This window comes from Pimephales promelas, chromosome 9, assembly GCF_988280905.1.
Source record: "Pimephales promelas chromosome 9, fPimPro1.hap1.1, whole genome shotgun sequence".
NCBI classification, from domain to species: Eukaryota; Metazoa; Chordata; class Actinopteri; order Cypriniformes; family Leuciscidae; genus Pimephales; species Pimephales promelas.
In genome coordinates this window covers 17,480,463-17,624,641 of record NC_142777.1, presented here as the reverse complement: position 1 = coordinate 17,624,641, position 144,179 = coordinate 17,480,463, and the positions used below count along the sequence as shown (strand labels likewise).

Sequence of the window (144,179 nt, the reverse complement as noted above, 5' to 3'; positions counted from 1 at the left end):
TCTCAGCTCTGGAAGGGGCTAGAGCCTCCATTTTTGCACTCAGGTCTAAGTCTCATGGCCCTCTATCAGAATTTGGGAAGATTGGAGAAACTTAATTTTTCGCCCAAAAAAAACCGTAAGGGGTACCACTGTCGTTTTTTTTTCGGGCCGAATTTTTGAGTTTCGATATCTCAGCTCTGGAAGGGGCTAGAGCCTCCATTTTTGCACTCAGGTCTAAGTCTCATGGCCCTCTATCAGAATTTGGGAAGATTGGAGTAACTTAATTTTTCGCCCCAAAAAAAAAAACGTAAGGGGTACCACTGTCGTTTTTTTTTTCGGGCAGAATTTTTGAGTTTCGATATCTCAGCTCTGGAAGGGGCTAGAGCCTCCATTTTTGCACTCAGGTCTAAGTCTCATGGCCCTCTATCAGAATTTGGGAAGATTGGAGAAACTTAATTTTTCGCCCAAAAAAAAAAAACGTAAGGGGTACCACTGTCGTTTTTTTTTCGGGCCGAATTTTTGAGTTTCGATATCTCAGCTCTGGAAGGGGCTAGAGCCTCCATTTTTGCACTCAGGTCTAAGTCTCATGGCCCTCTATCAGAATTTGGGAAGATTGGAGAAACTTAATTTTTCGCCCAAAAAAAAAAAACGTAAGGGGTACCACTGTCGTTTTTTTTTCGGGCCGAATTTTTGAGTTTCGATATCTCAGCTCTGGAAGGGGCTAGAGCCTCCATTTTTGCACTCAGGTCTAAGTCTCATGGCCCTCTATCAGAATTTGGGAAGATTGGAGAAACTCAATTTTTCGCCCCAAAAAAAAAACGTAAGGGGTACCACTGTCGTTTTTTTTTTCGGGCCGAATTTTTGAGTTTCGATATCTCAGCTCTGGAAGGGGCTAGAGCCTCCATTTTTGCACTCAGGTCTAAGTCTCATGGCCCTCTATCAGAATTTGGGAAGATTTGAGTAACTTAATTTTTCGCCCAAAAAAAAAAACGACAGTGGTACCCCTTACGTTTTTTTTTTCGGGCCGAATTTTTGAGTTTCGATATATCAGCTCTGGAAGGGGCTAGAGCCTCCATTTTTGCACTCAGGTCTAAGTCTCATGGCCCTCTATCAGAATTTGGGAAGATTGGAGTAACTTAATTTTTCGCCCCAAAAAAAAAAAACGTAAGGGGTACCACTGTCGTTTTTTTTTTCGGGCCGAATTTTTGAGTTTCGATATCTCAGCTCTGGAAGGGGCTAGAGCCTTCATTTTTGCACTCAGGTCTAAGTCTCATGGCCCTCTATCAGAATTTGGGAAGATTGGAGAAACTTAATTTTTCGCCCCAAAAAAAAAAACGTAAGGGGTACCACTGTCGTTTTTTTTTCGGGCCGAATTTTTGAGTTTCGATATCTCAGCTCTGGAAGGGGCTAGAGCCTCCATTTTTGCACTCAGGTCTAAGTCTCATGGCCCTCTATCAGAATTTGGGAAGATTGGAGAAACTTAATTTTTCGCCCCAAAAAAAACGTAAGGGGTAACACTGTCGTTTTTTTTTTCGGGCCGAATTTTTGAGTTTCGATATCTCAGCTCTGGAAGGGGCTAGAGCCTCCATTTTTTCACTCAGGTCTAAGTCTCATGGCCCTCTATCAGAATTTGGGGAGATTGGAGAAACTTAATTTTTCGCCCAAAAAAAAAAACGTAAGGGGTACCACTGTCGTTTTTTTTTCGGGCCGAATTTTTGAGTTTCGATATCTCAGCTCTGGAAGGGGCTAGAGCCTCCATTTTTGCACTCAGGTCTAAGTCTCATGGCCCTCTATCAGAATTTGGGAAGATTGGAGAAACTTAATTTTTCGCCCAAAAAAAAAACGTAAGGGGTACCACTGTCGTTTTTTTTTTTCGGGCCGAATCTTTGAGTTTCGATATCTCAGCTCTGGAAGGGGCTAGAGCCTCCATTTTTGCACTCAGGTCTAAGTCTCATGGCCCTCTATCAGAATTTGGGAAGATTGGAGAAACTTAATTTTTCGCCCAAAAAAAAAACGTAAGGGGTACCACTTTCGTTTTTTTTTCGGGCCGAATTTTTGAGTTTCGATATCTCAGCTCTGGAAGGGGCTAGAGCCTCCATTTTTGCACTCAGGTCTAAGTCTCATGGCCCTCTATCAGAATTTGGGAAGATTGGAGTAACTTAATTTTTCGCCCCCCCAAAAAAACGTAAGGGGTACCACTGTCGTTTTTTTTTTCGGGCAGAATTTTTGAGTTTCGATATCTCAGCTCTGGAAGGGGCTAGAGCCTCCATTTTTGCACTCAGGTCTAAGTCTCATGGCCCTCTATCAGAATTTGGGGAGATTGGAGAAACTTAATTTTTCGCCCAAAAAAAAAAAACGTAAGGGGTACCACTGTCGTTTTTTTTTCGGGCCGAATTTTTGAGTTTCGATATCTCAGCTCTGGAAGGGGCTAGAGCCTCCATTTTTGCACTCAGGTCTAAGTCTCATGGCCCTCTATCAGAATTTGGGAAGATTTGAGTAACTTAATTTTTCTCCCAAAAAAAAAACGACAGTGGTACCTATTACGTTTTTTTTTTTTCGGGCCGAATTTTTGAGTTTCGATATATCAGCTCTGGAAGGGGCTAGAGCCTCCATTTTTGCACTCAGGTCTAAGTCTCATGGCCCTCTATCAGAATTTGGGAAGATTGGAGTAACTTAATTTTTCGCCCCAAAAAAAAAAAACGTAAGGGGTACCACTGTCGTTTTTTTTTTCGGGCCGAATTTTTGAGTTTCGATATCTCAGCTCTGGAAGGGGCTAGAGCCTTCATTTTTGCACTCAGGTCTAAGTCTCATGGCCCTCTATCAGAATTTGGGAAGATTGGAGAAACTTAATTTTTCGCCCCCAAAAAAAAACGTAAGGGGTACCACTGTCGTTTTTTTTTCGGGCCGAATTTTTGAGTTTCGATATCTCAGCTCTGGAAGGGGCTAGAGCCTCCATTTTTGCACTCAGGTCTAAGTCTCATGGCCCTCTATCAGAATTTGGGAAGATTGGAGAAACTTAATTTTTCGCCCCAAAAAAAAACGTAAGGGGTAACACTGTCGTTTTTTTTTTCGGGCCGAATTTTTGAGTTTCGATATCTCAGCTCTGGAAGGGGCTAGAGCCTCCATTTTTTCACTCATGTCTAAGTCTCATGGCCCTCTATCAGAATTTGGGGAGATTGGAGAAACTTAATTTTTCGCCCAAAAAAAAAACGTAAGGGGTACCACTGTCGTTTTTTTTTCGGGCCGAATTTTTGAGTTTCGATATCTCAGCTCTGGAAGGGGCTAGAGCCTCCATTTTTGCACTCAGGTCTAAGTCTCATGGCCCTCTATCAGAATTTGGGAAGATTGGAGAAACTTAATTTTTCGCCCCAAAAAAAAAACGTAAGGGGTACCACTGTCGTTTTTTTTTCGGGCCGAATTTTTGAGTTTCGATATCTCAGCTCTGGAAGGGGCTAGAGCCTCCATTTTTGCACTCAGGTCTAAGTCTCATGGCCCTCTATCAGAATTTGGGAAGATTGGAGAAACTTAATTTTTCGCCCAAAAAAAAACGTAAGGGGTACCACTGTCGTTTTTTTTTTTTCGGGCCGAATTTTTGAGTTTCGATATCTCAGCTCTGGAAGGGGCTAGAGCCTCCATTTTTGCACTCAGGTCTAAGTCTCATGGCCCTCTATCAGAATTTGGGAAGATTGGAGTAACTTAATTTTTCGCCCCAAAAAAAAACACGTAAGGGGTACCACTGTCGTTTTTTTTTTCGGGCAGAATTTTTGAGTTTCGATATCTCAGCTCTGGAAGGGGCTAGAGCCTCCATTTTTGCACTCAGGTCTAAGTCTCATGGCCCTCTATCAGAATTTGGGAAGATTGGAGAAACTTAATTTTTCGCCCAAAAAAAAAAAAACGTAAGGGGTACCACTGTCGTTTTTTTTTCGGGCCGAATTTTTGAGTTTCGATATCTCAGCTCTGGAAGGGGCTAGAGCCTCCATTTTTGCACTCAGGTCTAAGTCTCATGGCCCTCTATCAGAATTTGGGAAGATTGGAGAAACTCAATTTTTCGCCCCAAAAAAAAAACGTAAGGGGTACCACTGTCGTTTTTTTTTTTCGGGCCGAATTTTTGAGTTTCGATATCTCAGCTCTGGAAGGGGCTAGAGCCTCCATTTTTGCACTCAGGTCTAAGTCTCATGGCCCTCTATCAGAATTTGGGGAGATTGGAGAAACTTCATTTTTCGCCCAAAAAAAAAAACGTAAGGGGTACCACTGTCGTTTTTTTTCGGGCCGAATTTTTGAGTTTCGATATCTCAGCTCTGGAAGGGGCTAGAGCCTCCATTTTTGCACTCAGGTCTAAGTCTCATGGCCCTCTATCAGAATTTGGGAAAATTTGAGTAACTTAATTTTTCGCCCAAAAAAAAAAACGACAGTGGTACCCCTTACGTTTTTTTTTTTCGGGCCGAATTTTTGAGTTTCGATATATCAGCTCTGGAAGGGGCTAGAGCCTCCATTTTTGCACTCAGGTCTAAGTCTCATGGCCCTCTATCAGAATTTGGGAAGATTGGAGTAACTTAATTTTTCGCCCCAAAAAAAAAAAACGTAAGGGGTACCACTGTCGGTTTTTTTTTCGGGCCGAATTTTTGAGTTTCGATATCTCAGCTCTGGAAGGGGCTAGAGCCTTCATTTTTGCACTCAGGTCTAAGTCTCATGGCCCTCTATCAGAATTTGGGAAGATTGGAGAAACTTAATTTTTCGCCCCAAAAAAAAAAAACGTAAGGGGTACCACTGTCGTTTTTTTTTCGGGCCGAATTTTTGAGTTTCGATATCTCAGCTCTGGAAGGGGCTAGAGCCTCCATTTTTGCACTCAGGTCTAAGTCTCATGGCCCTCTATCAGAATTTGGGAAGATTGGAGAAACTTAATTTTTCGCCCCAAAAAAAAACGTAAGGGGTAACACTGTCGTTTTTTTTTTCGGGCCGAATTTTTGAGTTTCGATATCTCAGCTCTGGAAGGGGCTAGAGCCTCCATTTTTTCACTCAGGTCTAAGTCTCATGGCCCTCTATCAGAATTTGGGGAGATTGGAGAAACTTAATTTTTCGCCCAAAAAAAAAAACGTAAGGGGTACCACTGTCGTTTTTTTTTCGGGCCGAATTTTTGAGTTTCGATATCTCAGCTCTGGAAGGGGCTAGAGCCTCCATTTTTGCACTCAGGTCTAAGTCTCATGGCCCTCTATCAGAATTTGGGAAGATTGGAGAAACTTAATTTTTCGCCCAAAAAAGAAACGTAAGGGGTACCACTGTCGTTTTTTTTTTTCGGGCCGAATCTTTGAGTTTCGATATCTCAGCTCTGGAAGGGGCTAGAGCCTCCATTTTTGCACTCAGGTCTAAGTCTCATGGCCCTCTATCAGAATTTGGGAAGATTGGAGAAACTTAATTTTTCGCCCAAAAAAAAAACGTAAGGGGTACCACTTTCGTTTTTTTTTCGGGCCGAATTTTTGAGTTTCGATATCTCAGCTCTGGAAGGGGCTAGAGCCTCCATTTTTGCACTCAGGTCTAAGTCTCATGGCCCTCTATCAAAATTTGGGAAGATTGGAGAAACTTAATTTTTCGCCCCCAAAAAAAACGTAAGGGGTACCACTGTCGTTTTTTTTTCGGGCCGAATTTTTGAGTTTCGATATCTCAGCTCTGGAAGGGGCTAGAGCCTCCATTTTTGCACTCAGGTCTAAGTCTCATGGCCCTCTATCAGAATTTGGGATGATTGGAGAAACTTAATTTTTCGCCCCAAAAAAAAACGTAAGGGGTACCACTGTCGTTTTTTTTTTTCGGGCCGAATTTTTGAGTTTCGATATCTCAGCTCTGGAAGGGGCTAGAGCCTCCATTTTTGCACTCAGGTCTAAGTCTCATGGCCCTCTATCAGAATTTGGGAAGATTGGAGAAACTTAATTTTTCGCCCAAAAAAAAAACGTAAGGGGTACCACTGTCGTTTTTTTTTTTCGGGCCGAATTTTTGAGTTTCGATATCTCAGCTCTGGAAGGGGCCAGAGCCTCCATTTTTGCACTCAGGTCTAAGTCTCATGGCCCTCTATCAGAATTTGGGAAGATTGGAGAAACTTAATTTTTCGCCCAAAAAAAAAACGTAAGGGGTACCACTGTCGTTTTTTTTTTCGGGCCGAATTTTTGAGTTTCGATATCTCAGCTCTGGAAGGGGCTAGAGCCTCCATTTTTGCACTCAGGTCTAAGTCTCATGGCCCTCTATCAGAATTTGGGAAGATTGCAGTAACTTAATTTTTCGCCCCAAAAAAAAAAACGTAAGGGGTACCACTGTCGTTTTTTTTTTCGGGCAGAATTTTTGAGTTTCGATATCTCAGCTCTGGAAGGGGCTAGAGCCTCCATTTTTGCACTCAGGTCTAAGTCTCATGGCCCTCTATCAGAATTTGGGAAGATTGGAGAAACTTAATTTTTCGCCCAAAAAAAAAAAAACGTAAGGGGTACCACTGTCGTTTTTTTTTCGGGCCGAATTTTTGAGTTTCGATATCTCAGCTCTGGAAGGGGCTAGAGTCTCCATTTTTGCACTCAGGTCTAAGTCTCATGGCCCTCTATCAGAATTTGGGAAGATTGGAGAAACTTAATTTTTCGCCCCAAAAAAAAAACGTAAGGGGTACCACTGTCGTTTTTTTTTTCGGGCCGAATTTTTGAGTTTCGATATCTCAGCTCTGGAAGGGGCTAGAGCCTCCATTTTTGCACTCAGGTCTAAGTCTCATGGCCCTCTATCAGAATTTGGGGAGATTGGAGAAACTTAATTTTTCGCCCAAAAAAAAAAAACGTAAGGGGTACCACTGTCGTTTTTTTTTCGGGCCGAATTTTTGAGTTTCGATATCTCAGCTCTGGAAGGGGCTAGAGCTTCCATTTTTGCACTCAGGTCTAAGTCTCATGGCCCTCTATCAGAATTTGGGAAGATTGGAGTAACTTAATTTTTCGCCCAAAAAAAAAAACGACAGTGGTACCCCTTACGTTTTTTTTTTTCGGGCCGAATTTTTGAGTTTCGATATATCAGCTCTGGAAGGGGCTAGAGCCTCCATTTTTGCACTCAGGTCTAAGTCTCATGGCCCTCTATCAGAATTTGGGAAGATTGGAGAAACTTAATTTTTCGCCCAAAAAAAAAAACGTAAGGGGTACCACTGTCGTTTTTTTTTCGGGCCGAATTTTTGAGTTTCGATATCTCAGCTCTGGAAGGGGCTAGAGCCTCCATTTTTGCAGTCAGGTCAAAGTCTCACAGCCCTCTGTCAGATTCCGGAGTTTTGAGAAGATTGGAGAAACTTAATTTTTCGCCCGAAAAAAAAAACGAAAGGGGTAACACTGTCGTTTTTTTTTTTCGGGTCGAAATTTTGAGTTTCGATATCTCAGCTCTGGAAGGGTCTAGAGCCTCAATTTTTGCACTCAGGTGAAAGTCTTATGGCCCTCTATCAGAATCCAGAGTTTTGAGAAGATTGGAGAAACTAAATTTTTCGCCTGAAAATGAAAAAAAACGAAAGGGGTAACACTGTCGTTTTTTTTTTCGGGTCGAAATTTTGAATTGAGATATCTCAGCTCTGGAAGGGTCTAGAGCCTCCATTTTTGCACTCAGGTCAAAGTCTCACAGCCCTCTATCATAATCCAGAGTTTTGAGAAGATTGGAGAAACTTAATTTTTCGCCCGAAAATTAAAAAAAAACGAAAGGGGTAACACTGTCGTTTTTTTTTCGGGTCGAAATTTTGAATTTTGATATCTCAGCTCTGGAAGGGTCTAGAGCCTCCATTTTTGCACTCAGGTGAAAGTCTCATGGCCCTCTATCAGAATCCAGAGTTTTGAGAAGATTGGAGAAACTTAATTTTTCGCCCGAAAAAGAAAAAAACGAATGGGGTAACACTGTCGTTTTTTTTTTTTGGGTCGAAATTTTGAATTTCGATATCTCAGCTCTGGAAGGGTCTAGAGCCTCCATTTTTGCACTCAAGTCAAAGTCTCACAGCCCTCGATCAAAATCCAGAGTTTTGAGAAGATTGGAGAAACTTAATTTTTCGCCCGAAAATAAAAAAAACGAAAGGGGTAACACTGTCGGTTTTTTTTCGGGTCGAAATTTTGAGTTTCGATATCTCAGCTCTGGAAGGGTCTAGAGCCTCCATTTTTGCAGTCAGGTCAAAGTCTCACAGCCCTCTGTCAGAATCCAGAGTTTTGAGAAGATTGGAGAAACTTAATTTTTCGCCCGAAAATGAAAAAAAAACGAAAGGGGTAACACTGTCGTTTTTTTTTCGGGTCGAAATTTTGAATTTCGATATCTCAGCTCTGGAAGGGTCTAGAGCCTCCATTTTTGCACTCAGGTCAAAGTGTCGTGGCCCTCTATCATAATCCAGAGTTTTGAGAAGATTGGAGAAACTTAATTTTTCGCCCGAAAAAAAAAAACGAAAGGGGTAACACTGTCGTTTTTTTTTTCGGGTCGAAATTTTGAGTTTCGATATCTCAGCTCTGGAAGGGTCTAGAGCCTCCATTTTTGCACTCAGGTCAAAGTCTCGTGGCCCTCTATCAGAATCCAGAGTTTAGAGAAGATTGGAGAAACTTAATTTTTCGTCCGAAAATGAAAAAAACCAAAGGGGTAACACTGTCGTTTTTTTTTTTCGGGTCGAAATTTTGAATTTCGATATCTCAGCTCTGGAAGGGTCTAGAGCCTCAATTTTTGCACTCAGGTCAAAGTCTCACAGCCCTCTATCATAATCCAGAGTTTTGAGAAGATTGGAGAAACTTAATTTTTCGCCCGAAAATGAAAAAAACGAAAGGGGTAACACTGTCGTTTTTTTTTCGGGTCGAAATTTTGCGTTTCGATATCTCAGCTCTGGAAGGGTCTAGAGCCTCCATTTTTGCACTCAGGTCAAAGTCTCACAGCCCTCTATCATAATCCAGAGTTTTGAGAAGATTGGAGAAACTTAATTTTTCGCCCGAAAATTAAAAAAAACGAAAGGGGTAACACTGTCGTTTTTTTTTTCGGGTCGAAATTTTGAATTTTGATATCTCAGCTCTGGAAGTGTCTAGAGCCTCCATTTTTGCACTCAGGTGAAAGTCTCATGGCCCTCTATCAGAATCCAGAGTTTTGAGAAGATTGGAGAAACTTAATTTTTCGCCCGAAAAAGAAAAAAACGAAAGGGGTAACACTGTCGTTTTTTTTTTTGGGTCGAAATTTTGAATTTCGATATCTCAGCTCTGGAAGGGTCTAGAGCCTCCATTTTTGCACTCAAGTCAAAGTCTCACAGCCCTCGATCAAAATCCAGAGTTTTGAGAAGATTGGAGAAACTTAATTTTTCGCCCCAAAAAAAAAACGTCAGGGGTACCACTGTCGTTTTTTTTTTCGGGCAGAATTTTTGAGTTTCGATATCTCAGCTCTGGAAGGGGCTAGAGCCTCCATTTTTGCACTCAGGTCTAAGTCTCATGGCCCTCTATCAGAATTTGGGAAGATTGGAGAAACTTAATTTTTTGCCCAAAAAAAAAAAACGTAAGGGGTACCACTGTCGTTTTTTTTTCGGGCCGAATTTTTGAGTTTCGATATCTCAGCTCTGGAAGGGGCTAGAGCCTCCATTTTTGCACTCAGGTCTAAGTCTCATGGTCCTCTATCAGAATTTGGGGAGATTGGAGAAACTTAATTTTTCGCCCAAAAAAAAAAACGTAAGGGGTACCACTGTCGTTTTTTTTTCGGGCCGAATTTTTGAGTTTCGATATCTCAGCTCTGGAAGGGGCTAGAGCCTCCATTTTTGCACTCAGGTCTAAGTCTCATGGCCCTCTATCAGAATTTGGGAAGATTTGAGTAACTTAATTTTTCGCCCAAAAAAAAAAACGACAGTGGTACCCCTTACGTTTTTTTTTTTTCGGGCCGAATTTTTGAGTTTCGATATATCAGCTCTGGAAGGGGCTAGAGCCTCCATTTTTGCACTCAGGTCTAAGTCTCATGGCCCTCTATCAGAATTTGGGAAGATTGGAGAAACTTAATTTTTTGCCCAAAAAAAAAAAACGTAAGGGGTACCACTGTCGTTTTTTTTTTCGGGCCGAATTTTTGAGTTTCGATATCTCAGCTCTGGAAGGGGCTAGAGCCTCCATTTTTGCACTCAGGTCTAAGTCTCATGGTCCTCTATCAGAATTTGGGGAGATTGGAGAAACTTAATTTTTCGCCCAAAAAAAAAAACGTAAGGGGTACCACTGTCGTTTTTTTTTCGGGCCGAATTTTTGAGTTTCGATATCTCAGCTCTGGAAGGGGCTAGAGCCTCCATTTTTGCACTCAGGTCTAAGTCTCATGGCCCTCTATCAGAATTTGGGAAGATTTGAGTAACTTAATTTTTCGCCCAAAAAAAAAAACGACAGTGGTACCCCTTACGTTTTTTTTTTTCGGGCCGAATTTTTGAGTTTCGATATATCAGCTCTGGAAGGGGCTAGAGCCTCCATTTTTGCACTCAGGTCTAAGTCTCATGGCCCTCTATCAGAATTTGGGAAGATTGGAGTAACTTAATTTTTCGCCCCAAAAAAAAAAAACGTAAGGGGTACCACTGTCGTTTTTTTTTCGGGCCGAATTTTTGAGTTTCGATATCTCAGCTCTGGAAGGGGCTAGAGCCTCCATTTTTGCACTCAGGTCTAAGTCTCATGGTCCTCTATCAGAATTTGGGGAGATTGGAGAAACTTAATTTTTCGCCCAAAAAAAAAAACGTAAGGGGTACCACTGTCGTTTTTTTTTCGGGCCGAATTTTTGAGTTTCGATATCTCAGCTCTGGAAGGGGCTAGAGCCTCCATTTTTGCACTCAGGTCTAAGTCTCATGGCCCTCTATCAGAATTTGGGAAGATTTGAGTAACTTAATTTTTCGCCCAAAAAAAAAAACGACAGTGGTACCCCTTACGTTTTTTTTTTTTCGGGCCGAATTTTTGAGTTTCGATATATCAGCTCTGGAAGGGGCTAGAGCCTCCATTTTTGCACTCAGGTCTAAGTCTCATGGCCCTCTATCAGAATTTGGGAAGATTGGAGAAACTTAATTTTTTGCCCAAAAAAAAAAAACGTAAGGGGTACCACTGTCGTTTTTTTTTTCGGGCCGAATTTTTGAGTTTCGATATCTCAGCTCTGGAAGGGGCTAGAGCCTCCATTTTTGCACTCAGGTCTAAGTCTCATGGTCCTCTATCAGAATTTGGGGAGATTGGAGAAACTTAATTTTTCGCCCAAAAAAAAAAACGTAAGGGGTACCACTGTCGTTTTTTTTTCGGGCCGAATTTTTGAGTTTCGATATCTCAGCTCTGGAAGGGGCTAGAGCCTCCATTTTTGCACTCAGGTCTAAGTCTCATGGCCCTCTATCAGAATTTGGGAAGATTTGAGTAACTTAATTTTTCGCCCAAAAAAAAAAACGACAGTGGTACCCCTTACGTTTTTTTTTTTCGGGCCGAATTTTTGAGTTTCGATATATCAGCTCTGGAAGGGGCTAGAGCCTCCATTTTTGCACTCAGGTCTAAGTCTCATGGCCCTCTATCAGAATTTGGGAAGATTGGAGTAACTTAATTTTTCGCCCCAAAAAAAAAAAACGTAAGGGGTACCACTGTCGTTTTTTTTTCGGGCCGAATTTTTGAGTTTCGATATCTCAGCTCTGGAAGGGGCTAGAGCCTTCATTTTTGCACTCAGGTCTAAGTCTCATGGCCCTCTATCAGAATTTGGGAAGATTGGAGAAACTTAATTTTTCGCCCAAAAAAAAAACGTAAGGGGTACCACTGTCGTTTTTTTTTTCGGGCCGAATTTTTGAGTTTCGATATCTCAGCTCTGGAAGGGGCTAGAGTCTCCATTTTTGCACTCAGGTCTAAGTCTCATGGCCCTCTATCAGAATTTGGGAAGATTGGAGAAACTTAATTTTTCGCCCAAAAAAAAAAAACGTAAGGGGTACCACTGTCGTTTTTTTTTTCGGTCCGAATTTTTGAGTTTCCATATCTCAGCTCTGGAAGGGTCTAGAGCCTCCATTTTTGCACTCAGGTCTAAGTCTCATGGCCCTCTATCAGAATTTGGGAAGATTGGAGAAACTTAATTTTTCGCCCAAAAAAAAAACGTAAGGGGTACCACTGTCGTTTTTTTTTTCGGGCCGAATTTTTGAGTTTCGATATCTCAGCTCTGGAAGGGGCTAGAGCCTCCATTTTTGCACTCAGGTCTAAGTCTCATGGCCCTCTATCAGAATTTGGGAAGATTGGAGAAACTTAATTTTTCGCCCCAAAAAAAAAAACGTAAGGGGTACCACTGTCGTTTTTTTTTTTTCGGGCCGAATTTTTGAGTTTCGATATCTCAGCTCTGGAAGGGGCTAGAGCCTCCATTTTTGCACTCAGGTCTAAGTCTCATGGCCCTCTATCAGAATTTGGGAAGATTGGAGAAACATAATTTTTCGCCCCAAAAAAAAACGTAAGGGGTACCACTTTCGTTTTTTTTTCGGGCCGAATTTTTGAGTTTCGATATCTCAGCTCTGGAAGGGGCTAGAGCCTCCATTTTTGCACTCAGGTCTAGGTCTCATGGCCCTCTATCAAAATTTGGGAAGATTGGAGAAACTTAATTTTTCGCCCCAAAAAAAAAACGTAAGGGGTACCACTGTCGTTTTTTTTTTCGGGCCGAATTTTTGAGTTTCGATATCTCAGCTCTGGAAGGGGCTAGAGCCTCCATTTTTGCACTCAGGTCTAAGTCTCATGGCCCTCTATCAGAATTTGGGAAGATTGGAGAAACTTAATTTTTCGCCCCAAAAAAAAAAACGTAAGGGGTACCACTGTCGTTTTTTTTTTTTCGGGCCGAATTTTTGAGTTTCGATATCTCAGCTCTGGAAGGGGCTAGAGCCTCCATTTTTGCACTCAGGTCTAAGTCTCATGGCCCTCTATCAGAATTTGGGAAGATTGGAGAAACATAATTTTTCGCCCCAAAAAAAAACGTAAGGGGTACCACTTTCGTTTTTTTTTCGGGCCGAATTTTTGAGTTTCGATATCTCAGCTCTGGAAGGGGCTAGAGCCTCCATTTTTGCACTCAGGTCTAGGTCTCATGGCCCTCTATCAAAATTTGGGAAGATTGGAGAAACTTAATTTTTCGCCCCAAAAAAAAAACGTAAGGGGTACCACTGTCGTTTTTTTTTTCGGGCCGAATTTTTGAGTTTCGATATCTCAGCTCTGGAAGGGGCTAGAGCCTCCATTTTTGCACTCAGGTCTAAGTCTCATGGCCCTCTATCAGAATTTGGGAAGATTGGAGAAACTTAATTTTTCGCCCCAAAAAAAAAAACGTAAGGGGTACCACTGTCGTTTTTTTTTTTTCGGGCCGAATTTTTGAGTTTCGATATCTCAGCTCTGGAAGGGGCTAGAGCCTCCATTTTTGCACTCAGGTCTAAGTCTCATGGCCCTCTATCAGAATTTGGGAAGATTGGAGAAACATAATTTTTCGCCCCAAAAAAAAACGTAAGGGGTACCACTTTCGTTTTTTTTTCGGGCCGAATTTTTGAGTTTCGATATCTCAGCTCTGGAAGGGGCTAGAGCCTCCATTTTTGCACTCAGGTCTAGGTCTCATGGCCCTCTATCAAAATTTGGGAAGATTGGAGAAACTTAATTTTTCGCCCCAAAAAAAAAACGTAAGGGGTACCACTGTCGTTTTTTTTTTCGGGCCGAATTTTTGAGTTTCGATATCTCAGCTCTGGAAGGGGCTAGAGCCTCCATTTTTGCACTCAGGTCTAAGTCTCATGGCCCTCTATCAGAATTTGGGAAGATTGGAGAAACTTAATTTTTCGCCCAAAAAAAAAACGTAAGGGGTACCACTGTCGTTTTTTTTTTCGGGCCGAATTTTTGAGTTTCGATATCTCAGCTCTGGAAGGGGCTAGAGCCTCCATTTTTGCACTCAGGTCTAAGTCTCATGGCCCTCTATCAGAATTTGGGAAGATTGGAGAAACTTAATTTTTCGCCCAAAAAAAAAACGTAAGGGGTACCACTGTCGTTTTTTTTTTTCGGGCCGAATTTTTGAGTTTCGATATCTCAGCTCTGGAAGGGGCTAGAGCCTCCATTTTTGCACTCAGGTCTAAGTATCATGGCCCTCTATCAGAATTTAGGAAGATTGGAGTAACTTTATTTTTCGCCCCAAAAAAAAAACGTAAGGGGTACCACTGTCGTTTTTTTTTTCGGGCAGAATTTTTGAGTTTCGATATCTCAGCTCTGGAAGGGGCTAGAGCCTCCATTTTTGCACTCAGGTCTAAGTCTCATGGCCCTCTATCAGAATTTAGGAAGATTGGAGTAACTTTATTTTTCGCCCCAAAAAAAAAAACGTAAGGGGTACCACTGTCGTTTTTTTTTTTCGGGCCGAATTTTTGAGTTTCGATATCTCAGCTCTGGAAGGGGCTAGAGCCTCCATTTTTGCACTCAGGTCTAAGTCTCATGGCCCTCTATCAGAATTTGGGAAGATTGGAGAAACTTAATTTTTCGCCCAAAAAAAAAAAACGTAAGGGGTACCACTGTCGTTTTTTTTTCGGGCCGAATTTTTGAGTTTCGATATCTCAGCTCTGGAAGGGGCTAGAGCCTCCATTTTTGCACTCAGGTCTAAGTCTCATGGCCCTCTATCAGAATTTGGGGAGATTGGAGAAACTTAATTTTTCGCCCAAAAAAAAAAAACGTAAGGGGTACCACTGTCGTTTTTTTTTTCGGGCCGAATTTTTGAGTTTCGATATCTCAGCTCTGGAAGGGGCTAGAGCTTCCATTTTTGCACTCAGGTCTAAGTCTCATGGCCCTCTATCAGAATTTGGGAAGATTGGAGTAACTTAATTTTTCGCCCAAAAAAAAAAACGACAGTGGTACCCCTTACGTTTTTTTTTTTCGGGCCGAATTTTTGAGTTTCGATATATCAGCTCTGGAAGGGGCTAGAGCCTCCATTTTTGCACTCAGGTCTAAGTCTCATGGCCCTCTATCAGAATTTGGGAAGATTGGAGTAACTTAATTTTTCGCCCAAAAAAAAAAACGTAAGGGGTACCACTGTCGTTTTTTTTTTCGGGCCGAATTTTTGAGTTTTGATATATCAGCTCTGGAAGGGGCTAGAGCCTCCATTTTTGCACTCAGGTCTAAGTCTCATGGCCCTCTATCAGAATTTGGGAAGATTGGAGAAACTTAATTTTTCGCCCAAAAAAAAAAACGTAAGGGGTACCACTGTCGTTTTTTTTTCGGGCCGAATTTTTGAGTTTCGATATCTCAGCTCTGGAAGGGGCTAGAGTCTCCATTTTTGCACTCAGGTCTAAGTCTCATGGCCCTCTATCAGAATTTGGGAAGATTGGAGAAACTTAATTTTTCGCCCAAAAAAAAAAACGTAAGGGGTACCACTGTCGTTTTTTTTTCGGGTCGAAATTTTGAGTTTCGATATCTCAGCTCTGGAAGGGTCTAGAGCCTCCATTTTTGCAGTCAGGTCAAAGTCTCACAGCCCTCTGTCAGATTCCGGAGTTTTGAGAAGATTGGAGAAACTTAATTTTTCGCCCGAAAAAAAAAAACGAAAGGGGTAACACTGTCGTTTTTTTTTTCGGGTCGAAATTTTGAGTTTCGATATCTCAGCTCTGGAAGGGTCTAGAGCCTCAATTTTTGCACTCAGGTGAAAGTCTTATGGCCCTCTATCATAATCCAGAGTTTTGAGAAGATTGGAGAAACTTAATTTTTCGCCCGAAAATTAAAAAAAAACGAAAGCTGTAACACTGTCGTTTTTTTTTCGGGTCGAAATTTTGAATTTTGATATCTCAGCTCTGGAAGGGTCTAGAGCCTCCATTTTTGCACTCAGGTGAAAGTCTCATGGCCCTCTATCAGAATCCAGAGTTTTGAGAAGATTGGAGAAACTTAATTTTTCGCCCGAAAAAGAAAAAAACGAATGGGGTAACACTGTCGTTTTTTTTTTTTGGGTCGAAATTTTGAATTTCGATATCTCAGCTCTGGAAGGGTCTAGAGCCTCCATTTTTGCACTCAAGTCAAAGTCTCACAGCCCTCGATCAAAATCCAGAGTTTTGAGAAGATTGGAGAAACTTAATTTTTCGCCCGAAAATAAAAAAAACGAAAGGGGTAACACTGTCGGTTTTTTTTCGGGTCGAAATTTTGAGTTTCGATATCTCAGCTCTGGAAGGGTCTAGAGCCTCCATTTTTGCAGTCAGGTCAAAGTCTCACAGCCCTCTGTCAGAATCCAGAGTTTTGAGAAGATTGGAGAAACTTAATTTTTCGCCCGAAAATGAAAAAAAAACGAAAGGGGTAACACTGTCGTTTTTTTTTTTCGGGTCGAAATTTTGAATTTCGATATCTCAGCTCTGGAAGGGTCTAGAGCCTCCATTTTTGCACTCAGGTCAAAGTGTCGTGGCCCTCTATCATAATCCAGAGTTTTGAGAAGATTGGAGAAACTTAATTTTTCGCCCGAAAAAAAAAACGAAAGGGGTAACACTGTCGTTTTTTTTTCGGGTCGAAATTTTGAGTTTCGATATCTCAGCTCTGGAAGGGTCTAGAGCCTCCATTTTTGCACTCAGGTCAAAGTCTCGTGGCCCTCTATCAGAATCCAGAGTTTAGAGAAGATTGGAGAAACTTAATTTTTCGTCCGAAAATGAAAAAAACCAAAGGGCTAACACTGTCGTTTTTTTTTTTCGGGTCGAAATTTTGAATTTCGATATCTCAGCTCTGGAAGGGTCTAGAGCCTCAATTTTTGCACTCAGGTCAAAGTCTCACAGCCCTCTATCATAATCCAGAGTTTTGAGAAGATTGGAGAAACTTAATTTTTCGCCCGAAAATGAAAAAAACGAAAGGGGTAACACTGTCGTTTTTTTTTCGGGTCGAAATTTTGAGTTTCGATATCTCAGCTCTGGAAGGGTCTAGAGCCTCCATTTTTGCACTCAGGTCAAAGTCTCACAGCCCTCTATCATAATCCAGAGTTTTGAGAAGATTGGAGAAACTTAATTTTTCGCCCGAAAATTAAAAAAAACGAAAGGGGTAACACTGTCGTTTTTTTTTTCGGGTCGAAATTTTGAATTTTGATATCTCAGCTCTGGAAGTGTCTAGAGCCTCCATTTTTGCACTCAGGTGAAAGTCTCATGGCCCTCTATCAGAATCCAGAGTTTTGAGAAGATTGGAGAAACTTAATTTTTCGCCCGAAAAAGAAAAAAACGAAAGGGGTAACACTGTCGTTTTTTTTTTTGGGTCGAAATTTTGAATTTCGATATCTCAGCTCTGGAAGGGTCTAGAGCCTCCATTTTTGCACTCAAGTCAAAGTCTCACAGCCCTCGATCAAAATCCAGAGTTTTGAGAAGATTGGAGAAACTTAATTTTTCGCCCCAAAAAAAAAAACGTAAGGGGTACCACTGTCGTTTTTTTTTTCGGGCAGACATTTTGAGTTTCGATATCTCAGCTCTGGAAGGGGCTAGAGCCTCCATTTTTGCACTCAGGTCTAAGTCTCATGGCCCTCTATCAGAATTTGGGAAGATTGGAGAAACTTAATTTTTCGCCCAAAAAAAAAAAACGTAAGGGGTACCACTGTCGTTTTTTTTTCGGGCCGAATTTTTGAGTTTCGATATCTCAGCTCTGGAAGGGGCTAGAGCCTCCATTTTTGCACTCAGGTCTAAGTCTCATGGCCCTCTATCAGAATTTGGGAAGATTGGAGAAACTCAATTTTTCGCCCCCAAAAAAAAACGTAAGGGGTACCACTGTCGTTTTTTTTTTTCGGGCCGAATTTTTGAGTTTCGATATCTCAGCTCTGGAAGGGGCTAGAGCCTCCATTTTTGCACTCAGGTCTAAGTCTCATGGCCCTCTATCAGAATTTGGGGAGATTGGAGAAACTTAATTTTTCGCCCAAAAAAAAAAACGTAAGGGGTACCACTGTCGTTTTTTTTTCGGGCCGAATTTTTGAGTTTCGATATCTCAGCTCTGGAAGGGGCTAGAGCCTCCATTTTTGCACTCAGGTCTAAGTCTCATGGCCCTCTATCAGAATTTGGGAAGATTTGAGTAACTTAATTTTTCGCCCCAAAAAAAAAACGACAGTGGTACCCCTTACGTTTTTTTTTTTTCGGGCCGAATTTTTGAGTTTCGATATATCAGCTCTGGAAGGGGCTAGAGCCTCCATTTTTGCACTCAGGTCTAAGTCTCATGGCCCTCTATCAGAATTTGGGAAGATTGGAGAAACTTAATTTTTCGCCCCAAAAAAAAAAACGTAAGGGGTACCACTGTCGTTTTTTTTTTCGGGCCGAATTTTTGAGTTTCGATATCTCAGCTCTGGAAGGGGCTAGAGCCTCCATTTTTGCACTCAGGTCTAAGTCTCATGGCCCTCTATCAGAATTTGGGAAGATTGGAGAAACTTAATTTTTCGCCCCAAAAAAAAAACGTAAGGGGTAACACTGTCGTTTTTTTTTTCGGGCCGAATTTTTGAGTTTCGATATCTCAGCTCTGGAAGGGGCTAGAGCCTCCATTTTTGCACTCAGGTCTAAGTCTCATGGCCCTCTATCAGAATTTGGGAAGATTGGAGTAACTTAATTTTTCGCCCAAAAAAAAAAACGACAGTGGTACCCCTTACGTTTTTTTTTTTCGGGCCGAATTTTTGAGTTTCGATATCTCAGCTCTGGAAGGGGCTAGAGCCTCCATTTTTGCACTCAGGTCTAAGTCTCATGGCCCTCTATCAGAATTTGGGAAGATTGGAGAAACTTAATTTTTCGCCCAAAAAAAAAACGTAAGGGGTACCACTGTCGTTTTTTTTTTCGGGCCGAATTTTTGAGTTTCGATATCTCAGCTCTGGAAGGGGCTAGAGCCTCCATTTTTGCACTCAGGTCTAAGTCTCATGGCCCTCTATCAGAATTTGGGAAGATTGGAGAAACTTAATTTTTCGCCCAAAAAAAAAACGTAAGGGGTACCACTGTCGTTTTTTTTTTTCGGGCCGAATTTTTGAGTTTCGATATCTCAGCTCTGGAAGGGGCTAGAGCCTCCATTTTTGCACTCAGGTCTAAGTCTCATGGCCCTCTATCAGAATTTGGGAAGATTGCAGTAACTTAATTTTTCGCCCCAAAAAAAAAAACGTAAGGGGTACCACTGTCGTTTTTTTTTTCGGGCAGAATGTTTGAGTTTCGATATCTCAGCTCTGGAAGGGGCTAGAGCCTCCATTTTTGCACTCAGGTCTAAGTCTCATGGCCCTCTATCAGAATTTGGGAAGATTGGAGAAACTTAATTTTTCGCCCAAAAAAAAAAAAACGTAAGGGGTACCACTGTCGTTTTTTTTTTCGGGCCGAATTTTTGAGTTTCGATATCTCAGCTCTGGAAGGGGCTAGAGTCTCCATTTTTGCACTCAGGTCTAAGTCTCATGGCCCTCTATCAGAATTTGGGAAGATTGGAGAAACTTAATTTTTCGCCCCAAAAAAAAAACGTAAGGGGTACCACTGTCGTTTTTTTTTTCGGGCCGAATTTTTGAGTTTCGATATCTCAGCTCTGGAAGGGGCTAGAGCCTCCATTTTTGCACTCAGGTCTAAGTCTCATGGTCCTCTATCAGAATTTGGGGAGATTGGAGAAACTTAATTTTTCGCCCAAAAAAAAAAACGTAAGGGGTACCACTGTCGTTTTTTTTTCGGGCCGAATTTTTGAGTTTCGATATCTCAGCTATGGAAGGGGCTAGAGCTTCCATTTTTGCACTCAGGTCTAAGTCTCATGGCCCTCTATCAGAATTTGGGAAGATTGGAGTAACTTAATTTTTCGCCCAAAAAAAAAAACGACAGTGGTACCCCTTACGTTTTTTTTTTTCGGGCCGAATTTTTGAGTTTCGATATATCAGCTCTGGAAGGGGCTAGAGCCTCCATTTTTGCACTCAGGTCTAAGTCTCATGGCCCTCTATCAGAATTTGGGAAGATTGGAGAAACTTAATTTTTCGCCCAAAAAAAAAAACGTAAGGGGTACCACTGTCGTTTTTTTTTCGGGCCGAATTTTTGAGTTTCGATATCTCAGCTCTGGAAGGGGCTAGAGTCTCCATTTTTGCACTCAGGTCTAAGTCTCATGGCCCTCTATCAGAATTTGGGAAGATTGGAGAAACTTAATTTTTCGCCCAAAAAAAAAAAACGTAAGGGGTACCACTGTCGTTTTTTTTTCGGGTCGAAATTTTGAGTTTCGATATCTCAGCTCTGGAAGGGTCTAGAGCCTCCATTTTTGCAGTCAGGTCAAAGTCTCACAGCCCTCTGTCAGATTCCGGAGTTTTGAGAAGATTGGAGAAACTTAATTTTTCGCCCGAAAAAAAAACCGAAAGGGGTAACACTGTCGTTTTTTTTTTTCGGGTCGAAATTTTGAGTTTCGATATCTCAGCTCTGGAAGGGTCTAGAGCCTCAATTTTTGCACTCAGGTGAAAGTCTTATGGCCCTCTATCAGAATCCAGAGTTTTGAGAAGATTGGAGAAACTAAATTTTTCGCCTGAAAATGAAAAAAAACGAAAGGGGTAACACTGTCGTTTTTTTTTTTCGGGTCGAAATTTTGAATTGAGATATCTCAGCTCTGGAAGGGTCTAGAGCCTCCATTTTTGCACTCAGGTCAAAGTCTCACAGCCCTCTATCATAATCCAGAGTTTTGAGAAGATTGGAGAAACTTAATTTTTCACCCGAAAATTAAAAAAAAACGAAAGGGGTAACACTGTCGTTTTTTTTTCGGGTCGAAATTTTGAATTTTGATATCTCAGCTCTGGAAGGGTCTAGAGCCTCCATTTTTGCACTCAGGTGAAAGTCTCATGGCCCTCTATCAGAATCCAGAGTTTTGAGAAGATTGGAGAAACTTAATTTTTCGCCCGAAAAAGAAAAAAACGAATGGGGTAACACTGTCGTTTTTTTTTTTGGGTCGAAATTTTGAATTTCGATATCTCAGCTCTGGAAGGGTCTAGAGCCTCCATTTTTGCAGTCAGGTCAAAGTCTCACAGCCCTCGATCAAAATCCAGAGTTTTGAGAAGATTGGAGAAACTTAATTTTTCGCCCGAAAATGAAAAAAAAACGAAAGGGGTAACACTGTCGTTTTTTTTTTTCGGGTCGAAATTTTGAATTTCGATATCTCAGCTCTGGAAGGGTCTAGAGCCTCCATTTTTGCACTCAGGTCAAAGTGTCGTGGCCCTCTATCATAATCCAGAGTTTTGAGAAGATTGGAGAAACTTAATTTTTCGCCCGAAAAAAAAAAACGAAAGGGGTAACACTGTCGTTTTTTTTTTCGGGTCGAAATTTTGAGTTTCGATATCTCAGCTCTGGAAGGGTCTAGAGCCTCCATTTTTGCACTCAGGTCAAAGTCTCGTGGCCCTCTATCAGAATCCAGAGTTTAGAGAAGATTGGAGAAACTTAATTTTTCGTCCGAAAATGAAAAAAACCAAAGGGGTAACACTGTCGTTTTTTTTTTTCGGGTCGAAATTTTGAATTTCGATATCTCAGCTCTGGAAGGGTCTAGAGCCTCAATTTTTGCACTCAGGTCAAAGTCTCACAGCCCTCTATCATAATCCAGAGTTTTGAGAAGATTGGAGAAATTTAATTTTTCGCCCGAAAATGAAAAAAACGAAAGGGGTAACACTGTCGTTTTTTTTTCGGGTCGAAATTTTGAGTTTCGATATCTCAGCTCTGGAAGGGTCTAGAGCCTCCATTTTTGCACTCAGGTCAAAGTCTCACAGCCCTCTATCATAATCCAGAGTTTTGAGAAGATTGGAGAAACTTAATTTTTCGCCCGAAAATTAAAAAAAACGAAAGGGGTAACACTGTCGTTTTTTTTTTCGGGTCGAAATTTTGAATTTTGATATCTCAGCTCTGGAAGTGTCTAGAGCCTCCATTTTTGCACTCAGGTGAAAGTCTCATGGCCCTCTATCAGAATCCAGAGTTTTGAGAAGATTGGAGAAACTTAATTTTTCGCCCGAAAAAGAAAAAAACGAAAGGGGTAACACTGTCGTTTTTTTTTTTGGGTCGAAATTTTGAATTTCGATATCTCAGCTCTGGAAGGGTCTAGAGCCTCCATTTTTGCACTCAAGTCAAAGTCTCACAGCCCTCGATCAAAATCCAGAGTTTTGAGAAGATTGGAGAAACTTAATTTTTCGCCCCAAAAAAAAAAACGTAAGGGGTACCACTGTCGTTTTTTTTTTCGGGCAGAATTTTTGAGTTTCGATATCTCAGCTCTGGAAGGGGCTAGAGCCTCCATTTTTGCACTCAGGTCTAAGTCTCATGGCCCTCTATCAGAATTTGGGAAGATTGGAGAAACTTAATTTTTCGCCCCAAAAAAAAAACGTAAGGGGTACCACTGTCGTTTTTTTTTTTTTCGGGCCGAATTTTTGAGTTTCGATATCTCAGCTCTGGAAGGGGCTAGAGCCTCCATTTTTGCACTCAGGTCTAAGTCTCATGGTCCTCTATCAGAATTTGGGGAGATTGGAGAAACTTAATTTTTCGCCCAAAAAAAAAAACGTAAGGGGTACCACTGTCGTTTTTTTTTCGGGCCGAATTTTTGAGTTTCGATATCTCAGCTCTGGAAGGGGCTAGAGCTTCCATTTTTGCACTCAGGTCTAAGTCTCATGGCCCTCTATCAGAATTTGGGAAGATTGGAGTAACTTAATTTTTCGCCCAAAAAAAAACGACAGTGGTACCCCTTACGTTTTTTTTTTTCGGGCCGAATTTTTGAGTTTCGATATATCAGCTCTGGAAGGGGCTAGAGCCTCCATTTTTGCACTCAGGTCTAAGTCTCATGGCCCTCTATCAGAATTTGGGAAGATTGGAGAAACTTAATTTTTCGCCCAAAAAAAAAAACGTAAGGGGTACCACTGTCGTTTTTTTTTCGGGCCGAATTTTTGAGTTTCGATATCTCAGCTCTGGAAGGGGCTAGAGTCTCCATTTTTGCACTCAGGTCTAAGTCTCATGGCCCTCTATCAGAATTTGGGAAGATTGGAGAAACTTAATTTTTCGCCCAAAAAAAAAAAACGTAAGGGGTACCACTGTCGTTTTTTTTTCGGGTCGAAATTTTGAGTTTCGATATCTCAGCTCTGGAAGGGTCTAGAGCCTCCATTTTTGCAGTCAGGTCAAAGTCTCACAGCCCTCTGTCAGATTCCGGAGTTTTGAGAAGATTGGAGAAACTTAATTTTTCGCCCGAAAAAAAAACCGAAAGGGGTAACACTGTCGTTTTTTTTTTTCGGGTCGAAATTTTGAGTTTCGATATCTCAGCTCTGGAAGGGTCTAGAGCCTCAATTTTTGCACTCAGGTGAAAGTCTTATGGCCCTCTATCAGAATCCAGAGTTTTGAGAAGATTGGAGAAACTAAATTTTTCGCCTGAAAATGAAAAAAAACGAAAGGGGTAACACTGTCGTTTTTTTTTTCGGGTCGAAATTTTGAATTGAGATATCTCAGCTCTGGAAGGGTCTAGAGCCTCCATTTTTGCACTCAGGTCAAAGTCTCACAGCCCTCTATCATAATCCAGAGTTTTGAGAAGATTGGAGAAACTTAATTTTTCACCCGAAAATTAAAAAAAAACGAAAGGGGTAACACTGTCGTTTTTTTTTCGGGTCGAAATTTTGAATTTTGATATCTCAGCTCTGGAAGGGTCTAGAGCCTCCATTTTTGCACTCAGGTGAAAGTCTCATGGCCCTCTATCAGAATCCAGAGTTTTGAGAAGATTGGAGAAACTTAATTTTTCGCCCGAAAAAGAAAAAAACGAATGGGGTAACACTGTCGTTTTTTTTTTTTGGGTCGAAATTTTGAATTTCGATATCTCAGCTCTGGAAGGGTCTAGAGCCTCCATTTTTGCACTCAAGTCAAAGTCTCACAGCCCTCGATCAAAATCCAGAGTTTTGAGAAGATTGGAGAAACTTAATTTTTCGCCCGAAAATAAAAAAAACGAAAGGGGTAACACTGTCGGTTTTTTTTCGGGTCGAAATTTTGAGTTTCGATATCTCAGCTCTGGAAGGGTCTAGAGCCTCCATTTTTGCAGTCAGGTCAAAGTCTCACAGCCCTCTGTCAGAATCCAGAGTTTTGAGAAGATTGGAGAAACTTAATTTTTCGCCCGAAAATGAAAAAAAAACGAAAGGGGTAACACTGTCGTTTTTTTTTTTCGGGTCGAAATTTTGAATTTCGATATCTCAGCTCTGGAAGGGTCTAGAGCCTCCATTTTTGCACTCAGGTCAAAGTGTCGTGGCCCTCTATCATAATCCAGAGTTTTGAGAAGATTGGAGAAACTTAATTTTTCGCCCGAAAAAAAAAAACGAAAGGGGGAACACTGTCGTTTTTTTTTTTCGGGTCGAAATTTTGAGTTTCGATATCTCAGCTCTGGAAGGGTCTAGAGCCTCCATTTTTGCACTCAGGTCAAAGTCTCGTGGCCCTCTATCATAATCCAGAGTTTTGAGAAGATTGGAGAAACTTAATTTTTCGCCCGAAAATTAAAAAAAACGAAAGGGGTAACACTGTCGTTTTTTTTTTCGGGTCGAAATTTTGAATTTTGATATCTCAGCTCTGGAAGTGTCTAGAGCCTCCATTTTTGCACTCAGGTGAAAGTCTCATGGCCCTCTATCAGAATCCAGAGTTTTGAGAAGATTGGAGAAACTTAATTTTTCGCCCGAAAAAGAAAAAAACGAAAGGGGTAACACTGTCGTTTTTTTTTTCGGGTCGAAATTTTGAATTTTGATATCTCAGCTCTGGAAGTGTCTAGAGCCTCCATTTTTGCACTCAGGTGAAAGTCTCATGGCCCTCTATCAGAATCCAGAGTTTTGAGAAGATTGGAGAAACTAAATTTTTCGCCTGAAAATGAAAAAAAACGAAAGGGGTAACACTGTCGTTTTTTTTTTCGGGTCGAAATTTTGAATTGAGATATCTCAGCTCTGGAAGGGTCTAGAGCCTCCATTTTTGCACTCAGGTCAAAGTCTCACAGCCCTCTATCATAATCCAGAGTTTTGAGAAGATTGGAGAAACTTAATTTTTCACCCGAAAATTAAAAAAAAACGAAAGGGGTAACACTGTCGTTTTTTTTTCGGGTCGAAATTTTGAATTTTGATATCTCAGCTCTGGAAGGGTCTAGAGCCTCCATTTTTGCACTCAGGTGAAAGTCTCATGGCCCTCTATCAGAATCCAGAGTTTTGAGAAGATTGGAGAAACTTAATTTTTCGCCCGAAAAAGAAAAAAATGAATGGGGTAACACTGTCGTTTTTTTTTTTTGGGTCGAAATTTTGAATTTCGATATCTCAGCTCTGGAAGGGTCTAGAGCCTCCATTTTTGCACTCAAGTCAAAGTCTCACAGCCCTCGATCAAAATCCAGAGTTTTGAGAAGATTGGAGAAACTTAATTTTTCGCCCGAAAATAAAAAAAACGAAAGGGGTAACACTGTCGGTTTTTTTTCGGGTCGAAATTTTGAGTTTCGATATCTCAGCTCTGGAAGGGTCTAGAGCCTCCATTTTTGCAGTCAGGTCAAAGTCTCACAGCCCTCTGTCAGAATCCAGAGTTTTGAGAAGATTGGAGAAACTTAATTTTTCGCCCGAAAATGAAAAAAAAACGAAAGGGGTAACACTGTCGTTTTTTTTTTCGGGTCGAAATTTTGAATTTCGATATCTCAGCTCTGGAAGGGTCTAGAGCCTCCATTTTTGCACTCAGGTCAAAGTGTCGTGGCCCTCTATCATAATCCAGAGTTTTGAGAAGATTGGAGAAACTTAATTTTTCGCCCGAAAAAAAAAAACGAAAGGGGGAACACTGTCGTTTTTTTTTTCGGGTCGAAATTTTGAGTTTCGATATCTCAGCTCTGGAAGGGTCTAGAGCCTCCATTTTTGCACTCAGGTCAAAGTCTCGTGGCCCTCTATCAGAATCCAGAGTTTAGAGAAGATTGGAGAAACTTAATTTTTCGTCCGAAAATGAAAAAAACCAAAGGGGTAACACTGTCGTTTTTTTTTTTCGGGTCGAAATTTTGAATTTCGATATCTCAGCTCTGGAAGGGTCTAGAGCCTCAATTTTTGCACTCAGGTCAAAGTCTCACAGCCCTCTATCATAATCCAGAGTTTTGAGAAGATTGGAGAAACTTAATTTTTCGCCCGAAAATGAAAAAAACGAAAGGGGTAACACTGTCGTTTTTTTTTCGGGTCGAAATTTTGAGTTTCGATATCTCAGCTCTGGAAGGGTCTAGAGCCTCCATTTTTGCACTCAGGTCAAAGTCTCACAGCCCTCTATCATAATCCAGAGTTTTGAGAAGATTGGAGAAACTTAATTTTTCGCCCGAAAATTAAAAAAAACGAAAGGGGTAACACTGTCGTTTTTTTTTTCGGGTCGAAATTTTGAATTTTGATATCTCAGCTCTGGAAGTGTCTAGAGCCTCCATTTTTGCACTCAGGTGAAAGTCTCATGGCCCTCTATCAGAATCCAGAGTTTTGAGAAGATTGGAGAAACTTAATTTTTCGCCCGAAAAAGAAAAAAACGAAAGGGGTAACACTGTCGTTTTTTTTTTTGGGTCGAAATTTTGAATTTCGATATCTCAGCTCTGGAAGGGTCTAGAGCCTCCATTTTTGCACTCAAGTCAAAGTCTCACAGCCCTCGATCAAAATCCAGAGTTTTGAGAAGATTGGAGAAACTTAATTTTTCGCCCCAAAAAAAAAAACGTAAGGGGTACCACTGTCGTTTTTTTTTTCGGGCAGAATTTTTGAGTTTCGATATCTCAGCTCTGGAAGGGGCTAGAGCCTCCATTTTTGCACTCAGGTCTAAGTCTCATGGCCCTCTATCAGAATTTGGGAAGATTGGAGAAACTTAATTTTTTGCCCAAAAAAAAAAAACGTAAGGGGTACCACTGTCGTTTTTTTTTCGGGCCGAATTTTTGAGTTTCGATATCTCAGCTCTGGAAGGGGCTAGAGCCTCCATTTTTGCACTCAGGTCTAAGTCTCATGGCCCTCTATCAGAATTTGGGAAGATTGGAGAAACTCAATTTTTCGCCCCAAAAAAAAACCGTAAGGGGTACCACTGTCGTTTTTTTTTTCGGGCCGAATTTTTGAGTTTCGATATCTCAGCTCTGGAAGGGGCTAGAGCCTCCATTTTTGCACTCAGGTCTAAGTCTCATGGTCCTCTATCAGAATTTGGGAAGATTGGAGAAACTTAATTTTTCGCCCAAAAAAAAAAACGTAAGGGGTACCACTGTCGTTTTTTTTTCGGGCCGAATTTTTGAGTTTCGATATCTCAGCTCTGGAAGGGGCTAGAGCCTCCATTTTTGCACTCAGGTCTAAGTCTCATGGCCCTCTATCAGAATTTGGGAAGATTTGAGTAACTTAATTTTTCGCCCAAAAAAAAAACCGACAGTGGTACCCCTTACGTTTTTTTTTTTCGGGCCGAATTTTTGAGTTTCGATATATCAGCTCTGGAAGGGGCTAGAGCCTCCATTTTTGCACTCAGGTCTAAGTCTCATGGCCCTCTATCAGAATTTGGGAAGATTGGAGTAACTTAATTTTTCGCCCCAAAAAAAAAAAACGTAAGGGGTACCACTGTCGTTTTTTTTTCGGGCCGAATTTTTGAGTTTCGATATCTCAGCTCTGGAAGGGGCTAGAGCCTTCATTTTTGCACTCAGGTCTAAGTCTCATGGCCCTCTATCAGAATTTGGGAAGATTGGAGAAACTTAATTTTTCGCCCCAAAAAAAAAAACGTAAGGGGTACCACTGTCGTTTTTTTTTCGGGCCGAATTTTTGAGTTTCGATATCTCAGCTCTGGAAGGGGCTAGAGCCTCCATTTTTGCACTCAGGTCTAAGTCTCATGGCCCTCTATCAGAATTTGGGAAGATTGGAGAAACTTAATTTTTCGCCCCAAAAAAAAACGTAAGGGGTAACACTGTCGTTTTTTTTTTCGGGCCGAATTTTTGAGTTTCGATATCTCAGCTCTGGAAGGGGCTAGAGCCTCCATTTTTGCACTCAGGTCTAAGTCTCATGGCCCTCTATCAGAATTTGGGGAGATTGGAGAAACTTAATTTTTCGCCCAAAAAAAAAACGTAAGGGGTACCACTGTCGTTTTTTTTTTCGGGCCGAATTTTTGAGTTTCGATATCTCAGCTCTGGAAGGGGCTAGAGCCTCCATTTTTGCACTCAGGTCTAAGTCTCATGGCCCTCTATCAGAATTTGGGAAGATTGGAGTAACTTAATTTTTCGCCCAAAAAAAAAAACGACAGTGGTACCCCTTACGTTTTTTTTTTTCGGTCCGAATTTTTGAGTTTCGATATATCAGCTCTGGAAGGGGCTAGAGCCTCCATTTTTGCACTCAGGTCTAAGTCTCATGGCCCTCTATCAGAATTTGGGAAGATTGGAGAAACTTAATTTTTCGCCCCAAAAAAAAAAACGTAAGGGGTACCACTGTCGTTTTTTTTTTTTCGGGGCCGAATTTTTGAGTTTCGATATCTCAGCTCTGGAAGGGGCTAGAGCCTCCATTTTTGCACTCAGGTCTAAGTCTCATGGCCCTCTATCAGAATTTGGGAAGATTGGAGAAACTCAATTTTTCGCCCCAAAAAAAAACGTAAGGGGTACCACTTCGTTTTTTTTTCGGGCCGAATTTTTGAGTTTCGATATCTCAGCTCTGGAAGGGGCTAGAGCCTCCATTTTTGCACTCAGGTCTAAGTCTCATGGCCCTCTATCAAAATTTGGGAAGATTGGAGAAACTTAATTTTTCGCCCCCAAAAAAAACGTAAGGGGTACCACTGTCGTTTTTTTTTTCGGGCCGAATTTTTGAGTTTCGATATCTCAGCTCTGGAAGGGGCTAGAGCCTCCATTTTTGCACTCAGGTCTAAGTCTCATGGCCCTCTATCAGAATTTGGGATGATTGGAGAAACTTAATTTTTCGCCCCAAAAAAAAAACGTAAGGGGTACCACTGTCGTTTTTTTTTCGGGCCGAATTTTTGAGTTTCGATATCTCAGCTCTGGAAGGGGCTAGAGCCTCCATTTTTGCACTCAGGTCTAAGTCTCATGGCCCTCTATCAGAATTTGGGAAGATTGGAGAAACTTAATTTTTCGCCCAAAAAAAAAACGTAAGGGGTACCACTGTCGTTTTTTTTTTCGGGCCGAATTTTTGAGTTTCGATATCTCAGCTCTGGAAGGGGCTAGAGCCTCCATTTTTGCACTCAGGTCTAAGTCTCATGGCCCTCTATCAGAATTTGGGAAGATTGGAGAAACTTAATTTTTCGCCCAAAAAAAAAAACGTAAGGGGTACCACTGTCGTTTTTTTTTTCGGGCCGAATTTTTGAGTTTCGATATCTCAGCTCTGGAAGGGGCTAGAGCCTCCATTTTTGCACTCAGGTCTAAGTCTCATGGCCCTCTATCAGAATTTGGGAAGATTGGAGAAACTTAATTTTTCGCCCAAAAAAAAAACGTAAGGGGTACCACTGTCGTTTTTTTTTTCGGGCCGAATTTTTGAGTTTCGATATCTCAGCTCTGGAAGGGGCTAGAGCCTCCATTTTTGCACTCAGGTCTAAGTCTCATGGCCCTCTATCAGAATTTAGGAAGATTGGAGTAACTTTATTTTTCGCCCCCAAAAAAAAAACGTAAGGGGTACCACTGTCGTTTTTTTTTTTCGGGCAGAATTTTTGAGTTTCGATATCTCAGCTCTGGAAGGGGCTAGAGCCTCCATTTTTGCACTCAGGTCTAAGTCTCATGGCCCTCTATCAGAATTTGGGAAGATTGGAGAAACTTAATTTTTCGCCCAAAAAAAAAAAACGTAAGGGGTACCACTGTCGTTTTTTTTTCGGGCCGAATTTTTGAGTTTCGATATCTCAGCTCTGGAAGGGGCTAGAGTCTCCATTTTTGCACTCAGGTCTAAGTCTCATGGCCCTCTATCAGAATTTGGGAAGATTGGAGAAACTTAATTTTTCGCCCCCAAAAAAAAACGTAAGGGGTACCACTGTCGTTTTTTTTTTCGGGCCGAATTTTTGAGTTTCGATATCTCAGCTCTGGAAGGGGCTAGAGCCTCCATTTTTGCACTCAGGTCTAAGTCTCATGGCCCTCTATCAGAATTCGGGAAGATTGGAGTAACTTAATTTTTCGCCCAAAAAAAAAAACGTAAGGGGTACCACTGTCGTTTTTTTTTTCGGGCCGAATTTTTGAGTTTCGATATATCAGCTCTGGAAGGGGCTAGAGCCTCCATTTTTGCACTCAGGTCTAAGTCTCATGGCCCTCTATCAGAATTTGGGAAGATTGGAGAAACTTAATTTTTCGCCCAAAAAAAAAAACGTAAGGGGTACCACTGTCGTTTTTTTTTTGGGGCCGAATTTTTGAGTTTCGATATCTCAGCTCTGGAAGGGGCTAGAGTCTCCATTTTTGCACTCAGGTCTAAGTCTCATGGCCCTCTATCAGAATTTGGGAAGATTGGAGAAACTTAATTTTTCGCCCAAAAAAAAAAAACGTAAGGGGTACCACTGTCGGTTTTTTTTCGGGTCGAAATTTTGAGTTTCGATATCTCAGCTCTGGAAGGGTCTAGAGCCTCCATTTTTGCAGTCAGGTCAAAGTCTCACAGCCCTCTGTCAGATTCCGGAGTTTTGAGAAGATTGGAGAAACTTAATTTTTCGCCCGAAAAAAAAAAACGAAAGGGGTAACACTGTCGTTTTTTTTTTTCGGGTCGAAATTTTGAGTTTCGATATCTCAGCTCTGGAAGGGTCTAGAGCCTCAATTTTTGCACTCAGGTGAAAGTCTTATGGCCCTCTATCAGAATCCAGAGTTTTGAGAAGATTGGAGAAACTAAATTTTTCGCCTGAAAATGAAAAAAAACGAAAGGGGTAACACTGTCGTTTTTTTTTTCGGGTCGAAATTTTGAATTGAGATATCTCAGCTCTGGAAGGGTCTAGAGCCTCCATTTTTGCACTCAGGTCAAAGTCTCACAGCCCTCTATCATAATCCAGAGTTTTGAGAAGATTGGAGAAACTTAATTTTTCGCCCGAAAATTAAAAAAAAACGAAAGGGGTAACACTGTCGTTTTTTTTTTCGGGTCGAAATTTTGAATTTTGATATCTCAGCTCTGGAAGGGTCTAGAGCCTCCATTTTTGCACTCAGGTGAAAGTCTCATGGCCCTCTATCAGAATCCAGAGTTTTGAGAAGATTGGAGAAACTTAATTTTTCGCCCGAAAAAGAAAAAAACGAATGGGGTAACACTGTCGTTTTTTTTTTTTGGGTCGAAATTTTGAATTTCGATATCTCAGCTCTGGAAGGGTCTAGAGCCTCCATTTTTGCACTCAAGTCAAAGTCTCACAGCCCTCGATCAAAATCCAGAGTTTTGAGAAGATTGGAGAAACTTAATTTTTCGCCCGAAAATAAAAAAAAACGAAAGGGGTAACACTGTCGGTTTTTTTTCGGGTCGAAATTTTGAGTTTCGATATCTCAGCTCTGGAAGGGTCTAGAGCCTCCATTTTTGCAGTCAGGTCAAAGTCTCACAGCCCTCTGTCAGAATCCAGAGTTTTGAGAAGATTGGAGAAACTTAATTTTTCGCCCGAAAATGAAAAAAAAACGAAAGGGGTAACACTGTCGTTTTTTTTTTCGGGTCGAAATTTTGAATTTTGATATCTCAGCTCTGGAAGGGTCTAGAGCCTCCATTTTTGCACTCAGGTCAAAGTGTCGTGGCCCTCTATCATAATCCAGAGTTTTGAGAAGATTGGAGAAACTTAATTTTTCGCCCGAAAAAAAAAAACGAAAGGGGTAACACTGTCGTTTTTTTTTTCGGGTCGAAATTTTGAGTTTCGATATCTCAGCTCTGGAAGGGTCTAGAGCCTCCATTTTTGCACTCAGGTCAAAGTCTCGTGGCCCTCTATCAGAATCCAGAGTTTAGAGAAGATTGGAGAAACTTAATTTTTCGTCCGAAAATGAAAAAAACCAAAGGGGTAACACTGTCGTTTTTTTTTTCGGGTCGAAATTTTGAATTTCGATATCTCAGCTCTGGAAGGGTCTAGAGCCTCAATTTTTGCACTCAGGTCAAAGTCTCACAGCCCTCTATCATAATCCAGAGTTTTGAGAAGATTGGAGAAACTTAATTTTTCGCCCGAAAATGAAAAAAACGAAAGGGGTAACACTGTCGTTTTTTTTTCGGGTCGAAATTTTGAGTTTCGATATCTCAGCTCTGGAAGGGTCTAGAGCCTCCATTTTTGCACTCAGGTCAAAGTCTCACAGCCCTCTATCATAATCCAGAGTTTTGAGAAGATTGGAGAAACTTAATTTTTCGCCCGAAAATTAAAAAAAACGAAAGGGGTAACACTGTCGTTTTTTTTTTCGGGTCGAAATTTTGAATTTTGATATCTCAGCTCTGGAAGTGTCTAGAGCCTCCATTTTTGCACTCAGGTGAAAGTCTCATGGCCCTCTATCATAATCCAGAGTTTTGAGAAGATTGGAGAAACTTAATTTTTCGCCCGAAAAAGAAAAAAACGAAAGGGGTAACACTGTCGTTTTTTTTTTTGGGTCGAAATTTTGAATTTCGATATCTCAGCTCTGGAAGGGTCTAGAGCCTCCATTTTTGCACTCAAGTCAAAGTCTCACAGCCCTCGATCAAAATCCAGAGTTTTGAGAAGATTGGAGAAACTTAATTTTTCGCCCCAAAAAAAAAAACGTAAGGGGTACCACTGTCGTTTTTTTTTTCGGGCAGAATTTTTGAGTTTCGATATATCAGCTCTGGAAGGGGCTAGAGCCTCCATTTTTGCACTCAGGTCTAAGTCTCATGGCCCTCTATCAGAATTTGGGAAGATTGCAGAAACTTAATTTTTCGCCCAAAAAAAAAAACGTAAGGGGTACCACTGTCGTTTTTTTTTCGGGCCGAATTTTTGAGTTTCGATATCTCAGCTCTGGAAGGGGCTAGAGCCTCCATTTTTGCACTCAGGTCTAAGTCTCATGGCCCTCTATCAGAATTTGGGAAGATTGGAGAAACTCAATTTTTCGCCCCAAAAAAAAAACGTAAGGGGTACCACTGTCGTTTTTTTTTTCGGGCCGAATTTTTGAGTTTCGATATCTCAGCTCTGGAAGGGGCTAGAGCCTCCATTTTTGCACTCAGGTCTAAGTCTCATGGCCCTCTATCAGAATTTGGGGAGATTGGAGAAACTTAATTTTTCGCCCAAAAAAAAAAACGTAAGGGGTACCACTGTCGTTTTTTTTTCGGGCCGAATTTTTGAGTTTCGATATCTCAGCTCTGGAAGGGGCTAGAGCCTCCATTTTTGCACTCAGGTCTAAGTCTCATGGCCCTCTATCAGAATTTGGGAAGATTTGAGTAACTTAATTTTTCGCCCAAAAAAAAAAACGACAGTGGTACCCCTTACGTTTTTTTTTTTCGGGCCGAATTTTTGAGTTTCGATATATCAGCTCTGGAAGGGGCTAGAGCCTCCATTTTTGCACTCAGGTCTAAGTCTCATGGCCCTCTATCAGAATTTGGGAAGATTGGAGTAACTTAATTTTTCGCCCCAAAAAAAAAAAACGTAAGGGGTACCACTGTCTTTTTGAGTTTCGATATCTCAGCTCTGGAAGGGGCTAGAGCCTCCATTTTTGCACTCAGATCTAAGTCTCATGGCCCTCTATCAGAATTTGGGAAGATTGGAGAAACTTAATTTTTCGCCCCAAAAAAAAACGTAAGGGGTAACACTGTCGTTTTTTTTTTCGGGCCGAATTTTTGAGTTTCGATATCTCAGCTCTGGAAGGGGCTAGAGCCTCCATTTTTGCACTCAGGTCTAAGTCTCATGGCCCTCTATCAGAATTTGGGAAGATTGGAGTAACTTAATTTTTCGCCCAAAAAAAAAAAACGACAGTGGTACCCCTTACGTTTTTTTTTTTCGGGCCGAATTTTTGAGTTTCGATATATCAGCTCTGGAAGGGGCTAGAGCCTCCATTTTTGCACTCAGGTCTAAGTCTCATGGCCCTCTATCAGAATTTGGGAAGATTGCAGAAACTTAATTTTTCGCCCAAAAAAAAAAACGTAAGGGGTACCACTGTCGTTTTTTTTTCGGGCCGAATTTTTGAGTTTCGATATCTCAGCTCTGGAAGGGGCTAGAGCCTCCATTTTTGCACTCAGGTCTAAGTCTCATGGCCCTCTATCAGAATTTGGGAAGATTGGAGAAACTTAATTTTTCGCCCAAAAAAAAAACGTAAGGGGTACCACTGTCGTTTTTTTTTCGGGCCGAATTTTTGAGTTTCGATATCTCAGCTCTGGAAGGGGCTAGAGTCTCCATTTTTGCACTCAGGTCTAAGTCTCATGGCCCTCTATCAGAATTTGGGAAGATTGGAGAAACTTAATTTTTCGCCCAAAAAAAAACAACGTAAGGGGTACCACTGTCGTTTTTTTTTTCGGTCCGAATTTTTGAGTTTCCATATCTCAGCTCTGGAAGGGTCTAGAGCCTCCATTTTTGCACTCAGGTCTAAGTCTCATGGCCCTCTATCAGAATTTGGGAAGATTGGAGAAACTTAATTTTTCGCCCAAAAAAAAAACGTAAGGGGTACCACTGTCGTTTTTTTTTTTCGGGCCGAATTTTTGAGTTTCGATATCTCAGCTCTGGAAGGGGCTAGAGCCTCCATTTTTGCACTCAGGTCTAAGTCTCATGGCCCTCTATCAGAATTTGGGAAGATTGGAGAAACTTAATTTTTCGCCCAAAAAAAAAACGTAAGGGGTACCACTTTCGTTTTTTTTTTCGGGCCGAATTTTTGAGTTTCGATATCTCAGCTCTGGAAGGGGCTAGAGCCTCCATTTTTGCACTCAGGTCTAAGTCTCATGGCCCTCTATCAAAATTTGGGAAGATTGGAGAAACTTAATTTTTCGCCCCAAAAAAAAAACGTAAGGGGTACCACTGTCGTTTTTTTTTCGGGCCGAATTTTTGAGTTTCGATATCTCAGCTCTGGAAGGGGCTAGAGCCTCCATTTTTGCACTCAGGTCTAAGTCTCATGGCCCTCTATCAGAATTTGGGATGATTGGAGAAACTTAATTTTTCGCCCCAAAAAAAAAACGTAAGGGGTACCACTGTCGTTTTTTTTTTCGGGCCGAATTTTTGAGTTTCGATATCTCAGCTCTGGAAGGGGCTAGAGCCTCCATTTTTGCACTCAGGTCTAAGTCTCATGGCCCTCTATCAGAATTTGGGAAGATTGGAGAAACTTAATTTTTCGCCCCAAAAAAAAAACGTAAGGGGTACCACTGTCGTTTTTTTTTTCGGGCCGAATTTTTGAGTTTCGATATCTCAGCTCTGGAAGGGGCTAGAGCCTCCATTTTTGCACTCAGGTCTAAGTCTCATGGCCCTCTATCAGAATTTGGGAAAATTGGAGAAACTTAATTTTTCGCCCAAAAAAAAAACGTAAGGGGTACCACTGTCGTTTTTTTTTTCGGGCCGAATTTTTGAGTTCCGATATCTCAGCTCTGGAAGGGGCTAGAGCCTCCATTTTTGCACTCAGGTCTAAGTCTCATGGCCCTCTATCAGAATTTAGGAAGATTGGAGTAACTTAATTTTTCGCCCCCCAAAAAAAAACGTAAGGGGTACCACTGTCGTTTTTTTTTTCGGGCAGAATTTTTGAGTTTCGATATCTCAGCTCTGGAAGGGGCTAGAGCCTCCATTTTTGCACTCAGGTCTAAGTCTCATGGCCCTCTATCAGAATTTGGGAAGATTGGAGAAACTTAATTTTTCGCCCGAAAAAAAAAAACGAAAGGGGTAACACTGTCGTTTTTTTTTTCGGGTCGAAATTTTGAATTTAGATATCTCAGCTCTGGAAGGGTCTAGAGCCTCCATTTTTGCACTCAGGTCAAAGTCTCACAGCCCTCTATCATAATCCAGAGTTTTGAGAAGATTGGAGAAACTTAATTTTTCGCCCGAAAATGAAAAAAAAACGAAAGGGGTAACACTGTCGTTTTTTTTTTAACACTGTCGTTTTTTTTTCAGGTCGAAATTTTGAATCTCGATATCTCAGCTCTGGAAGGGTCTAGAGCCTCCATTTTTGCACTCAGGTGAAAGTCTCATGGCCCTCTATCAGAATCCAGAGTTTTGAGAAGATTGGAGAAACTTAATTTTTCGCCCGAAAATGAAAAAAAAAACGAAAGGGGTAACACTGTCGTTTTTTTTTTTCGGGTCGAAATTTTGAATTTAGATATCTCAGCTCTGGAAGGGTCTAGAGCCTCCATTTTTGCACTCAGGTCAAAGTCTCACAGCCCTCTATCATAATCCAGAGTTTTGAGAAGATTGGAGAAACTTAATTTTTCGCCCGAAAATTAAAAAAAACCGAAAGGGGTGACACTATCGTTTTTTTTTTCGGGTCGAAATTTTTAATTTTGATATCTCAGCTCTGGAAGGGTCTAGAGCCTCCATTTTTGCACTCAGGTGAAAGTCTCACGGCCCTCTATCAGAATCCAGAGTTTTGAGAAGATTGGAGAAACTTAATTTTTCACCGGAAAATGAAAAAAACGAAAGGGGTAACACTGTCGTTTTTTTTTCGGGTCGAAATTTTGAATTTCGATATCTCAGCTCTGGAAGGGTCTAAAGCCTCCATTTTTGCACTCAGGTGAAAGTCTCATGGCCCTCTATCAGAATCCAGAGTTTTGAGAAGATTGGAGAAACTTAATTTTTCGCCCGAAAATGAAAAAAAACGAAAGGGGTAACACTGTCGTTTTTTTTTTCGGGTCGAAATTTTGAATTTAGATATCTCAGCTCTGGAAGGGTCTAGAGCCTCCATTTTTGCACTCAGGTCAAAGACTCACAGCCCTCTATCATAATCCAGAGTTTTGAGAAGATTGGAGAAACTTAATTTTTCGCCCGAAAATAAAAAAAACGAAAGGGGTAACACTGTCGTTTTTTTTTTTCGGGTCGAAATTTTAAATATTTTGGTATCTCAGCTCTGGAAGGGTCTAGAGCCTCCATTTTTGCACTCAGGTCAAAGTCTCGTGGCCCTCTATCAGAATCCAGAGTTTTGAGAAGATTGGAGAAACTTAATTTTTCGCCCGAAAATGAAAAAAACGAAAGGGGTAACACTGTCGTTTTTTTTTCGGGTCAAAATTTTGAATTTCGATATCTCAGCTCTGGAAGGGTCTAGAGCCTCCATTTTTGCACTCAGGTGAAAGTCTCATGGCCCTCTATCAGAATCCAGAGTTTTGAGAAGATTGGAGAAACTTAATTTTTCGCCCGAAAATGAAAAAAAAAAACGAAAAGGGTAACACTGTCGTTTTTTTTTCGGGTCGAAATTTTGAATTTAGATATCTCAGCTCTGGAAGGGTCTAGAGCCTCCATTTTTGCACTCAGGTCAAAGTCTCACAGCCCTCTATCATAATCCAGAGTTTTGAGAAGATTGGAGAAGCTTAATTTTTCGCCCGAAAATTAAAAAAAACGAAAGGGGTAACACTGTCGTTTTTTTTCGGGTCGAAATTTTGAATTTTGATATCTCAGCTCTGGAAGGGTCTAGAGCCTCCATTTTTGCAATCAGGTGAAAGTCTCATGGCCCTCTATCAGAATCCAGAGTTTTGAGAAGATTGGAGAAACTTAATTTTTCGCCCGAAAAAGAAAAAAACGAAAGGGGTAACACTGTCGTTTTTTTTTTCGGGTCGAAATTTTGAGTTTCGATATCTCAGCTCTGGAAGGGTCTAGAGCCTCCATTTTTGCACTCAGGTCAAAGTCTCACAGCCCTCGATCAAAATCCAGAGTTTTGAGAAGATTGGAGAAACTTAATTTTTCGCCCGAAAATGAAAAAAACGAAAGGGGTAACACCGTCGTTTTTTTTTCGGGTCGAAATTTTGAATTTCGATATCTCAGCTCTGGAAGGGTCTAGAGCCTCCATTTTTGCACTCAGGTCAAAGTCTCACAGCCCTCTATCATAATCCAGAGTTTTGAGAAGATTGGAGAAACTTAATTTTTCGCCCGAAAAAAAAAAACGAAAGGGGTAACACTGTCGTTTTTTTTTCGGGTCGAAATTTTGAGTTTCGATATCTCAGCTCTGGAAGGGTCTAGAGCCTCCATTTTTGCACTCAGGTCAAAGTCTCGTGGCCCTCTATCAGAATTCAGAGTTTTGAGAAGATTGGAGAAACTTAATTTTTCGCCCGAAAATGAAAAAAAACGAAAGGGGTAACACTGTCGGGTTTTTTTTTCGGGTCGAAATTGTGAATTTTGATATCGCAGCTCTGGAAGGGTCTAGAGCCTCCATTTTTGCACTCAGGTGAAAGTCTCACAGCCCTCTATCATAATCCAGAGTTTTGAGAAGATTGGAGAAACTTAATTTTTCGCCCGAAAATTAAAAAAAACGAAAGGGGTAACACTGTCGTTTTTTTTTTTTGGGTCGAAATTTTGAATTTCGATATCTCAGCTCTGGAAGGGTCTAGAGCCTCCATTTTTGCACTCAAGTCAAAGTCTCACAGCCCTCGATCAAAATCCAGAGTTTTGAGAAGATTGGAGAAACTTAATTTTTCGCCCGAAAATGAAAAAAAAACGAAAGGGGTAACACTGTCGTTTTTTTTTTAACACTGTCGTTTTTTTTTCAGGTCGAAATTTTGAATCTCGATATCTCAGCTCTGGAAGGGTCTAGAGCCTCCATTTTTGCACTCAGGTGAAAGTCTCATGGCCCTCTATCAGAATCCAGAGTTTTGAGAAGATTGGAGAAACTTAATTTTTCGCCCGAAAATGAAAAAAAAAACGAAAGGGGTAACACTGTCGTTTTTTTTTTTCGGGTCGAAATTTTGAATTTAGATATCTCAGCTCTGGAAGGGTCTAGAGCCTCCATTTTTGCACTCAGGTCAAAGTCTCACAGCCCTCTATCATAATCCAGAGTTTTGAGAAGATTGGAGAAACTTAATTTTTCGCCCGAAAATTAAAAAAAACCGAAAGGGGTAACACTATCGTTTTTTTTTTCGGGTCGAAATTTTTAATTTTGATATCTCAGCTCTGGAAGGGTCTAGAGCCTCCATTTTTGCACTCAGGTGAAAGTCTCACGGCCCTCTATCAGAATCCAGAGTTTTGAGAAGATTGGAGAAACTTAATTTTTCACCGGAAAATGAAAAAAACGAAAGGGGTAACACTGTCGTTTTTTTTTCGGGTCGAAATTTTGAATTTCGATATCTCAGCTCTGGAAGGGTCTAAAGCCTCCATTTTTGCACTCAGGTGAAAGTCTCATGGCCCTCTATCAGAATCCAGAGTTTTGAGAAGATTGGAGAAACTTAATTTTTCGCCCGAAAATGAAAAAAAACGAAAGGGGTAACACTGTCGTTTTTTTTTTCGGGTCGAAATTTTGAATTTAGATATCTCAGCTCTGGAAGGGTCTAGAGCCTCCATTTTTGCACTCAGGTCAAAGACTCACAGCCCTCTATCATAATCCAGAGTTTTGAGAAGATTGGAGAAACTTAATTTTTCGCCCGAAAATAAAAAAAACGAAAGGGGTAACACTGTCGTTTTTTTTTTTCGGGTCGAAATTTTAAATATTTTGGTATCTCAGCTCTGGAAGGGTCTAGAGCCTCCATTTTTGCACTCAGGTCAAAGTCTCGTGGCCCTCTATCAGAATCCAGAGTTTTGAGAAGATTGGAGAAACTTAATTTTTCGCCCGAAAATGAAAAAAACGAAAGGGGTAACACTGTCGTTTTTTTTTCGGGTCAAAATTTTGAATTTCGATATCTCAGCTCTGGAAGGGTCTAGAGCCTCCATTTTTGCACTCAGGTGAAAGTCTCATGGCCCTCTATCAGAATCCAGAGTTTTGAGAAGATTGGAGAAACTTAATTTTTCGCCCGAAAATGAAAAAAAAAAACGAAAAGGGTAACACTGTCGTTTTTTTTTCGGGTCGAAATTTTGAATTTAGATATCTCAGCTCTGGAAGGGTCTAGAGCCTCCATTTTTGCACTCAGGTCAAAGTCTCACAGCCCTCTATCATAATCCAGAGTTTTGAGAAGATTGGAGAAGCTTAATTTTTCGCCCGAAAATTAAAAAAAACGAAAGGGGTAACACTGTCGTTTTTTTTCGGGTCGAAATTTTGAATTTTGATATCTCAGCTCTGGAAGGGTCTAGAGCCTCCATTTTTGCAATCAGGTGAAAGTCTCATGGCCCTCTATCAGAATCCAGAGTTTTGAGAAGATTGGAGAAACTTAATTTTTCGCCCGAAAAAGAAAAAAACGAAAGGGGTAACACTGTCGTTTTTTTTTTCGGGTCGAAATTTTGAGTTTCGATATCTCAGCTCTGGAAGGGTCTAGAGCCTCCATTTTTGCACTCAGGTCAAAGTCTCACAGCCCTCGATCAAAATCCAGAGTTTTGAGAAGATTGGAGAAACTTAATTTTTCGCCCGAAAATGAAAAAAACGAAAGGGGTAACACCGTCGTTTTTTTTTCGGGTCGAAATTTTGAATTTCGATATCTCAGCTCTGGAAGGGTCTAGAGCCTCCATTTTTGCACTCAGGTCAAAGTCTCACAGCCCTCTATCATAATCCAGAGTTTTGAGAAGATTGGAGAAACTTAATTTTTCGCCCGAAAAAAAAAAACGAAAGGGGTAACACTGTCGTTTTTTTTTCGGGTCGAAATTTTGAGTTTCGATATCTCAGCTCTGGAAGGGTCTAGAGCCTCCATTTTTGCACTCAGGTCAAAGTCTCGTGGCCCTCTATCAGAATTCAGAGTTTTGAGAAGATTGGAGAAACTTAATTTTTCGCCCGAAAATGAAAAAAAACGAAAGGGGTAACACTGTCGGGTTTTTTTTTCGGGTCGAAATTTTGAATTTTGATATCGCAGCTCTGGAAGGGTCTAGAGCCTCCATTTTTGCACTCAGGTGAAAGTCTCACAGCCCTCTATCATAATCCAGAGTTTTGAGAAGATTGGAGAAACTTAATTTTTCGCCCGAAAATTAAAAAAAACGAAAGGGGTAACACTGTCGTTTTTTTTTTTTGGGTCGAAATTTTGAATTTCGATATCTCAGCTCTGGAAGGGTCTAGAGCCTCCATTTTTGCACTCAAGTCAAAGTCTCACAGCCCTCGATCAAAATCCAGAGTTTTGAGAAGATTGGAGAAACTTAATTTTTCGCCCCAAAAAAAAAAACGTAAGGGGTACCACTGTCGTTTTTTTTTTCGGGCAGAATTTTTGAGTTTCGATATCTCAGCTCTGGAAGGGGCTAGAGCCTCCATTTTTGCACTCAGGTCTAAGTCTCATGGCCCTCTATCAGAATTTGGGAAGATTGGAGAAACTTAATTTTTCGCCCAAAAAAAAAAACGTAAGGGGTACCACTGTCGTTTTTTTTTCGGGCCGAATTTTTGAGTTTCGATATCTCAGCTCTGGAAGGGGCTAGAGCCTCCATTTTTGCACTCAGGTCTAAGTCTCATGGCCCTCTATCAGAATTTGGGAAGATTGGAGAAACTCAATTTTTCGCCCCAAAAAAAAAACGTAAGGGGTACCACTGTCGTTTTTTTTTTCGGGCCGAATTTTTGAGTTTCGATATCTCAGCTCTGGAAGGGGCTAGAGCCTCCATTTTTGCACTCAGGTCTAAGTCTCATGGCCCTCTATCAGAATTTGGGGAGATTGGAGAAACTTAATTTTTCGCCCAAAAAAAAAAAACGTAAGGGGTACCACTGTCGTTTTTTTTTCGGGCCGAATTTTTGAGTTTCGATATCTCAGCTCTGGAAGGGGCTAGAGCCTCCATTTTTGCACTCAGGTCTAAGTCTCATGGCCCTCTATCAGAATTTGGGAAGATTTGAGTAACTTAATTTTTCGCCCAAAAAAAAAAACGACAGTGGTACCCCTTACGTTTTTTTTTTTTCGGGCCGAATTTTTGAGTTTCGATATATCAGCTCTGGAAGGGGCTAGAGCCTCCATTTTTGCACTCAGGTCTAAGTCTCATGGCCCTCTATCAGAATTTGGGAAGATTGGAGTAACTTAATTTTTCGCCCCAAAAAAAAAAAACGTAAGGGGTACCACTGTCGTTTTTTTTTTCGGGCCGAATTTTTGAGTTTCGATATCTCAGCTCTGGAAGGGGCTAGAGCCTCCATTTTTGCACTCAGGTCTAAGTCTCATGGCCCTCTATCAGAATTTGGGAAGATTGGAGAAACTTAATTTTTCGCCCCAAAAAAAAACGTAAGGGGTAACACTGTCGTTTTTTTTTTCGGGCCGAATATTTGAGTTTCGATATCTCAGCTCTGGAAGGGGCTAGAGCCTCCATTTTTGCACTCAGGTCTAAGTCTCATGGCCCTCTATCAGAATTTGGGGAGATTGGAGAAACTTAATTTTTCGCCCAAAAAAAAAACGTAAGGGGTACCACTGTCGTTTTTTTTTCGGGCCGAATTTTTGAGTTTCGATATCTCAGCTCTGGAAGGGGCTAGAGCCTCCATTTTTGCACTCAGGTCTAAGTCTCATGGCCCTCTATCAGAATTTGGGAAGATTGGAGTAACTTAATTTTTCGCCCAAAAAAAAAAAACGACAGTGGTACCCCTTACGTTTTTTTTTTTCGGGCCGAATTTTTGAGTTTCGATATATCAGCTCTGGAAGGGGCTAGAGCCTCCATTTTTGCACTCAGGTCTAAGTGTCATGGCCCTCTATCAGAATTTGGGAAGATTGCAGAAACTTAATTTTTCGCCCAAAAAAAAAAACGTAAGGGGTACCACTGTCGTTTTTTTTTCGGGCCGAATTTTTGAGTTTCGATATCTCAGCTCTGGAAGGGGCTAGAGCCTCCATTTTTGCACTCAGGTCTAAGTCTCATGGCCCTCTATCAGAATTTGGGAAGATTGGAGAAACTTAATTTTTCGCCCAAAAAAAAAACGTAAGGGGTACCACTGTCGTTTTTTTTTCGGGCCGAATTTTTGAGTTTCGATATCTCAGCTCTGGAAGGGGCTAGAGTCTCCATTTTTGCACTCAGGTCTAAGTCTCATGGCCCTCTATCAGAATTTGGGAAGATTGGAGAAACTTAATTTTTCGCCCAAAAAAAAAACAACGTAAGGGGTACCACTGTCGTTTTTTTTTTCGGTCCGAATTTTTGAGTTTCCATATCTCAGCTCTGGAAGGGTCTAGAGCCTCCATTTTTGCACTCAGGTCTAAGTCTCATGGCCCTCTATCAGAATTTGGGAAGATTGGAGAAACTTAATTTTTCGCCCAAAAAAAAAACGTAAGGGGTACCACTGTCGTTTTTTTTTTTCGGGCCGAATTTTTGAGTTTCGATATCTCAGCTCTGGAAGGGGCTAGAGCCTCCATTTTTGCACTCAGGTCTAAGTCTCATGGCCCTCTATCAGAATTTGGGAAGATTGGAGAAACTTAATTTTTCGCCCAAAAAAAAAACGTAAGGGGTACCACTGTCGTTTTTTTTTTTTCGGGCCGAATTTTTGAGTTTCGATATCTCAGCTCTGGAAGGGGCTAGAGCCTCCATTTTTGCACTCAGGTCTAAGTCTCATGGCCCTCTATCAGAATTTGGGAAGATTGGAGAAACTTAATTTTTCGCCCCAAAAAAAAAAACGTAAGGGGTACCACTGTCGTTTTTTTTTTTTCGGGCCGAATTTTTGAGTTTCGATATCTCAGCTCTGGAAGGGGCTAGAGCCTCCATTTTTGCACTCAGGTCTAAGTCTCATGGCCCTCTATCAGAATTTGGGAAGATTGGAGAAACGTAATTTTTCGCCCCAAAAAAAAACGTAAGGGGTACCACTGTCGTTTTTTTTTTTCGGGCCGAATCTTTGAGTTTCGATATCTCAGCTCTGGAAGGGGCTAGAGCCTCCATTTTTGCACTCAGGTCTAAGTCTCATGGCCCTCTATCAGAATTTGGGAAGATTGGAGAAACTTAATTTTTCGCCCAAAAAAAAAAACGTAAGGGGTACCACTTTCGTTTTTTTTTCGGGCCGAATTTTTGAGTTTCGATATCTCAGCTCTGGAAGGGGCTAGAGCCTCCATTTTTGCACTCAGGTCTAAGTCTCATGGCCCTCTATCAAAATTTGGGAAGATTGGAGAAACTTAATTTTTCGCCCCAAAAAAAAACGTAAGGGGTACCACTGTCGTTTTTTTTTCGGGCCGAATTTTTGAGTTTCGATATCTCAGCTCTGGAAGGGGCTAGAGCCTCCATTTTTGCACTCAGGTCTAAGTCTCATGGCCCTCTATCAGAATTTGGGATGATTGGAGAAACTTAATTTTTCGCCCCCAAAAAAAAACGTAAGGGGTACCACTGTCGTTTTTTTTTTCGGGCCGAATTTTTGAGTTTCGATATCTCAGCTCTGGAAGGGGCTAGAGCCTCCATTTTTGCACTCAGGTCTAAGTCTCATGGCCCTCTATCAGAATTTGGGAAGATTGGAGAAACTTAATTTTTCGCCCAAAAAAAAAACGTAAGGGGTACCACTGTCGTTTTTTTTTTTCGGGCCGAATTTTTGAGTTTCGATATCTCAGCTCTGGAAGGGGCTAGAGCCTCCATTTTTGCACTCAGGTCTAAGTCTCATGGCCCTCTATCAGAATTTGGGAAGATTGGAGAAACTTAATTTTTCGCCCAAAAAAAAAACGTAAGGGGTACCACTGTCGTTTTTTTTTTCGGGCCGAATTTTTGAGTTCCGATATCTCAGCTCTGGAAGGGGCTAGAGCCTCCATTTTTGCACTCAGGTCTAAGTCTCATGGCCCTCTATCAGAATTTGGGAAGATTGGAGTAACTTAATTTTTCGCCCCCCCAAAAAAAAACGTAAGGGGTACCACTGTCGTTTTTTTTTTCGGGCAGAATTTTTGAGTTTCGATATCTCAGCTCTGGAAGGGGCTAGAGCCTCCATTTTTGCACTCAGGTCTAAGTCTCATGGCCCTCTATCAGAATTTGGGAAGATTGGAGAAACTTAATTTTTCGCCCGAAAAAAAAAAACGAAAGGGGTAACACTGTCGTTTTTTTTTTCGGGTCGAAATTTTGAATTTAGATATCTCAGCTCTGGAAGGGTCTAGAGCCTCCATTTTTGCACTCAGGTCAAAGTCTCACAGCCCTCTATCATAATCCAGAGTTTTGAGAAGATTGGAGAAACTTAATTTTTCGCCCGAAAATGAAAAAAAAACGAAAGGGGTAACACTGTCGTTTTTTTTTTAACACTGTCGTTTTTTTTTCAGGTCGAAATTTTGAATCTCGATATCTCAGCTCTGGAAGGGTCTAGAGCCTCCATTTTTGCACTCAGGTGAAAGTCTCATGGCCCTCTATCAGAATCCAGAGTTTTGAGAAGATTGGAGAAACTTAATTTTTCGCCCGAAAATGAAAAAAAAAACGAAAGGGGTAACACTGTCGTTTTTTTTTTTTCGGGTCGAAATTTTGAATTTAGATATCTCAGCTCTGGAAGGGTCTAGAGCCTCCATTTTTGCACTCAGGTCAAAGTCTCACAGCCCTCTATCATAATCCAGAGTTTTGAGAAGATTGGAGAAACTTAATTTTTCGCCCGAAAATGAAAAAAAAAACGAAAGGGGTAACACTATCGTTTTTTTTTTTCGGGTCGAAATTTTTAATTTTGATATCTCAGCTCTGGAAGGGTCTAGAGCCTCCATTTTTGCACTCAGGTGAAAGTCTCACGGCCCTCTATCAGAATCCAGAGTTTTGAGAAGATTGGAGAAACTTAATTTTTCGCCCGAAAATGAAAAAAACGAAAGGGGTAACACTGTCGTTTTTTTTTCGGGTCGAAATTTTGAATTTCGATATCTCAGCTCTGGAAGGGTCTAAAGCCTCCATTTTTGCACTCAGGTGAAAGTCTCATGGCCCTCTATCAGAATCCAGAGTTTTGAGAAGATTGGAGAAACTTAATTTTTCGCCCGAAAATAAAAAAAACGAAAGGGGTAACACTGTCGTTTTTTTTTTTTCGGGTCGAAATTTTAAATATTTTGGTATCTCAGCTCTGGAAGGGTCTAGAGCCTCCATTTTTGCACTCAGGTCAAAGTCTCGTGGCCCTCTATCAGAATCCAGAGTTTTGAGAAGATTGGAGAAACTTAATTTTTCGCCCGAAAATGAAAAAAACGAAAGGGGTAACACTGTCGTTTTTTTTTCGGGTCAAAATTTTGAATTTCGATATCTCAGCTCTGGAAGGGTCTAGAGCCTCCATTTTTGCACTCAGGTGAAAGTCTCATGGCCCTCTATCAGAATCCAGAGTTTTGAGAAGATTGGAGAAACTTAATTTTTCGCCCGAAAATGAAAAAAAAAAAACGAAAAGGGTAACACTGTCGTTTTTTTTTCGGGTCGAAATTTTGAATTTAGATATCTCAGCTCTGGAAGGGTCTAGAGCCTCCATTTTTGCACTCAGGTCAAAGTCTCACAGCCCTCTATCATAATCCAGAGTTTTGAGAAGATTGGAGAAGCTTAATTTTTCGCCCGAAAATTAAAAAAAACAAAAGGGGTAACACTGTCGTTTTTTTTCGGGTCGAAATTTTGAATTTTGATATCTAAGCTCTGGAAGGGTCTAGAGCCTCCATTTTTGCAATCAGGTGAAAGTCTCATGGCCCTCTATCAGAATCCAGAGTTTTGAGAAGATTGGAGAAACTTAATTTTTCGCCCGAAAAAGAAAAAAACGAAAGGGGTAACACTGTCGTTTTTTTTTTCGGGTCGAAATTTTGAGTTTCGATATCTCAGCTCTGGAAGGGTCTAGAGCCTCCATTTTTGCACTCAGGTCAAAGTCTCACAGCCCTCGATCAAAATCCAGAGTTTTGAGAAGATTGGAGAAACTTAATTTTTCGCCCGAAAATGAAAAAAACGAAAGGGGTAACACCGTCGTTTTTTTTTCGGGTCGAAATTTTGAATTTCGATATCTCAGCTCTGGAAGGGTCTAGAGCCTCCATTTTTGCACTCAGGTCAAAGTCTCACAGCCCTCTATCATAATCCAGAGTTTTGAGAAGATTGGAGAAACTTAATTTTTCGCCCGAAAAAAAACAAAACGAAAGGGGTAACACTGTCGTTTTTTTTTCGGGTCGAAATTTTGAGTTTCGATATCTCAGCTCTGGAAGGGTCTAGAGCCTCCATTTTTGCACTCAGGTCAAAGTCTCGTGGCCCTCTATCAGAATTCAGAGTTTTGAGAAGATTGGAGAAACTTAATTTTTCGCCCGAAAATGAAAAAAACGAAAGGGGTAACACTGTCGGGTTTTTTTTTCGGGTCGAAATTTTGAATTTTGATATCGCAGCTCTGGAAGGGTCTAGAGCCTCCATTTTTGCACTCAGGTGAAAGTCTCACAGCCCTCTATCATAATCCAGAGTTTTGAGAAGATTGGAGAAACTTAATTTTTCGCCCGAAAATTAAAAAAAAACGAAAGGGGTAACACTGTCGTTTTTTTTTCGGGTCGAAATTTTGAATTTTGATATCTCAGCTCTGGAAGGGTCTAGAGCCTCCATTTTTGCACTCAGGTGAAAGTCTCACGGCCCTCTATCAGAATCCAGAGTTTTGAGAAGATTGGAGAAACTTAATTTTTCGCCCGAAAATGAAAAAAACGAAAGGGGTAACACTGTCGTTTTTTTTTTTCGGGTCGAAATTTTGAATTTTGATATCTCAGCTCTGGAAGGGTCTAGAGCCTCCATTTTTGCACTCAGGTGAAAGTCTCATGGCCCTCTATCAGAATCCAGAGTTTTGAGAAGATTGGAGAAACTTAATTTTTCGCCCGAAAAAGAAAAAAACGAAAGGGGTAACACTGTCGTTTTTTTTTTTCGGGTCGAAATTTTGCATTTCGATATCTCAGCTCTGGAAGGGTCTAGAGCCTCCATTTTTGCACTCAAGTCAAAGTCTCACAGCCCTCGATCAAAATCCAGAGTTTTGAGAAGATTGGAGAAACTTAATTTTTCGCCCGAAAATGAAAAAAAACGAAAGGGGTAACACTGTCGGTTTTTTTCGAGTCGAAATTTTGAGTTTCGATATCTCAGCTCTGGAAGGGTCTAGAGCCTCCATTTTTGTAGTCAGGTCAAAGTCTCACAGCCCTCTGTCAGAATCCAGAGTTTTGAGAAGATTGGAGAAACTTAATTTTTCGCCCGAAAATGAAAAAAAAACGAAAGGGGTAACACTATCGTTTTTTTTTTCGGGTCGAAATTTTAAATTTCGATATCTCAGCTCTGGAAGGGTCTAGAGCCTCCATTTTTGCACTCAGGTCAAAGTGTCGTGGCCCTCTATCATAATCCAGAGTTTTGAGAAGATTGGAGAAACTTAATTTTTCGCCCGAAAATAAAAAAAAAACGAAAGGGGTAACACTGTCGTTTTTTTTTTCTGGTCGAAATTTTGAATTTTGATATCTCAGCTCTGGAAGGGTCTAGAGCCTCCATTTTTGCACTCAAGTCAAAGTCTCACAGCCCTCGATCAAAATCCAGAGTTTTGAGATGATTGGAGAAACTTAATTTTTCGCCCGAAAAAAAAAAAACGAAAGGGGTAACACTGTCGGTTTTTTTTTCGGGTCGAAATTTTGAGTTTCGATATCTCAGCTCTGGAAGGGTCTAGAGCCTCCATTTTTGCACTCAGGTCAAAGTCTCACAGCCCTCGATCAAAATCCAGAGTTTTGAGAAGATTGGAGAAACTTAATTTTTCGCCCAAAAAAAAAAACGAAAGGGGTAACACTGTCGTTTTTTTTTCGGGTCGAAATTTTGAATTTCGATATCTCAGCTCTGGAAGGGTCTAGAGTCTCCATTTTTGCACTCAGGTCAAAGTCTCGTGACCCTCTATCAGAATCCAGAGTTTTGAGAAGATTGGAGAAACTTAATTTTTCGCCCGAAAAAAAACAAAACGAAAGGGGTAACACTGTAGTTTTTTTTTCCGGTCGAAATTTTGAGTTTCGATATCTCAGCTCTGGAAGGGTCTAGAGCCTCCATTTTTGCACTCAGGTCAAAGTCTCACAGCCCTCTATCAGATTTCAGAGTTTTGAGAAGATTGGAGAAACTTAATTTTTCGCCCGAAAAAAAAAAAACGTAAGGGGTACCACTGTCGGTTTTTTTTTTTCGGGCCGAATTTTTGAGTTTCGATATCTCAGCTCTGGAAGGGGCTAAAGCCTCCATTTTTGCACTCAGGTCTAAGTCTCATGGCCCTCTATTAAAATGCAAAAAACATTTATTATTTTAAAGGTGAACAGGATTCATTTGCGTCGATCCACGTTGATAAAAACGTCTAAATGACACATTTTTAATGAAGCAGCCTAAAGTCCACTTTGGAAAATGTGTAGATGTCACGGTTTAACCCCCTCAAACGTGAAACTTACACGTTTGCGTTAACACGCTCCATTGGAGAGATATCCGGATGTTTATTCGCCTCTGCCATAACGACCTATTGGTTTTCATTAAACCGAGAAAATTGAATTTTTTTTTTATTTACGATCACTGAGAAATGTTCTATTATTTAAAATGCAAAAAAAAAAAATTATTATTTTCAAGGTGAATATGATTCATTTGCATGGATCCACGCCGAAGAAAACGTCTAAATTTCAAATGGCACTTAGAGGCTTTTGCATCTGAACTCTTCATATATATATATATATATATATATATATATATATTATTTTCAAGGTGAAAAGGATTAATTTGCCTGGATCCACCCCGAAGAAAACGTCACGAAAACTAAATTTCACGTTTTTAATGAAGCACCCTAATGAGTAAAATGTCTATTTTTCCGGCGTCCCCCAGCTCCTCGTTTAAGCAAAAGGTACGCTAAAACAACGTATTACATCGACGTTAAACCACGTTAACCGTGTTAACCATAACCTTTTAAATACTTGACCTAGTTCCATTGCTTAGCAACGGGATGAAACTCCTGTAACTTCAGTGCCCAACCCGCATCACGACAAGACGTGAAATAATCACGTTGGTCCAATTTGGAAAACGTGTAGATGTCACGGTTTAGTTTAAACTCAAAACCATAAATAGGGCTATACTGCCCTCTTGTGTCAAATCATATTTCTATATTTCTATATTTCTATATTTACAACAAATAAAACCAAACCCGCAATAAAAGCCCATCCAATACACCCTTTATCTCCTATCTTATTTCAGGTTAGGAAATCATATCGCTAGCATCAACGTTTCTGTCTAACTTTAGCTACCTATTGTAACCGATGTCACTTTTCATCTCGCGAGCTTATACGGCTTTTAATCGGCGTTTTTTTTTTAATAAAACATACACTGAAAATGGAGAATTAACATCGCAGTCATGTGATTTAGTCAGCTTGATTAACATTATTACAATATATTACTATTTAACACAGATGTTATTTGCCAATTACATAAACTATAAGCTCAATTCATTAGTATAAATATATATTTAGTATATAAATATATATTTATAAATAAATATTTAGTATAACATTTTTAAGTATATATATTTGTATGGTCCTCGAATGTGTTCAAATATTTCACCAGTATCAGCCTTTTCACAATTTATCACTTTGCTTGTCTGTGTTTGCCCAACTTGCATTATTAAGTAAGTCAGTAGGTGACGACAAGTGACTGTCTTTATGAGTGAACAATTTAACTTTAACTTAACAGATTACTGCCAAAAAAATTGATTATCTAACCTTAGAAAGAAACAAGTTGCTGAAACCAATCTTTAATGCTAATATATAAATTGCTCATTTTCGTCTGGACACAAAAAGAATGCACTAGTGTTTGATTGAAATTCATCTAGGCTATGCAAAATAATCCTTGAAAGATTTCTCATTAAGGCCATTCCTGTTAGGAATATGGATTGTGTATTGTCAACAATAAGCAGAAACATTCTGCATTTGCATCCAAGCGTGGATCATTCATTTTAACATTTATCCTCATTCTCATATTTAAGAATCTGTCATCTTTTATGCTACTGCCAGTGCCCACTGACATACTTTTAAAGCTATTGTTATACCATTTTTATGACCTTTAAACACCCTAAAATGCACACATGTAGGTCTGAGAAATCCAAATTTTCTCAGGGGAGTATGCCCCCGAACCCCCCTAACTTCCTCACCTTTGAATGTGTGTGACTGTGTGGTAATGTGGGCTGGTATGGTTACAGTGCCAGGGATGCCAGTCTGCCGCTGCATATAGGCCTGCAATATGCATTATTCTCTGTATCGAATCATGCTATCTTATTCCCCACCCCAGCCCCTGATGTTTCGGGTTCAGCCCCTGATGTTTTTGAAACCTAGAAACGCCCCTGGGCGACACCATTGTCAAAACAATCCCCATTCACACGGATCCACGAAAAACAAATAAAACCCCCTGTAATCTGCTGCTAGGCCATTAGATGGCGATGAAACACTATAGACTGAAAACACGCATAATAAAATAATACGCATGTGCATGACGCCGTCGTCTCCAGAGATTTGCGTTTTTGTTGTTTACGCGGAGATCGTTTTCAAAAACGTGCACTTTGAAATCCGTTTTTTTTCCCGCTGTTGACGTGCAGCCAAAACGCGTAAACAGTTTTGTGTTTTTAGTTGAAAACGGTGTCATGTAAACAGCCCCTGAATTTGAAACTGAACCTTACCCTACGGTAAAAGTAACCCTAAATGTAAATCTGAATCTGAATCTCAACCTAAACGTGAGCCTGAATGTAAATGTAAATCTAAACCTGAATCTGAATGTGAACCTAAATCTCAAACTAGAATAAATGTGAATCTGAATCAGAAAGTGAATCTAAACCTAGAATAAATGTGAATCTGAATGTGAACCTGAATCTCAACCTAGAATAAATGTGAATCTGAATGAGAAAGTGAATCTAAACCTGAATCTCAACCTATAGTAAATGTGAATCTGAAAGAAACATTTTATCTAAACCTGAATCTCATAATTATAAATATGAACCTGAATGTAAATGTGAATCCAAAACTGACTGTGAATCTGAACCTGAATCTCAATCTACAGTAAATGTGAATCTGAATGTAAATGTGAATCTAAACCTGCATGTGAATCTGAACATGACTCTCAAACTACATGTGAGCCTGAATGTAAATGTAATCTAAACCCCATCTGTGTCTATTTCAGTCACTCACTCAGTTCCTGGGCTGGTCAGTGCTGAATACAGACACTTATGACAGGATGAACAAGCTGGAAAATCGCAAGGACATCTTTCAGGACATGGTCATGTACCATGTCAAGTGCAGAAAGGATGAGATTCAGAATGTCTTGGTGGGTTTCTCCGACTTGACAGGGCTTATTCCCTAGTATGCACTAATTAAAATAAATTACAGTACATTGGTAATGTAATGGCAGTACATCCTATTTGCACAGTATGAATAAACTTGATCATGTGGAGGAGCAGTGCTGTCATATATGACAATATGATTGATGGTGTAATTAAAAGGGGTTGTATGAACATAAAAAAAAAATCATCTTGGAATACCAGCAGTGTGAAACTGACAGTGTGTTTTTTGTGTGTTAAGAACACACGTGAGTTGTATGGGAAAGAGCCTGATGAATGTGAAGAGGACGAGCTGGAGAATATTCTGGTAAAATAAAATAAAAAATCATACTTGGTTTAAAGTCTTGTTGTTTTGTTGCTGTGTGTCTTAATGTTGTTGTTCTCTACAGGCTGAGAAACTGCCAAACTCAAAGGTGTCAGAGATCTTTGAGTTTCACTTCTGTGACTTTGATTTCACTGAGCTGGACCTAGTGAAGTGTGGCATCAAGATGTACTATGAGCTGGGTGTGGTGGACAAGTTCCATATTCCACGTGAGGTGAGTGATGATGCCAGGTAAACTAAAGTTAGAATAACCTCCAGCTGTCATAAATCGCAAAAGGTAAAATGTTTAACAAATGTATTGTTTTTTTTTTCATATATTGAGCATTACAACATAACACTACATATAATACATATTCATATTACTAGGGATGTGCATAAGTACATTAATGATCGATAATGCAAAAAATGATCTGTCGTGATAGTCACAACTCTGAGGCACAAATGAATGCAAATAAAAAATGAAAACAAATGAACAGATCACTCCACTTAAAGCTACAATACCTAAGATTTTATGCCGCTAGAGGGCGCTACATTCAAAACAACAACAACGGCTTTGCGTGGAGGAACGCGGAATGATGGGAACTGTTGTTTTCAACTCCACCGTGGATAAATCAGTCAGACGGGAATCGAAAATTAGTTGTCATGGATGAGGTAAAGTTCGATTTCTATAACTGTTGCGTTTAATGACATGCTTGTTTTTCATTAAACTGAAATAACCGCAAGAAAAGTAAGGTTTAAAAGTAAATTAGTTATCACAGATGTTAGGGGAGAGCCGGGACGGTTGAAACACTTTTCAGATAAACGTCGTTTTCTAAGATACAGCCAACAGTTCACATTCTGAGAAGTATTCGCGGTGAATTTGACCTTACGATTTTTTAGCTTTCGAGTTTTTCACAAAGTTCTCTCCATTTAGGAAATGCCACACTGATGTTGAGCTGGTTTTATTTCTCTTGTCCCAGATTCTTGGGTCGTTTGTTTGACCCGTTCGCGTTTATGAGACTTGTCTTTGTAGACAGAACCAGGTGCAATCGCTAAAGAATAATTGTGCTCCATTCCATAACAAATGCGCGAAACAAGCTGACGTTTGTTGATTGAAAGACGCTAACGCACAACTACAACTTCCGCATTTGTCCAGGACTACACGCAGTACGAGCGGAAACCGAGGTAACGCGGATATGACGCGATTTACTGGCGACTCCCAGCTCACATGCCCCGTTTCCTTGGTTAAAATCTCAATTTCCTTGCGATTTAAACATTGTTTGAAACATTTGGAATATAGTAAGTTATCATCTTAACTAAATATATAACACTGGCCTTGTGATTTTGGGATATTTTAATGCAAAAATCTTAGGTATTCCACCTTTAAGGACCTGTAAAATATGGCACAATATGACACCGAGTGCTAAACTCCGATCAAGCTAGTCAATGAAAACAATGTGGCAGCTTAGTATGGTTTTGCACTAATCTGCAGGTAGCACAAAAAGATGGCCTTTGAGGTGTTTTAATTTATCTGATCACAGTCTTTAGCACCAACCACAATATAGTCAGATAACACTACTAATCAGTTACTAAAATGTTTGAGAACATCTAAGAAATATTTTAAGAATTGTACTTAGGAACGTATACGAACTTCTCAGAATTTAACTTTTTAAATTCCTTAACTACTTATTTAGGAAGATTTTCATGGCTCTCTAGATATTGCTTGGGTACCAATTTTTGCCCATTTTGTCATTTGCAAAACAAGATATAATTCATGTGCACAACACAAATGGTGCAGTGCGAGATATGCACCAAAGTTTAATATTTAAAGTTATTAACATTGTCTTATGTATGTACTGTTCACCCTAGTGAGTACCCAACTATTGCTGCTACAAGTCATTAAAGGGTTAGTTCACCCAAAAATGAAAATTAAGTCATTAATTACTCACCCCCATCGTCTTCTGAACAAAAATGAAGATATTTTTGATTAAATTTGAGAGATGGATCACTCCTACATAGGCTGCCTTAGGGATCGAAACTTGACTGCCCAGAAAGTCAATGAAAGAAAATGACAACAGTGGCTCAACTATAAGTTTTTCAAGCGACGAGAATACTTTTTGTGCGGAAAAACAAACAAAAATAACGACTTTATTCGACTACTCCATTTCTTCCTTGTAGGCCTGGGATGAGAGTTCAAGAGATTTCCACGACGCATACGCGAGAATTGCGATCTCCTTCAACTACTTCAGTTCAGTTCTCACGCATGCGTCGTTGAAATCTCTTGAACTCTCCTCTCAGGCCTACAAGGAAGAAAAGAAATAGTCGAATAAAGTCGTTATTTTTGTTTGTTTTTTCGCACAAAAAGTATTCACGTCGCTTGATAAACATACTTGAGCCACTGTAGTCACACGGAATATTTAAACATTTTCTTCATTGACTTTCTGGGCCGTCAAGTTTCAATCCCTTAGGAGCCTATGTAGCAGTGATCCACCTCTCAAATTTAATCAAAAAATATCTTCATTTGTGTTCCAAAGATGAACGAAGGTCTTACGGGGTTGGTACAGCAATTAATTAATGACTTAATTTTCATTTTTGGGTGAACTAACCCTTTAAAGAGATATTGAGTTCCAAGACACAATATTTCCAGTGCCTTGTAAGACTGAATGCTGACATTGCTTTATCTCTAGACCCTGGTGCGCTTTGTGTACTCAGTCAGTAAAGGTTACAGGAAGATCACCTACCACAACTGGAGGCATGGCTTCAACGTTGGCCAGACCATGTTTACACTGCTCATGGTAAGAGAAAACTCTCTCAGAATTAAAAAAAAAAATAAAAAATCAGTTTTAGACCTTATTAAGAGGGCCCTAAAAAAACTCATCATCTCAATCCCCTTAAAATAAGTTACAAGTGTTCAGCCTACTAGAGAAACTGTACTCTCATTAACAAACAAACAAGTCATGTTAGCCTTGTAACTAATCATTTGATAAATTTGCCTCTCTGTTTGATGGGTGCTAGAGTCGTGGGCCTTTTTTAGGTAATATGTTTAATGATACGGCCCACCTCCAACACATATCCTCTGAAATGGCAGACCCATCTAATTAATCATCCAAGTGTAAACCTGCTCCTGGTAAAGTCATGTGTAATCACAGTGAATTGGCCGTACATCAGGAAGGATGGAGTATTGGAGCACTGGAAAAAATGAAGGCCAGGCTGCTAATGAACCTTTCTCAGCACTACTCCCATGCTTCACTGAGCCTAATGAGCCCTCACTAGTCAGAGTGTCTTAAGGAGGCTCCGCCTTCAAGCCAATTATATCGGTTCTCATGTTTCTCAGACAGGTGACCTGAAGCGCTACTATACGGACCTGGAGGCGATGGCCATGGTGACCGCTGGGCTCTGTCATGATATTGACCACCGTGGCACTAACAATCTCTATCAGATGAAGTATGTACTCATTACTGTCAACGCACCACTGCTCTTATCAAAGAAAAATGTGTATGTATAACAATATTCAGAAATACTGTTTGACGAGGGTCTTAAATCACCTGTTTTTTTTTTGTTTTTTTTGAGAAGACACCCATGGAAGTCATGGGTCACATGGTTATCTATGCAGGATAAGACATGACTAAAAAGACGGTCACACTTTAGAATATGGTCCAATTCTCACTATTAACTATAACTTTTGCCTCAATAAACTACTAATTACTGCTTAGTAATAGTTAGTAAGGTAGTTTTTAAAGCTGCAGTTCGTAACTTTTGGTGCTCGAGCAGTTAATAAACAGCCTAATGGTCTAATTCGAATATAAACACTTATTATACGTGCAGACAAGAACATGGTTTGGAAAATGGATTCATTATGTACTTGCTTAGTATATGCATTTTGAAAAGTTATAGACTGCAGCTTTAAGTTAAGGTATTGGGTAGGAATTGTGTAGGATTAAAGGATTAACAATATATGTTTCATCTATATTAAAAGGCAACATTTAGATTTGATTAATTTTAATCATGCTACATTTTCAAGCTGAAATCTCAAATTGCATTATGGTTATTTACATTCAATTTGATTAAAAGTCTTTGACCTTCTGGGTCTTGAGAATCATTTTCTATGATGATTTTGCCAGGTCTGGGAATCCACTGGCAAAGCTGCATGGTTCCTCCATTCTCGAGAGGCACCATCTGGACTTTGGAAAAACTCTGCTTAGAGATGAGGTAATGCTAAATATAAAGTTTAAACTATATTTCTAGACATTTTTCAGAAGGCTTCAGCCATCATTACAATTTTGAACTCTACAGACCATTGAGAATGTACATCTAGTTGATAACTGCCTCCTCACTCACAGCTAGCAGTTTCCTCACTAAAATAATTTGTTTTCCAAGGCCTTAAATATCTACCAGAATCTGAACCGAAGACAGCACGAACTCGTCATCCATTTGATGGACATAGCTATCATCGCAACGGACTTGGCCTTGTATTTCAAGTAAGAAATTTATATTTCAGCCCTGTGGGATATACTTTGTGAATTATTTATTCAGAGTTAAGCCTCGTTCACACCAAGGACTATAACTATAATGATAAAGATAGTTCCAAAAATCATTCAAAATTTAAAAGAATATCAGTCTGCATCACACTTATAACAATAATGGCTGAGAGAAACAATATTTTTGGCATCATTTTCAGATAGATTTTTTCCCAGCTGATAAATGATAAAAACATTGACTGCTAATCAGAATCCATCCTGCTTTAACCCTTAAATGCATGATTGTTTCACCAATCATTATTATATATTCAGGTCTTCACCAACCCGAATAAAAATAAAACTCTCCTGATCTTAGAATCATAGTTACAGAAGAATAAAATAAAGCATATTTTGTTACGTTTTGGAGCTTGGAAGGGATCAGTTTGAGCAGATGTTTTCATACCATCATCTCTGTCCTCGTCAGAGCTCTCATTTCCCATTACATTCAGCATCTGTCTCATAATCTGTCTTAAACACATTTATTCTTTTGTTTTTTTACCTGAAACGACACTTCGTCAGACATTACCAGCTTGTGAAATAAAGGTGAAATTCCTCTTATTCAGTCATCAAACGTTCAATTATGATGGTGCAGAAAAAATATACTTACACTGTTACACACCTCGGGTCGTTAGCGACCCTATACATTTTTTTTTTTTTTTTGGTACAAACAAATGTATGGGAAAACGGGCATTCTTTTATAAATTTTATTTTTAAAAATGTTGTTACATTGTTTACAATGAATTTATTGAGGAATACTAAGAAGGTTGATGTCTAACTTAAAGCTACACTGTGTAACTCTTTTAGCTTATTCTTAGCTAAAAACACTTAGTTCTTTCAAAAATATATGTGCTCATTAATGTATATTTACTTCGTTCAATGAATTCGTTCAAGTATTCTCGTGAGTGTATAATACTATGCCATTGAAAATACATACGGGTAAGGGGTTCGCCATGTCGGTCGCCATGTTGCCCCTCCATCTTGAAAGTACATTAGCCAAAGAGAGACATACCCGTTAATTCAAGCTTCGCCTTTCGCGTTTACGTTTGAGTTAACACTCATGGACGAGGTCGAACTGGAAGCCATGTTAATCTTGGACTACATTGGCCACCGTAGGAGTTAAAACGAAATCGGAATTGAGAGGAACAGAAACTAATATTCACTGGATGGTCATATACCTTTTCACCGCTAGATGGGGGTAAAAATCACACAGTGTAGCTTTAAAAAATGAATGAGTAGGATGGTAGTGAATGACGTCCCGGGTCACTAAAGACCTGAGATATGCGTTTGAGGCTTAAAGAGCTTGAGCATTTAAAGTCCCTGTGAACCGGAAGTTGCAAACGACTTTTCTCCAGTGTTGTGACGTATTTCAGAGAGAAACGGAATACTAAATGAGGCAAAATAGTGGGCGTGGCTTTTTTTTTCAACTAGCACCTGATTGGATCTAGAAAAATGGGTGTTTCATTCTGAAATGGAGGATGACGCAAGTTTACACACGCTGTCAATCAATGCTCGCTCGGCGCTCGCAAACACACACAGCTGTCAGTTGGAGGGGCGTGGTTATGGATGTTAAGGAGACACCAAAACCGTAAAGCCTACTTCATCGGGCAAGGTCCTCCAATGCAGAGGGGAGGGGCATTTTCAAAATTTGATTAAAGATTACGAAGCCAAAATTTTTTTTTGTGTGGATTGACTTGTATGTATTGTTCACCACAAAACGATCAATTTAGGCAAACAAAGTAAGTATGGTCAATTTTAATTTCATGGGGACTTTAAAGTGCTAGACGCCATAAATGCAGCCTGCGCTTAGAATAAACAGAACAATATTGTGTGTTGGTGTGGACACTAATATAGTTATCGTCCATTGTGTGAACGGCAGAGCTGCATACGCATGATTAACATGAATTTAAAGGGTTAGTTCACCCAAAAATGAAAATTAAGTCATTAATTAATAATTACTCACCCCCATGCTGTACCAACCCCGTAAGACCTTCGTTCGTCTTCGGAACACAAATGAAGATATTTTTGATTAAATTTGAGAGCTGTATAACTACCACATTGGCTCCTAAGGGACTGCCTCTTGACGGCCCAGAAAGTCAATGAAGAAAATGTTTAAATATCCCAAGTGACTACCGTGGCTCAACTATATGTTTATCAAGCGACGCGAATACTTTTTGTGCGAAAAAACAAACAAAAATAACGAGTTTATTCGACTATTTCTTTTCTTCCTTGTAGGCCAGAAATGAGACTTCCTTAGATTTCCACGACGCATGCGCGAGATTTGCGATCTGCTTACACTACTTCAGAGCCGCTCTGCACTACTTCAGATCGCAATTCTTATTATAGTTATACAGCTCTCAAATTTAATCAAAAATATCTTCATTTGTGTTCCGAAGACGAACGAAGGTCTTACGGGGTTGGTACAGCATGGGGGTGAGTAATTAATGACTTAATTTTCATTTTTGGGTGAACTAACCCTTTAATCATGATGCGCCTCCACAGGAAAAGGACCATGTTTCAGAAGATTGTGGATCAGTCCAAGACCTACGAGAGCTGGGACAGTTGGACCAAATACATGATGTTAGAAACAACTCGGAAAGAGATTGTCATGTAAGTGCTGTGAGAAAATCATTGGTTACAAATCTTATACCAACCATAATATTTGTTTGGAAAATAAGCTGATTTATATACTTGCAAAAGAAAATATGCAGCAGATTGAATTTGGTGCCATTTAGGGTTCATAAATATGAATTCACAGCATGGTATTTTGGTTCTCCTCACCGCAGGGCTATGATGATGACTGCCTGTGATTTGTCAGCCATTGCCAAGCCATGGGAGATTCAGAGCAAGGTTATATATTCCTAATGCATAATGCAATGTCACATGCAACGCCTGATACTACAGCAATGTATTCAAACATCTAGGGCAGCCAAGGGTGTGACTGCACAGGAAAATAAAATCGCTGGGCTCTCAGACGGCATAATGAGTCTGAAACCCTATTCATATGATAATGTATCCATGGATGGGTTGTTTACATTCGTTGTTTAACATTCATATGCAATTCATAGCAGACGGCACTGTAGATCATCTCACATGTGTGAGATTATATACATAATACATAAAAAAAAAATGAATATTGCTTCTTTAAGATGTTTTTTTTTTTTTTGGTAATGCTATTATTATATTCATGAAGTAGATCCAAGAACAATGATGATAAAGCTAGATTTCATAGTTGCAAATGGGACATGTGCCAGGTCTGTTTCAACGGACATTGTTATGGAACGATTTCTGCTTTTTTAAAGTCATTAATGGTCTCTAATGCACAGTTAATATATTTCACACATAAAGTCCATAATTTGCTTCTCTCAAAATGCATCTACAATGAACATAAATCAAAGCTTAATATTGACCGTGGCTACTTGCTCTCTTTCCTGCAGGTGGCGCTGTCTGTTGCTGCAGAATTCTGGGAGCAGGGTGACCTGGAGAGGACAGTGCTGGAGCAGCAGCCCATTGTGAGAGAGCGCCTGGAATGAAGGGGTGGGGGGTGTTGGGAGGGGGGGCTGAGAGAAAAGGAATAAGAATGAAAAGTTCCCATGGGTCATGTCGTGATGTACTGCCTATTATGCGGTGCAGTGAATCAGAAAGAGCGGTCACAAAAGCCCAGTCAAACAGACTGCTTCCAAACTCCCCATTTGCTGGGATTGGAAATGCAGAATGTAATTTCAATTTTGGAAAAAGTTCCTCTGAACTTTCTACTTAAGTCTAATGGATCTTCGCCACTACATCTATTCAGTTTGCCTCAATATGTTGTGGGGTTTCATTTTGATACAAATTAAGCACATGCTGTTTTATCTACAGCCCATGATGGACCGGAACAAAGCGGATGATCTTCCCAAACTGCAGTGTGGTTTCATTGATTTCGTCTGTGCTTTCGTTTACAAGGTGAGGTCTTCCATTTTGATTAGTAAACAAAACAACATATGGGAATTCATTGATCTACACTTCAAAATGTTCACAGGATCCAGACGAGAGTCCATCAGGAAGCAGATACATAATCATCAGCATAAATGCACCGCGATGGTCTTGATCAGATGTCTGTATACTTGACTTTTATTGACTGTGAACGTCAGAATGCAGTCCTGCTGGAATTAGAGAATGTGAAGTAAAGACTCTCAGAAATAACAAAAATAAGTCTTGACTGCATTATTCCAGTGTGATGTAGCTTATTTGAATGCAGTTAGAATTTCTTCTAATCTATTTGATAAAAAATCGGAGAGATTTCTGTCCCTCCGTTGACAGCTTCGATGCTTCAAAAAATTCATAAAAGAGATTGTAAGACTATTTGAATTGATTGGTTTAGTCCAAATTTTCTGGAGAGACACGATCACTTTATATGATGAACAAATTGAGTTTAGGCTTTTATTCACATTAAACATTCATCAACTCACGCATTAATTGTGGTAAACGGAACCTCAAGTATGTATGCTTGACATGCGAGAACCAATGAGGTTCAATCTCGTGTTACGCAGCACGTTTGAGCTTCAACAAGAACCAATGAAGTTCATTCTCATGTAACGCAGCACATTTGAGCTTCAGCAAGAACCAATGAGGTTCATTCTCGTGTTACGCAGCACTTTGAGGTTCCTCAAGAACCAATGAGGTTCATTCTCGTGTTACGCAGCACTTTGAGCTTCCTCAAGAACCAATGAGGTTCATTCTCGTGTTACGCAGCACTTTGAGCTTCAGCAAGAACCAATGAGGTTCATTCTCGTGTTACGCAGCACTTTGAGCTTCCTCAAGAACCAATGAGGTTCATTCTGATGTTACACAGCACGTTTGAGCTTCATCGAGAAACAATGAGCTTCCATAATACGTTTTTTTTATGATATGGATAGTTAGGATAACAACATCTTGAATGATGTAGAAATTTCTTTATAAATCAACTATTTTACCCACCTCCAATACTCCCCCTTTATTCATGTCCCATCCCTCTTGCAGGAGTTCTCTCGCTTCCATGTGGAGATCACACCCATGCTAGATCGTCTGCTGAACAACAGGAAGGAGTGGAACGCTCTGAAGGAAGAACATGAGGCCAAGTTAGCAAAGCTGGAAGAGGCCAAGAAAGCTAAAGAGGAAGCAGAAGCTGCCGCATTAGCTGCCAGACAAGGTAAATAATAGTGACTCAAGCTGTGTATCAATGTGTCTTAATTGTCATTTTGGGATTAACTATTCCTTTTTGCTCATTTACATGTTGTTTCAAACCTGTGTTATTTGTTCCTTGTGTGGAACACAAATAAGATATGTTGACACTGAAGTGAGGACAAAATAACGCAATAGAATCAGAAAAGTCAATGCGTCTAATAGATTTTTAGTGAATAAAGACTTACATTTCAGTGTTTTTCCCCTCACAAATGCTATCATATGACTTTATATGGACTACTTTTTGGTGCTTTTTTTTTGTCTTTTTGCATTCAATGTAAGGGAAAAAAACAACATGAACATTCTTACACATTTATCCTTTTGTGTTCCACAGAAGGAAAAAAAAATGGGTTTGAAACTTTCATTTTTTTTTACAAACAACTGACTATTGTAATTTTTTGCTTTTCTATATCTACATTCTCTCCACACAGCAAGCGCTGGCCAATCCTCATCTCAGTCCAAGACCTGTGTAATTTCCTAGACGTCAAACTGCAAAAACAGACAATAAGAATGTATGACAATGCACCCATAATTTGGGCCACTTTTATTGTTTCTCTATGTAGGATATTACTTTGTCAAGTATTTGCACTAGTCTTGAGCTTAAACACACCAAAGGGTTTTCTTTACTTATAAGTAAATACAACATCAATACATATCCCACACCAGGTTTATGTCATCAACAGATAGTTTTCTTAAAGCTATAATTATCAAAATGTAGTGTATATTGGCTGAAACTGTACAGAATAGAATTCTTACATACTGAATTACATTTTAGAGAGCACTTTGAGAGTCCACATAAACATTTGTTGTTGTTTTTTAATTATTACTATTTATATGTAGAAATAAAAGTGAGGAATTGTTGAGCCAAGCCTCGTCTTTTAAAGCTTTGTAACTGTGTTGGTGTGCAAAATAAGAATTCTGCCCCTAGGATGCAGTATGCTCGGTTGCACTTGTGTATGTGTGTGTGTGTGTGTGTGTGTGCGTGCTAGTACTAACTGTCCCACTGGGACATACATAACAGTCTTACAAAAGCATTGGATAACACCTAGGGGGTGTTGGCCTAATCGACTGAGGAGGAGGAGAGCTGATTGGCAGGACAGTAAATATAGGCGGACTCAATGCTAGCATTTACGTCATGTCAGACGCAGTCACTCTACGTCAACGACTATGATGTCACATCTTCCGCTACATTTACCCCACTCCCCACAGCAAATAGGTGGAGTTAAGAAAATCTGCAACCACTGCAAAAGCCAAAATAAGCTCAGCCTCTGACGTGACAGCAAATACACACGCTTAGATGTGCACCCCCCACCTACACACACGCAATGCCTTAGGGAATGATTATTCTGACATCCGAATCACAAACCAGCAGAGCGGCAAATTGCCACCAGCTCTCCGAATGGCTGCATTAACAGTGGTCTCATTCAGCATGTTCTGCTACATACCCTCAGTGAAAGGAACCACCACAATTAGCTTTATTTCTAGGCAGTCTGCATGGATACAACACGGAACACCATTTGCTATTGGCTGCCGTTTCAATGCAGTAGCCAATCAAACTGTTTCCAGCTGAGCTGTTCAGTTTACGCAATACGCATTGTAATGGGAGTGACAGTCTTAAAGCAAGTGCTGCTGGCTTTTTCAAAATCCTCTTTTTCAAGTTGCTGTTCAACACTCGTTGTTCTGAGAATAGTATTAGTCCTCTGGAAGGTATTATTGCGGTTTACTGCAGCATTCAATGTTTATTTTTTGGTTTATACAGATAGTAATGTAGTACATTAATGAATTGCAAAGCTGAATGTTCATTATGGATTTTATTTTTTTGGAGGCAAAACAATGAATATATGTACTTTTTTTACAGTATATGAGGATCAGTTTCTTTCTACAGTTTAATAATGTAAACAATCTCGGAAGAGAAATGTGTTCAGTTTAAAAGGAAGCCATCATTTGCTTTTTTAAAACTATTTACATGAATTAAAATATAATTTATGACATCAAATAATTCCACTATATAGATTTGATCTAGGAAACTAGATTTTAACAATTTAAAAATACTGAAATGCATTTGTCTCCACATTCTCAAGATGTATGAAAATCACACAATACCGAGAGAAAAAAAAAAGTTGAAAAGAAAACCAACATCATTTCAAGACATCCAAATCTGGACAAATATGCAACCTGGAGTGGCATATAAATAAAAAACCTCAAAATGAAACAAATGTGTAAAAATATAAAATCTTACTAACAGTATTTACCAAAACCTACGTTAAAAAAGAAAAATTATAGTGAATTTGATAGTCATTAGATGTAAAGTCCAAAAAATAAAATAAAAATCATTTAAACAATACAAAGAAAAAAATATGCCCTTTTGACTAAAACTTTGTTTCCACAAAAGACTAGGTCTTGAAGCAGCAAAACAATGTGACATGGATGTGCGTTTTATTTTCTGATGCTCTGTCATCGTAATTGCAAACTTTAAATCCCCATTCTTGATAAAAATTATCCAAGGTTTAACAAAGACAACATAAACGTTCCCCAAATATAATCTGCCGACTCGATTGGAAAATTCTCTCCAATCCTGCAAGAGCATGTACTTTGTGAACAACAAATTGCAGGGCCATAGATGTAGTGAATTAAAAGTGAAGTTTTGTATGAACAAAAAAAAAAATCTAAGTGGAAAAAATCAAATGTGCACACAAGCACGCACGCACACACACACGCACACAGGGCCAAGCCAAACGATCATGACATTCGTGAAATGGATTTGATGTGATACCGCACTTCTCCTGTATCCAAACATCAAATGTACTTTTTGGTCAACTTGTCTAGCGATTGCTAAAATGAGGGCTGGAAAAAAATGTATTGCATTGAAGAAGGTTCCCTTTGGAAGTTTTTTTTTTTTTTTTTTAAATCTTTTTTCTTTTATTTTTAATTTGGATCTGTACATTCTAGATTGACAGTGTTGAAATGTATTGAAGTGTTCTGAAACACTGAATAAAATGATCTATAACAAATTATATCATCTATATATTTATCTACACAAACACACAAATATATATATATATGTATATATAATTATATATATGTATATACTTTTTATAATATGGCTGTATTGAAAAAGTTTACTTACTTTAGTAAAGAAAACACATTGGATTGTAAAGGAGATCATATAGGACTGATAGCTTTGTTTTCCCCTAAGGTTTAAGGCTCTCCTTGTGAGATTGGGCTGTCTGTGTATTTTCCTTGAAAAAAGTCCTTAAACACCCACCTTCTTTGTGAACGAACTGAGCCGCCTACAACATACAGTACAAGATCCGATTTCCCCTATACCCCAAAAACAACCAATCTCGTCAATGAGAAAGGCTCTCCTAGCGATATTGCATCTCAATTGCATAAAAAAGAAAAACATGTTAAAGTAATTAACAAGAACCATTTCTAAAGGGACACTTTATACAACAGTGTTTGACTTATGAAGCCATTTCAATGAAAATTCCCTTCTGGATCTCCCTGTATTGCTTAATCATCAGGTTCACCAACAACCAATCAGAATCACCATTTAAAACCACACGTTTACCACATCGCTGTACAGCACATAACCATACATCTCATGTTTACACAAGACACAGTGCTATATACACATTATATACTTCTATTATATATATATATATATATATATATATATATATATATAATCATGTAAACCAGCACATCTCTCACTTAGTATACATACTAAGGACAAACACTCATTCAGTTTGTTTTCTCAAGATCTTATTGGGCGAAATGGTCTGTAATATTCAGAGGCCGCGTCCTAGTTACAAGCCCAGTACCGTATAAGGGAAAGCCGAAAGGCACGTCCTGATAGGGTACTTTAACACTGAATAAGGCGTTCTGTACTTAGTGTGCGCTCTAGTAAAAGTCGAAAGAGAATTCAGTCATGTAAACATTCAGGTCTGGGGGGTGGGGGTGTGTTTCGGGATAAAGGGGAGAGGCAGGGAGCAAAGAGCCGATGGACGGCCCTCCCTAAGCCGGCACGCGCGTACATGCGCACGCTCGCTCACAACTGCACTAGATCCACAGGCCGAGGGTTCGAGGAGACCCCCACAGAATAAAAGCAACGGGTCCCAGCATATAATAAGGGATAGAGACCCATCCCTAGACCCCATAAAAGACACGGACGACACGCAGTTATACACTGGTACACGTTTAGACACGTTCAAAAAATACACGCAGAGGACAAATAGAGAAGTAGCCACAAGGTAAGAGCTAGAAAAAACCCGCAGATCTTCCCGTCAGAAAGGAGAGAGTAAAAAAAGAGTGTTTGAGCTTAGAGAGAGAAAGAGTATGAGAGAGTGACATGTAAACAAAGCAGAGATACGACCGTAGTATCTCTAATGAGATTGAGCTCTGGAAAGATCTTCCTCCAAGTTTACCGCCACCCTTCTCTCAACCGAATGAGTCGACTGCCTGGATGCCGGTCAGGGCTATGCTACTGGCAGAGTCCAACCACTCAACTGTACTTTCAAATCAAGACCAATAGGATGGGCATTACAATCGCATTTGTGATGGGTACATTCCATTTCTCGGGAAAACCTTTCTGTCACCCTTTGGATTGGGCAAAAAAAAAAAAAAAGTTAAAGGTGAAGAGTAATTTCTGGGTCAAAAATTGAAAACCGGTTAACAATTGGTCAACCAAATATATAGCCCCACCCTCAAACTCACACCATTGGCTGTGTGAGGCTGCTCAAACAAACAGAGTAATATTTTGATACACTTAGCAGGATTTGTGATTACTTGAATGTCTTCATTGGATAGGAGAGAGTATTTTAATGTAAAAAAAAAAAAAAGAGCTTTAAGGTAGTACAGTCAGGCTTGGACTCCAGTAGCAAAAGCCCCTCCCACAGCAGAGGAGGGTAGAGGCCAGACCAAAGAAGCACTACCTCGTTTGAGTGCATAGATGAAATCAAGGAAGCACTAAAATTACAAAAAGACTACTTTTTTCTTGACTTTTTGATTTGTAAACTCTACCTTGTAGGATTTTTTTTGTTTGTCGTTTTTTCCACTTTTCATCATAACACACGCGCGCACACACACACAGAGTTGAACATCCACAAAGTTTTGCTAATACAAAGCAGTTATTGTTTATATATTTGTACGACAAAATGGTGAAAGCACCTTGCAGGTCTATGAAGAGAAGACAAAAGGGGTACGAAAGAAAAAAAAGAAAAAAAAAAAAAGACACGCACGTCACAACTACCAATGGAAAAGAGTGCGGTTTGCTACGAAGCCCGAGCCGCTCGCGACGTCATGAATGGCATCAAACACACGAGAGAAGCAGCACTTGTGTCCGGTGTCTCAGAGCCGTTTCTGTTCATTTGTAATCCTCCCGCCCCAATGTCCTCCGATTCCTCAGTTAGAAGTGACAAGGTCTATTTTTTTATTCCAATGTTCAAAATGTAAACATGAAGAAGTGCCTTGGATTGAGGTGCTGAGGCGAGTCTCGGACGAGGCGTGACGCTGGAGGCGTGGTTGAGCTGTGTCAGCGATGCAGGCTTCTCTGGGCCTCTTTCAGCAGAGCATCAAAGTCCAGTGCATCATACTTGCTCTTCACCGGACCTGGACCCGCCTCGTCTGAACAGAAAAACACTCGCAGTTAGTTTGTAACACTAAAGAAATCTGCCAACATTTAAAATTATATTTGGTTACAAATAAAAAAATATATATATATATAGTAAACTAATTCTACATATTATTATATTATATTTATTATATTAAGTAATAAAATACAACAAATTGTATATAATTGTGCAGACAGAATAGCATAATAATTTTAAAAAAGGAGAAAAAAATCTTCTCGTATTGTTTGGTTGGTGTTTGAAGTAGTTCACATTTTTTTGTGAAATTTATGTTTATTTTAGTTAGTGTTTTATGAGCTTTTAAGAACTTTTTTTATGTACCTTAATTTGATGTTTATTTAAATGTTAGTGTAGTGATTTTAGTAGTAATTTTAGTTTTTCCTCATAAAACAGTTTTGGATAATAACAACACTGCTTGGTAATAAAATTATTACACAATATTTCGCCCAGTGTCATATAATCTCATATATAGAGGACACTACGAGGACAACATTTTTGTAATCTTTACACCCCACCAAACTTATTGTGACTCAGCACATTAGATTGGATGAGTTAAACTTAAAATTGAACAAATCAAGCAAGCTGCTTTTTCATTATCATTGTCTGGAACTGATTTCACACATTGTTTAGTCCCTCGATTTGGTGATATAGCAAAGGCACTGCAGTGTACCGGCCTAACTCTAATTAAAACGGCACCCTGCCCTTTCAAGTGGGCCAACCAAGAATCCAAAAGTCTTTTTTTTTCCCCATTTAAATGCAAATGAAGTTGAATTAGGCCGTTTATTAGCTTAGAAATGAGAAGACACCTTCCTCTGACTCAAAACAGAGCACCGGACGTCTGATGTAAAGAGAACATCAAAGAGACAGAAAGCTGCCTGTCCTCTTACCCAGATCTATATAACGCTTCCTGCCAAACCGCCGGCTGCCGTTCCCTCCGCTCAGACCAAGCGAGTCCCACCTGTGCCGTGAGATCTGGCCGTTCTGAGTGGGCCTCAGTGTGATCACTCCACAACGCTCCCTACACAGGCACACAAACACAGAGAAACATCAGCACTCCTTTCTCCCACTCACTGCTGAGGGCATGATAAGGTCAGGCAACTAGACGGAAATGGAACCCACTCGGTTTTGATGACCACTTTACAGTCCTCTGGAAGGCCGAAGGCCTCGAAGCGCTTGCGCAGCATGGACTGAGTGACGCTGCTAGGGAGGTTGTGAATGTAGATCACTTGGCACTTGTTCTGGAAAGGCACAGCTTATTAGAACAAATACGCACCACAGCACTTAAAGGAAATGAACAAGATTTCAGATGGATGTATGTCTTAGATAATAAGGTTAGTGCTGCAAGTTGGCTTAAACTCAACCTACCACATCATTCTCTTGTCCACACTTTGTCTTGTTCCTTTTTTCAGTTGCTTCGTGGCATGTCTCTGAGCTCTCGTCGCTGAAAGAAGGACAACGGGGCTGAGTTATTCAAAATGGCAATAGAAATTAGCTAGCGTCTTGCTAATAGAAAGCTGCGCTAGGATTTATGCAGCGTTTCATTTAAAGTCTGATGTAGGATATTCCTCCCATATAGTAAAAGTCTGCGATTTTTGGCGGATTGATAACCATTTGTATAACCATAGTTTTATTACAAATATCACGGTTAAACTATGGTTAGTGTAGCAAAACCATGGTTAATTTGTGGTTACCATGGTGGAACTACAGTAACCATGGTTTGGTTTTATTTGTAGTGAAACCATTGTTAATTTTCATAAGGGATACCTGACTTCCAAACATAAAGGTGTTTTACTCCCTGACACTCAAATGATGACATATAAAGAAACAAAATGGAAATGCTAACATTAGCTTAGCAGTTGTTTGACTATTAACAAACAGTCCTAGCAAATGATAAATGATGTTCTGCAGCTTTTTTATATATATAAATGTATCACTGGCAAACATGTTTTCTTATATAATGCTGGTTCTGACAGGGATTCCATCGATATCGTTCCTCTGTGTTGTTACAGTTATAGCTGTGATGTGGATTTCCATATTCTCCCTATTAGAAATTAGAATAATTATTAAAACTTTATAGTTATTGTTATTGTCCTTCCTGTGAACGTGTCTTGAAACAAGTAACACTCTATATGCAAATACCTTATTAATAAATAAACAGTCATTATGTAAATGACTTGTTAATCAATAAATGCTTGTTAATAAAAGTTTATTAGACATCAGTTATCCAACTCTGTGCTAGCTACATGTATGATATGTCTTTTGTTTATTTTTAGATTAATCTTGCATCATTAAAGGAGTTCACTTCTAATGATTCCAAACGATGAATAAGGGTCTTATCAAGCGAAACGATCGCTCATTTAATAAATAATTAACAAAGTTTAAGTTTTATAAGCTCAAATGCTCACCTTGCTCTGTTCTGTAACGCATGTTCGTGACTCTCCTGTTTGAACTCGTTCATCAAAATGAACAAATCTTTTTCGAGTCAATTTGTTCGTTTCGATCGTTGAATGAACCAAACGACTCGGAAAAAGATTTGTTCATTTTGATGAACGAGTTCGAAAAGGAGAGTCACAAACGTGTCACAGAACAGAGCAAGGCAAGCATTTGAGCTTATAAAACAAACTTTGTTATTTTTTTTTTTTTTTAAATGAGTGATCATTTCACTTGATTCTTTGTCTGAAATTGTTTAAAGCCCTTTGAACAGTATGCAGTTTGCACTGAAACTGTCTTTTGGACCTTGAACCGTTTGGTTCCCACTGAAGTCCATTATATGGAGAAAAATGCTGGAATGTTTTCATCAAAAACCTTAATTTCTTTTCGACTGAAGAAAGAAAGACATGGACATCTTGGATGACATGGGGGTGAGTAAATTATCAGCAAAAGTTTTTTTTTTTTAAAGTGAACTACTCCTTTAAGACACTAACAATAGTCAGTTACAGGAATTATTAAAATATTACTAGATAACAGCTTAACTACATTTTACTGCAGCCTCTGCCATTTTGAGTGTTTCAAAGTCTTCAGAACTCTCAACTCGAAATCCCATCATTAATAAATCCAACATGGCATGAATGCACCTTCATCAAGGAATATTCTTTCCCTGAGTGCTGCTATGTTTGTGTGACACAAACATACAAATGCATTTGGACTTCAACTGGCGATATATTGCACTTTTCCAAGTCAGAAAGTTCAACAAAACACTGCAAGAGAAAAGCCACGGGAGTATTCAGTACCTGAAGGGGAGTTTGCAGCTGGGTGAGGGGGGCGAACAGGAAACAGGGGACTGGGCGTCCAGGTCTGGTGTGGTAGAACGGACAGGTGAGGGTTCACTGGTCTGCTCTGGACTGGGCGTGAACAACGCAGTGGTCGTTTCGTCCTCAGTCGTTGGCTGGTAGTCAGGGACGTTCGTTAGGGGCCTTTCCTCCTGTCCCTCAATCTCCCAGTTCTTCACATCCATATCGTCTTTCTCCCCGACTTCCACATGGCACTGAGAGCCGAGTGCGGCAGCCATTCTCTTGTGACTCTCTCCCAGGCCCAATAGGCAGTAATCGTGGTCCCCGTACCCACGTTGCATCCCACCTTTAGAGTCTGTGTCGCCCGTTCGGCCCATCCTGCGCAGCTGGGCGTACAGTTCTGTCTGCTCTGGGAGCTTGCGTATGTGCGCTCGCGCCAGGCACGAGCTCTTGGTGGTGAGCTCAGCTTTTCCGTCTGGTTTGAAGAGCTCATCCTCCACTGGTTTATGAGGGGGTGTGGTGGGGGGAGTCAGGCCTGGAAAACACACGCTCATTAATCACTACGACACGCACATGAGCGCCACAACCAAATGCTCTAGAATATCACCAAACATCCTATTATTAGTCACAGTGCACAGCAGGCATTCAATGAACATAATTAATGAAGAGTCATACACAATATTACGCATATATAATATATAACAATGACAAATTAACTTGATTCAGTTATTGTTTTTAGTGGTATCTCAAGCAATTATCACCATTGCTATTGCTTATACACACCTCAAAAACTAAGTTCAGCAATGTAATGTAATGTAGTTCAGCAAAAGATTGGAGTCAGTATTTTTTTTTAAAGAAATTAAAATTTTTATTCGGCAAAGACACTTTGAAATGACCTAATATTACAGTAAATACATTTTTAATGTTACAAGAGATTTCTTTTTTTTTTTTTAAATACCGCATCACGGTTTCCACAAAAATATTAAGCAGCACAACTGGTTTCAACATCGATAGCAGCAAATCAGCATACAAGGCCCTGTTTACACGAGAACGCTCGCGGGTGAAAACGTAAAAATATTTTATCGGATGTGCCTTTCGTTTACACGGCGACGGCGTTTTTGGGGCTTAAAAATGCAAAAAAGTGAAACTACATTGAATACATTGAATACTACATTGAATTTCACACACTTTTGCGTCATCATATGCACGCGGATTTTCCACCCAAAACGCTCGTCTAAACGCAGAATAAAAAGTGATAACACAACGCCACTTTTGCGTTTTCTCTTCTGAATCGTTTCCGTGTAAACATGATTTCTAAAGGATCATGTGACACTGAAGACTAGAGTAATGATGATGCTGAAAATTCAGCTTTGCCATCACAGGAATAAATTACATTTTAAAATATATTCAAATAGAAAACAGTTCTTTTAAATTGTAATAATATTTCACGGTGTCACTGTATTTTTGGTCAAATAAATGCAGCCTTGGTAAGCAATGCTCCAAAACATTTAAAAAAAATCCTACTGACCCCAAAGTTTTGAAAGGTAGCGTAAATATAGAGAATACTCATTATTTGCTATGTAGATATAGGTAAAGGTACAGACTTGAACATTTGATTTGACAGGGTTCAGTAATAGCTCTAAGCCCTTTACTATTCAGTTAGTAGCCTAAATCTACAAACGTCATTACCTACTTTCTAAATCCTGTGCAAATACTGGCAAGCTACTAGCATGCGTGAGAACATATGAGGTGAATCAAGTGCTAATTGCTCACACAATGCCAAAAAAATGGCACACTTGTAAAAATACCACTGACTAAGTGCGTAATATTACCTGCTGTGCCACACAATTCCACACAGAGAGTCTGCTCAAATGGTTTGTTGGGATACTGCGTGTCTCTGATCAGGAAAATATGGAGAAAAAAAAAATGGAATCTATTAGACTTACATGGACAAGAAAAAGGATAGAGTCTCGACAACACAATGCATCACATTTACTGCTTTAGAGTTTTCTATTTGTAGCGGGGTTTGATTGATCTGGGTTGTTTCACGTCTGAGCTATGTATATACATATAACAACAAATGACTGTAATTGGTAGAAGAACCTCAGAGCTATTTATATAAAAGTTTTACTGTGAGTGTTTTGTTACGTAAAAACAGCGACTCTATAAGCCTCCTCTAGGCAATTTTAAAGGTGGACGGAGTCCAAAGCTGGTCTTAAACTTCAGGCCTGGAGGTGTTCCAGGACTCTAGAATAGATTAGATATGAATGGAACACATACCCATTGGATTTGGATGCCAGCGGCAGACAGAGGCAGGACCGTTTCTCTACAATCAGAACAACAGACAGTGTCATTGTTAGAGATCAGCACACACAGTAGAGTACCTGAACTGGCTCTCTGAAGATTAAAAATGTGCTTAATGGTGCATTATAGGTTCTTCAGATAATCGTTTGGTTTCTGGGTCCTTTAAAGCACCAGTAAATAGATGGGTTTCTAAAAAAAACTACAGATCAAAAACATTTTAAATGGATAAAGGAAAAACCATACCATATTTTTCTTTTCAAACGTTTGAAACGTATCAAGGTTTTTGGGGTGTTCTATTGACCTAACTAACCTATTTATTATGTATTATTATTTATTTATTATATAGTATATATATACATGTGTGTGTGTTTAATTTTTAATATTATTTAAAATTATCTTATTATTTTTCTTGCATGTGACAACAACATATATAAATTCCTGCACGCTACACCACACTGTGACAGTGGACAAAAGTAATATTTTTGTATTTATGTATATTTGATTATTTTATTTTCTCAGCCATTTCTTTTTCAATTTCATTCTCAAGACAGATAAATTTAATTTTTTTTTCTTTTTTTTTTTTTTAAATTTTAAAGGGATACTCCACTTTTTTTTTTTTTTGAAATAGGCTCATTATACAACTCCCCCAGAGTTAAACAGTTGAGTTTTACCGTTTTCGAATCCATTCAGACGATTTTCGGATATTTAGAGGAATATCAGTAAACAGACAGTTTCTGGTCTCATTGACTTCCATACTAGGAAAAAAATATACAATGGAAGTCAATGAGACCAGAAACTGTCTGTTTACTGATATTCTTCTAAATATCAAAAAATCGGCTGAATGCATTCGTAAACGGTAAAACCCGACCGTTTAACTCTGGGGGAGTTGTAAAATGAGCCTATTTCCCAAAAAAAGTGGAGTATCACTTTAATTCAGCAACAAAATACATGTTCATAATGAATAATTATTTTTTTAAGTTAATTAACAGATTCAGAGACAAGTCTTTCCATGTGAAGCTACAGTTTAAGGAGTGAACGTACAGCATTTTTCAAATGTATGTATTAATGTGACTCATGTCTTACCGTCCCTGCTGGATGGGTAATGATCTTCAGAAGCCTTGTGGGAGTTGGACTTCTGGCTGCTATCAGAAGGAGGCTCAGTGGGAGGATGTTTGACCACGTTCTCCTCTTCCCTGGATTGCCCGGCAATAGGCTCCAACCGCCCACAGTTCTCACGGACTTTCTTGGCGAATCGGCTGGGGAAGGAGGCTAGCCGGCGAGAACGCCTGACTGAAAAGGAGCCTTCCTCTGGCTCAGGGCTTTTGGGGCGCTTTGTGGCCTTATGCAAGCTCTCACAGTCTGAGTCTTTAGCTTCAGCTTTGGGCTGACGCGCGGGGGAGGAAGAAACGTCAGCGCCGGGCCGAGTCGCCGCCCCTCTGCAGTGGATATAAGGGGGGCTGTGCATTCTGTAAGGCTTGCTTACGTCAAAGGAGCTGACTGCCTCTAGCATCTCCTTGAGCAGGGAGTGGGCTTTGGTTTCCCTGCGGCGAGTGAAGGGCACCCTCGGCCTGGTCCCACTGCTGGTCTGGGGAGCCGGTCTCTGAGAGCTTTGAGGAAGGCCACGTGGGACCTGCAAACTCTCAGGCTTGGTCTTTCGTGCCAAAGCCTCACGCTCTTTGCGATCCCAGCTGGCCTGTTTGCGTATCGGCAGGCAGTACGTGTGCATGTATTTGATGAGCTCCACTACTGAGTGCAGTTCTTTCTCTGAGGAGAACTGGGGCTTCTCTGGCTCAATGCACACCATGCTCTCACTCTCGCTGCTGGATGACTCCTCCTCTTCCTCCTCCTCCGAGTCACTGTCCTCTTCGTCCTCCTCTTCCTCTTCCTCTGTGTCCTCGGCCTCCTGTGCGGTGGTAAGGTGGCGGTGGAGCTCAGTGCAAAGACGACCGGTGGGCCTCACTGGTCGTGGCTTACGCTCCTGTGTGCTTGATTTGCCCTTCTGTGGAGGGAGGAGACGACACTGATGTTAAAAACAATAGAAATATTATAAAGCAAAGAGCCTGTTTACATTATACAACCCCAAATCAGAAAAAGACATTGTGTAAAATGCATGTTCTTTAACCTTTTATTAGCAGATAAAAGTACAAAGAAATGTTTTCCAATGTTTTCACAGACCACCTTTATTGCATTTTGTAAATATGAACAAATTTGGATTTTGATGGCTGCAACACACCCCAAAAAGTTGGGACAGAGACCAAATAAAAGTGAAAAGATTATCCAAATTAAATTATGCAACTATTTTGAAACAGTCCACAATGAGCAGGTGAATTGGTAATAGTTGAGGGTGTCATGTTTGGGTGTAAAAATGCTTCTCAATCTTTTTAAGCAAAGATGGGTCATGGCTCATCACTTTGTGCCAAATATCTTAATTAAAATCAATTTTAAAAAAATCACATTTCTCAACACAAGATTGTAAAGCATTTAATCAAAATTAAAATTCATATTTACAAAATTATGTTGGTCAGTGAAAACATTGGAAAACTTTTCTTTGTACTTTTGTCAGTTAAAAAAAGGTTAAAAAGAATGAACAAATAACAGATTCTTGATTGTATTGCATTTTACAAAATGTCCCAACTTTTTCTGATTTGGGGTTGTAATTGTCGACTTTACACTATTTTATTATGCTTGAGAGTTTCTGTTTCAGTGCATTATGCAGATTGCTGGATTACAACTTAAGCAGCAAATCATCATATTAGAATGATTTCTGAAGGATCATGTGACACTGAAGACTGGAGTTATGATGCTGAAAATTCACCTTTGCCATCACAGGTATAGACTACATTTTAAACTACACTCACCTAAAAGGATTATTAGAAAAACCTGTCCACTTTCTCATTAATGCAATTATCTAATCAACCAATCACATGGCAGTTGCTTCAATGCCTTTAAGGGTGTGGTCCTGGTCAAGACAATATCCTGAACTCTAAACTGAATGTCAGAATGGGAAAGAAAGGTGATTTAAGCAAATTTGATGGCAGCATGGTTGTTGGTGCCAGACAGGCTGGTCTGAGTTCACAATCTGATCAGTTACTGGGATTTTCACGCACAACCATTTCTAGGGTTTACAAAGAATGGTGTGAAAAGGGATAAACATCCAGTATGCGGCAGTCCTGTGGGCAAAAATGCCTTGTTGATGCTTGAGGTCAGAGGAGAATGGGCCGACTGATTCAAGCCGATAGAAGAGCAACTTTGACTGAAATAACCACTCGTTACAACCGAGGTATGCATTTGTGAAGCCACAACATGCACAACCTTGAGGCGGATGGGCTACAACAGCAGAAGACCCCACCGGGTACCACTCATCTCCACTACAAATGGGAAAAAAAGGCTACAATTTGGAAGAGCTCGCCAAAATTGGACAGTTGAAGACTGAAAAAATGTTGCCTGGTCTGATGAGTCTCGATTTCTGTAGATACATTCAGATGGTAGAGTCAGAATTTGGCGTAAACAGAATGAGAACATGATCCATCATGCCTTGTTACCACTGTGCAGGCTGCTGGTGATGGTGTCATGGTGTGGGGGATGTTTTCTTGGCACACTTTAGACCCCTTAGTGCCAATTAGGCATCGTTTAAATGCCACAGCCTACCTGAGCATTGTTTCTGACCATGTCCATCCCTTTATGGCCACCATGTACCCATCCTCTGATGGCTACTTCCAGCAGGATAATACACCATGTCACAAAGCTCGAATCATTTCAAATTGGTTTCTTGAACATTACAATGAGTTCACGGTATTAAAATGGCCCCCACAGTCACCAGATCTCAACCCAATAGAGCATCTTTGGGATGTGCTGGAATGGGAGCTTCGTGCCCTGGATGTGCATCCCACACACATTGTCCTAATATTTTACAATACTACTGTTTTACTGTATTTTTATATCAAATACATGCCCAAAATGACCAACTAACATTTCACTAATCATATCATCAGCACATGGAAAAGTGTGAACAAGTAGGTGAAATCACTCTATCATTCTGATTCTGGCCTCCAAACAAATGTGTGCAATCATCATCGCATTGCATCAAAATGGCCTCACATACAAGGAAATTGCTACAAAGAATATTGCACCTGAAACAACCATTTACCAGATCATCAAGAATTTCAAGAAGAAAGGCTCAACTGCAGTGAAGAAGGCTTCAAGACATTCCAGTGTGTCCAGCAAGCGCCAAGACTATCTAAGAGTCGGCTATGAAATCGTGTCACCACTAGTGGAGATCTTGCTCAATATTGGCAGAAGGGTGTGAGCGCATCTACACACACAGCGAGCAGAAAACTTTTGGACTATGGCCTAGTGTACAGTAGGGCAGCAAAGAAGCCATATCTTTCCCAAAAAAAACAAAAAAACATCAAGGACAGCAGATGACTGTTGCAAAGTTATTTTCGGATGAAGCCCTCTTCCGACTGATTGGGACATCTAGAAAATCAATTGTCTGGAGAAGAAAAGGTGAACACTACCATTAGTCCTGTCGTGCCAACAGTGAAGCATCCTGAGACCATCCATTTGCTTTTCATCCAAGGTAGTTTCATCTCAATTCTGCCCAAAAACACTGCCGTGAATAAAGAATGGTATCAAAACTTCCTATACTTCTCCCACCAACCTAGGAGCAATTTGGTGAGGATCCATGCATTTTCCAGCATGATGGATCACCATGTCAATAGGCAATGAAGTGACACTTCAGATTATTAGTTTTTTTTAGGAGATTATTACACTGAAATTTTGGATCTGTGCCCAGACAACTCACCAGATCTTAAACCCATTGAGGAGCTAAATCCTCAAAAGGCAAGTGGAAAAGCAAAAGCCCACAAATTGTGATCAGCAATAAAAAGGCAAGAATGTTGCCAGGATCTGGCCTGGAAGTAGTTATCCAGCACGCCAGAGTGAATTGCAGAGGTTATGAAAATGAAGGGTCAACACTGTAAATATTGGCTTTCTGCATATATTAAATGTTTTAATACTAATAAAACCCTTTAAAACGTCTTTTGATAAAAGCTCATCATTGTCTATTATCAAATATTGTAAATACTGAAGCTTAATGGTACAGAGAATTTATATCACATGTGCCAAAACAGTACTATAATGACAGAAGTAATAAATCGAAACCATTATAGTGATTGGCATTTGCTCATCTATGTGAAATGTAACGAGCTGTCATTTGCAACACCCTTACGAAATGACCAAACATGCGAGCTACACAGGACAGCTGAAACCCTTAGAGGCTATTTCAGAGTGTTTTTTTTTGCTCTAAGGTTACTGTGACAAATGTGCCGATGTTTCGAGATATTCTCTTGGTATCTGAGGAACTATGCCTGTTTCTTTTTAAGTAATCTCAAACTCAGTGAACATTGCCCTTTAGGCTGTGGCTTTGGGATGACAGATGGCTGCACTCAACTCTAATGCGACAGCGGCCTTAGCCATGGTGCAATGTGCCAAAGCGTACGGAGTGAATGAGGAACCACAGGCTTCACAGGCTACAGAACTTTGAAGCGCAAATCCTCAGTGTGGTTTCATAAGCTAATTAGGTATTAGCATTGCGGTGGGAATACGCTGCTGCATAAACAGGTAGTGAATGGTATGCGCCATTTTGTTGTTAAGGTTGCATAGGTTGTTAACTCTATTTCCTATTATGTGAAGTCTTCTGTTTTCTCCACGTGTTTTGAGTTTATCCTGCAATCACAGTGGCTGGAACTTCCTCTCACCTTCAGCACGGGCCTCACGGGCTTGACGTGCTGGTTCCTGCTGCTATGGCGATGCACGCTGCCGTCTTTGTGCGACTCGAGGCCCGCAGGCACATTAGGGGGCGACAACAGGAGCTTTTTTAGCTGTGGAGGGAATGAGAGGTGAGGGATTAAAATTTGATGGCATACGATGCATTTAAAACACAGAATCAATCTCTGATGTCTGCTTATCAATAAAAGGTTGGCATTTTGTCTTTCAGCGCTCAAACACAACACCAAAAGCTCCTTTATAACATTTAAAGCACTTCTGTGCTTTAGCCACTGAAAGAACAAAGACAGTTACTGGATATTGAAGAAAATCTGAAATGGAAGTCTGCCAGTCCTAAATGACCAGCACAACCAGAGCAAGCAAAGTAAGAAGCAGCAGTACTGTGTTGTTTAGTCCCTTAAGCGATTGTTAATGTGCCAACTTGGCAGGTCTGTCCATGGCTCTCAGTGTCCATTGAGGAAACTGAAGGGGCGCTGAGGGTTTCAGCTAGTGTGTACCAAACTGTTTTGGCATGCAATGGCCATATATGCCATGAAAACATGTGCTCCGCTGTCCCTGTCCCTGGTGCTTCAATGCACCCCTTGTTTCGCACACAGACTGGCCTCATTTAGGGGATGAGGTGTAAATGTGACCATTGCCAGCAGAGGGGGCTCTCAGCTCTTGGGTAAGACACTTACACCCAGACTAAATGTTAAGACTTCAGGAGGAAACTAAACCATACTTGAAAAATTCCATTGTTACTGAATCATCTTATGTGGAAACCTGTCTGTTTAGACTTGCACATTTCAGGCATTTTTAATAAGGATGTTAGAATCAAAAGTGTCTGAAAAGTTTGGCAAAAAGACTAAATCACTGACGAGAACTTTAGTTGCAAAATATTGTAATGTTAACTAATTGAACCTTGTTGTAATAGAATACAATAACCTTGTTGATAACATAACATAGCTTTAACAATACCTCTTGGTTAAATGATAATATTTGTACTACTGTTAAAAAAATTGTTTGGGGTCAATAAGATTTTTAATCTTATCATTATACGACTATGAACAGAGAGTTGAAAGAAGACGAAAAGCTGACCCTGGATTAACAGTGGTTGCACATCCTTGCTTGAATTAAAAACCACAGCTATGGGTTTTTTTGGGCTTGCTGTGAGAGAGAACTGCTAAGATATATGTTTCAAATGTGCATATGTCTCTTAAGCTCACCAAGAGAGAGAGAGAGACTTATATAACACAAAACTCTTATTTTTTTATTTTAAATAAATTGCGACATTGGTTTGACAGCACTACTGTATATATATATATATATATATATATATATATATATATATAAATACACACATATGTGCTAATATGCAGATTTTCTGCTCAAGAAAAATTCCTTATTATGATCAAAGTTCACAAGAATAGTATATATTTGAAATAATGTTTTGTAACAATACAAAAGTTTGATCCAATTTAAAGCTCCAATCCGTAGGTTTTTTGGGGTTAAAAATTATCCAAAATACATATTTGCGAAAATACGCACTGTGCCGTGTCGTGGGTGTCGAAGTACAACTCAAGTAAAGTTGATAATTCTGTGAATGACTGCAATTGCAGATTTTGAACAGAGATGGCGACAGAAGAAAAATGCCAGACTGCAGCTTAAATGCACCCTTTTAGCTAATAAGTCTTGATTTCTTAACACAAAACAAAAAATCGTATTGACCTCAAACTTTTAAGCAGCAGGTTGTATTAAGCTACTGGTATGTTTTGTCCTAGTGGCACCATAAAAGTGCTAGTCTTATTCCCAGATAAATGCACATCATTTTCCTCAATTTAGGAATAATTTGTACCTCCTTCAGACATCTCTTATATAATTTGGTCCTACACCCTGTAAGTTATCCTTTTTTGGTAACTCTGTAACAAGTCCAAAAGAGGCAATGATTATCTCAGTAATTAGATGGTTCCCTTTCATAGAAACCAAACAATATGATCCAAGAACAATGTGAATTGTGAAAGTTATTGAGTGAAATGTAAGACGGTCATTACTGTAACTACTACCAATCTCTATGGTAAAAATCGAAAAACACACTAGACAAACAGGAAAAAAAAGCTACATTACAGTACAGGCCATGCCAACCAATTGTTCAGCATTACAGAAAAAAGCAGTGAAGGAAAGACGGAAAAAGAGAGTACAAAAGAAAAGCAGTCAAACGGGTAATAACTGTTATAACTGGTTTCACAACATAAACAGATTAAATTGCTGTGGTTTTTGAGCTGAGAAGAACAGATAACAACAGCATCTTATTCCAGGAAGTGAAGAGAGAGAGTAGGGTCATCTCACAAAAGGTGGGAAAAGGGAGGAGAGAGCGCTGCTGTAGAAGTCCATTTAGTCTCCTAAAGGATTAAGAGATCTGGGAAGTAGATATAAGCATTCCCCTAAAAAAGTACCATGGTATTGCCATGTTTTTGGATTCTATCATGATGGTAATGTCATGGGATTTGTTTAAGTACACTATAGTTCAAAAATTAACTGTTTTTGAAAAAACTCTCTTATGATCACCAAGACTGCAATTTTTGTATCAAAAATATTGCAAAAACAGTGATATTGTGAAATAAGAAGCATTACTCTAGTCTTCAGTGTCACATGATCCTACAGAAATCATTCTAATATGCTGATTTGGAGCTCAAGAAACATTGCTATTATTAATTAGGGCTGTCAAATGATTAATCGCATCCAAAATAAAAGTTTGTGTTTACATAATATATGTGGGTGCACTGTGTATAATTATTTTGTATATATATATATATATATATATATATATATATATATATATATACACACACATGCATGTATATTTAAGAAAAAAAATATTATTTATATATAAAATATTTATATATAACAAAAATTATATATAAATCTATATACATGAAAAAAATTCTTAAATATATACAAGCATGTGTGTGTATTTATATATATATATATATATATATATATAATTATACACAGTGCACCCACATCTATTATGTAAACACAAACTTTTATTTTGGATGCGATTAATCGTTTGACAGCCCAATTATTAATATATCATGTATATATATATATATATATATATATATATATATATATATATATATATATGCCACCTGATACCACCACAGTACTTTCTTATTGGGCTGAGAGGAAGATAAGAGAAGTGGGATGTTTGGGAAAATGAAAGGCTAGAAAAAAAGTAAAAGACAAAAAGTCCATGTGTCCAAGTTCCTCATCCCTGCCTGTGAAGAGGATTCTTTGTTAGATTGGTTGCTTAAAAAAGAAATAAAAAGCCCAAAATGAGAAAAATTCAGACCTGTGTTGCCTATCATACCCATGCTGTGGGGTAGTCAGAGGCCCATCCAAATCCACCTTAAACAGGAAGGAAGGGTTCTTACTAGAGATGGTTCTTCCGTCTCTGGGCTCAGTGAGCCAGGGAAGTGCTCACTGTCCAAAGGGAGATCATCTTCCTCCTCCTCCTCGCCCTCCTCAGGGTCGTCCCCTAGGGAAGGGAACACAGATAGACCCCCGACTCCGTCCTCAACAATGCCGTCAAGGCTGTCTGTGAGGGCAGCGAGCAGTGCCGCATTTTCTTCCTGAAATAACAAGAAAGAAATTAAGGCAAATGCTCTGCAACGTAAAGATCAGGAGAACTTGCATGTCTAGTATATGTCTTTATATATATACATCTGTGTATAAGACAGAAAAAGTGAAGAATGAGGATTGGGACATGTTGCGGGCTAGATTCAAACCTGCAACTCTCACATGAGCATCATTGCTCAAAATATCATCACAATGTGTATATGCACAAACCACTATGCTGTGTGGCTAGCAGTGATATTTACTGCATTATATCTTACCTCAAGATATTTTAAATGTACGCAAATAATTTTTTCCATTGATTGAAGTTCCACGCAAACAAAACGTTCACGTATCAAAAGTAAAAGGCTTTTATTCACATATAAACACTGATCGCACAACAAATATGGTAAACAGAAGCTCAAACCTGCTTGCTTGACGCCTGAGAAGAAACGAGGTTTGTGTTCTTGTGTCAAGTAAGGCGGAACCTGATTTCACCAAGTGCAAATTGTTCCCGGATCAACATCTTTGTTGGTCCTGGAAGAACTTTCTAATCACCCAATCAGATCTGAGGGACAAGTTTAGTTTAAGTCAATGTCAACAGTCAGGGTTTGGTGCTTCTACATCAGTTATTCACATATAATTTCCATCTAATTTTAGGGATCATTTATGGGTAGGGTTAGGATTAGGGGTAGGGATTACATTTTCGGAAAGGAATGTTGTTCCAGGATCAAACAAATATATATTAACTTGGCAAAATCAGGACGTGCGGGTTGAGCTTCCATTTACTGTATGTGAACTATGTATGTACATAGATGATGTGAATAAATTGTTCTCCACATAAAGCAACTGTCTCTTCTGAAACTAATAAGGATTACTTGAACAATGTCTTTTTGAACTTTTTGAAACATGAAAGTTTTGGTTGTGTGGAACTCCAATTTATGGGCAAAAATGATGAGAAAATATCAAAAATAGTGTTATCGGTTTGGAACAACATGAGGGTAAATGTCAAAATTTCATTTTGGGGTGAATTAAGCCTTCAAGACTAATGTTTTCCCTAAAATCCTTCCCAAATTTCACCCTCAACCTTTCAAGTCCAAACTACCATTTGGGACAAAAATACATAGAGTGAATGAGCTAGATTTTTAATATCCCCTAACTTTATGTATAAGCAATAGTACTAGTGCTGTTTTACCACTTATCAGAACAATCTATACGTGCTCAATAAAGGAAGTACAGATGATGGTTCCCACCTCAAATAGCTCTGGGTCTCCAGCACTGTACTGTATGGATGCAGGGGAGTGATCCGAGTGCTCGTTGCACCATTGCAGCTCACTGAGGCAGTTCACTGAGTCAAAATCACTGGCGTCCAGCTGCGAGAGGTCAAAGTCAGGGAAGTCAGCATCAAGGCGGTCTGAGCAGACCTCCTCTTCCCCATACTGAGAACGAAAAAAAGAAAACGATAGGTCAAAAGACCAACATCAGAGGACATCTGAAAAGAATGCACTCCGCTGTAAACGCTGGGAAATCAATAGACATGCCGTGACTGGATATCCTGAGCTCGTAAACAGTCATCTGAATTAGTACTAACCTTCAGCACAACTTTATTAAGGCTAATTAACAGAGAGTTGAAAGAAGACGAAAAGCTGACCCTGGATTTAACAGTGGTTGCACATCCTTGCATTAAAAAACACAGCTATGGGTTTTTTGGGTTTGCTGTGAGAGGGAACTGCTAAGATATATGTTTCAAATGTGTACACGTCAGGAATAAGTCACCACTAGTGCAGTTTTGCACATTCACAAAATGTGTGAGAGCGAGAAAGATACAAAAAAAAAAAAAATGTGCGTGTGTCTGTGTCAATAAGTACTGTGAGAAGGGAAGTGGTCTAAACCCCAAGGGTACAGCAGAAAACCCACACATGCCTTAATATATCCATGTGAGCGATGGAGCTGTGCATTTTGCACTTGGATCATTTGGCTTGTTTCTGTCTGTTTGTAGAGAGGATACCTGGAGGACACCTGGGGTGATGCTGCCTCGGTTTACAGGAGGCCGTAGCATGAATATTCTACGGGGCCGCGGCGATGCATTTTTGATGACTGCTTGCACAATTTCTCCCCTCTCTGTTTCACAGAGCTGATGATTGCGCTTATTCAGTTCCCTTTATTCTCTTACACTAGGCCTGGTCAAGCGGGTGCCATTTATGTCTGTTCACCCAAATGCTGTTTTAAAATGCAGTAAATCACATAGAATCAGACAGCAAAGATTTTCTAAAGAGTCTCTAAAGCACCTACTGTATTACCAGCTGCTGAGCTCTGATGAAATGAGGTCACATACTGTAGGCCATACCTCTGCACTGTTTTAGCCCAATCTTATTATATCTGCAGCATTTTAATCTGCTTCACACACTAAGCTATTGTTGAAAAATTCTCCAGATGAAATCTGGTGTTGAAAACAATGAGAGAGAATGATACCAATACATTCACCTACTGTCCCATTTATGAGTGTATGTGATTTATAATTTTGATTTTAATATTTTTTTATTTAACAGCATTTTTATTCAATTGATTAGTCATTGTATTTTAGACTACTGTTCCAAATGTTTATGAGTTTTTAATATTTTTTAAACATTATGCTCACCAAAGCCGCATTTATTTGATAAAAATACAGTAAAAAAAACAGTAATATTGTGAGATATTATTACAATTTAAAATAATCGATTTCTGTTTTAATTTTTTAAAACAAATTATTTCAAATCTGTTTCAAATTATTCTATTTTAAAATGTAATTTATTCCTGTGATGGTAAATAAAGATTTTCAGCAATCCTTACTCCGTATATATATATATATATATATATATATATATATATATATATATATATATATATATATGCATTTCTTATTATTATCAACGTTGAAAACTATATAAAATAAAGATTTTCAGCACTCCTTACTCCATATATATATAAATATATATATATATATATATATATATATATATATATACTGTATATATATATATATATATATATATACTGTGTATATATATACTGTGTATATAAATATATATATATGCATTTCTTATTATCAACGTTGAAAACTATATAATATAACTATAATAATTTTGTGGAAACCTCTTTTCAGTATTCTTTTTTTCTGAACAGAAAATTTAAAACAACAACATTTTTTTAAATATAAATCTTTTGTAACATTATCAATGTCTTTGATCATCTTTTAATGTGTCCTTGTTGAACAAAAGTATTCATTTCTTCAACAACAAAAAAAAAAAAAAAATCAGTCTGAGCGCAAACTTTTTTAATGGTAGCGTATAATAATAATAGCATGCCATTATAAGTTGTTTCGCTATCTGAATGGTCACAAATTTATTCATATTTTTGTAATTAGAAAACTGATTAGATTAGCGCCAAGTCTATTATTTGTCTGTCTCTAATAATACAGTGAAATGTGGTTATAAAATGAAAGCATGTTTACATCAATGTCAAAAGGAATCACAGCAGTACGGCTTCTGCAAATGCGAAAAAAAAAGAAAAATCCCCTTCGCATCCCCCTCACATGATGCCACTGACTCATCTCCATCCTTTGAGACCCCCTCCCCAGGAGCACAAGAGCTCCAGCTAATAAATCTTTTTTCCCCAACCTTTTTAGTCTTGCTTGCTCTCTTTTTCTGTGTTATGGAGAGTCTCAATATCAATCAATAAAAATCTCCTTGGGCTCTGAAGGTTTAAGGTCACAAGCGCGAGTGTGAATGCTGCAACGGTAGGGATGGGCGGTATGATGGTATATACCACGAAACAGTAGAAGTGACTTTGCTATTCCGGATATCCTGTCGGTTTATCCATTTGACCTTAAATATATACATTTATATGTGTTACAGTGATATAAAATTACACATATTGTGATATCTGTACCATAGAAATCTGGGTCATATCACTCAACCCTATGCAAGTGCAAACAGAAAAGCTCCACGGCCGCTGATTTTCCAGAGAAGCAGCATGTGTGACCTCTTATCGGATACAAACGTTCCATGAAAAAAAGAGCAGCAGAGGTGCTGTTCACACGTGCTGGAATCGCCTGCATAACTCACACGCTGATAAAACCTCTGGATCACCCCATTAACAGCATGATCATGCCATTATGAGACGACAAAATGCAGTCACATTTCTAATGCACAAAAAAGTCCCACCAGCTAGTGCTGGACTGATGCTATTAAATGAGCAAAAGTTAATGAGCGTAGCTGACCTACTCAAGGCAAAAGCGATAAGGACTAATCAGTGATCTGTGTAGTCAAGAATGACCTTTCTTTTCACTCTCCTTTAAAAAAAACATATAACTGTTCCATGAATCTCATAACAAAAAAGGTCATTACACATTCAAATCAGGCAGCAAGGGGTGAGTTACATACATATCTGACCTATACGAATACGCATAGCAAACCCGAGTCCAAGGGCACACCACCAAGATAACTCAAAAACAAGCACATAACAGCATATAGCTTTACATCATCCTCCTGCATGTTACAAAAACTCTAGCCATGTGGTGCAGGAGTACTTGATCCTCAAAACACAACCACAGTGTACTGTCAGTCCCTGGGCATCTTTTCACGGTATCTAGGGAATTTTCTGAATAAATTTAAGGATAATTAGAGGCAAAGTATGCAAAAAAAAAAAGGGTGACCTTTACTTTGTTTGTCATTTCCAACTGCAGGGCGATCAAATGCAGCATCGAAGACATCTGGGATTATCTGGGATTTCTATTATGGATGTACAGATAGACCGATTGATTGGCTGATTGATCTGAGAGCAATTCAGTTACACCACTATTGTAGTAAAGCTGCAGGTTACTCATTCAATCCTTGCATTTACGAGCTAATAGGCTCTTATCTGGGTGCCCTGTCCCCTCTGAGCCTACTCCTATCTAAGATGTGTTATATATAGCTGTTATCCTCAGTCTCATGACTGGCTCTTACACAAGCTGCTTGTGACGGGCCAGGCTTTAAATGCTGCCCATGCCAAACGCAGATGGAACTAGTGGCTCTCTCCTAAGCCTCCCTTCCCAGAAACAAAGACACAGACATGCACGCATGCAGCCCTTTGAGACACATCCTGCCTGGGCTGTTAAATGGATTCCCTCACGACTCAATCCATAAAAAAACTTGGGTGTAGTAGCTAGCCAGCCTCAAACAGGAAGGATTTTGTAACACCATTTCTCCAGAACCAACGGGTTCCCGTAGTGCACAATACATCTTGTCGACCTGTGCAACCTCACTTACCGTTTGACCTTTGCTCATGTGACGGTAAATTAAATAAAGATGTTAAACCGCAACTCGCCCAAACCCCAAATTGGTGGCTAAACTGAAACAGGAGCAATTAAATTAGCTCTTTGCATATAGTCTTTAGAGGAGATTTCCGCCAAACCCAAATTAACAGCGGACAGATAGAAGTAGGGCAGTTAAAGGAAGATCTGGGCCACTCGTGTACAGTTGAATGAGACCGATAAAAGACAGATTCATGACACCTCATTGGCCAAGTCTCAGGTTTGGCAGGAACCTTTCTTTTGTATCCCTTTAGGAATTAAATGTCTGCAGCGTGCACAACCTTGCTATCCCAGCAGGCCACCTTTATCTTGTCTGTTCTGAAACCAGCCTAGCCCTTTAAATAGTGCTCATTGAACCCATTCATCCCTTAGACCTTTGCAAACAATTCCCATGTAGTAAATTTGCACACACACTCTCTCAAGGATTCTCAAGAAGTTTCGCAATCAACAGTTGAAAAACATCGCTCGACGTAAATAAAAATGTTCAATGTATGCCTCATTTTGCCCCAATTTAACCAAGTTATCAACAACTTAACCTTATTGAGTGAATGTATTCAATAATTCATGCCCGTTTAGAGTCTATATCATCTAAATTTCCCTTCTGACTTCTCATAACTGGCATGTTAACCGCCCACTTTCATTGGAGACATCTGCAGTAAGTCTGCATCAACAACAATCGCTGAATAGCCTTCATCTTGAGCTGTTATTCTCTAAAAAACATTTCAACATTAACTTTGACAAGTTTGAGGCTGTGTACTGGAAGTTTTCTGAGAGGCAACCTAACAGCTATTGAGCCCAATTTTAATCCTACTTAATTGTTTTCAGATTAGCCGTCAAACTCAGTCTATATCTTCTAGGCCGAGACAGGTATCAAGTGCGAACCAAGGACATTACACTGGTCCGAGTGAGACGCTATTATGCAGAATGTCTGAGAGCTAGTGCCCTCGACTGCAACCCCACTTCAGCCAGTAGGACAGTAATGAGATCTGATTAGAAAGAGGATTCTGTGCTTAGAGACAGGACTTTGATAGACTGCCAGTTGAGTTGTGACTTTGGATTCACATGGGAAATGGAAAATGGGCATAAATCTTTTAAAGCTTCATGTCCAAGCCCAGTTTCAGCATTGCTATAGATAAATGCAACTATGTATCATTTAAAATTAAACTTCCTTGTAAACAAATGATTCAAGATATGGTTCATGGCAGTCAAGATGTATTGAATTGGATTAAGTTTAAATCCTTCGGACCTACTTTTTATTTTTTTTCATCTGAACTTATCACAGATCTATATGTTTTTCCTGTCACATTAGATGTCTAAGGCATGACAGTCATTATTTCAGCCTGATTATTCTTAACTGACATCACTTGATAACCCATTGACAATAAAGGCATGTTTGTAAGTCCTTAACAAGATCAAGAGGTGTAATAATCAAGGAGCGTAGTTAGAGGTTAAGAGAGGCCAAAGATCACAAGGGTTCATTTAAAAGAAAGAAAAAAAGACCATAAGACCACAGTTTATAAGGTTGGTCAAGATCAGTGTTACCCCTGCAAAACAAGAAAAAAGTTTTGTCCGTGAGGGCCTGTTATGTACTTTAGTTGAATGACAGGGCTACATTTATCATTGATAACATAACATTCACAACACTCTTAATATGATCCTCTGAGAAGAGGTATTTAAAAATGACCACTGTCTCTTTTAAAGACATCAAATATGGTAATGCTGCACCAGACCAATCATATGACTGGAAAATGGCACTTCTAGCACTTCATTGCTTAATGTGTGTGTGGGGAAATAGTGAAAAATAATATATTTGCTTGTTGGTAAAGGGGCCATAAGTTCATAACTTATTGGTATTTTCTGCCTTCATATCAGCACTGATGTCTAATTCCTCCAAGCCCACTGTTCTATAAATAGTTGTTTTGGTTAGAAGACGATCCTAATAGGACAGGCTGAAAGCTGCCAGCTTTCGTTCTTCCATTAAGTCATCTCAGAGAGTGGGTGCCCATGGGGAGGGGGTACAGGGATGCTTGTGCACTTAATAGAAAAATCACAGCAACTGTTATTAATTTGCAGTTACACTCATGCTCAGGAAATTTGCTGTTCTTATTATGTTACAGTAGATCATCATTGTGTCTCAATGTTTGTAAGTTTCCAAGAAAGAATCTGTTCTCTAGTCGTGATTAGGGACTAGAAAATAGATTAGGGATTTGCAAAACATGAGTACACGTCAAGTTGACCAAACGGTCTTAAGGAAGACCTGCATAATTTGGTCTGGATTGGGTTCATCTCACAGTTCTTGTGTTTAAAAACAGCTAGACAACACAGAATTTATTCTTCTGCAGGGATCAAGGTAAAAAAAAGGTGCAACAATAACCAAAGACATAAATCCCCATTATAGTTAACAAAAAATACAGAGGACAAGAAGATACCTTAGGCCAAGATGCAGAAAAGAATGCAGTTAAAAAAAAATATGATGTGTTTATATCATACATGAAAGCTATTTATAACATGCCATCAAAAGACTATGGTACTGATAATCTACTGCAACACATGCCTAAAAATCCACCTCTCTGCCTCAGTTCATGTAACAGAATTATATACATTATTATACATTAAACCGTAAATATGCACATAATATTCTTGTCTTTACCATGGCTGCTAATAGTGACAATCTCCAGCTTAAATATTTGACATTCATTCACTGAGAAACCAAAGCTCTCAAGGTCACCCACAGTTCAATATGCATATCACAGCAAACATGAAAGCATACCCAGCACTGACGTAAATATCAGTGATATTACATCAATACCCCTCCCAAAAAGCGTCAGGAAATCCAAAAGGTAGTCAGCAATTCTCTCCTCTGCTTCCAACCTGGATCAATTTCACTGACACAATGAGAGCACTAGTTTCAGGTTTCAGAGCCTTGTATAAGGTTGTTGACTGGTGTCAAATTTTCCTGCACAACTGTGTAACGCAATGCAGAGACTTTGTCACAAGACTGCAGGTGAGCAACCCCTCATTATCAACAATGGGGGTCTGTCGCTCCTCAGACTGAGCTTTACCTGCAGTCATGACGACTGTGCGTGAGGGGGGCTGCAGGACAATACAAGCACTGTTTCCAGGCAGAAACCAGTCAGCAGTATCTTAGGTAATTTAAACAGCCAGGGGGAAATATCAGACTCACCTTGACTACAAATTACCAGCTGAGTTTGATAAAGATGTGAAAGTAAAATAAGTAAAATGCTCTCATTGGATTACGAGTAGAGCTGCTCTCATTGTGTCTAATGTGTTCAATCTGTCCAGCTGACAGACGGGATGAAGGGAATATGTTCAATTACACCTGAGAGAGAAAGTTAACAGAAGGAAGATGCAGGGAGACTTAGATGCAAAATGAGTCTTTTCAGACTTGGGTGGCCACAGACAGATCATGATGCCTGAGGAAGATGGCATCAACCCAACTTGTTTCGAATTCACTGGGAGCAGTCAGTGTCTGAGCTCTTAGTCGATGTGCATGGCTGTAATTAAATCAAAATGCTTTTTTTGCCCATTCTGCTTGAGCATAAGGGCAGAAGACACAGTTCGGGATAAGGGACTAGCGTGACTATTCCCAGCAAGCCGGGAACCTAAAGATGTGATGTCCTTGACATTGTTCTCCATGATGCATGTTTCATATTCTACTTTGTTCCCAGACAGGTTTGCTCCAGAAAACACCAATCCCATTTGGGAATCACAGTGGGAAAGCCTTAACCTGACTACGTCAGAATTCATACCGCTCTATTTAATTTCGCTTCTGTACTCAGTCTGAGACAGCGACATGTCTCTTCGTTTTCCTCCGGCCTGAAAACAGCCGGCCCAATCAACGAACAGAGGGCGGGCTGAGAGCCGTGGTGATGTAGGCGCTAAGCGCCGAGTTTAAGATTGGGGAAATCGAAAACGACCACGGATATGGAGACACAGGATGCAATTCGCTCTGTTGTGGAAAATATTCCCCGAACTAGAAGAGTGTTTGTTAAAAATTTTGAATGAATATGATGTTGTGGCCGTACTCCCGACAGAGGGAGTATCTCGGTCTCTTTTATCTGTTGAGCTCAAACTAGCAACCTTTTGACAGGTCAGTGTCTCCTTTCTTTTCCAGTTCTTAAATATTGCCATGTCATGCTGTAATCTTGCAATTAAGTTGCAGCATTTCCGACAGACTCGAAATGAACAAAGAGCTGTGTTTAACAGAACTAATCCTAACTTTGACAGTTGGTTGCAAATATTTTCCTGTTTCTCTCTACTGTCAAATATTTGTTAAGAGGCCCCGATTGTGCCGTGGATTCTTAGATTTACTTCAAATATCTATCCATGTGTGTGCACTCCGGTATTTTGCTTGATGGTTTCGTTTTTGCATCATATATGTGTTTACAGGTTTAGTTCGGGTGCTAAGCAGGCGCATAACCAAACGTTATGTGATTGGCTTACGGGTAACCAATGATTTTTATACTTCAGAAAAGCGCCCCCTCGCGATTAAGAATGATGCCACTCCAGACTCTGTCTACGAAGCAAAGCGAAGTAGCAGAGTTTGGTATTACCAGACTAGGAAAGCCTTATTGCACACACTACTTCAGCAGTTCATTTCAAGCAGTTCTGCAGTGACCAAACACAATATAGATAATGCAGATAGTTTTGCAGAGAGATTGGGATAATAGGATTACAAGTCCCTTGTTTCCATCTGTTGCGAAGGTCATGAGTCTGGGTCAAACAATAACAGCTCGTGACCACCACTAGGGGCCAGACGAAACCTTAAAGTCCTCCGTAAGCAGTCCCTCCACATAACCATGTAGACAGCATGTGCCTTGACATGATTGAGAACACTTTACAGCAGTTATATATAGATGCCTGCTATCTATTTTAGAGCATGCACATAAACCTGCATGCAGTGTCAAGGAGAGAACCATGGCTCATAGTAAGTGGCACTCAACCATAGGTCTTTGCCTCAGATTTAGAACCACAGATTCTTCATTCGACTGCACCAATAACTGAGTGTGCATCTTCAAGACTAAATATGGAAAGAAAAAAATCCTCTGCTGTGGTCCAGTGATTGCTCTCCAGCTGTCCCTAAGGAGAATGTTCTAATGCAGCGACATGAAAAAAAGGCTAGAGAGTTAAACATTAGTTCCTGAATTCCACCAGGCTAAGCACAGCATGGTGGTTATTCAAAGGGGACAAAAGAACAAGGCTAAGAGCATTCGTGCTAAAAACGAAGTCGTGCAGAATGTCATTGCTATAGCTATTAATCTTGATCTTCAGTTTCTCTCGCTACTGGCCAAGAAATCAAGGTAAAGAATATTTCCATCTCTATTTTAGGGGGTCACTCAGCAAGCATAGGGATTGTTTTGAAATCCAAGAATAGACCGAAATGCAGAGATGACATTTGCTTCTTGCATTCAATGGTTGAAAGGACAGTGCTCAGACAACTGTTCAAGTCGCACACACAACTATGCGGCAGTGCCCTGATGTGAGATGTAGTTAGAAGTCAAATGTAGGACCCCTGGCTCTCTGAGGCTATACATGATGGGAAAATAATGTTTTGGCTATTCAAGTAAAAAAATCATGTTTAAAGAGAATGTGAATGTGCAGTACAAACATCTGCCAAAACAAGGTACCATTGTGCAATTTGTATTTTGAAATACACCTAGACTTCAAATATGAAGTCAAATACGAAGTCGGAATATCTCGGTTCTGTACTGGTGTGATCCGAGAACCGCTGTACCTGTGCGTTCGGTAGTAAGCGGATGCGCAGTATCAGCTGCTCGTGCTCATCAGTTCTCTCAGCAGTGGCACCAACATGTCTCAGTTTAGTGAACTGTTGGAGTTATTGGAGTAAAATATACTCCAGGATAATGGTTTATTTCAAATCGGAGGGACTGTCAGGCATGTCTGAAAGTTAGTAACTTTAGTAACTTGTGGATTAAGCACTGACGCAAGACGCGAACTGTTTCAAATGATTCAGTCCAGTTCGACCGTTTCGCTAAAAAAGAACCGGTTCAAAAGAACGATTCGTTCACGAACCGGCCATCAGTCTGCAGGGAGTGATGGAGGCGGCAAGAGAAAAGGTGAAGACTGGGGAGTGGAAGCTCCACAAATAGAAAGAGCAAAATGTGGGAGACATTTGCCGAAATAATGAAAGATGATGACCAAAATGCTGGCTTTGAAATGTGTAGGCTTCTTGTGATGCTATTTACACATTTGTGATACGCTACGATGAGCATTTACTACTTTTAAAAAATGCGGATCAGGAAGCGGGTCGGGGACAATATTTTCTTTCTTTTTTTTTGCGGTCCGAGTTGCAGGCGGGTTAGTTGAAAACGTTGGTCAGGTGCGGGTTGTTTATACATCGACCCGTGCATCATTGGTAGACAAGGGGTAGCCAAACTTGCCCCTCGAGGGCTACGTTCCTGCAAACTTCAGTTCCAACACACACCTGCCTTTTACACACCTGCCTTGAAAGTAATTCTGAACAACTAGATTAGCTAATCTCATCAGGATGGTATCCCACCAGTAGCAGGGTTGGCTACCACTGCCGTAGAAAGGCAAAATCTACATGCCGTGCCATCAACAAGTGACCTTTGAGAAAAGATCATCCATAGAAAACCTGTCTGGCAACTGCATGTGCTCTTACTTTTATATCCAATGAGGCAGTTTAGCTGGCTTAACCTTCTCCCCAAATACTCACCGCTGACTTTCTGAGTCAGCACTGCTGCATGTGGTCTTCAGGCAAATATTGAGTGGTCCACAGGACATCTCTGCGCTGGCTTTCTGGGTGAGCTCTGAAGCGGGAAGATGACTCACCCTGAATTCCTAATGCTCAAACAGAAGGCAAGGCCATCTGCCAGCCCTCATCTTTAAGCCATTGCTTTAGCAGCAAGCAGAGTTTGTTACTGTGCGATGTTCTGACATGAATTGTAAGCTAAGTGTGTTGTCTCCTGGCCTTTACGTACTGCTCGTCTCAGAATCTGAGCAAATATTAAATAGTGATGAAAAAATGTAACAGAGCTCACCACTTGCCAATATTGATGCTCACGTCATTGCAGGTGTTTAACTGGTGGAAAGGTATAGTGGTGCTGCATTCAGACTTTATGTATTATGGTTTTTAAGGGTAATGGTGGGGTTAATCTTAAACTTCAGCTTTCCTCTGTGATAATGCGAGGGAGCTTTCATGTCAAGGACATCACAACAGCATAACACATGTGCTATGTGCTAGCTCAACCTCCAAACAGGGGGAGTACTCAAGGTTGTGACAAATTGGCTGCAGTACTAGGAATCATACCATAGAAAAACCACTTATTCTTCCTGTTTTTAGATGCATTCCTACAAGGTGTATTGGCAATTTCACTATCCACACCCATTTGGTGGTCCAAGGTTAATCGGTTTTCCAAAAGCTTCCCAAACCCTATAGTGTACTACACAGGATGGAAAGATTCAGGGGAGCAATTTCATATCTTTCATTGTTTTCTTTCCTGAAGACAAGAGTTACGGAAACATTTCTAAACTGGTATTGACGTGTCTAACATCCTTTTTATGGAAACACTAGAGAAAAGCATGTTTGTTTTATTGCGTGTCCTGTATATGAAGTGTATCAATATTGTTTCCTTTCATTCCTTGAAACTCATTATTTAGAAGAGTAGCTATGTGAGTAGTGCATGGTCTGAGGCCCCCTCTTGCTTTTACACTATGCTCACTCAACCATGACTGTTCAAAGCCACACTAATTCTGAGTGAATAAATGGCTCCCTTTGACAAATTGTTATTAATTCCCCTTTTGGCAGCCCACCAAGACAAACCTTCCCAACACATTACTAGGGACATTTGTGTAGCATTGTGCAGTTCATGTTATCTTCCTTGTTTCCAATTCGATCCTTTAGTGACCAGATTTGTTTCAAATCAGGGAACCCAAATCTTTTGGATAGACAAATCAACAACACACTATGTTAATGAGTATAATATCAGAGTTCCTCAGTCTCTGATTCAAGTGCTAAATGCTTTAGGTGTTTGTTAGTCTATCAAAAGATGCCAGGTCTCATTCTGAAGCCAGACTGCCGGTCTGCCACCTGCACTCTTTCCTCAGTGTGAGTGCGAGTACATCGGATTTGTACTCCATATCCCTTGACAACCTGCAGTGTTAGTCTCAGCATTCCTCCAGGATAAGGTCAGGTCTTATTGGTGCAAATATCAGGATCTTTAGCTTGGGATGACATGAGAAACAGATCTCTCCAAATCTGTTGGCACGGAAAGGAGAAAAATCCCAGTATTGGGGTTACAATACCTGACTTCATGCACAAAACCCCACCAACCACACCTTTGGCAGTATCAGATTAATGTGATTTCCTACTCTGGCAGTACGCATTAATAATAAAGACTAGAAGAGCAGGCATTGAGTGCAATTTTTATTTCAAACAGCACAATCTGCAATGTATTGTGCACCACTTGAGCCACATAATAAAAGCCTTTAATAGCTCCTAATGCTCAGCTGATCTCAGGCTGGGCTCTCAAATGGAAAACAAAGAGCTTTAAATCAGCACAGACCAGTTTGTACTTTGTAATACATGGCCTCACTTTCTCCCCGAGAACCCCCAATAGCTGTTGTTGTGCTGCGGTGTTAAGAAACATGAAAATACGCAGGTTCAACTTGATCATCTTTGAGGATCTAACATCAGTGAAGTCAGGGAGCAAGCACTCAAAGGCCACCAAATGTAAAAGGAAAACCTTTAATTGGCTTTGACTGTGGTCTTTGAACTTCCTTTGGATGGCTTTGCCGTGTTGTAGTGTGATGAGGTACTACTGACTATGAGATTTGCTCATCGTGCCAAACTGCTCTGACCCATTCATTGTCTCTTAGTAATTCAATAAAGTTTGGTGTGTTTAGCTACTGATGCCTAAACTTGTTGCTGAGAAACTGAAGTGGGACAAGACCAAGCCTGGTAACAGATTTACAAACAAATCCATCTCCTTTCTTGGAGGTGATTAATTTCAACCCATTCAATCCTTCAGCATTCAATTCACAACAGAAATCGGAATTGGCTTTTACATATGAAAAAAGTGCAAGACCTATAACATGAAAAATAAAGGTTATGGCACACAGGTTATAAAACAAACTAAATATACCAGAGCAGTGATCCCACTTCACATCATTTGAGTGCTGTCGAGTACACGCTACTAAGTGAAACACTATTCGGGTCATTTCTCTACAGCTTGTCTGTCACAGGTGGAGGAAGTGACTATAGGGGTACAAGTCCTGTCACTGCCGTCTGACCAACTGATTTGTAGAATCTAGAATGACTGATTAATTCCTTTAGTTAACAGTTCCTGCCTTTGCATCTTACCAGGCCCCTCGATTCAGCTGCTTTGGTGTCAATGTAAGAGAATAAAAAGGGTTAGAGGCGCTTGTGTCCTTAGCCGACCCGCATACACGTGACTGAAGTGAGAGCTGCGTGAGGCAAAAGTACAAGGGAGTGAGGGGCAGAGGGAATTGCTAAAAGAGCAAATGTTAAAAGGAAACAGAAATCAGAGCATCAGCAAACAACAAAGCAAGTAGGCTAAAGCAAAAGTTGGATGCTTTCAATGGTCAATTTCTTTTCCTTCACTTCTCAGCCTTTCACTATATCCCGGCACCATTACAAGGTGCATCACGTTTGTTCTTTCACAGCCCACTGCTCCTGCTCTCTCGCTTTTCCTTATTTCCCCACATCTCCAATCCTATTCACTCTTCTGCACCACAGCAGCTGTTTGTGAGCTGCTATCTGCTTCACTTGTGTCTAACAGACAGCTGTCGCCTGAGGTGACTCCAAATTCCCTTTTGGGCACCTAGCCCAAAGTGGGACATCACCTACCGAAATTCTGCTGATGCTCGCAAGGCAACGAGGGCAAACTCAGTGCAAGGACGCTATGTGCTCCGTCGTGTGGCAGCCATATCTGCATTACACTTCCGCCATGTGATAAGAGGCCTTGATAAAGTGTTCCTCTTCTCCAAAGACCTATTGCACTTGTACGGCCCAGATTCCCTTTATAAGGAGCTCACAAACACGACAACTCCTCTTCCGATTTTCCAGTTTCTCTGGATATAAGCCAAAACAAATCCCATAGTGATGCCATTCTTTAATCTCGTCCTCAATCATGATTATCAATTACTCCACTGGAAGTCACTTAATGAATATTATCACATTGTTACACCCAAAAAATTATGTTAATTGAACAGTGAAATGGATGGAGAGTGCATGGAGAGCCCTTGACAGAAGAAAACAGAACTTAAGGCCAGAATATGCATTAGAGCAGCTGGTAATGCACCAAATGACTCTGTAATTACCGTAACCAGAAATGACAGAAATGTAGAAATATGAACTACTACTACATAAAACATTAAGCTATGATCAAATTACTCAAGATATCCTCTGTGTTGGTTTGAACACGCATCACAGTTGTAATGCCTAATGGTCATTTCATTATAGACGCATTTAATTAAACAAAGTGCACTTTCAGACATCCGAGGCCTGCCGCTATCCCCTTGCAGCCATACGACCCCTTCCCTTAAAAAAGCCACTGGTGTTCTTCATTACTTCATCAGTTCCCAAGCTGTATATCATGCAGTTAAATGATGGCCTGTCAACAATCATCTAATGAGGTTCACATCCTTTAATAAAAATGCAAAAATCAGCACTGTTAGCAGAGAGTATTCATTTGCTTTCACTTTCTAACCCTTGTTCATGTTATCTTAAGGACCTTTAGCCACAATCATATCCATAACTTCAAAGTCTGAAGCAATAATTATGTAACAAGTCAGCAGTTTTTTTCTAAAAATACAAGGCTGGCTTTGAGGCATATGATGCAGGTAACGCAGACTATAACACAAGACACAAAAGTACTGGTTCAGATTCATCTTCATGATTTCAGTTTCTTCGCGGTTCCATTAAATATTCTTTTAGCATTTGAAATAAATAAAGATTGGCAATATGATTTTTTTAACGAAATTTAAGTAAAAAAACTGTCTGTGCAGTAAATACAGCGGCTGCCATGTTCAATGAATACCATGAGGTCATAAAAGATGCTGCTTTTTCCTCCTGAGCGCCTGAGCCTACTTATGCCTGTCAAGGTCTAGTCTGCTGACATGCAACAGAAGGTATGACTCTGCCCACACTCACACCCCCCGTCCACAATGAATCCTGTCACTCACACACTATAGCAAACTCATAGTTAATCCTTCACAACCTGTAACTGTCATTTTAGAAGACGGTTGGAGATGTAATTACTGACCACAATTCATTTATGATATAAAGACACATTTTGTGGGAACTTCTCATAGTTTTCAATAAACAACCATGTTGAATCTTTTCCCTATTTTACATTATTTAAATGCTAGCTGGGTGCAAACATGAATCACGTGCTGTTGTGTCATTTGAGCTTGAAACTGTGGAGTTTCAATTGAAAGTGTGCTCAAATGACAAGCCCTCAAACACAAGCCTCCCATCAACTTGCCGACGTCTAGCTGGGCTTCTGCCAGCACAATCAGCAGAGATGTCCTTGGGAGCCAAACACAACTTGAGGAATGAATCTGTGACACATCTTCAACGAGCCGCCAAGTCATTACTCACCTCTGCTAGTACTGCACTCATCATCTCAACCTAGTAAATCACCACCTGCCCACAATACAGTTTTCCGCCTGCTCGCCCTAAGACCCTCAATGGTCAGGGGATGTGGTCAACTTGTAAACAAATTCACACATAATTTACACACTTGCGACTTGAGTTACTACCTTAAGATTCCCAGCCCAGCCCAGCCACAATGATTCCTGGCCACAGCTTGCAGCGTCTGTATCTAAGTGATAACGGATGAAATGAAGCGCGACGGTTGACAATCTGCCTGTTCCAGGAGGCCGTTGTGCCATTCTCGATGGCGATCGACCAGCATTCGTTTATTTTCAGTGGCTGCAGCTGACATTTGGGTGCTTTTCATTAAAGAGAAATGCGGAGAGATGCGCTCCCTAAGGCTAACGGCACCACGGACGCCCTGGGAGGAGGGAAGACGACATTTCCACCGAGGAGGATTTTCAGAAAAGCAAAGTGAACGCAGCATAGAATGCAATGCAATTAATGTGTAAAAACAAAGTGGATGGACTTTAAGCATGCTTATTTGGCTTACTTTGCAAAGTGGGTAAAGGGTCAAGATGAATCAATCAAAATAGATGTAAAGGAAGATTAACCAAATATGAGGAGATAACCAGTGCTTAGTGGTTAAGCTCTGGCAGTTCACAAGGTTAGAAGCACTAGGTATTACACTAGTCTTTGCCTAACCTGGCCTCTACAGTGCCGTTATCCTCGCTGAACAGGTGCAAAATGACTCCCTAATAGTTTTTTTTTTTTTTAAATCCATTTAAACCATTACTACAGGCTAAAGGTTAAGTACAATCATTAATCTAGAAAAAAAAAATACACTTCTGTCGAAAACGAAAGAAAACTATCTATTAATTTAGTGTTAAATGTAGAGGGAAATGCCTGAAGGGAAGAGATCAGTGCCGAAAACTTGTTTATACAGTCAAACAGTGTTGTTGAAACAGCAATGTCACTGATCTGTGTGGTCGCTGTGTGCATATGACTTTGGAGTTCACACAGGACCATATTAGGAATAAGTGCTGGATTGAGACAAATAGAGACGAAGAACATTTGTTTCTCACAGCAACAACTCCATAACCACAAGGGAAAAGGTGAAACCTAAGAAATGTTGTGTCATTGGGCTTGAAATCACATGTTGATGATAAGTTTAATGTTCTATAGATGCATCTGCCATCTAATCATGTGCAAAGGCACATGTGCTCTTTCGTACGAGCAGGGGTACTTTGAACTTCACAGCTGTCTGATCAAAGCGGACGGTCTTTTGAGTTTCCACAAACAACCAATTCCCTGATCTGTTGTCTCAATCCACGCCTTCAAATTCAATCAAGCCAGATTACATCCTGCTTTAAGGAGCCATAACACATGTAAATATAATCTGCCAGACAAAAGTCTAAGGGCTATGAAACACCTGTTCGTTTTGATGGATCTGCCCCCCTCATTCTGTGACATCCCTTTTTATCCCAAGCTCGCATTTGAAAAATGAGGATAATTTGGCCTGACCCTGGAGAGAAAGGGAAATGTCCATCTCCCACTTCTTATAACCATCAAACTGTGTAAAACTCTGCCATTTTGAAGAGCACTGCAGCAAATCTCAGACAGGCAGGTTAAAACTGGATAAGGCTTTGCGACGAAAGCTGCAGACGCCCCTAAAGCTCGCAGTAAATAATACAAGATGGCCGTGAGGTGCATCCCTTCCTTCTAAGGAGACTGTCCTCATGTCAACCTGATTGGACATCCAGTCAGTGTGTGTTTTATTCCACACAAGACTAAATATGCTGTCGTCTGCACACACAGAGCACCAGTGTCACATCAATGTCTGAATGACCCAAGAAAATTACATTTTCCAACTTCCATTCCGTGTTTCTTCATTTAAAGGTCTTACATAGCATCTATACTACATCGTTTACAGCTCACAGCTTGAGTTTGAACATATAGTATAGGGATGTCCCGATCCGATCCACAGCATCGGTATCGTGCCGATACTGGCCCAGAACTGTAGATCGGAGTTAAAAAAATATGATCCGATATCATATCCAACAATCCTTGAATATTTGCAAAATCCCTTCCAGCGACATTCCACTAAGAAACGAACATTGTTAATATGTTTTGATTGATACTGTGAAGCTGCATTGATGCAATTTATATTGTGATATTGTAATCTATAAGTGCTACATAAGTATACTTTATCATCTTTTCAAAATCAGGAAGTTTAATGCCTACAAATTACAAAAAAGACTCGATTGGAACTACAGCAGGGTTTTAGACGTCACTAATCCATACATTTGTGTCAACCCTCCCTTCGGAAAATGCAAAAAAGGGCTTGGCCATATTTCTGTGGCTCGTCAAGTGTGTTATTTTCACCCAGTTATCAGGTCTTCTGTGTTTGAGCTTCCCACGGATGCTGTACTTCGTCAACAATGGATACAATTTATGTTTGATTATATTCCTGAAAATGGCGATTGTAATTTAGCTTTCTGTATTGCGCATTTTACGAAAGACAGCTTCCAGAATCTCCACGAATTCAAAGCCGGATTCAACAAGAAGCTGTTACTAAAACATGAAGCAGTTCCGACTTTAAAACCAGAGGCAGCAGTTGTTGGGCCACAACCTGTAAGTAGGCTAAGACTTCATCATTTTAAATGTATTTGCATGTATAATTTCAGACATAGCCTTGTGTTTTAGTTTTATCAAATGCCAGCGCTGGCTTTATAGCCACTAGGCTACTAGTTATGCTATTTTGTGTCTACGACAAACGCGTACAAACATTATGGACCTGAATTTTGTATAAATACTAATGTTGTAATGTTTTAAATTTTTCATGTATATATACTTTATGACGTTATTTTCGAATTCATTAAAGACGTAAACCAATGCCAACGTATATGTTTGTGTATATAACGTAGCAAGTCAGTTCAATGCTATTGTGTAAAACTTGAGCTACAGTTTAGCCAATCACAACACACTGGCCCAAACTAACTAATCTGAGCCCATTGCCTGTTTCTGAGGGAGTGGTTTCATTGACAAGTCAACCAGTCGTTCAAAGGACAGAGGAGAAAGCGGCTTACAATAAAGGTGAAATTTATGAAAAATAAGACTTTTTAAAAAAGAAAAACCACAAATACATGTTATATTGCACCCCATAAACACAATCATGCAAAGAAAAAAACAGTAAACCACCCCAAGCAGTGCAGCCTGATGATTGAGTGGTTTTGCAATCTATTTTGTGGGCAAAAATGAGTTTGGGCGTGTGGATAAAAAATTGGGCTCCTTTCGGATCAGTTCGGCGGGTTTTTGTAGCCGAAACACCGGCACTTCAGAACCTTCTTTAGGCGACCCTCTGTTCAGCAGGCGGTAGACTCACTCACTCACTTACATACACACACACACACAAACTGTCAACAGACACTCCCTCCCACTACCTTCGGTGTACTAAAAAAACGGTTTTGCAATCCGTCTCCTCAGTTTATAAAACTCTTTATAAAAGATTTTGACGCATATCCAAGCAAGGGCTGGTGCGCTCACACTGCATGGCACGGAGGAGCGGGCGCGAACACTTCCGTTTTCCTTTCAACAGTGGAAACAACTTAAAATACTCTATCATTTCTGGTCATACAGAAAATAACAATACATCATTCGCAATTGTTTTTATTCGTGTAAACTCAGTTTAACAAGAAAACGTGCTTTTGTAAAATAAAAGAAAACAATCAGAAGCACTTTCATGGTCTCCGTGAACTGTTTCACGTCTCAAAAATGAACTGAAACAAAGGTTAGGCTAAAGCTTGAAATGTCCACTTTTAAACAAACAAATTCAAATCGAAAGCAAACATCTGATTAATCCATAGCTAAGAATTTCTCTCTTCTCAGAAAGGAGCATAAATCACCTCTCTTTATGGTTCCAGAGACATGGCTCTTCTCATTCAGCACTGCGGGAAAAATATAATTTCCGTGTTTGGCCTTAGAAAACCAGTAAAAAATACACATTTTCCATATTAATTTGTGAACATTTTAAATGTTTAATAAAGGGCCAAAAAGTCATTAACAAAAATCTGAAAATGTAAATTTAAATTTTTTTTGCGCTGCATTTAACTTGCCTATAGTTCAAATAAAAATTTTGGCGTTTTAAAAATTACTACCTTCCATTTTTTGTTTTATGGGTTAAAAAGGAAAAACGAATGGATGCAAAAGTACATGGATCAGTGGGTAATTTTAAAGCTTGTTAATGATTAACTTTAAACCTGTTGGTAGCTTTAAGTACTGAAGTTTTTTTTTTTTAATAAACGGTGGCAGTCTTTCATAATCAACTGTTGTTGTGGACCATATACTAGAGAAGTATTTGTTCTCCATTTGAGTGAGATGTTTTTAGGTTGCTAAATGAGCAAAGTACTTTATTAGTATTAGTTCAAGAAAAAAAATATATAAAAAATATCGGATCGATATCGGTATCGGCAAATAGCCAAAGCTGCGGCATTGGTATCGGTATCGGAAGTGAAAAAGTGGAATCGCGACATCCCTAATATAGTAACAATAAGAACTCTTTCCCGTGTCCATAAGAGATAAGGATCAGTTCCAAAGCAGTGCCGTATTGTGAAAGCCCTATGGCCTGTGAGTAATTCATCTTCAATACCTCTTTACTATATCCCCCCACTCATCAACAGAATATCACACCCAGCCGTAGGTCACACCCACAGACTAGTCATCCTCTCTGTATAACCCGTGTTCCGGTTGGGTCCAACTGAGGTGGACCTCTTTGGCACTAACAGCCAAACCATTCTAATAATGGCTCCCTCAGGCACCTTCCACTGATATCAGTAAACTCTAAATGTCTATTCTCTGCTCCCTATGTGCTATAATGCAAGAAAATCAGTATCTGATACCAAACCCCTGCATAAGGCTTTACATATTAATGTGTTATAGACTGTAATGAAAGCAAAACAGCCCCTCCAGCGCCATGGATGCTCCACCGAAAGGTGCCGCTTAAATCGGGAAAGCTCTGTGTCACCTTAAGAGCAACGTATTCGTGGTTTGATGTATTTGTGGAAGCGAGTGGGAGTTTACATCTTTAGGCTTTCTGTCATTGTGAATTAGTGGGCGTCAGGAATTGTAGAATGCACTTATACACGTCAAGAGCTTTGCAATGGGAAAACAGAGTGGCGTTTTTAACATTCATTTGCACACAGACACTTCCTGACTATGCAATTAGACCTACACTTTTATGCTAGTATATTTTTAAACAGAAACTCATTAGAATTATTTTAGTATTGTATTTAAGCTTGTAAAGATAACCAGTGTCGATGTGTGGGCAACTCTGTGAAGGCAAGAAAGAAAACAACTTCAGGTCCCCAATAATCCCAGCTTTATTGGCGTTTTTTCCAAACTTGAAGAAACAAACACTCTAGTGTGCCTCACCCATCGTCGTGATGACTGTTTCATAAAAGACACCCCCAAAAACATTCCAGTCACTCCAAGAGCAAAAGACAATTTTGTTGTGACACTAACAAAACAAAGCAATACACTATACATGAAAGACCATTACTACAACCTATCCATGACCCGACTTCTAAGTAGGCAGTATTACATGAGCTACCACCAGTTGGCAACTGTTCCGTGTCATGTGATTGGCCTTTTGTACGCCATCGTGCTGCCTGCCAGAGTCTGTGGGCATTTAAAAAACTCGGATTTCCGCTTTTAAGCTGGGATTTGCACAGTGGAAAGCACAGTTTTCCATTAAAATCTGAGATGTAATGTAGTTTTATTATTGAGAAAAGCTTGAATCTGCAACACAAAGTTTACAACATGAAATCCGCAGAAAGTTTTTTAACAGCATAGCCTGAAGACTGAAAGTAGCCAACATATGAGAAAAAGAAAACACATTACTAGACACCTGTCACAAAAAGACTGTCTGGTGCACAATTTTCTTTGGGTGAAATAACCTGTGGGAAATACATTCAAAGAAATCAATAACCCATCATGGGCAGGTTAACTTCCTCAATGAACCTCCAGCAATGTTTGTCTTCCTCATGAGGATCTCACTGAGAAGAACTGAGACTCTACTTAATTCATGATGTGAAAATATGACATGTAAACTTCATATGTATAGATCTAGGTCTGGTTTACACCTGATATTTCACACCTAGGGCCTAAAATGACATGGGGATTGTCTCCTGTAGGATACAGTAGATCCTGCCAGATGTCTTCTAACCAAATCCTACAGATATATCTGGTGCAGTGGTATCATAAATGCAAGGCAAATATTCAAATGACTTGAATATTCAGACTGTAATGAAAATGCTAATGTAACCCATTGAGATTACTCCTGCTTTCGTCCAGGCACAGAGTCTAGAAATAGGGTCACACACAGCTGCGCTGCATCAGGGGAGACTCTGAAAAGCACATAGAGTTCTGCAAAAATACATGAAAGGGCTAATGGAGGAGGGAGAAATCATTCTGTATAGTGGGACAAATTCAAGTCTTTGACATAGAATAAAACTGACTCTGGAATTTTCTTTAGTGATTGCTGAAATTTGCCCTGTGGCCATAAACAAATACTGTACCCAGAGGTTGTCTTGGACAGTTTAGCTCACTCTGTTTGAGAGGGGCTACCTAGCCACAGAGGGACACTGCATTGTTGCTTAGATAATCACAGTATTCCTGTGCAAGTAAATGGGATATAGCCGTAGTGAGTGATTTTTATCATTTTCAAATCAGAGATCCATGCGGCAAGTCAACATTTCAGGAAATCATCTGGTAGGCCTCTAAAATCCATCACATCACTAATCTACGTACATACCACATTAGTGGAACATTTTAGACATACCGAACCATACCAAGTACCTCAGAGTACCATATAAATGCATGTAAATGTGGTAATCATTTAGTAACATAACATAATACCAAAGTATTGATTTGTTTTCCAGTACAAATGTCAACAAAGTTAACTTTACCTGAGAAGCAACACTGCATCAAATATTAAGACATCATCCCATATCTGCAATGGCAGATTATTTTTTACTCTTTTATACTTAAAATAAAAATGGAAAAAATGTCAGTTTAGTAGGACAGTAATACACTCGCATTAAAGATAAATTCTCCGAAAAGTTTCAATACCTTATGCACAGTTGTTGCTCTAGTAAATTTGTCTTGGTTTAAGAATTTTTAGATATTTTATTTAACTGGAATTTAATACAAAAATACTTAGTCCCTTTAAAGGCAATTCTACAAAAAAAATTCTAAACACATTATAAATGTTACAAATGTATTGCTAAAACGTATTACAAAGACTGTGAACTGTGAAGTACTGAAATGTGGAGTTAGACCGTTACACAGTTTTTCACCATTGCTATTTTACGGATTTTTTGGGCGGGGCTAAAACAGGGCTCGATGACGCACTGGAGCCCCTGAGCTCGTGGACACGCCCCTACTTGATGACGCACTGAGGCCACTGAGGCTGATCTCTCCCCAAACAATAGAGCACATTCGCATTCGCCACTCAATCGCGAGTTACTGTCAGTACTTATTAGTTACTACAGCCTACAGTTTGCTAGCTAGCTATGCCTTCGACACAGTATGCGTAGGCTACTACCTGGATGTGATCATGTACAAAACAGATTGGTGTCTTTATTTAAATTTCCTAAAAACGATCACATCAAGAAGGATTCATTTTGTGAAGAGCCAACCTTGATGGAGAGCTGAGGATCACCGCCAACACCCGCCTCTGAAGTGATCATTTTACACGGGATCGTTTTATAAACTTTCGTCGGAGACAACTGGGATTCACTGATAATCCGCGGCTACTGGTGAATGGGGCCGAAACGACTATCTCCCGCCTCGAAAGCAGTATCACCTAATATCACCGTCGACAGCTTTCCCGCTAGTGGGCGTGGTTTCAGCGCGGACACGCCCCCAGCGTTTGAGAACAGAGATAACTGCTAATTTTTTCAAGATTTTGATAGCTTATTTTACGTACTTGCTTATCATTCAAATTTGGCTGGGTGGCTAATAACACATTTTTTCTGTGGTGTGACAAACTCAGAACACATACTGAAATAATTTTGACTTTACAGGGACTATAAGAATATGCTTTCACATATATTTCCCAAATTACATCATAACACTCCTTCCTTATTTAGACATATTCAACACCTATTTGGGAGTGTCTACAACCCAATCATGTGCAGGTTCTCACTAGCGAAAGGAATGCTAGTGTTTCAAAACAGTCTTTGTACCCACGTTTGACATGTTCAAAAGAAACTGGAATGTGGCGGAGGCAGGGTACAGGTTTGTTTAATACGGTGAAACAACAGGGAGGAGTGCTAACAATTACTGCGGCATCAGAAGAAGATTTAGAGGCAGTTCAAGATTCAATTTCAGTTCAGAACAAGAATTAGACATTGTATAAAGGTCATTCAGTAAGAGCAAACTACTAACACAGCCAGTTTAAATTGCCCAAGACTGACAATCTCCAGAACAGCAGTCAAACGTTGGCAAAGCTTGCCAAATCAAAGGTTCATTGTTAAATTAGGTCATAGTCACAGAGTGTACGTTGGGAGATGCTGGTGAAACCCAGGTTATCGGAGTTCTCGAGAGGGTAAGAGAATCAGGTGCTCGCTGAATTACAAGAGAGACATAGAGTCAATTCACAGTCTTTTTTGGTGTGGTTACTGTCCCTAGCAATAACAGTCTGTACAGGAACACAGTGTATTGTCGTTGTTGACATAGGAGCCAATAGTCTTCTCAGACATCTCTTACAGCTGAGCTGAAAAAATCTCTTTGTAGTAACAGATATTGTTTGAATTGTTAGAAGATTTTCCAACGGCTGTTATGTCAAGTACGTATTCACGCACACCACAGCAAATCTGCAATTCATGATGGGTTTGTCCTACAGTCGTGTTGTGCAAGATTCTTATATAGAAAAAAACTGCTGTAACATTCCATAAAACAAGTAACGACAGTATGACACAGAAGAATCTCAGACAGTTACTCAACCATCACAGTAACACTTAAAAGACCAGGAAATGGGTCAATTCAGTCCATACGATTCGTGTGTGGTTCCTGATGTGGAATCACTGACAACACTTGACCCAGACTTGTAATTAAAAACTTGACTGCAAACATCAAAACAGTTTAAACTGCAGTTTTCACATTTATATTTATGATCCTTGATTCAAATGAATTATATCACAATTTGGTCTGTGCCTAATACAAAACTGTCATATGGATTCATTCATAATGTATAACACAAGTCATACAGTATGGACTATGAATGCACTGAAATGAAAATTTCGGCGTTATATTTGAAAGCCAATAACCAATATTTTGGCCAGTTAAATCTATATTTTTTAGAGCCTAATGACAAAAACAACAGTCTCACCATGTCCCAAGCACACATTCTCAGACCTGCGCTGAGAATGTTGGACTTAATTGTATTTTCCTTTCAAAGTGATTCCAATTATATGTCAATCCATTCAAAACCATCATGTTGAAAAGTGCACAAATTTTCTTATGATAACTTATAACTTAACGGCTTAACGGCTGATACCGATATGGTTGCAGATATATAGTGCATCCCTCCCTAGTATGGACTATGTCTAAATCCACAATACAAGCATCTAAACTGAAGAAAAAAGCCTTTACAATATATAGATGGAGCACAGATCTAAAGATAGAGCACTAGATATCTCCTGGGTTACAATAATCCAGCTTATTCTTTTGTTTACTTGTGTCACTAGGTGCTGCTTAGAAACAGATCTTATTTAATTATCATATTTTAATTAACAGGAACACCAATTAGTGTCCATCAAAGTAAGTCAAACAATAATAAGTTCAAAACGCAATAAAGAAACACAGTACATGCCATATTTAGACTGAAAGCTATGACACACCTTAGCAGGTCTATGTTTGTATGGTCTATGTACCTGTTGTTGCGCCATAGGCTTGTATTTCATGATGCTTTAGTTCACATGTTCCCATTTGCCCGCTGTACCCTGCGGGTCTGAGCTTGCCCTCCCCTGATGTCATGTTTCTATGGTAAGCATGGTACGTTCCCTTCTCATTTAGAACATGCAGAAATTTCCTTTCCTTACCCTCAGCTATTTTCACTGCTGTGTATGATATAAGACTAGGAAATAACACTCAGTTTCAGAACAACAATGTAGCTGAATATGAACAAGAAACTCACTTTTTGCATAATCAGAAATTAGTTTGAAAAAATAATTACTAATTATAAGTAAATAATTCTAGCGATCAAATAGGCTATGATATATGTGACCCTGGATCACAAAACCAGTCACAAGTAGCACGGGTATATTTGTGGCAATAGCCAACAATACATTGTATGGGTCAAAATTATAGATTTTTCTTTTATGCCAAAACTCTTTAGGATATTAAGTAAAGATCATGTTCCATAAAGATACTACCGTAAATAAATAAATAAAAAATTTTTCAATTCATTTTGAGCTATCCGCGTGTATGCCTATGGCGTTAAATGTTCGAGTGATTCCGCATGTATGTACACGCCCGTAAATGTCCGAGCGAAACGAAGCAAAATGTAGATCTAAATCTGGGGAGCAATATTTTTTTTCCTAGGATGGTAGGGGAAGACTCATAAATGGTATTAACCCCAGTGACGGGTAGGTTTAGGGACGGGGTTGGGGTATGTCATATATTTATATATACAGTACAGTAATGTCAACGGCGTTCATAAACACACTGAAAAGTGATTATGCGTCTTGATAGCATGCCAAAAATGGAAATACGAATTGGCGTGTCAAGCATACACCATTTCATGAGATCAGTCTGGATTTTTTTGCACCCTCAGATGCCAGATTTTAAAATAGTTGTATCTCGGCCACATATTTATTCTGCTTTCTGATGATGTATAAATCTCAATTTTAAAAAAAAATGCACCCATGCAACTGGTTTTGTGGTCCAGGGTCACATATTTGAAATTATGATTATCACACTGATTTTATTTACCTTTTTTTGGGCCTGTATTAAAGGGATACTCCACTTCCCCCCAGAGTTAAACAGTTGGGTTTTAACATTTTCGAATCCATTCAGCTGATTTTCTGATATTTAGAAGTAGGAAAAAAATATATATACTATGGAAGTCAATGAGACCAGAAACTGTCTGGTTACTGATATTCTTCTAAATATCAGAAAATCGGCTGAATGCTTTCAAAAACGGTAAAACCAAGCGGCAACCTCCCCGTCTCTCTCTTGAAGCCAATACGGAAGTGAATTAAACTGCAATTTATCGAGTGGCCGCTTGAGGCAGGCTGCAGAAGCGAGTCAAATCTGTATCTCCCCCATGTTAAAATGCCCAACTTTACAGCAGAAAAAAACATGTTTACAGCCTGGAGCAAAAAGTGGCTTTGGTCTATTGAGCTCATTTTTCCCTTCATGACGACTGTGAGGGGGGTGAATTTTTTTACAACTCATCTGTTTAAATTATATTTTAGCCTTAAATTTCTGCATAATTAAGGGCGTGGCCACTTGAGTGACAGGTGGATTCTTGCGGCCGCTTTCACTGCTAGTAGTTTGTCTGCTGTCTGTTAGCGTCACCCTCAGCTGTGTTTGTGCTTTTTCCAGGATTATGTCATACAATTTAATACATGTATACCTTCGCCCGTGCACGCCGTTGGATTCCGTCGTGTTGAGTATGGAGAGATCGACCAGCGCCGTGTTTCCAGCTGTTTCCCTCGCGTGCACTAATGGAGGATGTCTGATAATTTCAGTGCTTTCTCTCCGTCCATGCAAGATGCACACCCTTGAATGAGCGCGGATTTCTAGTTCATTTACTTGAAGTTCTGAAGTAATATCTTTGGTTTGACCCATCTGAGAAACTGAGAGGCGGCCAAAATCGGATTGTAAAATGGACTGAATTAAAGCTCTTTACGAACTTGACGTGAGATGCCGACTGACGTGTGCTTGCCTTGAATCACTGTCGCATGCACAAGCTTAGAGCAATATTGTAAGTAATTAAACCATTTTTAACTAGCAGAATAATAATGCATCACGATGCACATAGTTGACTACTTGTATGTTGTGAGAAATGTGTTTGATCTGTGTTAATGTATTTGTATACATGCTCTTAACTAATTGCCCCTTGTGAGATTAATAAAGTTGATAAAAAAAAGTAAAGTAAATAATCTCACTTTTATTTACGTCTTAACTATTATAATATTTCGAAGGGCAAAACATGAACTTTAACCATTGGCTTTACTTTTTCAATCAGCTGTCAGTTCAGCGGCAGTAGCATAGCATTAGCACCTCAGCTCCACCCGCGTCCCGCCTCTTTGCCCATTTTAATTTATCCGGTAGTGACGAGAGGTGACGCACTGCCAAGATGGCGACGGCCGGCCCCGCCCACTTTAGTCTTCAAAAACGCTCTTCAGAAACCTATGGGTGACGTCACGGACACTACGTCCATATTTTTTACAGTCTATGGGTAAAACTCAACAGTTTAACTCTACGGGAGTTGTAAAATGAGCCTATTTCCAAAAAAGGTGGAGTATCCCTTTAAGTTTCCTGATAAGACCATGACTTGAGCTGGTAGGATTGATCAATTTATGTGTGAATCTGATTCATCTCATTTATTTGATCCACCTACCTAATAATAATAAAAAAATACATAAACGTTTAACTCATTTCAGAGCATTTTCAAATAAAACATAAAAATATAAAACATTGTCTAAAGGCTAAAAAATATTGAGCCAAATCACTCTCTATTAGGATGCGTTTCATCTACAGGATCTAAAGACCAGAGCCAAATAATAATGAACATCCAAAATGTTATAGTCAGGTACATTCGATCTAAAGTACACTGTGTGCGTTATATAATCCTCAAATGTACTCGGCAGAGGAGAGGCTGAATCTAATACCAAGAGCTTTCTGCACTTTTATTGTTATGGGGGATGATGTGATATTAGAAAAACACACCTGCAACTTTGTTTAGCTTGCAAATATACAGGCCAACCTGCAACCATGCAAATGCTTCCTGCAGTTGCCCTACTAAACTCATGCCTACTACATTGATTTACACCACTTTAATTGAGACCAAATAACCATATCACACTATAATGAGCCATGTGAGTGCTTCAGAGATTAAGATAGAGCTATGTCCCAGAATACAAAGGTTGCATCCACTTCTTTTTTTCTGCTGAGGTCAATTTAGGACACATGATCTTTAATACGTGCGTGCAACCTGCTACATCTTAAAGGGATACTCCACTTTTTTTTTTTTTTTGGAAATAGGCTCATTTTACAACTCCCCCAATCCATTCAGTCGATTTTCTGATATTTAGAAGAATATCTGTAACCAGAGAGTTTCTGGTCTCATTGATTACCATAGTGTTTATTTTTTTCCTACTATGGAAGTCAATGAGACCAGAAACTGTCTGACTACTGATATTCTTCTAAATATCAGAAGATCTGCTGAATACATTCGAAAACGGTAAAACTCAACTGTTTAACTCTGGGGGAGTTGTAAAATGAGCCTATTTCCAAAAAAAGGAATGCCTTCATATAAAACAATAGCAAAATGATAATGCTAGCATGAAGCATTTCTCCAGGAATCCTTATAAAAATCTAGTGAAAGCTTTAATCTGTAAAAATCTAAAAAATGAGAGCTATTAACTAACACCTATCCAAGATGATAACAGTGGACAGCATAAAACGAAATGGCCACTTCCATTACAAAAAGGATAGTTCATCCAAAAATGAAAAATCTGATCATTTATAAGTTGAGTAAATTTCTGTGGGATTCTATGAGAATTGAGAAGTCCACATCACAGTTATGATGAAAACACAAAGGAAGAGCCACCTGACAAATGATAAAATCATTGACAGCCAATCAGAATGCATCAGATTTTAAAGGGATACTCCACTTTTTTTTGGAAATAGGCTCACTTTACAACTCCCCCAGAGTTAAACAGTTGAGTTTTACCGTTTTCGAATCGATTTTCAGAAACCGATTTTCTGATAGTTAGAAGAATATTAGTAACCAGACAGTTTCTGGTCTCATTGACTTCCATAGTAGGAAAAAAATATACTGAAGTCAATGAGACCAGAAACTGTCTGGTTACTGATATTCTTCTAAATAGCAGAAAATCATCTGAATGCATTTGAAAACGGTAAAACTCAACTGTTTAACTCTGGGGGAGTTGTAAAGTGAGCCTATTTCCAAAAAAAAGTGGAGTATCACTTTAAGAGTCAAGCAAATAAGTTTAACTACTTCAGCGTGCTTATGACAAACAGAATAATATATTCTCTTGGTGTAAAGTAACCAAAAACAGGCTTTAGTTCTCTTTAGTTGTTGCTCATGGTGTGAATTGGCCTTTGCTCTCTTATGACTTAATGATTTTTTTTTTTTTTGTAGTAACAAACATGGCTATCTTTTAATTGCAGTGAGACTCTTCAAACGCTGTTGCCAAATGCTTATTCACACAACACTGCAAATCACAATGAGTTTGTCTTCAAGTCCTGTTGCACAGCATTCTCTTCTAGAACTAATGTTTTAACATCCCATGTAACTACATTATGAGCATGACACAACAACAAAAAAAAGCAGTTAATCAATCTTCACATCTAAAAGACTAGGAACTGGGTCAATGATGTGTAATGAAAACTCCAAATGAGTGACCAGCACTTTGTTCAATATTTCTCCTTGTGTGCTACACAGAAGAAATGCAGTCATCCAGGTTTGGGACGATATTACAGCAGAACGGTAAATAATTGCTAACGTAATGAACACAGGCGTCATTTACAAAGTTAATGTACATTTATAGATTGTCCAACAGATAATCTATAAAAGAGAGTTTATGTTACAGCAGACTGAGGACTAAAGTTACAGAAAATAGCATTCTAACCTTGGTCCCATATTACTAGACTAGTTGAGCTCTTAGCTGATGATGGATTGGTATGGGCACATCATTGATATCAAGACCCCTTCTTTCCACAGTCTATCCGCTTTCAGTCCAAAATTGACATTGATCTGTTACAGAGCATTCCCAGACTTCCTCACGTCCCCAAAGAGAGATGGAGGACCCAGATGAAGGACCTCTGGGGCTTCAGGAGAGGAAACGGCCCTTCTAATAAATACAAGTGCACCCTGAGAAAGGCAACAGACAGTGCTATAAAGTAATTGGAGTGAAAAGAGCAAAACATAAACTGACGATCTTGAAGCTGCAGCCAATTTATTGAACCACATTTAGAGCTAAAGCCTTTCTGTAAAAAAGAAATCAAATTATATTCCTGTGATGTTTTATGGTATCTCATTCTCTCTCAGTCTCTCTCTCACTCTCTCTGGATTTCAAACGAATAGACTAAAAATGTGCTGTTAGTTCAAATCGGTTGTCAAGTGAATTCGAACCAGCAAACTCCAACCAGAACATCTTAAACATCATTTCATTGCCGCTGATTTGATTTTATGGTTCAACTTCACAGCGATAAGGCAAATGATAGAGATAATGTTTCAGTAAACAAGCACACACAGGGCCAATTGTCTAAACTCGCTGTAAAGACCATGTAAACCCTGCATATTTATGATTTAGAATGAGCATAAAATTATGAGTGGAAATGAGAGGAGGCACAGCTGACTGACACAAGCTGGTAGGTGTGGGAAGTCATTTCATGGTGTAAATACATTTGCCTGACTCTGTCAAGTTAGGTGACTCAGCCCATATCACGGAAGCTGAACACATAGCACTGCAGTGCTGCACATCACGACAACTGCGAGCTCGCCTGCATGAGAACTGGTGCAGTACAATGTATTTCAAAACCTTAAAACGTTCAGATTTTATGTAGTGAATGTACAAATGTCAACTGCGGAATATAAATATGCAGCGAGGCGGAGAAACAAACTGAACTGAAGGTCTTTTTTTCCCAAAGCATTAATGATGGAACTAGCCTACATATCTATCAGCTAGGCCAATAAATCGGCTGATATTGGGCCATTTTGAGATTATCGGCATCAAGTTTCAGCGGACAATGCACAATTCTTAGCATCAATGTTGAATGAATTTGAAGTATTATCAAAAAACAAATTGGGAGCTATCATTTTTATATGTGTGCGTATGAATGCTGTCTCTGGCAACCCAGCTTCCATTGATTCATAATAATCATCTTAATCATAGTAAATATTTTCAAAACAATATTTTTTAAGCATGTAAATGCACGAGAACATGAGTTCTGGTCATTATTGTGAATTAATATGTGTCTCTCTTCAGCTACTCAATTATGATACATTGCATATAATAATTTAAGTCGATTTTTTTTTTTTTTCTATGAAAGATTGGGAGCAGGTCTTTTACATTTTCCCCACATAGATCAAAACATGTGGACAGAGAAGATCAGGACAGAGAATTTTGAAGATTAAAAATAAAGCGTAAATCCAATTTAGTTTATCCCTAGAAGACGTTGCTGCATGCATCACTTATCTGCATGGATACAAATAGTGTTTATAAATAATAATAAAAAATGCGAATCTTATGCTCTTTAGATGCTCCTAGAGTGGATGGTGAATTATTAGTCGTGATCTGAACAGCTCCACTTTGCGCAGCGGCAGCAGTCAGTCAGTCAGTCAGTCACGTGCACGCCCGGAGAAGGGAGTGTGTGGCTTTCGTGGACGCGCGTCAGAGGTCCCGCCCCTTTCTCATTCTACTACGTCTGCGAGCGAGCGAGCACATGACTGCAGTAACTGTGTTCTATAACTCCAGTCACGAGGATGGAGTACTATTACACTGACCAGACTGCGCGCTTACGCCAATAACTCGAAATGAGCACATTTACAACGCTTACACTATTCCTGGTGACACAAGGTCAGGACAAACGTCACCGAGCGCTTTCTCACGGCATTGAAATGTTTCAAGGAGTCCGAAAACGAGTCGGTGACACCTGACACACAGTAGCCTACGTAGCGCGCGATTTGTTGTAAACATGCATAATTCAAATCGTGATACGGAAAATCATAGCATATTTGATCTGCGCGTGCCCTTTTTTAGAATTTAAGATGAATGGCAGTATTCTGCGCTTCATCCATGTCTAAACATCTGCGTATCATGTCAGTGATGTAACGTAAAAGTGTCCGTATATGTTTCCAAGTAAGCATAAGTGTTACTGTAACTCCCTATTCTGCGTATATGTAGCCTATCTATAAATACAAATTTTGCAGTGCGACAACAGCTTGTTTGACATGACAAGCACGAAAGTGCAAAATGTACAGCGTTAATTTATTAATATCGACAGCCATAGCACATGGTGACCGGATCGTTTGACTACTATGGCACCAAGCTCTTATTTTGTAACAGTTACGCAAACGCTTACGAAAACAATACATAATGTCAAATGAGCAAAGAGTTCCGTCTCTACACTATATTGTAAAAATATATATCACTGCTGTTTGTAAACATTTTGTATCCTACTGCATTCATTTATTCAACTTTATAGGGTACTGGCATACTGCGTTTGTTTAATAGTTTACAGTTTAGCTCAAGCAAAACAGGTCAGTTATGAATATTGTGCAATTATTCAATTTTATCCTGTAATAACTGCATTATTAGTACCAGTACCGACTAAACATTACACGTGATGCATTAAACAACAACAACAACAACAAAAACCTCTAACAACGAACTTGAAACTGTAAGATCCCATCAAGAAACTTAGTCAAGTTAAGCGCTCCCACGTGTCACACACACACACAGACCGGGAAATTGGTGTGATTTTTGGCAAACTGTCGAACACACTTGAACTTGTTTCATTACACTTGTGAAGTCATTACCCTTGCCCTAATCGCTAATCCTGGAAAGCAGACTTTAAAAAGCGATTATTTGTACAGTATTCATCTATAAGACACTTTTCGTATGCATGCATTATTCTCTGTGAACTCCACGTGAAGCGCAGACGTCAGGGACTCCAGACGCCGGCTGAGACGCTGTGACAGCATCGATGAAATGATGGAAGTGTATCGCGCCACAGACAGTAACATGCAAAAATACACCCGGGGAATAAGAGCCACGATTCCGTTGTACCAGAAATTGTCCATGGCTTACCTGACTTCCGGAGTTTTCAGTCAAGTAATTGAAGACAAATGAAGAGAGCTCCTCATCTAACAGTGAAGCGCAGTCCGCCATCTTCTAGAGAATGAGAGGAGAGGAGCCAGAGAGCTCTGCTATACTGCTCTCCCTCCCCGCATGCAGTAATGATCTCTAACCGACCGAGGGCAGTGTGTTGAGCTCACTGTGCTTCCCAAACATAGCTGGATTAAATAAAACCGCAGAGATTTGAATTATTTGAAGGTGCAGGTGGGTTTAACACAGGTGGTGGCTGAAGAAGGATAACTGCAACTGAAGCTGCTTTTGCTGCTTTTATTAGACAGTGTCTATGATTCATTTATGATGCTAGTTTATGTCCAAAGTTCATTTTAGCCATGCGCAAATAATATAAACTATAGCTAGTGACCACACAACCCACCAAGCATGTATTTGTATGCATCCTTTAATATACCCATAGACAGTGCAGTACATAGCCTACAACTTAACATTTTGGGCCTTTAGAGTGCTTTTTTTTATTTAACAAATGTAGCCTACTAATTAGCCATCATTACATTGAATTAATAATTATACACTACCATTAGGTATATAATTGGCTTGTGTCCACTGTAAATATTAGCAAAAAAAAAAAAAAAAAAGGTCCCAGTTTATGGTGATAAAGTTTGATATATGAGTAGAGCGTTGAAATCTATGTAAACAATTAGGGTAATTACCCTGTAATCAGACTCATTGATTTGCTGCTTATGTCAAATGCAGTTTTATAGTCACTCACAAGCTTTCTCTGTGATTTGAGGGTTTTGACAGCTTCAAGTAACCTCAATAGGCTATTATTTATCACGAATTGAGCTACTTAATTGCTTGAGTCATTTTCAGAGTGATATTCCAAAGATCACCTGTTGACTCAAGAGAAGTCAACTGCCATATGATTTGCATCTAACACATAAATCTGACAGATATTAAGATAAACTGTTTACAAGGCAAACTAATCAATCTGAATTGACAAGCCCTCAAAGGACTACAACTTCTCGGTCAAATCAGAAATTACCCCAAGGCCCCATCAGTCTATTGAACTGTGTGCTGACTGGCCGGCTATCGACCAAACACATGCTGTTTGAATGTTTGAGGTCAAAGCAAAAGTTTGATTCCAACCATGTCTTTTTGAAAACACACTGTATGAACAATATGCTCTTAGACGCTTGATCGATAAAACGTAGGTTGTGCTAATTTTTAGAGCAAACAAAACAAAAAACAAAAAAATAGTACAACAGATGCAAAAAAAAAACAAATGTTCAGCGACATTCAAGACTGGATTTACAGTGGGACTTCAAGATTGTTTCTTAAGCCAACAATCCTACCTTCCATAAGAGTGTGAAAGGTCACTGGGGGGATTTGACATCCCTCGGCGTCTGGAAAGGTGTCTGACAGCTGCCAGGCTGGAGGAGTTTGTTGTCTGTTGGAGTTATATAAGTCAAGAGAAGAGTTCATTTCATCAGTCATATCATTTCATTGATTATGCCCCAATATGGAGGTCAACAACATTGTCCCTTCAGCTGCAGTTGTCCGAGGACAGAAATCGATAGAATTCACACATTGCTTTCTGACCCTGAACCTTGCATGCATGACGTTTTTGTTTGCCTTGATCAATGAGACGGCATGTTGCAGGTGCTGTTAGAGTCTATGCATAGGCATCTCTCACCGTGCTTTATGACTGGAAGGCGATTTAATGGGGTCCCCCCGTGTGAATGGACAGGGTACTGAGAAGAGACAAATCAAAGAGCACACTTACTTATGCACCAAGGGCTGTTGCAATGAATTTATGAAGATTGTTACATTGGAACATTGGTTTCAATTTGAGAATGATACTTTCAGATTCCCGATGTTATGAAATGCCATGGGGAATCCATATTAGACTGACTGACTTTGTTAAGTATATTCTGCACACTCAATTTTAACTGCATCTTGCATCAGTGTTTATTGGCCATGTTATGCCAAATCTCATTAATGTTTACTTGAAGAAATCTGCCTTTCCGGGATCAGTTAGTTTTTTTTCAATCCAAATAAATACTTTGAAAAACCTTGGAAAAGAAAATGGTTGGTAACTGAAGTCAGGATGTTACCTGACACCGTGTAATGTCTGAAGACAACATTAAATGCTTAATTCTGTTCAGACTGAGCTATTTTCGTATCTTACCAGTTGTGTCCACATAAACAAATGCCCCATACTCACACCTTATGTGAGAACGATCATCAGCTGGTCAAAAATGTCACAGCCGACATCCTGGTGAAATGATGTTGCACTTCACTTGCACTGCAAGAGTGATAGAGACAAAAAAAAATGTAGTGTTCATTCATTCTTGTCAACAGAATCCATTGCTCAGTAGTGGTTAGCTACTGAAGATCCAAATTTATTTGTTTTATATAAAAATTATGCCATGGTCATATTATCTGAATACTCGATTCGGATTAGCTGTAAGGTGTGCATTAATAAACTTCACGTCAGGTGATTCTGTGCCTCTGTTGCGCATTCAAATCACATATGATACAATGATGCATTCAAATCCAAGGCTAGCTTTGGATTATCCATATTTGCCATTGAAATAATACTGGAACTCAAATGACTTAATCATATATTATATATTTAATATATTATTTTTATTATTTATTATCATCATTATAATATCTTCATGATTTGAAATCACAACTTTTTCCTTTTGTCAAACCAGGTGGTTCAGATGATATAATATTTAGTTTCTGTTACCAATCTCATTATATTTAGTCAAAATGTATAATTTCTATGAACTCATACTTTTAAGGCAACCAGGTAACTTACTTTAAATTAAACCAACAATCATTTTGTTTAAAGTTGTGATGTTTTGTATTACTTATGCATGTTCTTTTGCTGTTTGATGGGGAATGCTCATTCTAACCTTGAGCATTGAGGATTGGCTATACAGTATCAGCCCCTCTGAAGAGCAAGTTGATCCAGCTTTAGAACTACTGAAGCATTTAACTACAGAAATATGTGACTTCATTATATCCTGAAGGGTGAAGTCTAACTCGCAGAACGACCGGATCAAAATATGCCACTGTGTTCGCACTCGCAGCAGTTACAAGCAATCTGAACTAAGGCATAGTTCAAAAGCAGCCAAGTCGTGATTGGAAGAAATGCCTGGGATACTACTGATATGCAAAGCATGCAGGGCATGACACGCTGTGATTGGCTGGGGCTCCTCCTGTCTCTGTGCATAGTAAGAGAAGGAGTGAGTGGAGTAAAGCGGGCTGCATTAGAGACTTGCTTCCACGAACAAACACGTGCATGCTTGTCACATGACTGCTTTTTCCATTGCAGCGCCTGACCATGCATAGTGCTTATTGCCATCATGTTGGTTAGATGAAAAGACAAGGATGATTGCACAGGTGAAAGTTGAAAGGAAAACTGTCAAATCTGACAACAACACTCAGGAGCAAAGGTGAGAAACAATTTGAGCTGGCTATTGCCATTTCCCCACCAAAATATATATTTGAAAAAGCATGCCAAAACGAAGTGACCTATATGTAGAATTATATCCTATTTGCCAACAATTAAACATATTTATTTTGCCATGCATCTTTATAAAATAGGTTAAAGCCTTATATTGAATGGGAAATATTATTATAAATATTTATAACAAAATATTAGAAATAATAAAGCAACTGTGCACTGGTGTGGTGGATGTATGGAGTCTTTAAAGCAGCATCAAATACCATGTGTTAACTGATTATTTGATTAACTGAACCTTGGAGTTAAAAATGTTTGACCTAAAACAATGCAACATCTGTTGTGGTGTACAGTACATTGATCTTGGGCACACACACGCACGCACACACACACACACACACACACACACACACACACACACACACACACACACACACACACACACACACACACACACACACACACACACACACACACACACACACACACACACACACACACACACACACACAAACCTCTAGCATACTATGCTAGCATATGAATATACCAATAAAGGATTAATCTCTTCATCAGCACAATTAAAATATAGTGTTTTAGTGCAGTGGTTTTCAACTGATTTGGTCCATGAGACACACATTTTCCCATGGCCATGAAGTTGCGACCCATATTTTTAGGATATTTTTTTTTAGGCAAATTTATTTCTCAAAAATGGATGATATAGCAGGCACACAAATACTGTCTCTTTACATGTAAACTGTAAGAATATCACTAACACTGATGAATAAACCGTATAATGCTACTGAATAACAGTTCCAAGCAATTTTATTTTTATTTTACAACAATACAATAGAATAAAAAAGACAAAACAAAGAGAGAGAAATGCATGAAAACATGCTGCCAATTGCTCAATGTAATGCACACATTCAAAAATACAGAAATTAATATAAAGTCATGCCTTAAAATATGCCTATTATAGAGCAGGTATATCTAAATTATAAATACTTGATATATAATCTGCTTCGGTTGAAAAAAAGGAAATGCATTGAAAAACTATTTATTTCAATAATAATAATAAAAATTATTATTATTTATTAATAATAATAGGAAATATAGGGTTTTCACAAACATCAGGAGGATCTATTTCCAAATAGCCTCCAGAGCTCTGTAGCAACTTATGATGTAATAACAAAGCATAATGTAATAAGTATTACATTATTAATGTAATAAGAATGTTTATAATGTAATCATTTTGTCAAAATGTAATAGGTTATTGCATGAGAAATGTATTACATTATTAAAACACTATAGCAACTTATAATGTAATCAACGTTCATAAGGTAATACCAGTACATAATGGATAAGTGAAACAATTATGGTTGAAAAGGTGCAAAAAGTTCTGACTTTAGTTATCTTTCTATCATTTATTTTTTTACATGACATAACAAAGCTGGGTGTGTATACTTTTTATAAGCACACATGATTGTAAGATGTACTGCTTTTTTTTTTAACGTGACCTCTGATTCAGGTTGTTGTAACTTGTATTAAAGTGAAGAAATGCAAATTCCGATCCCATAATGTAGGGTTTACAAAGCCTCAGTATTAAAGTATTAAGTATGCCAAGTATTAGTCTATATAACTTGAAATAACTTTAATCAGAGTAACAAATGAAGACAAGTGTATTAATACTTAATATTAATTGTTTCTTCAATTACCTTATTTATAATATGTAAATAATGGATTCTCCTTTAGGGATATCACATTTCGAATTTAAATCTTTAAAGGAGATAATCTTGTTATAATAAAATAAATGATGAAGGTGAGTAATATCCCTTTAACTCCATTTTCAGACATAAAGAATATTTTTGTTAAAATAAAAGTCAGGGTTATACCAAATTGCACAATGCATACAGGGATCAATCGTAGATTTGGTTATTTTTTTTTTTTTAATTTTCCAACATAGGAATTACATTTTTTTTTGAGGTTAGAGACTTTTTATTTCCTTATGAAAATAAAGTCCGAGTAATGAGACTGACATAGCCTGACAACATTTCAATACTGAATTAGTATAACACTTTACTTTAACTCTGTACGACAGAACACGTCTTTCAAAATAAAATTCTTGCATCAAAAATTTTTTAAATTTTTGAAATTTTAAAAATGTGTTCTCGTCGTTTGATAAATTTAAGATTGAGCCACTGTAGTCGGACAATTTTAACGATGTCTTTAATAACTTTTCGTGGCCAGCAAGTTTCAATTCCTCAAGAAGCCTCTGGACTAGTATAGAGGAGTGATCCAGCTCTCAGATTTCATCAAAAATATCTTAATTTGTGTTCCGAAGATGAACGAAGGTCTTACGGGGTTGGAACAACATGAGGGTGAGTAATACTGACAGAATTTTCATTTTTGGGTGAACTAACCCTTTAAAATAAAGTGTCAGTTGAGGAGCACTATAGGCTTTATGCACAGCTGCACTACTTCCTGAACTTTAGCCAGCTCCTTGTTTCCTGTCTGCCATTATTGGCCAAACTTGATTAATCCAGGTGTGTCTGATTATTGTTGCCGTGACTACTGAGGTCAGGCACACCTGAATTAATCAACTTGTCCAATAATGGCAGACAGGAAACAAGAAGTTGGCTTAAGTTCAGGAAGTAGTGCAGCTGTGCACAAAGCCAATTGGTTAGATTGTCTGGTCTTAGTTTGATTGCTCCCCCTGCCCCCGCTGGATAGTGTTCACATTATATTATTTGGGCACAAACCATGGTGTGTTTGCATCATCAAAGCAGCAACATAGTGTTGCACACCACACTCTTATATTTTGGTTTTTGAATCTTTGATTTTGTTTTCAAAGGGTCAGAACATACAAACCAAACTCTTACATCAATCGAAGCCTATAAACGACCCTCAAGTTAAATTGGGAAAAAACAAGATGCTTTAAAAACCTGTCTCAGTTTATCTTCTGGGAATAGGTGAATGCCAAAATTGGAGGTTTGACCAAGAAGCTCAAATCCTCACTTTATCTTTGACCTGAACTATCTGGAATTTCCCATTATTCCAGTGCATATCACAACAAGGGTTTGATTTGAACAAAAGATAGAGGCCTTTTCTGTCTGGGGTCTGTGGGCGAATGACCTGCGGGGCCATGTGCAGTGGTCTGAGAGTGTCTGAGCATTAGTCATCCCAGCATGTGTGTACACTGCTGCATGTGTGGCATTCCATCACTAAACCTATCAGAGTCTTCAAAGACACACCCATCAATGCCTTCAAAAGTAGCCCAAACACCTTTTTTTACTACCCAAATGCTCTGTGTTGGTAGGCTTTGTGGAAAGTGCCTAAATTCAACATAAATATGCATTTACCAAACTTGTACCAACTGGCTTCTCCCCATCTGCATGCCCTATTTACACCGCATTTGCAGGAAAGAAGGTGGCTTCTGAATAATTAACAATGCACTAATTGTCACCATTGCTGCAAACCATCGGAAATAAGTGTGTTATGTTTTTGTAGTGACACTGAGATGCTGATATCAGGCCTGGAGTCCTTTAGGGAGTTGTTGACATGTGACTGTCACAGTGTTGGACAGCTGAGGGGTACAGACCAGAAAGAGATGCCCATCATGGTCAATCAGGATCTAAAAGACTCACTGTCCCAGAGCGCCAAGAGAAGGTGCCTGTTGAGTTAGCTACATGCTATATATGTATTTATGTCCACCCGAGCGTTTAAAAATGAATGAGTATGAAATTTCCCAGACAAGGATTTCCATTCCAATGAATAAGTGGCTGGAACAAAACGCTTCTGGATTGGATTGCTAGTTTGTTTTAGTGGCAGTGTTGTAACAATTATCCATTTGGCTGTTGTTTTGATCCATTTATGGTATACATTTTATCACCATACAGTACATGATCCCAGGAACTCATTTCAATAACTGCCTCCCATTTTGAAACCGTAACATCAGACAGGGTTGATGTGGTTCTCAGCTGGGTCTTTGTTTTGTGAAGGATCTAGTGTTATCAGGGCATGGGAGAGGTTGTGCTATAGTCTGTGCTGATAGCCCACCTGCTGAAACACTGAGTGCACAACCAGATGTCGCCTAGCCAAAGTAGGACAGATTAGAATTGGAACCAATGTGCAGTCTAGTGCTCCTCCATTCTCACTTTGTATGACCCAGCGCTACGTTACTCGGCCTCCTCTGAGACACAATGATTTATGGCCATGAGCACCAAGAGGGACAAATGGCTCTAATCCCGATAGCACCGTTTCACAAGCTTAGTGACAAACAAGTTTAGAAATATTGAAAAAATGCTTAACAATCAAAGTCATAAACATTGATACTGTTCAGTGAGAGGAAAGACCTTGAATTGCAAGCGCTTGGAGACAAGCAATCGCACACACATACACATGTGTGAGTTCGCCGCATGAAAGAACCCACATCGAAGTGGAAATCTCAATAAATCTCAAGGAAGCAATGATGTGCTTTTTGAAGGACATTATATGAGTTCAGTAGACTGTCACCTTAGAAGGGGAACAGATGGAAGAGCTGGTAAGAATGGGCAAAAGATGTATCTTGTTTTCTGCTTTTTTTTTTACATTCATGCAATCTTGGGTAGCCCAAGGGTTTATCTGGAGATATCGTGGGCATATCTTGACATTTACACAATGAAGAATTATCAACAGAGCAAAGCTTGAAGGAAGGTTAAACAGTGCAAAGGGAGTCTCTCTCCACATGTGACATTCACACCAATTTCACATTCCTCATGACTGAGCAGTAGGATCACATCACTCACAGTCTTCCAATATCCACCACCAGACCCACACTTTCAAGCACATTTAGCATAACTGACTATGCAAAGAAATTCCACACAATAGCTTGTGATTACCCAAATGATTGGTTGCTTTGAGCCAGTCCCAACAGGATGACTGCATATTGATGGAAGGAACTGACCCCTAGCCCATCGTATTCTCTTCCCTTCTCTGCAATTCCTTGCTACTTTAGAGCCAATAGACATTAGCCCTGATAACCCTACCTTCTTATCACAAAAGCACACTCCCATGGTGCTGAATCCATAGGTAATTGAATCATACTCAGGGCTATTTGTATGATTGTGAATGGTATTTAAAAAGAAGACAGTCAGGTGATGACTGGGTATGCTGGCTTCCTTCTTTCTGAAAGATGCTATTGGTCCAATCCTTGCTGCAGTGGTTAGTCATATGGGGATTATGCAACAGCTACAACTCACTTCATTCCACCTTGTTCTCACCAATGAAATGGAGCTAAATATAAATAAATCTGGTGGCATCTCAGGGTAGGTCAAGAATATGTTTGCACCGATGAAGATTATTGCAAACGTGACTTACTTCCATTTAACTCAGATCAAGGATGGGAATCATGGATTCTTTCATAACTCTGTTACGCAAGAGGATTCACAGATTAGTTTTTCCCTAAAGATGATCTTTTCTCCCATTCACATCAAAGCCTTAAATAGCTTGATGTGTAAATTGATCTGCTAACTCCTTCATTCGCTGTGATGATGATGCAGGAGATCTTGACTCTTGAAACAGGCCATTAGGTGAGCTCCACAAGATGCCATTTGGAATACCTTATAACTTACATTTGGTCTCTACATTGCGTCGCCATGTGACTTAGATAATCCTTGACAACCAAAACAAAGCCGTTCATCTCTTATCGGTATGGCTCGGCTGGGGGCCTCCAGCTCATATGCCCACATTCTGCAAGTGTTTTCACCAAGTGTGACCCTCAGCAACCTTTTCCGGGGCACTTATCGAACCAAACCGCTTGACTGGTTGAAATGACAAACTGATGAGTTTTCCATTGGGATTCATGCTTGTCGCTTGACTGGAACATGATGTTTTGATTCACTGAGAATATTACTGTAATTAGGAATGGGTCACTATTCTTGTTTTGTCTAAATGGGGAAAGATGTCTAATGCAATGTCAGTGTCTTTGATTTCCTCTGTCCATCTCTCTCAACAGCTGTTGTTGGAGGTGGACCAGAACACTAGCTTACTAAGTCTGCTTAATGTAAGCACAGCTCTGCAGGGTAGGGGGGGAGGGTCTTTGGCTTCAACCATTGGTTCATCCTGCCCAGAGGACATCAGCCATCGCAACATAATTCATGTGTATTTGCTCATCTGTTAAGTTACATCCGTTGACCAGCTTGGCGATTGGAAGAGTGAGATGTGATGAGTGGAGAGAGGAGAGCACAGGAGTTGAGTGAAAAGAATGATGCTAATAAAACCAAAAGACAACAGAATATATCATATATTGTGCCTATTGCATACTCCCATTGAAACAAAGAACTCTTCGTGAGCTGCTGCTATGAGATGAGAGCTTTTGCAATTACCCAAAGATTATCCAGCACATGACCCACTGAGAAATCCCCAACCCCAAAAAATAATCTAGCACAAAAACGCAATAATAAAACCGGTTCTAGTTTTGTCATTTCATGAAAACAAAGCCAAAAAGATGAAATAAGGGGAAGCAGGAGTTTCCCTCCTGAGGGGAGTGTGAGAATCAATCAGGTTGAGACAGGTCTATGACAAAACATTCCCTCAAGACAAGGAAGTGAATCCTGATTCATCAGTGGAGGAGGAAGTACAGCAAGCTCAGGCAAGATTCCCCCTGCAACACAGACATGGCCATCTAATACTTGGATACATTCATCTTCCTGTCTCTCTTTTTTGGACATATTAAGAATAACACAGAATCAGGAACATAATTCTGCAACCCTTGGCTTTGGTCCTATGAAACATTATGGCTAGAAATTTGATATTCAGCATGGAATTAGGATCAGCCTAACTTACATTACTGTTATCAAGTTTTGTTATTACTGCAGTTCATCTTTAAGCAGGTTAGTTGAACTCTGGTCACTGTGATAGAGTATGAGGCCCATCCTTTTTTCAAGAACTGTAAAAGTGGAGTTTGTCTTCATTGTAATTGAAAACTTATCAAATAGGAATGATAAAATAAGTATAAAATAGCCTTTGAAAGAGAGCAAAGGGTAAAGAGCATGTGCCAATAAAGACATTTATGATGTATTACAACTGCATTTACATCACCTTTCACTAGTAAAACTTTGTGATGTCCAAAATAAATGCAAGGTATAAAGAGAAACCAAAATGAGAATAAAAGGAACAGAATAACACACACACACACATACATCATTCTTCTATGCAAATGTGTTTTTCTGTGTAAGATACTCTATGCATCTTAACCAACCAGTATCAGTAACAGGAAAGCATTTATAGTAATTCACCTTTGGCTAAGCCCTGCCCCCCCTTAGTTACTGTTGCTAACGTCCGTCAAACTTCATCTGGGCTCTGCTTTGGTATCAACATGGCTTATGCTGTGACAGCTCTTCCTGCTGAAAAGTTATCAAACTTTTATAAAGCAGCAAATAAAGTGTCCGATAAAAGTAGGCAAAAGTGGCTGCAATATGCGTTCGAAGGCTATATTCAAGACATACAGGTGAAACGCAAGAAACAACAAGGCATCCAAATAGAGGCAAAAGCATAACGTTACCGGTCACAGTCAAAAAATGAACTACCGGATATCCTACTAATCGAGACGGAGGCTGGGACTAACAATATCAGGGAGCAACACTGTTCATGCAAAGCTGGGTAGGTCTCTATTCACTTCTATAATCGTTATTACAAAGCAAGCGGACTACACGAGTATAACGTTGTATTTATTAGCAGCGTGTGCTAGCGTATCAAAAACCGGTATGAGAACCGAAATCATAACCTAAAACATTATAAAACGGTCTAACTAGTATAACTTCACACTCACAGTAAGGTTAGAAGTAAAAAACATGTGCTTTTTGATCTTTGAGGGGTTTAGCTGACTGAGGACGTCCACACAGTTTAATCCAAAAACGACACTTGTCAGGATTTTACTTCGGTTTTGGGAAGGGAAAAAAATGGACACCCCCCTCCAACCTCTCTGGGAAACCCGTATCTGTGTTACAAATGCCCCAGACACAACCATTAACCATATTTTTATGGTTACTCGACAGTAATAGCCTGCCGAGACCAAAAATATGAGTCGCCATGTGTTGAAAATCAATGGAGCGCTGTGAAAAAGTGTCTCGTTCTTGGCTGCGCTGTGATTGGTCAATCTATATTCTAGGGTGTGGCTTAGCCAAAGGCGAATTACGTGAATCAAAACCCATTATGTTTTTCCAAGTTTTATGATAGCATGCTGCTAAGCGAATGGGACAATACTCTATAAGAATAAAAAAGATAGCATTCGGAAATATTGCGTGAAGCTATTTTGTTTTTATTGATACCTTTCTGATTGAATGAATATTGATATCACTGTATATACTATGCATCTATAAATATGATTTTTCATTAATATAATTTAAAGAATAATATTAATATATGTAATAAAAAATTTATAATCAGCCTGTAGTTGTCTTAAATGATTTGTGATAAAACTGTATCTCTCTTCTAGTTCCTGTTTCCTCTTAGCTATCTTTTTTTATTTAAATGAATATTGGGGTGACTGGCATGACATTGTCATTTATAAATTATTCTTCTTAGAGGATCCAAGGGCAGCGTAAGTTTGGCCAAGTCTCGTGATAAGACTGCCAAGTTCTCTGCTGCCCTCCACGCCGTGCAAGTGCAACCTCGGGTGACTTGGAATGTTTGCATTCATTATCTTATCTATCCTAACAAAATCAATCTGCTGATAAGTGTCGAGGCATTGAGGAAACGCTGTATACGTCACAGAGGGGAAAACAGTAATAAAAAACACTGTTGGTTATGGTCTACATACGAAAGTGGAGCTCATGAAATGATTCCAAGATCCTGTTCTAATGACTTATTATTATGAAATCACTTAACATGGAAGTCTGGAGCTAATAGACACCTGTGAGGGTACTAACAGGAAATGTGGATTGTTTGAAAGTTCTGTTCCAGATGAGGGATTGGCTGTCACAATAACTGCATTAGGTTGTTTTTTTCTTGTACAGCAGCTCCAAATCACAACTGTCAGATTCTCTCAGCTCAAAAAGGATCAAATTGAGATTTAAGAAAGCTCTTATTGCCTTTTTGTTCATTTAGTAATCCGCCATGGCGGAGGTAGGTCAAAGGTCAGTCGGCCTGGTTGTATGGCACAAGAAAAAAGCATCTGTCAGCAACCCAAGCTCGAAATACTCATTACTCAAGGACAACTGCCACAAGTGGAAGGTTAGTTCCACACGAATAGCCTGGAATTCCAGGGGTGTCACTCCATGTCTGAGAGTCAGCTGCTCCACCAGGGTGACCTCCAAGCACCATTTACATCAGAGTGCCGCCCACTCCCTGGGTCACATGGGGCTGTCCCTTTTCAGCCGCATCTTGAATCAGGATCTCTGTTTGGAACAACCCTCTCCCTCCCTGAAGCTTCTCCCTGGAGAAAAGCGCTGAGAGAGACTCTGGTTTAGGTCAGTAGAGAAGCAGCCCACAGATCAATGGCTGTGCTCGGTCACATGGGGAAGGGGATGCCGGTGGAGATGATAAGCTTCCATCTAATTACACTGCAAGGTCATTTCAAGGCCGCTTAGACCCTTATTCACCGCACCTCTGAAGGAATCAGCAAACATTCTGCTGTGGTAAAGCAGGTGCTTTATCCGAACCCCACTGTAAGCTGAGTAAACGCAGAAGAATCAAAGCAACTGATTGAGCAGAACAAGATTTTCTTGCCACCATGTTGTTAGGGTGTTTTTGGTGGTTGCTATAGGGCATTGCTCATTTTGCTAATGTCATTGTCAATCATTGCTAGTTTTGTCAAATATTGACATTATGCAATCATTGCATAATGTCAATCATTACTAGTTTGTGAAATTAAACCAAGGCACATAAAGTTATTTTATATATTTTTTTTTATTTGAGAATTTGTTCAAATAGCTTGTTTTTCTAAATTTTGTTTTGTCGAGTTTGTTTTGTTTTAAATGTGTTCTATTAATTAGTTTTGACTTGACCAATAAATAACAGAATATTTATACATTTAAAGGGATAGTGTCAGGATTCCACCAGTTTCACTCACTCCTCCCACTCGTTCACAGTCCCCTGAGTTTTAATAAACACCTGAACCTCACCTGCAACTTGCCTGCATTCCATCCATCGATCACCTGCTAACCTTCACACGGAAGTTCAGTCTCCAGTCTTCAGCCTGTTCCCAATGACTCTCCGTCCACACCTGTTAACAAAGACTCTGGTTATCCTTCAGATGAGTTCTATTCTGAATATTGTCTTCTTGCATACTCACCATATCTCTGTCTGGATCTGCAACCTGTAATTTCACTCAGCACCTGTCTGACACCTTTTCCACCTGTGACAGACAGTTCACACAAATGTTATTAATTACTCACCCTCATGTCATTTTTTAAACCCGTAAGACTTTCGCTCATTGCAAATGAAGATCTGAGAGGTTTTTGTCCCTCCATTGACAGCTATGCAACTGATATTTTGACGCTTTAAAAAGGTTATAAAGAGATCGTAAAACGAATCTATACGAATGGAGCGTTTAGTAAAAAAAATCTTTATACTGTATGATTAACAGATTGAATTTGTACTTTTATTCACATATACACATTGATCAGTAAACATTAGCTGAAGTTTAACCAAACCAGCTTGACGTGCAACAAACCTCATTGGTTCTTGCAGAAGCTCAAACGTGCTGCGTAACACAAGAATGAACCTCATTGGTTCTTGCTGAAGCTCAAACGTGCTGCGTAACACGAGAATGAACCTCATTGGTTCTTGAGGAAGCTCAAAGTGCTGCGTAACACAAGAATGAACCTCATTGGTTCTTGCTGAAGCTCAAACGTGCTGCGTAACACAAGAATGAACCTCATTGGTTCTTGCTGAAGCTCAAACGTGCTGCGTAACACAAGAATGAACCTCATTGGTTCTTGCTGAAGCTCAAACGTGCTGCGTAACACGAGAATGAACCTCATTGGTTCTTGAGGAAGCTCAAAGTGCTGCGTAACACGAGAATGAACCTCATTGGTTCTTGCTGAAGCTAAAAACGTGCTGCGTAACATGAGAATGAACCTCATTGGTTCTTGCTGAAGCTCAAAGTGCTGCGTAACACAAGAATGAACCTCATTGGCTCTTGCTGAAGCTCAAATGTGCTGCGTAACACAATAATGAACCTCATTGGCTCTTGCTGAAGCTCAAATGTGCTGCGTTACACGAGAATGAACCTCATTGGTTCTTGCTGAAGCTCAAACGTGCTGCGTAACACGAGAATGAACCTCATTGGTTCTTGCTGAAGCTCAAACGTGCTGCGTAACATGAGAATGAACCTCATTGGTTCTTGAGGAAGCTCAAAGTGCTGCGTAACACAAGAATGAACCTCATTGGCTCTTGCTGAAGCTCAAATGTGCTGCGTTACACAATAATGAACCTCATTGGCTCTTGCTGAAGCTCAAACGTGCTGCGTTACACGAAAATGAACCTCATTGGTTCTTGCTGAAGCTCAAACGTGCTGCGTAACACGAGAATGAACCTCATTGGCTCTTGCTGAAGCTCAAAGTGCTGCGTTACACAATAATGAACCTCATTGGCTCTTGCTGAAGCTCAAACGTGCTGCGTTACACGAAAATGAACCTCATTGGTTCTTGCTGAAGCTCAAACGTGCTGTGTAACACGAGAATGAACCTCATTGGTTCTTGCTGAAGCTCAAACGTGCTGCGTAACACGAGAATGAACCTCATTGGTTCTTGCTGAAGCTCAAACGTGCTGCGTAACATGAGAATGAACCTCATTGGTTCTTGAGGAAGCTCAAAGTGCTGCGTAACACAAGAATGAATCTCATTGGCTCTTGCTGAAGCTCAAATGTGCTGCGTTACACAATAATGAACCTCATTGGCTCTTGCTGAAGCTCAAACGTGCTGCGTTACACGAAAATGAACCTCATTGGTTCTTGCTGAAGCTCAAACGTACTGCGTAACACGAGAATGAACCTCATTGGTTCTTGCTGAAGCTCAAACATGCTGCGTAACACGAGAATGAACCTCATTGGTTCTTGCTGAAGCTCAAACATACTGCGTAACACGAGAATGAACCTCATTGGCTCTTGCTGAAGCTCAAACGTGCTGCGTAACACGAGAATGAACCTCATTGGTTCTTGCTGAAGCTCAAACGTGCTGCGTAACACGAGAATGAACCTCATTGGCTCTTGCTGAAGCTCAAACGTGCTGCGTAACACGAGAATGAACCTCATTGGTTCTTGCTGAAGCTCAAACGTGCTGCGTAACACGAGAATGAACCTCATTGGTTCTTGCTGAAGCTCAAACGTGCTGCGTAACACGAGAATGAACCTCATTGGCTCTTGCTGAAGCTCAAACGTGCTGCGTTACACAATAATGAACCTCATTGGCTCTTGCTGAAGCTCAAACGTGCTGCGTTACACGAAAATGAACCTCATTGGTTCTTGCTGAAGCTCAAAGTGCTGCGTAACACGAGAATGAACCTCATTGGTTCTTGCTGAAGCTCAAACGTGCTGTGTAACACGAGAATGAACCTCATTGGTTCTTGCTGAAGCTCAAACGTGCTGCGTAACACGAGAATGAACCTCATTGGTTCTTGCTGAAGCTCAAACGTGCTGCGTAACATGAGAATGAACCTCATTGGTTCTTGAGGAAGCTCAAAGTGCTGCGTAACACAAGAATGAATCTCATTGGCTCTTGCTGAAGCTCGAATGTGCTGCGTTACACAATAATGAACCTCATTGGCTCTTGCTGAAGCTCAAACGTGCTGCGTTACACGAAAATGAACCTCATTGGTTCTTGCTGAAGCTCAAACGTGCTGCGTAACACGAGAATGAACCTCATTGGTTCTTGCTGAAGCTCAAACATGCTGCATAACACGAGAATGAACCTCATTGGTTCTTGCTGAAGCTCAAACATGCTGCGTAACACGAGAATGAACCTCATTGGCTCTTGCTGAAGCTCAAATGTGCTACGTTACATGAGAATGAACCTCATTGGCTCTTGCTGAAGCTCAAATGTGCTACGTTACATGAGAATGAACCTCAGTTTGTGCGTATTATACGCCATAAAGTGCAAATCATATGCACGCGAAAAGCTGTTTTTGCCGTATAAATGGCACGAGAAATGATTCGTGCTATAGATACGAACTTTCATGAGATTGGGCTCGATCTATAACAGTGTCAGACTGTACGAACATGATCATCGCTGTAAGCCATGTCACACTGTAAGATCTCAGTTGTCATTAATGTCAGACTGTACGGCAGTCAAGACGCGTGCAAGAAAACTTGTCCGTAGTTTTGCATCAATCAATGACAATTTCGGTGACAGTGAGCCGCATTACACGCGGGATTGAAATAGTGGCTACAAAGAAATCTCTAATGTTTATTTTGGTCATGGCTTGCCTTAAAAAATGAAGACAATTTGACGGTTGTCGTAGGAATTACACTGCGGGACTGTGAGACAAATCTTCTGACACTGACAGAATTTCATTGGAGGTAAAATTTGATCGTAATGGTCATTAATCGGCTGTCAGTGAACATGTCAAACTAACGATCAAAGACTTCAGATTTTAGCCTAGGATCAGAGGATCCTTTTAGGACTTGCACAATTGGTCAAATCGTGGCCAAAATCGCACAGTGTAAACTCGGCTTAAAGCTTTTCAAGACAAGCATTACTGAACACATCATTGAATGATTATGTAAAACTCTGGACAAGTTATTGCGTGCGTCCGCTTTTAATCCGTCTTGACTGCCATCAAGTGTGACATTATTGACAACTGAGATTTTACAGTGTGACATGGCTTACAGCAATGATCATGTTCATACAGTCGTAAATCGCAAAGGTATTAAAGGGTTAGTTCACCCAAAAATGAAAATTAAGTCATTAATTACTCACCCCCATGCTGTACCAACCCCGTAAGACCTTCGTTCGTCTTCGGAACACAAATGAAGATATTTTTGATTAAATTTGAGAGCTGTCTCACTACCACATTGGCTGCCTAAGGGACTGACACTTGACGGCCCAGAAAGTCAATGAAGAAAATGTTTAAATATCCCATGTGACAACAGTGGCTCAACTATAAGTTTATCAAGCGACGAGAATACTTTTTGTGCGAAAAAACAAACAAAAATAACGACTTTATTCGACTATTCCTTTTCTTCATTGTTGGCCTAAAACGAGACTTCCTTAGATTTCCACGACGCATGCGCGAGAACTGAGCTGAAGTAGTTGAAGGAGATCGCAATTCTCGCGCATGCGTCGTGGAAATCTAAGGAAGTCTCGTTTCAGGCCAACAAGGAAGAAAAGGAATAGTGTCGAATAAAGTCGTTATTTTTGTTTGTTTTTTCGCACAAAAAGTATTCTCGTCGCTTGATAAACTTATAGTTGAGCCACTGTTGTCACATGGGATATTTAAACATTTTCTTCATTGACTTTCTGGGCCGTCAAGTGTCAGTCCCTTAGGCAGCCAATGTGGTAGTGAGACAGCTCTCAAATTTAATCAAAAATATCTTCATTTGTGTTCCGAAGATGAACGAAGGTCTTACGGGGTTGGTACAGCATGGGGGTGAGTAATTAATGACTTAATTTTCATTTTTGGGTGAACTAACCCTTTAATCGCAGTGTGCACCCACTCTTAGTTGTAAAGTGTCAGTAGTTTTTTAGTCAGATCTTTATAAAACGTGAAATTCTATATTTCCTCTGGTTCACAGCTGTACTTTTCCTACCATGTGACTAACCAGAACCAGTTGCCAACTTCCCAGGATATTTGGACAGTTGGAGTGGAGGAATTCAAAACAAGAGGGTAGCGTTCTCTTACCAAAACACTGTGGCCACGCCTTTTGGACGTTCCCCCTTGTTATCACAACGGCATGTAAAGGTTAAATCCAACATTGTTTGTTTAAAATACACACATGGATGATAGCGCGGAAAACAGACCTCACATGATCTTTAACCCTTTGCAGGTGCAACAAACTTGTGTTGTTGTGTGGATAAAGCCCTTATAAGACAGCTGTACTTGTGTTGGGTTGTTACGAGGGCCTTATGGTGGTCCCATCTTGGTGCAAGGATGAAGCTATGTCAAGATCTGACACAGTCAAATCACCCTGACCGTGCCAGAGATTTCAGTTGTTTACTCTCTTTAGTCATATGGCTGTGAAATGTTTCCCTGTGAACCGAGAAGAACCGAAAACAGAGAACATGGGAAACACATTGAGTCGTGCACACATGCACACAGCAGGTGTAACCAACAGATGCAGCTCCATTAGATAAGCTCATAAAGCAACTTGCTGCCGGTAATGCGAGCAGTTCAGCATGTTAATGCGACTCGTGCATCTCTCTCGATCGCACGCATGTGGAGGGTGAAAAACACTCAGTGCATTTAACACAACAAGAATAGAGCAGCTGGGAGTTTGATGAGCAAGCACATCTCACCCTTCAGGTTGTGTTTAAAGTTTAAACACATCCAAGTGCATGCAATTCGGCTCCAGTCTGGCTGCTAGAACATAGGCTGGTGTGCATGCGTGCTTATTGTCATGCCATGTGATCAGCTCTTGAAATAGCCGCCTGTCACAAAGGAGGAATGGATCCGTGTGCCCTCTCCGGTATGGCGGAAATACAACACTCAAAGGTGAACTTCAACTCCCTCCGTTCCCGAAATAACCAATGTAATTTCAATGCTCACAAACAGTGCAACAGAGAAAGGGAAAGGAGCGAGTGAGTGACGTGCCAGGAAAGAGCAGGAGAGCTGATTCTGTGAGAGTGAGAGCGATACAGTTCAGTTTTGGTTTCAGGGGATAGCAGGAGATTCAGGCCTTGAATCATTCAGAATTGATGAAGCGGATAATGGAACGCCGTACATCTCTACTGCATGTATGTTTGCCGTACAGACCTGCAAACGTGTGCAGCTGTGAATGTTTAAAGGGATGAGAGCAAAGAGATCAAACCAAAAGTACATCAAACCAGAGCAGAACACAGCTATGTTCACACTGCAAACCAGCGTGTAATTCTTATTTATTTTTTAGTAGCCGTTCACATCATCTTTTAAATAAGGTTCATTACAGATAGTGACCTCATTTTGAATAGGAATTTGAAATTTTGATATCAGTATTCACATTGTTTTCAGTTATCCCATAACTTAAATTCTTGCTTTTTTATTTATGTTTTTAAATATTTCAGTAGATTTTAGCATATTACATGTTTTTATTCAGTTAGTGGTCATCTTTAATTTTGGGAGTAACGATTTCTTTAGTATTGTTTGTCAAATCTGTTACTGTCAATTCTGTTACAAATTTTCAAGATTGTTATTCAGTCTTGGTAACTTAGTAGTAGTTTGATGGTAACAGAAATGTCAATTTAAAATCTTTTAGCCCAAAACGCCAATTGCTAGCATAAATGCTAAGAGCTCATGACACTAATGAAATCATGAATTATTCAGTCTTGGTAACTTAGTAGTAGTTTGATGGTGTCAGAAATGTCAATTTAAAACCTTTTAGCCCAAAACGCCAATTGCTAGCATAAATGCTAAGAGCACATGACACTAATGAAATCATGAATAAAAAGACACTGATCACTGTGTGATGTCATGGTAACAATTTCGAAAATATCTATTGGTGTAGGAACTTTTTAGATTAAAATATCTCAGAGAGAGCAGACATACCTTTCAGTGCATCAAATCTCATCAGTGATGGAAAGTGTCAATTTCCTGTATCTTACATAGTTGTGGGAGATAATTACACCAATTTAAAGGTATGAATATATGGTAACAAAGTATGGTATATGGTAACAATAATAATGAAATTAATGAAATATTACCAAAAGAAAAGAAAAATAAATTATTTTGATTACAAAATGAAACATGATGGAAAGGCACTAATTCAGATAAGAAATCATCATGATTTAAAGCTATATACGACACTTTTTTACGGAAAATATTATCGTGTTATGGCCTGTAACGTCTTGTGATCCATGACCATGAGTAAAAAGTAATTAAAATAATTAAAGATATAAAAAAAAAAAAAACTTTGGACACAAAATTATTACCTGCAATTATAGAATCACGCAACAACATGAATGTATAATTCGCTCCATGACATAATAGACCTAGCTATTGGCATTAAAAAAAAACAAACAGAACAAAGCACATAAAACAAAAAGCTATAGATATTTCTCATATGTAATGAAATCATCAAGTTGTGGCTCACTGTAAGAGTCCAGCTGCTGAAAAAGACAACATCTTGTTAACACTCAACCTGCTAGATTCGATACTTTGATATTGCAGGCAAACAGTGGGAGTGATGAGCCAGACAGACTGTGGGTGAAACATATTTATTTTAGTAGACTATGAGTGAGTGAGAGAGAGAGAGAGAGAGAGAGAGAGAGAGAGAGGGGGGGGGGTCTGGTTAGTGTCTCCATCTTTTCCCTAGCTTGCACTCCCTGTGGAACTTGTGCAGAGGTGTCTCTGCATTAGCTCAACGCTAAGCGCTACATACTTCCAGCTAGCTCAGCGAGGTGCACAGCGTAGCCCAGGCAACCCCAGTCACCTCAACACCTGGCTGAAGGCTTCTCATTAGTCACAGTGCAAGCCATGCACCTGTAAATCAGGAGGGAACGACTGCTGTGGGGCCATTGTTAGCATACACACAGAAAGCCACATAGTGGTTTGATTAAGACTTCCAACATGGCACAACAATCACTGAAAGTCACATGTACTTTAGCCTATAACATTTCAAAGTTTGGGGTCAGTATTTTTAAAAAACTTTTTTTTATTAATTTTATTCAGCAAGGATATGTATTAAATTGATCTGAAGCAAGGGTGTCAAACTTAACTCCTGAAGGGTCACAGTCCAGGCTCTGCTCCAACACTCATACCTCAATAAGCCTGAAGGATTGACTAGCTGGATCAGATGCGTTTAATAAGGGCTGAAGCTAAACTCTGCAGGGCTGTGGTCCTCCAGGAACTGAGTTTGACACCTCTGATCTAAAGCGACAGAAAGATGCGTTCACAACATAATTAAAAACAACCTATGGCATACATCTCAAACTAACTGTATTTGCATACACTGCTTCCTTCTAGCTGAGTGACACATTACCAAATACAACATAACTGGAAAACCAAAGAAAATATTCTAGCCTGTTTGATTGTAGTAAGAATGATTTATGTGAAGACAAACAATGCAAGCATATTTGGTGGTTTTCATAGTGATTGATGCAACTACATCCAATAAAGGTGTGACTATTTCTTTGTCTCCAACCTCTAGCGATTAAACGCGGATATGTACGTGAATGTGTGTGTTTTTTGTGGCGAGTGGGTGGAACGGCTGCACTGACTCACTATAGCAGAGACCAAGATCAGCTAAAACGCTGATGACTAATGGAGCACGAAGCTTGCCTTAAAAAAAGAAGCAAGGAAACAGAAGAAGAGGTGGGCTTTGAAAAATGCATGCACCCCAAACCCAACACTGCTGGGTTTTCCTCAACTGCTGCATTTCTCATAAGAACATGCTGATGTATTATTGAGCAGCACAGTTCCGGCCCAGGACATAGAGGTCACCACATCAATGCCATCAGCTGAAATAGCCAGAGTCAGTGAGCAAACATGCAGATGGAATGTGCACTGAGCTACAAAACACTTCATTAACAAAGCCCTAAAAAGCCATAAAATCTGTCCTCTAAATAAAACTAGCATTAAATATGCATGTCCTGTCTAGTATCTTTTTAAGAATGTAAAATTGAAATGTAAACATGAATAGAGTATGGGTGGGGCAGCCTGGTTGTATCAAAGTAATGTAGACCTCATTTATGACAAGGGCGTTTTCTATTGCATTGAGTGTGGGATTTTTTTACTCAAGCTTATTGTAGTAAAAGGGTTTGGCTGTGTTTGTAGGAATCTTCCGCAGAACTTTGGAATGATGTTAAAGTAGATATGAAGGCTATAAAGAAGACTTGAATTAGTTGCCACACACTTTTAAGGTTAATGCATGTACATAAATGGTACAGAAATATTCACTAAATTCTTGATAACAGAAAAGCTACTGAATATATACACCACATATCCACCAAAGCTGATACAGCAGTTAAAGGGATAGTTTACCGATTTGTAAAAAAAGATTCTGTCAACAGCTAATCACTCTCATGTCATTCCAAATCCATAAAGCTTTCATTCATCTTCAAAACACAAATGAAGAATGTTTTAATAAACCCTGAGAAACATTACTGTAAAATATCTAGGTAACACTTTAGTTTTTAGGGTGTAGTTCTCACTATTAACTAGTCGCTTATCGTGCATATTATTGACTGTTTATTAGTACTTATACTATGGTCTGGGTGAATACTCGATTCTGGTTGGCTGCAGGGTGTTCGTTAAAAAGTGATAGAGGACACCTAGTAAAGTAGTTCTGGTGAAACTGCCTGTTTACCATTCGAAATTAATAAATAAATGCGCTGCCTACAACAGCTGTGAGTAACCATAGCAACAGAGAGTCAAAGTATCCGTTAACAATTTGCTATCAAAACAAACATCTAACGTTAGATATTACATTAGCCTACTAATACAACAATGAGCGACTTCGTTATTTATTTAACATTTATGGAGAATATTACAACTTTGACGACTGGGATGCTGCTGAAGAAAGAAAAAATGTAAAACGGAGAAACGTCGCAAAGAAAATTACACCGTTGCTGCTCTGAATGAGACCCTGCGGGAGTTTTACGCTGCAGTCCAGACAAGTCAGGAGGAGAGTACAGCGTTTCAAGCCTAAGAAGCCTGTTTGATTAATTGTTTTGTGTAATTAAAAAAAGAATAATAACTATGCCTACCTTTGTGTTTCATGAAAAAAAAAATGCATTTTTGAACCTGAAGGGTTCTACAAGCTGAGCGGACTATAAATATCTCCGGTTGCTAAATAAACCAGGCGAGTTATTATTTGTAAAAACTTGATTTAGCCTAATTAAAATATAAACTAGCAGCTAATGTTTTAAAAATGTTTTATTTGGCAAGTGACCATGGTATAAGCGGGTTAATGCCCTTCGAGGTGTCCATTGTCAGGTTTTAATGGACGACGGCGAGGCGTGAACCGGCCGACGCGCAGCGGAGGACGGTTGCCTCCGCCGAAGACACCTCGTCGGGCATTAACCCTTACTTACGCACATAGCAATGCCTTATTCTGGACCTTAAAAAATACAGTGATTTTAGAAGTGATTTTAGAAGTGAGAAGTTTTCTTACTATATGCGGTAAATAACTGTGATATATATGATGGTACATTTAAATGTAGTTTGTAGTTTTTGGAAGTGAAAATCATTGTATAATTTACAGTGAAAAAAACGTAAATTGACATTCCCACAATTCCCTGCGTGACACTATAAAATACAAGTGTACAGCAAGATACAAGAACAACCCTAGGACCTATGTTGTCTGGGGCTATATGCCCCTGGTAGGGTCTCCCAAGGCAAACAGGTCCTAGGCGACTAAGAAGGTCATCTAAGACGGGTCAGACTAAGAAGGGTTCAAAAACCCTTAAGAATAAAATTAAATCGAGGACCGTGGTGTCGCCCGTTATGGCGCCACCCTGGAGCCAGGCCCGGAGTTGGGGCTCGAATGCGAGCACCTGGTGGCCGGGCCTCCCCCTACGGTGTCTGGCTGGGCTCAGCCCGAAAGAGCGACGTGGGGCCACCTTCCTGTGGGCTCACCACCTACAGGAGGAACCGTAAATGGCCGGTGCTGAGAGGATTGGGCGGCAGTTGAAGACAACCGTTCCCTGGACACGGAAACTAGCTCTAGGGAAGTTGAACATCATCCCGCTAGCAAAGTAGGAGCCTCAAATTGTACGTGAAGTTGAGAGGTTCCGACTAGAGATAGTCGGGATCACCTCAACGCACAGCTTGGGCTCTGGAACCTCATTCCTTGAGAAATTATGGACTCTTAACCACTCTGGAGTAGAGAGGCGACAGGCTGGTGTGGGTTTGCTTTTGGCCCCCCAGCTCAGCCGCCATGTGTTAGAGAAACAACCCTTTCATTCACAGAGTCAAACTCCGTGCCCACGGGTCGGGGATAGGCCTCTCACTGTCATGTGTGCCTACGGGCCAAACGGCAGTGCAGAGTACCCGGCCTCCTTGGGGTCTCTGAGAGGGGTGCTGGAAAGTGCTTTGACTGGGGACTCTGTCGTTCGCACAAACATAATGTTCAAGCATAAGGATCTGAAGAACAGCCATAGAGTGCAGGGCGGCGCTGTCCACTTCTACTGGGGGACTTTACCACCCACGTGGGCAGCGACAGTGATGCCTGGAGGGGCGTGACTGGGAGGAACGGCCCCCACGACCTTAACCCGAGCGGTGTTCAGTTATTGGACTTCTGTGCTAGTTACAGTTTGTCCATAACAAGCACCATGTTCAAGCATAAGGCTGTCCATCAGTTCACGTGGCACCAGAACACCCTAGGCTGAAGGTCGATAATCTCTGTGGTTGTTTCATCTGACCTGTGGCCGTATGTCTTGGACACTCGGGTGAAGAGAGGGGCAGATCTGTCAACTGATCACCACCTGGTGGTGAGTTGGATCCAATGGCGGGGGAGAATGTTGGACACACCCAAGTGTACTGTAAGGGTCTGCTGGGAACGTTTGGCTGAGTCTCCTGTCAGAAAGATCTTCAACTCCCACCTCCGGCGGATCCTCGACCGGATCCCGAGGAAGGCTGGAGATACTGAGTCAGAGTGGACCATGTTCTCCACTGGCAGCAGGATCCGGGCTTTTCTGGACCCAATCGCGGATGAGATCGACCTGACATATCTGAAGAACAGCCATAGAGTGCAGAGCGGACGCGGCTTGTCCGGCGGCTGAAAACGTACGGCCGACAAGAGCTGACGTGGTCCTGCAGGCTGTAGATGGGAGGGCAGACTTTGAACGCCGTCTTTCAGAGGGCGGACAAAGGTGCGTTGCTACCGCCTCCTCCACTGGGGGAATAGAGTTGTACCCCTTCTTGGGGGCGCCATTCACTTGGGAGAGCATCAAAGAGACATGTGATTGGAGTCTCATGGAGTATGGTGAATTCCAGGACTTGAAAGAAAAGACTTCCGGCAGAAAAGGTGCAGACCTGGATGTAGGTGGCGGTGTAGAAAATGTCCATGCCAGCCAGGTTTCCTCAGACACTTTCCTCTGCTTGCTGGTCACTGGTTTCAACGGCGGCGGCTGCTCTCAGGATCCAGCATTGCGTAGAGCTTCGCTGAAGAGATGAAAATCAGGGAAGCAGCCTCCGAGCCGTTCTTTTATACACCAAGCCACACCCATTCCGGTGGGCTAAGACACGTAGTTGGCGTGAAGCGCCCTCATTAGGCATGATGTTACGCAAGGCTCAGACTGTATAAGCAACTTGCGCAATACGAGAGAACCTCTTGTAAGAGAACCTAACATGTTGTTACCGTATTTTTTTTGCGGGAAATTTCTGGTAACCACAGCTGCCAGTTTTTTCCCCGTAAATTTAACGGATATTTACGGTGTGCAGGACCATATTCTTGACATTCCTTCCCCTTAATCCTACATAATACCTAAACTTAACAACCCCTTAATCCTACATAATACCTAAACTTAACAACTACCTTATTAACTATTAATAAGCAGTAATTATTACTTTGAGGCAAAATTCACAGTTAATAGTTAATTAATAGTGAGAATTGGACCCTTATCTAAAGTGTCCAAAAATTATTGTAATTTTAATGGTAAAAGACTGTACATGATACAGTAAAAAGCTGTTAATTGGTTTAAGTTCCCTTACAGTGAATAACTGTGATAGATCTATTCTTACATTCCCTGTAATTTTACAGCAGAATACTGTTAAAAATACAAATCATCTGATAAATTTACAGTGAAAAGTCATAAACTGACATTTCCAGAATTCTTTGTGCGACACATCTTATTAACACAGTGTTTCCCAAACCTGTTCCTGGCGGCACACCAAAACTGCGCGTATTCTTTGTCTCCATAATCAAACACACCTTATTTAACTCATCAGCTCATTAACCCATCTGATTATGAGCTGATGAGTTGAATCAGGTGTGTTTGATAAGGGAGACAAAGAATACGCGCAGTGTTGGTGTGCCGCCAGGAACAGGGTTGGGAAACACTGTCTTAACATATATGTATTTTTTAATGTATATTATGTTGTTAAATTAACGTTTATTGCCTTAGTCTTAGTGTCATGACTGTTACCATGACTGCATGTTGTATTTCTGTGTGTGACGCTGTGTACCTCACC

The 144,179-nt window shown here is 39.8% G+C and overlaps 2 protein-coding genes across 3 annotated transcripts; one reads left to right on the top strand and one right to left on the bottom strand.

Annotated features, from left to right (window-relative positions):
* The first annotated feature begins 51,197 nt into the window (after positions 1 to 51,197).
* Positions 51,198 to 62,750, top strand: LOC120460723 (rod cGMP-specific 3',5'-cyclic phosphodiesterase subunit beta). Its single transcript, XM_039648649.2, has 13 exons — positions 51,198 to 51,868; positions 52,123 to 52,188; positions 52,271 to 52,417; positions 54,870 to 54,977; positions 55,517 to 55,626; positions 56,304 to 56,391; positions 56,560 to 56,660; positions 59,199 to 59,306; positions 59,483 to 59,546; positions 60,134 to 60,208; positions 60,555 to 60,638; positions 61,695 to 61,863; positions 62,327 to 62,750. Exons 1-13 carry the CDS (start codon positions 51,779 to 51,781, stop codon positions 62,374 to 62,376), a joined length of 1,260 nt encoding a protein of 419 aa, XP_039504583.1. The 5' UTR covers positions 51,198 to 51,778; the 3' UTR covers positions 62,377 to 62,750.
* Positions 62,751 to 63,687: 937 nt separating this feature from the next.
* Positions 63,688 to 117,719, bottom strand: ppargc1b (peroxisome proliferator-activated receptor gamma, coactivator 1 beta). Of its 2 annotated transcripts, XM_039648647.2 has the most exons (12): positions 117,464 to 117,718; positions 83,694 to 83,879; positions 82,260 to 82,457; positions 78,819 to 78,941; positions 74,143 to 75,058; positions 73,036 to 73,081; positions 72,588 to 72,652; positions 70,756 to 71,290; positions 68,891 to 68,966; positions 68,645 to 68,763; positions 68,413 to 68,543; positions 63,688 to 67,520 (listed from the first exon to the last, which is right to left on the bottom strand). In XM_039648647.2, the coding sequence occupies exons 1-12, from the start codon at positions 117,542 to 117,544 to the stop codon at positions 67,429 to 67,431; spliced, it is 2,568 nt and encodes an 855-aa protein (XP_039504581.2). In that variant the 5' UTR covers positions 117,545 to 117,718; the 3' UTR covers positions 63,688 to 67,428. The 2 variants fall into 2 exon arrangements, with proteins under 2 accessions (XP_039504581.2, XP_039504582.2); XM_039648648.2 differs by lacking the exon at positions 78,819 to 78,941 and having other exon boundaries at positions 117,464 to 117,719.
* Between the last annotated feature and the right edge of the window lie 26,460 nt (positions 117,720 to 144,179).

Coding starts and splice junctions, on each gene's coding strand:
- LOC120460723 (XM_039648649.2), top strand. CDS start 51,779: ATGAACAAGCTGGAAAATCGCAAGGACATCTTTCAGGACATGGTCATG. Junction 56,392..56,559: donor AAACTCTGCTTAGAGATGAG/GTAATGCTAAAT, acceptor TTGTTTTCCAAG/GCCTTAAATATCTACCAGAA. Junction 60,209..60,554: donor TGCTGGAGCAGCAGCCCATT/GTGAGAGAGCGC, acceptor TTTTATCTACAG/CCCATGATGGACCGGAACAA.
- ppargc1b (XM_039648647.2), bottom strand. CDS start 117,544: ATGGCGGACTGCGCTTCACTGTTAGATGAGGAGCTCTCTTCATTTGTC. Junction 78,942..82,259: donor AGACGGAAGAACCATCTCTA/GTAAGAACCCTT, acceptor TTCCCTCCACAG/CTAAAAAAGCTCCTGTTGTC. Junction 75,059..78,818: donor CCGTGAGGCCCGTGCTGAAG/GTGAGAGGAAGT, acceptor CTCCCTCCACAG/AAGGGCAAATCAAGCACACA.